The sequence below is a fragment of the Oncorhynchus masou genome, chromosome 6 (assembly GCF_036934945.1).
Source record: "Oncorhynchus masou masou isolate Uvic2021 chromosome 6, UVic_Omas_1.1, whole genome shotgun sequence".
Lineage (NCBI taxonomy): Eukaryota > Metazoa > Chordata > Actinopteri > Salmoniformes > Salmonidae > Oncorhynchus > Oncorhynchus masou.
The window spans coordinates 80,420,399-80,564,577 of NC_088217.1; the positions used below are offsets into that span (position 1 = coordinate 80,420,399).

At 45.8% G+C, this 144,179-nt stretch overlaps 4 protein-coding genes across 5 annotated transcripts; 2 read left to right on the top strand and 2 right to left on the bottom strand.

Moving 5' to 3' along the window:
- Positions 1–12,601: 12,601 nt before the first annotated feature.
- On the bottom strand, positions 12,602–114,832 carry LOC135542768 (fibroblast growth factor 14-like). 2 transcript variants are annotated; one of them, XM_064969952.1, is made up of 5 exons: positions 113,920–114,832; positions 28,674–28,784; positions 26,715–26,818; positions 16,197–16,395; positions 12,602–16,106 (listed from the first exon to the last, which is right to left on the bottom strand). In XM_064969952.1, exons 1-5 carry the CDS (start codon positions 114,422–114,424, stop codon positions 15,952–15,954), a joined length of 1,074 nt encoding a protein of 357 aa, XP_064826024.1. In that variant the 5' UTR covers positions 114,425–114,832; the 3' UTR covers positions 12,602–15,951. The 2 variants fall into 2 exon arrangements, with proteins under 2 accessions (XP_064826024.1, XP_064826025.1); XM_064969953.1 differs by lacking the exon at positions 113,920–114,832 and adding an exon at positions 36,965–37,795.
- Positions 114,833–126,527: 11,695 nt separating this feature from the next.
- On the top strand, positions 126,528–128,772 carry LOC135542770 (chromosome alignment-maintaining phosphoprotein 1-like). The gene is made up of 2 exons (XM_064969956.1): positions 126,528–126,699; positions 127,094–128,772. The coding sequence occupies exon 2, from the start codon at positions 127,107–127,109 to the stop codon at positions 128,295–128,297; it is 1,191 nt and encodes a 396-aa protein (XP_064826028.1). The 5' UTR covers positions 126,528–126,699; positions 127,094–127,106; the 3' UTR covers positions 128,298–128,772.
- A 112-nt stretch (positions 128,773–128,884) lies between these two features.
- LOC135542771 (P2Y purinoceptor 8-like) lies at positions 128,885–134,120 on the top strand. Its single transcript, XM_064969957.1, has 3 exons — positions 128,885–129,153; positions 132,553–132,890; positions 133,102–134,120. The coding sequence occupies exons 2-3, from the start codon at positions 132,645–132,647 to the stop codon at positions 133,903–133,905; spliced, it is 1,050 nt and encodes a 349-aa protein (XP_064826029.1). The 5' UTR covers positions 128,885–129,153; positions 132,553–132,644; the 3' UTR covers positions 133,906–134,120.
- Positions 134,121–134,122: 2 nt separating this feature from the next.
- Positions 134,123–142,801, bottom strand: LOC135542769 (protein FAM171B-like). Its single transcript, XM_064969954.1, has 8 exons — positions 142,415–142,801; positions 140,756–140,989; positions 139,718–139,810; positions 139,409–139,567; positions 138,808–138,978; positions 138,241–138,357; positions 137,942–138,065; positions 134,123–137,646 (listed from the first exon to the last, which is right to left on the bottom strand). The coding sequence occupies exons 1-8, from the start codon at positions 142,623–142,625 to the stop codon at positions 136,311–136,313; spliced, it is 2,445 nt and encodes an 814-aa protein (XP_064826026.1). The 5' UTR covers positions 142,626–142,801; the 3' UTR covers positions 134,123–136,310.
- Positions 142,802–144,179: the final 1,378 nt, after the last annotated feature.

Sequence of the window (144,179 nt, forward strand, 5' to 3'; positions counted from 1 at the left end):
CTACAAGGGTGCGTGCTCAGCCCCCTCCTGTACTCCCTGTTCATCCATGACTGCGTGTCCATGCACGCCTCCAACTCAATCATCAAGTTTGCAGATGACACAACAGTAGTGGGCTTGATTACCAACAACAATGAGACAACCTACAGGGAGGAGGTAGGGCACTCCGTGTGTGGTGTCAGGAAAACAACCTTTCACTCAACGTCAACAAACCAAAGGAAGGCGCAACAGCACCTCTTCAACTTCAGGAGGCTGAAGAAATGTGGTTTGTCACCCAAAACCCTGACTAATTTTTACAGATCCACAATCGAGAGCATCCTGTTGGGCTGTATCACAGCCTGGTACGGCAACTGCTCCGGCCTCAAACGCAAGGCTCTCCAGAGGGTGGTGTGGTCTGCACAACGCATCACCGGGGACAAACTACCTGCCCTTCATGACACCTATAGCACCTGATGTCACAGGAAGGCAAAAAAGATCATCAAAGACAACAACAACCCGAGCCACTGCCTGTTCACCCTGATACCATCCATAAGGTGAGGTAAGTACAGGTGCATCAAAGCTGGGACCGAGAGACTGATAAACAGCTTCTATCTCAAGGCCATCAGACTGTTAAACAGCAGTCACTAACTCAGAGAAGCTGCTGCATACATGGAGACCCAATCACTGGCCACTTTAACAAATGGATCACTGGCCACTTTAACAAATGGATCACTGGCCACTTTAAACGATGTCACTTTAAATAATGCCACTTTACATATCTTACATTACTCATATCATATGTATATAATGTATTTTATACCATCTATTGCACCTTGTCTATGCTGCTCGGACATCGCCCATCCATATGTACATATTCTCATTCACCCCTTTAGATTTGTGTGTATTATGCTAGCACTGTCGGAATCAGAAACACAAGCATTTCGCTACACTCGCATTAACATCTGCTATCCATGTGTATGTGACAAATAAATGTTGATTTGATTTGCCACTGCCAAGTGACGTATCACCTAGTCACCTTCTGGCATCACATATCAATAAGAGTCAATATCTGAGGCTAACCAAGCCAGACCTATAACCCTCTTTCTTTCTTTCTTTCTTTCTTTCTTTCTTTCTTTCTTTCTTTCTTTCTTTCTTTCTTTCTTTCTTTCTTTCTTTCTTTCTTTCTTTCTTTCTTTCTTTCTTTCTTTCTTTCTTTCTTTCTTTCTTTCTTTCTTTCTCACGTCCCTTTCTTTTCTATCCCTCTGTCTATCTCTCTACAATTTTCCCTCATATTTTCACTCCCCTCTCTCTCTCTTTCTCTGTATACCACCTCCCCCACACTTTCACTCCATTCTCTCCTCCTCTTACTTTCTCTGTATACCACCTCCCCCCACACTTTCACTCCATTCTCTCCTCCTCTTACTTTCTCTGTATACCACCTCCCCCCACACTTTCACTCCATTCTCTCCTCCTCTTACTTTCTCTGTATACCACCTCCCCCCACACTTTCACTCCATTCTCTCCTCCTCTTACTTTCTCTGTATACCACCTCCCCCCACACTTTCACTCCATTCTCTCCTCCTCTTACTTTCTCTGTATACCACCTTCCCCCACACTTTCACTCCATTCTCTCCTCCTCTTACTTTCTCTGTATACCACCTCCCCCCACACTTTCACTCCATTCTCTCCTCCTCTTACTTTCTCTGTATACCACCTTCCCCCACACTTTCACTCCATTCTCTCCTCCTCTTACTTTCTCTGGCACTGACAGAAAGGCGAAAAGAGGTGTGTATCTCCTGTGTTCTCTGTGTGAGTCAAGCTGTCTCTCCCTCTCTTTCTTTTTCCATCACTCATCTTTCCATCCACCTCCCTCCCTTTCTTCCTCTCTATCTGGTCGGAAACACATTTCCAGGGATTCCCTCCGGCTGTGACTCCTTCATAGCCCCCTTCACCCAGTTACAGTGGAAACAACCCACGTGTAGACTCACACACAGCTGGCTAGTTTGTCTGGCTATGGGTCTTAGGGGAGTAAAGACATATCCGTTACCTGAATCCAAAATGACAGGCTTTCTCTCATGATAACGACAGTGTTATATGCCTCTCCCTGGGCCCTCTCTGCCTTCTCCTCTATGTCTGTTTCTCTCTTTCTACTTCCCCCTTACCTTTACACTCTCCACCTTTTCTTTCTCTCTTCATTTCCCTCTTCTTCTTTCTCTCTCTCCCCCTCTCTCTCTCTGTCTGACTCAAGGCGATGCTTCTTGTGTCCTTCATTGATCTTTCTGTTCTCTCAGAGCCACGTCCCCTTGTCCCCCTCACTTCCTCTCCCTCCTCCTCTCCCCTGCCTCCCTTCCTCTCTCCCTCCACCCCTCTCTTCCTCCGTCCCTCTCTGACCAATGGCTCGATGGAATTGGTATCCACGCCCGTCCATCTCCTTGCCAACGGGGCCTGCGTGGCGTGCGGTTGTCATGGCGATGACTCTCACTTTCAGAACTCGTCTGGTCTGGAATCAAAACAGGCTCCCTGCGCCGTTGCCACGGTGATGGATTGATGTTATGTTGTCAGACACACACACATTCACCCACACACACACTCACACACATACACTCACACACCCTGGCACACTTCTATAGCCAGGACAGTTGACAGTTCCCCCTTTACCTGATGACCACGATCATGACAATGAATGAGGACTGTAAATCCATCAATCGACCAATCAATAAATCAATCAGTCAATTAAGCAATCCATCAGAAGTGGTGAAGAAGGCCTCAGAAACAGTGTCTGTGTTGATAGTGCTGGTCCTTGGGTGTGATTGGGATTCCAGAGTAGTGTTTGTCTGGCAGACAGTAACAGCCTCAGGGATACAGCTGCTGCTGTAGTGTCTGCCACCTACCTAATGCTGGAGATAGTGACATTAGGTCATCTTGATTACACATCCAATTAAAAATGGTAGCACAAGTGCAAGCACACACACTGCTACATACACTGCCACACACCCACACATACTGTCACACACCCACACACAAATGCGTACATGCATACACGTCTTCAAACAAACTAATTGCCCCTGCGTTTATAGCGAGTGAAATATCTAATGTGCAAATTTAGAGAGAAATGTGTTATTTTACATCTTCGTCAACAAAAACATCTCAACACTCACTCCCAGCCCCTCATCACCCAGTACTCTCTCATTCAATGTAATCACTGTCAGGTAGCCTATATATCTTTCTTCATCAATCCCACTTCTTCCCCATCTTCCCATCAACGCTGTTTTGATGGTTGCCATGGCAACCAACAAATGTCCCTGGCAACAGACGGGTGGAAATGTGTAGGTTGTGATTGGTTAATCAGTATTCAGTCCAAGGTATGTTTAACTTGTGCTGTCCCAAGATCCCCCCCCCACCACCTCTTCTGTCCCCTATCTGTCAGTCAAACAGTCTCATTCATCACAGTCATTATAGACACCCACCTCAGAGACCAGACATGTGTGTGTGTGCTGGAGTGAGAGAGAGTGTGTGGTGAGTGCGTGTGCATGTGTGCGTGATACACTAGGAAAGATCCATCAGTCCTTAATCAGAACCCTGTCTCCCAGCTCCACTGTTAGAGCCTTTATTAAACCAACCTCAGACTCCTATTTTTTGAGAAAGACCTGGATCTGTGTCCCAAATGGAACTACAGTGGTTTGCGAACGTATTCACCCCCCATAGCATTTTTCCTATTTTATTGCCTTACAACCTGGAATTAAAATTGATTTTTTGGGGGGGGGGGTTTGTACCATTTGATTTACACAACATGCCTAGCACTTTGAAGATGCAAAATATTTTTTATTGTGAAACGAACAAGAAATAAGACAAAAAACAGAAAACTTGAGCGTGCATAACTATTCAACCCCAAAGTCAATACTTTGTAGAGCCACCTTTTGCAGCAATTACAGCTGCAACTCTCTTGGGATATGTCTCTATAAGCTTGGCACATCTAGCCACTGGGATTTCTGCCCATTCTTCAAGGCAAAACTTCTCCAGCTCCTTCAAGTTGGATGGGTTCCGCTGGTGTACAACAATCTTTAAGTCATACCACATATTCTCAATTGGATTGATGTCTGGGCTTTGACTACGCCATTCCAAGACATTTAAATGTTTCCCCTTAAACTACTAGAATGTTGCTTTAGTAGTATGCTTAGGGTCATTGTCCTCCTTGAAGGTGAACCTCCATCCCAGTCTCAAATCTCTGGAAGACTGAAACAGGTTTCCCTCAAGAATTTCCCTGTATTTAGCGCTAGACATCATTCCTTCAATTCTGACCAGTTTCCCAGTCCCTGACGATGAAAAACATCCCCACAGCATGATGCTGTCACCCCCATGCTTCACTTCACTGGATGATGTTCTCGGGGTGATGTAAGGTGTTGGGCTTGTGCCAGACATATCATTTTCCTTGATTGTCAAAAAGCTCAATTCCTGACCAGAGTACCTTCTTCCATATGTTTGGGGAGTCTCCCATATGCCTTTTGGCGAACATCAAACATGTTTTCTTATTGTTTTCTTTATGCAATAGCTTTTTTCTGACCACTTTTCCGTAAAGCCCAGCTCTGTGGAGTGTACGACTTAAAGTGGTCCTCTTTGTTGCCTCTCTGATTAATGCCCTCCTTGCCTGGTCCGTGAGTTTTGGTGGGCGGCCCTATCTTGGCAGGCTTGTTGTGGTGCCATATTCTTTCAATTTTTTAATAATTGATTTAATGGTGCTCCGTGGGATGTTCAAAGTTTTTTATATTTTTTTATAATTCATCCCTGATCTGTACTTCTCCACAACTTTGTCCCTGACCTGTTTGGAGAGCTCCTTGGTCTTAGTGGTGTTGCAGACTCTGGGTCCTTTCAGAACAGGTGTATATATACTGAGATCATGTGACACATCATGTGACACTTAGATGGCACACAGGTGGACTGTATTTAACTAATTATGTGACTTCTGAAGGTAACTGGTTGCACCAGATCTTATTTAGGGGCTTCATAGCAAACCACACCACTTTTCAGTTTTTTATTTTTGTGATTTTTTTTAAACAAGTGATTTTCTTTCATTTCACTTCACCAATTTGAAATATTTTGTATGTCCATTACATGGAATCCAAATAAAAATCCATTTAAATTACATGTTGTAATGCAACAAAATAGGAAAAATGCCAAGGGGATGAATACTTTTGCAAGGTACTGTATGTAGTGCAGCCCTGGCTAACACAGTAGAGCTGAATCTGTGTACCAAATGGAACTCTATCTCCTATGTAGTATAGCCCTTGCTAATACAGTAGCATTCAGTATAAAGTTATACATTAAACATCAGTACAGTATGACAACACTCAACACACACAAATAAATATATACAGTACCAGTCAAAAGTTTGGACACACCTACTCATAAAATTATTTTTCTTCATTTTTACTATTTTTTACATTGTAGAATAATAGTGAATACATCAAAACTGTGAAATAACACACATGGAATCATGTGGTAACCAAAAAAGCATTAAAGAAATCAAAAAATATTTAACATTTTAGATTCTTCAAAGTAGCCACCCTTTGCCTTGATGACAGCTTTGCACACTCTTGGCATTCTCTCAACCAGCTTCACCTGGAATGCTTTTACAACAGTCTTGAAGGAGTTCCTACATATGCTGAGGACTTGTTGGCTGCTTTTCCTTCATTCTGCGGTCCAACTCATCCCAAACCAGGTCGGGTAATTGTGGAGGCAAGGTCATCTGATGCAGCACTCCATCACTCTCCTTCTTGGTCAAATAGCCCTTACACAGCCTGGAGGCATTTTGGGTCATTGTCCTGTTGAAAAACAAAGGATAATTCCACTAAGCACAAACCAGATGAGATAGCGTATCGCTGCAGAATGGAGTGGTAGCCATGCTGGTTAAGTATGCCTTGAATTCTAAATATATCACAGACAGTGTCTCCAGCAAAGCACCATCACACATCCTCCATGCTTCACAGTGGGAACCACACATGCGGAGGTCATCTGTTCATCTCACAAAGACACAGCGGTTGGAACCAAAAATCTAAAATTTGGACTCATCAGACCAAAGGACAGATCTCCACCGGTCTAATGTCCATTGCTTGTGTTTCATGGGCCAAGCAGATCTCTTCTTATTATTGGTGTACTTTAGTAGTGGTTTCTTTGCAGACATTTGACCACGATGGCCTGATTCAAGCAGTCTCCCCTGAACAGTTGATGTTGAGATGTGTCTGTTACTTGAACTCTGTGAAGCATTTATTTTGGCTGCAATCTGAGGTGCAGTTAACTCTAATTAATTTATCCTCTGCAGCCAAGGTTACTCTGGGTCTTCCTTACCTGTGGCGGACCTCATCAGTGCCAGTATCATTATAGTGCTTGATGGTTTTGCAACTGCGCTTGAAGAAACTTTCAAAGTTCTTGTTATTTTCCGAATTGACTGACATTCATGTCTTAAAGTAATGATGGACTGTCGTTTCTCTTTGCTTATTTGAGCTGCTCTTGCCATAATATGGACTTGGTCTTTTACCAAATCGGGCTATCTTCTGTATACCACTCATACCTTGTCACAACACAACTGATTGGCTGTTAATTGTGCATTCCAGGTGACTACTTCATGAAGCTGGTTGAGAGAATGCAAAGCTGTCATCAAGGCAAAGGGTGGCTACTTTGACGAATCTCAAATATAAAATATATTTTGATTTGTTTAACACTTTTTTGCTTACTCCATGATTCCATGTATTATTTCATAGTTGTAATGTCTTCACTATTATTCTACAATGTAGAAAATAGTACAAATAAAGAAAAAGAGGAGTGTTGACAGCGTATTCTCTTCTCCTGTCAGTTAGATGAATCGGACTTCTCTGACCTCTTATCTCTTATCTCCTGTACTGATGGAGGTCACATTCCAAATGGCACCATATTCCCCTATGTAGTGCACTACAGATATAAGGTCTTAATTTGATCACCCTGTTGCAGGAGAACTTTCTTGCAATAAAGGAAATGTCAAATTAAAAGTTTAAAGATTTGTGAAGTGTGCAATTTCCTCTTTAAAATGTATCAACCCTTACAAATGCATCCATAAAAATACTCATTATAATTCACATTTCCTGTTTCTGCAGAGTTACTTTCCTGCTGTAGCACACTGGCTCAAATTAAGATCCTACATCTATACACAGGGAATAGCTTTTATGATGCAGGAAGGAGGAGAGGAGTTGAGGACTGAGAGGGAATGGAGAGAAGGGGAGGAGGTTAAGGAGTGAGAGGGAATGGAGAGAAGGGGAGGAGATTAGGGAATGAGAGGGAATGGAGAGAAGGGGATGAGGTTAAGGAGTGAGAGGGAATGGAGAGAAGGGGAGGAGTTTAGGGAGTGAGAGGGAATGGAGAGAAGGGGATGAGGTTAAGGAGTGAGAGGGAATGGAGAGAAGGGGAGGAGGTTAAGGAGTGAGAGGGAAAGGAGAGAAGGGGAGGAGGTTAGGGAATGAGAGGGAATGGAGAGAAGGGGATGAGGTTAAGGAGTGAGGGGGAATGGAGAGAAGGGGAGGAGGTTAAGGAATGAGAGGGAATGGAGAGAAGGGGAGGAAGTTAAGTATTGAGGGTTGAGGGGGAATGGAGAGAAGGGGAGGAGGTTAAGGAATGAGAGGGAATGGAGAGAAGGGGAGGAGGTTAAGGAATGAGAGGGAATGGAGAGAAGGGGATGAGGTTAAGGAGTGCGAGGGAATGGAGAGAAGGGGAGGAGGTTAAGGAGTGCGAGGGAATGGAGAGAAGGGGACGAGGTTAAGGAGTGCGAGGGAATGGGGGGGGGGGGTGGATAAGAGCACCTGAGAAAGTCTATTTAATTCATGTGAAAATGTAATCTCACCCACACATGCTTTTCTTTAGATGGCCTCTCCATTGAATGAAGCCCACACGTGCATTTCTATCAAACACTCTACTGTAAGAGAGAAGAGCTTTCAGAAGAGCTGTCAGATAACCATGTCTGTTATAAACTAACCATTAAAACTGGCCCTGGGCCAGTGGTTACAGCTTCTCTGATCTGAGAAGCAGACCACTCAGTGTGATTTGATAGGTGTGAAACTGTGTGTGTGCTGCTGTTGGTTACCATAGCTACATTACTAGGACTTCAAACCAGGTCCCGCACCAATATGGTCACCACATGGGCATGAGTAGGGAATATTACCATGAAAAGCCTGTCTGTGACGCAGGTTGTGTGTGTGTGTGTCTCGCAGGCCTGGTGTGTTTTGGCTTTGATGATAATGAAGCTGAGAGGAACAGGCTCTCAAGTGACAGATCAATGCCACCTCGACTCGACAGACTGCTGCTGCGTGTGTGTGTGTGTGTGTGTGTGTGTGTGTGTGTGTGTGTGTGTGTGTGTGTGTGTGTGTGTGTGTGTGTGTGTGTGTGTGTGTGTGTGTGTGTGTGTGTGTGCGCGCGTGTGGGTGTGCGCGCGTGTGGGTGTGTGTGTGTTTAATTCCTTTCAGACTATATGCTTATTGGGCTGATAGGTGTAAAAAAAAGAAGGGAACTTAATTAAAGAGCAGGAAATTAACTAGTTCTTTCACCTTTAGATAAAAATAATGAAAACAGTATAACTGCTCGTACATAATTGGTGTGGGATATTATTCATTTCAGTTAAGGTTTCAAATATATATGCATTCAATCATTGCAAGACAATGAAGGCATGCCAAATGATTTTCTTGTGTGTGTGTGTGTAGGTGCGTGTGTCTGCCTAAATGTGTGTGATTCTTTTATCAATGGCAGCATCTACGTGTGGTTGTCAAGGTAGCAGATCCAGAATTCCAGACTATGCTCACTGAGTCTGTACAAAGTCAAACATTTCCTTAATTTTGGCTCAGTCACAGTGTTTAGGGCCAAATAGCATTACAGTTTGCTCTGTTTTTTGTAAATTCTTTCCAATGTGTCAAGTAATTATCTTTTTGTTTTCTCATGATTTGTTTGGGTCTAATTGTGTTGCTCTTTTCTGGATTTTGATCATTAGCGAGTATCAGACAAATTCTGCCCTGCATGCATTATTTGGTGTTTTACGTTGTTCTCTGTTTCCGTAGGGATTATCATTGTTAGTTTATTGACCACTATGAAGGCATCTCCTACACACTTGTGTAATATGGAATGGTGACAATATACAACACGTGAGATCGGTATATGATAACATTTACAGATTTCATCCCAACGGGGCTGAATATGAACACATTCAATGATTGCCATGGGAATTGAGGCAGTGCTGTTCCAGTATCTATCTAATCTCATATTGTGTGTTTCTTAAATAGCGTCCTCTTCATCTGTCTAATCTCATAAAGTCTCTGGCGACATTTGAAAAGTTCACCCTCCTCGTTGTGAGGTCTCCGGATGACATGAGGGCAGATTGTGACTTCTCAGCTGCCCTGCCCTCTGACGCCGGGTGACATTTTAGAACCGTAATCAGGGTGCTGGAGTTAGGAGGAAATAAACACGAGTGTCAGATTGTCCAGCGCTATTTCGTTCCTACCGTACAATAGTTTTTTTTGTCTCCACAAATGAATTCTGAACTGTAACCTTGCCTTTTCTCTCTGTAGCTTCATCACCATATTTTATTTAGCCTCTTTTCTAACCTTTTATGTGAAAAAGGACTTTACCCTGACACCCAAACAGTATAACATTTACCTCAAAATAAACACTGGACAGGTAATTGTGTGAAGGGCAGCTAGTATACTCACATTACAAACAATAACATGGTTCCACATGTCTGTACATGTGGGGTGTAAACATAATGACAAATGGGTTTATTTTCTGTTGGCTTCAGATATGGTCAGAATGGCTCATGGTTGTGTCACTTTGTATAATACCCATAAGTCAGTGCTTTGGCATACGCTCTGATTCCACGCGACTTCCCCCTCAATGCTCAGACTAATTTACATTATGCAAAACTTAATTACCACAGCCTAATTAGTTGGCAGTCTCATCTATCATTTAGAAAAGGAGAGGGGTTGTCTGTGTGTGTGTCTATGTGTGTGTCTAATTGTGTGTGTGTGTCTAAGTGTGTGTTTGTCTAAGTGTGTGTGTATATTGTATCTCTGCGTCAATGGTGTGCCTTAATCTACTGTATCTTCTTGTGTCAGTTTTCTGAGCTGGTGCATCTTGGGTAAGGCTGTGGGCATGTCAAACTGAATTATGTTTTTCCTGTTCTGGCCACACCTGAAGCTTGACTTCATACAAACATTTTGGAATTCATGTTTTAGTACTCTGGACTCTGTTTGCAGAAGGACAGATTGAGGACAGATACTATCAATCGACTGAGGAAGGAAACATAGCTTTCTATTAGCAAATCTCCAATCAACCAATCCCAATCACAGACACATCTTTGTCATTTCCAATCAGCCTATCCAGTGAGCCGTAGCCAGCCAACCACTGTGTAACATGGATCGATGAGTATTTTCTACATTTAAGTCAGTTGTATCTGTGTGTTTGTGCGTTCGTGTTTTTGTGTGTCTGTGTGCATGTCTGGGAGTCTGCCTGCCTACCTGTCTGCCTCCGTCTGTCTATCTGCATGTGTATGTACACTACCGTATAAAAGTTTGGGGTCACTTAGAAATGTCCTTGTTTTTGAAAGAAAATAATTTTTTTTGTCCATTAAAATAACATCAAATTGATCAGAAATACATTGTAAATGTTGTAAATGACTATTGTAGCTGGATTTGTAATGGGATATCTACATAGGCCAAGAAACTGAAGATCTCGTACAACGCTGTGTACTACTCCCATCACAGAACAGTGCAAACAGGCTCTAACCAGAATAGAGGGAGTGGGAGGCCCCGGTGCACAACTGAGCAAGAGGACAAGTACATTAGAGTGTCTAGTTTGAGAAACAGACGCCTCACAAGTCCTCATCTGGCAGCTTCATTTTTAATTTTTTTATATTTTCATTTTACCTTTATTTTACTAGGCAAGTCAGTTAAGAACAAATTCTTATTTTCAATGACGGCCTAGGAACAGTGGGTTAACTGCCTGTTCAGAACGACAGATTTGTACCTCGTCAGCTCGGGGATTCGAACTTGCAACCTTTCGGTTACCAGTCCAACGCTCTAACCACTAGGCTATCCTGCCCCCCATTAAATAGTACCCGCAAAACACCAGTGTCAACGTCAACAGTGAAGAGGTAACTCCGGGATGCTGACCTTCTAGACAGAGTTCCTCTGTCCAGTCTCAACGTCAACAGTGAAGAGGTAACTCCGGGATGCTGACCTTCTAGACAGAGTTCCTCTGTCCAGTCTCAACGTCAACAGTGAAGAGGTAACTCCGGGATGCTGACCTTCTAGACAGAGTTCCTCTGTCCAGTCTCAACGTCAACAGTGAAGAGGCAACTCCGGGATTCTGGCCTTCTAGGCAAAGTTCCTCTGTCCAGTGTCTGTGTTCTTTTGCCCATCTTAATCTTTTCTTTTTATTGGCCAGTCTGAGATATGTTTTTTTTCTTTGCAACTCTGCCTAGAAGGCCAGCATCCCGGAGTCGCCTCCTATACACTTGGATTAGCTAACACAACGTGCCATTGGAACACAGGAGTGATGGTTGCTGATAATGGGCCTCTGTACGCCTATGTAGATATTCCATTAAAAATCAGCCGTTTCCAGCTACAATAGTCGTTTACAACATTAACAATGTCTACACTGTATTTCTGATCAATTTGATGTTATTTTAATGGACAGAAAAACGTGCTGTTCTTTCAAAAACAAGGACATTTCAGCCAATAGAGGCACACGGAGAGCTATCGACACCCAACAAAAGACCCAACGTGGATAAATGGCTCGGGAACGTGGGCCTGAACAGGGGAGCTGGAGCGTGTGTTCAAGGGAACACTGCGGAAGTAATGATGCTAAACGGGAGCGTTTTCTCAATTGAAAAGAGCCAGACACAACCTAGGGCACAGTGTCTTTGTCTTCAGCATGTCGTCTGTGTTCTTTTCTGTTATGCCTCTTAGATGACCGAAAAGCCTCGAGTCTGAAGAGACCCTTGAGTCAACGCTGGGCTGTTTGAGTTGCAGTGGAGAGGAGAGCAGTTAAATGAGCCAGTTGGAAGCTGATGATGAGATGGACTTAAAGGGATACTTTGGGATTTTGGCAAAGTTGCCCTTTATCAACTTCCACAGTCAGATGAACTCATGGAGGCCATTTTTATGTCTCTGCATCCACTATGAAGGAAGTTAGAGGTAGTTTTGCGAGCTAATGGTAACTAGCGTTAGCGCAATGACTGGAAGTATATGGTATCTACTAGCATGCTAGCAGTTGCCATAGACTTCCAGTCATTGCGCTAATGCTAGTTAGCAATTGCGTTAATGTTAGTTAGCAACTTTCTTCAAACTGCTCACGGATACATACACATGGTATCAGCGAGTTCTTCTGACTCTGGGGAAGTAGATAAAGGGCTTGATTGCCAAAATCCTGAAGTATCCCCTTAAGGGGGTTATGAAAAAGCTACCAACTCATAGAGAGGAAATATTACCTAATTTCTTCAGCTATTTGTCCTTTGTCCAGCTCCTATGCCACGTTTTGATGTGAGGAAACATTCTCCATTCTTTGTAATGTACCAGATTGGGACAATGCAGAGTAATGTCAATAACATCACCATGTCTCCTTCATATAAATATTTTATTCAATATGTTGTATCTGTGTATACAATGGAGACACAAACTGTACAGTGCAGACAAACTCTTTTGCATATATATGTATGTAAAGTTAGCGGTACATTTACCGACATCATCTCTTTTTTTCCTTATTTTTGTTTTGACTTGATACACATAGGCTACAGTACTACATGCTTATCTCCACTGCCTTTCTGGTTTACCATGCAACAGGTGAGAGACGTATAGACAGAGAGAGAGAGAGACAGATGGAGAGAGAGAGAGGGGTGGGCAGGGGTAAGGGGCTGAATGAGATGGAATGTTGAGAAAGAAAGAAAGGGAGAGAGAAAGAAAGAGAGAGGTTTGTACATTTGCACAGTCAAAGTCAATTCAATTTGACAAAAACTGATCTAGTCTCACTTGAAGCAGTCAGTTAGAGATTCAGAATCCAGCAGCACATAGAGCTCACTGATGACAGGATTCAATCAGAGACCTTAGAGAGAGTTTGGCCAATGCAGTCTGAACTATGACATCACAGAGCTCGATGGCAGCCACGTTCGTGTCACTGGGCAATATTGAATCCTCAAGAGGCAGCAATGTGGTGCCCAGCTCTACAGTTGGCCCAACTCTCCATATTAAAGGACTCTGGTTTCAACAGGAACAGAAACACCATTAACTCAAAGACACAACCCCATCAAATTGTAGGTCTACATTTCTTTGCCAAGAACAGCAGCTTTTGTTCAGCTTGGTACAGACAAAACACTGGACAAGAAGTACAGCAAATGTTGCTTCAACACTTTCCCACAAACAGCCCAGTGGAATCTTTTTTTTTTACACCGAACCTTTTCGAGTGTTTTCTCTATGATCTCACCCAGCGAGCAAGCTTACGGTGGCCCATGAGCAGCCTGGGCCACAGGGCAAGTTCGGCATCCATGGCCCGTTTTGCTCATAGGCTTTACAGTGGCTGACTGTTGTTATGTGCTCTTGGAGCTAACGTCAGCCTTCAGGTCCCAGGCACGGTTACAGGCTCAGCGAACTACCTCTGCTACTTATACAGGAAGTGACAGATCTTGATCCTCACAGTAAACATTTCATCACAAAAACGTAACAGACCAACATCATTCCCTTATTTCATTTAGATGAATGACATGTAAAAGAGATTGGGTAAAGTCAAACGACGGGTAACGTCAAAGTATCAATGGCTTCTAAATGAGAAAGCTACAACTCCAAGATGGGATGGGAGGTTTGTAGTCACAGTGTGAAAGCCAACGGATATAGGACTGCGGCAGCATACCTCTTACCAATGCCAGCTAACAGCTACACCTGCAACATCACTTCTTTTACTGGGCCGTTTAGGACTGTTCCCTGTAGTGACTCTGTAGTGACTCTACTGTTCTTTCAATATTTTTGTACGTTCTTTGACTCTGTCAACTTCACTATGTGTGCATGTACAGGGAGCTGTCAAAATACAGGAAACGCCAACATAGTGTCGTAATAGGGCGTTGTGCCACGAGCCAGAACAGCTTCAATGCACCTTGGCAGAGATTCTAGAAGTGTCTGGAACTCTATTGGTGGGATGCAACACTATTCTTCTGCAAGAAATTTCATCATTTTTTTTTTTTTTGGCAGGTTGAAGTTTATTCTCACGAGTCTTGTCCTAGAGGCAGAACTGAGCGATTTCCCCTTAGATAGGCCAGCTGCAAAGTGAAAATTGGCTTTTTGGTGTTAATTTAAGGTGATGGTTAGGCATTAGGGTTAACAGTGTGGTTAAAGTTAGGTTTAAAATCAGATTTTATGATTTGTGGCTGTGCCAGCTAGCTAGTGACCACTCTGCAGAACTGCCTCCAGAACAAGATTCATGACAAAAAAACACCAACCTGCTTGTTGTTGATGGTGATGGAAAACGCTGTCTCAGACACCGCTCCAGAATCTCCCATAAGTGTTCAGTTGGGTTGAGATCTGGTGACTGTGCGGCCATTGCCTGTGGTTTACACCATCTTCATGCTCATCAAAACGTTCAGTTACCACTTCTGCCCTGTGGATGGGGGACCCTTATCATCCTAGGGGGGCATAGCCATGGTAGCCAAAATAATGGCCTGCACAGCATTTTTATAAATTACCCTAAGATGGGATGTTAATTGCTTAATTAACTCAGGAACCACACCTGTGTGGAAGCACATTCTTTCAATATACTTGGCATCCCTCATTTACTCAAGCGTTTCCATTATTTTGGGCAGTTACCTATATGTTGCCAGTGAAAATGCTACATGTCGGTCACCCTTGTGCAACTTTTGGCACTTTTCAAATATTGAATTGGAATTTCAATTCATGTTCTGAATTGACCATGGCTCTGGATAGAACCTCATAGCTTCTGTGGAGATGCTAGTTACTCTGCTACCATGCACTCTACCTACCATGCTTTGCATCTGCTACCTCCTCAATACTACCAAAACATTAACATCTCATCCCCAGCCCCAGTCCTCTCCCTCTATACATGTCTTACAAAATAGAAGTATTGCCCTCCTGCATCATTCGCTGCCTAAATGAACCTACAAACACACACAGAGAAAATAGTGATAGTAAGAAATAGAATAGAGATGTGGAGGTAGAGAGAAGCTAAGAAAGAATGAGAGAGTGAGAGAGACAAAGAGAGAAAGAAACTAAGAAAGAATGAGAGAGGAAGCGAGAGAGAGAAGCTAAGAAAGAATGAGAGAGAGAAAAATAGATGACAATTCTGTTTTGTGTCATTGCAACAATCTATCCAGACGGTCGCTGGTGCATTTTGGGTATAGAATTATAAACAAGCAAACAAATTGGTAAACAGACGAACAAACGGACTGTGGTCAATATGGATGGACTCTGTTGCTATAGTGCGTCAGAGTGAGAGAGGGGGCTTATGGGTAGCCATCAGCAGGCAAGGCTACCTGGCAAAAAGGAAGAGGGAAAAAAACGCTTTGTCATCATTCTCACAGATTGTCACAGAAAAATAATGGTAAGGATTTGAAAAAGGCATTCCGTATCGTGTAGGTAGGGCATTCCGCTGTCCAAGTCTGTAGTTTATCTAGCTGATAAAATCAGCCAATTCCCCTCCTCCTCCCCTTCCTCCTCCTCCTTGTCAACACCTTCCTGCTCCTTCTTCTCCCCTCCTCTTCTCCCTTCCACCTCCCCTCCCCCATCCCCCAAATGGAGTGGTCCATTTCCTCATCTCGAACACCACTGCACCGAATCAGCCAAAAAGAGAAAGAGAGAGAGAAAGAGAGAAGAGGTGGGACTTAGCCCATAATTGACCAATCAAGGTGAGAGTTTGAGTGCAGTGGGCAGAGTCTCAAGTCTCTGTCGTGTGGGGGGAGAGGAGGGGGCAGGGTTATGTTGCAGTCTCCTTCGGGTCGGGTTTGTTGATTGGTTTGCCCCCGTTCATGGCCACTGGTTCGCTGGTTGTGCTTTTGCTGGGCGGGACTCCGGCAACTTTAGGCAATGTCTCCCTGACGTCGTGCAACGACGGCTCCTTGTACATCGCAACTACAGAGAACAGGAGAGATCAGAGTGTTAGAGCATGTGAGAGTGTGTGTGTGTGTGTGTGCATCCATGTGTGTGTGACAACCCCCTTACCTTCTATAGGTTTGGGCAGGAAGTGAGCGGCTGGTTTGGTCTTTTTCACTCGGTTGCCCTTCATGGGCTGTCCTTCCTTGTTCAGGCCCAAGAACCAGGCCCTCCCAGACTCATTCTGTCTGTACAGCATCGACGAGTAGATCACATAGTAGTTCTCAAACACAGACTCCTTAAACTTACACTCTGCTGTAAACAGCTCCTACAGGAGACACACACACACACACACACACACACACACACACACACACAGAATCAGTATCAAACATACAACAATGGACAAATTGCTACCACTTAATATTCCATTAGATACCAGCCCAACGTCCATCCAAGACTTTTATAATAGTTTCAATCAACTGTTTCCATGACGTTTATTTAACTTCCATTGGCGATGATTTACCAATATTCAACCTGCTAAATGACTCACCCTGAATTGAATTCCACTCCTCTATCGATCTCTACATACATTCAGCCTGAATCCTAGAAGATGTTTGTGCTCACTTCAAAATGAGGGGTGTTGTACAAAACACATTCATCAGCGATTGGATCGTCTCTAACCAATCAGAGTATCAAAGCCAATGACGTGATTCATGGTTCGTGATGGCTCGCTCTAGCCCAACCCATTGGTTTCTGGAACCAATCAGAACGTTTATAATGTGTTTGCATTCTACAAGATGTCAGGGAGGAAAGCAAATCCAGACTGATTGTGGAGAAGAAACGCAGTGGGGGTGGTGTTTGGCGCTGTGGCTGGATGGGCAGTCTCCTAAATGACTGATTTGTACTGTAATTAACCATCCCTAGCTTCCAGAGCTTCAGAGAGAGAGACGGGCTGGGAAAACATTGAAATTCCAATCAGGTGTGCTTGTCAGTCACCACCACAAGAAAAGAGACACTCGCTCACCTGTGTGGGCCTTTGTTCCCAGTTACCATGGAAACGATGGAACAGAGAAGATGGGAGGAGAAGAGGAGGAGGGTGGGGCAGTGGTGATTGATCGTGTTTGTGGTTGGCAACATATTTCCATTTTCCTTTGCTCTTTTTATGGTTCTCATTATGGTTCACTGCACTTTTCCCCTGTGTCTTTCAACTCTGTCCAATTAGCACATTCAGGCTGTGTCTCAATAGTCTAAAGTTGCTTCCTCTACTTGTCTTCTCTCCTCTCCTCTCTTTCATCTGCTCTGATGTGAAAGAATTGGACAGGTGTCCACCATGTTGCTCTTACTTATCTTGTGATTTCAGATCATTTAGGATTTAAAGGCCCAATGCAGACTTTTTTTTTATCTCAACATCAAATAATTTCTGGGTAACAATTAAGTACCTTACTGTGATTGTTTTCAATTAAAATAGTAAAAAAATAAACAAAAATAGCTTCTTAGTAAAGAGCAATTTTCTCAAGCAAAAATGTTGCTATGAATGTTTGGGAGGGGTTTGAGTGGGGAGGGGAAAACTGAAAACTAGCTGTTATTGGCAGAGACGTTAGGAACCCTCTTTCTAATTGGTCTATTAATTAATTAATCACCTGGTGATACCACCAAATCTCCATCCCACCAAAATATACATTTTAAACAGCTCTTTCACTAAAAGGACATTATCATAATTTTCCCAATTTCACAGTATTATTCCAACCTCATAGTGTTGAAATATACATAAAACACAGGAAATCACACGTTTGACCGCACTGAGCCTTTAAGGTGAGGTGACAAGGAGAGGAAGCCATTTTAGACAATTGAGATGGACCTGCATACTGAACAATGTTATAAAACACAGGCTGTTAGAGAGAAGAGGAGGCAGTGGAGATTAACGGAGAGAAAGAAAGAGGGGAAGGAAAGAAAGAAAGGAGGACGTAGGAGGAGAGAAGGGAGAGATAAATCACCAAGGGAGGAGAATGTTTCCTGGGGGGGGAAACACACAGACACACACAGTCTTGTATAACTAACCTTGTGGGGACACACAATTCAGTCCCATTCAAATCCTGTTTTACCTAACCCATAAACCTAACACTAACCTTAACCCCAAAACCTAACCCTAGCTCCTAACCATAACCCTAAATCGAACCCTAGCTCCTAACCCTAAACATAATTCTAACCCTAATTCTAACCTTAACTCTAAACCCCATAGAAATAGCATTTGACCTTGTGGGGACCAACAAAATGTCCCTAGTTGGTCAAATATTTGTTTGTTTACTATTCTTCTGGGGACTTCTGGTCCAAACAAGTATAGTTAAACATGTTCAAACACACACACACACACACACACACACACACACACACACACACACACACACACACACACACACACAGTTTGCTACAGCAGGAAAATAATCCTGCAGCAACAGGAAATGTGAGGTATTATGTGGATTATAATTAATGGACATTTTTGTAGGGGTTGATACGTTTTCCGCAAGGGAAAATCAAGTCTGACATTTCAAAGTGGAAATTACAAACTTCAGAAGCCTTATTAAACCTTGCATATACTAGACGTTTTAAATGTCCTACACTGCAAGAAACTTCGCCTGCAATAGGGTGATCAAATGAAGACCCTACATCTGTACACACACATGCTGGACCTTAATATTTTATAATATTAGAAACTGACTTAGGGCCAGTTTTCATGCTGTGCTCTATATAGTTGAGGTCAGACCAGGGGTTAGAAGGATGCTGAGGTCAGGCCAGGGGTTAGAAGGATGCTGAGGTCAGGCCAGGGATTAGAAGGATGCTGAGGTCAGACCAGGGGTTAGAAGGGTGCAGAGGTCTGACCAGGGGTTAGAAGGGTGCAGAGGTCAGACCAGGGGTTAGAAGGGTGCAGAGGTCTGACCAGGGGTTAGAAGGATGCTGAGGTCAGACCAGGGATTAGAAGGATGCTGAGGTCAGACCAGGGGTTAGAAGGATGCTGAGGTCAGACCAGGGGTTAGAAGGATGCTGAGGTCAGGCCAGGGGTTAGAAGGATGCTGAGGTCAGACCAGGGATTAGAAGGATGCTGAGGTCAGACCAGGGGTTAGAAGGGTGCAGAGGTCAGACCAGGGGTTAGAAGGGTGCAGAGGTCTGACCAGGGGTTAGAAGGATGCTGAGGTCAGACCAGGGATTAGAAGGATGCTGAGGTCAGACCAGGGGTTAGAAGGATGCTGAGGTCAGACCAGGGGTTAGAAGGATGCTGAGGTCAGGCCAGGGGTTAGAAGGATGCTGAGGTCAGACCAGGGGTTAGAAGGGTGCAGAGGTCAGACCAGGGGTTAGAAGGGTGCAGAGGTCAGACCAGGGGTTAGAAGGGTGCAGAGGTCTGACCAGGGGTTAGAAGGATGCTGAGGTCAGACCAGGAGTTAGAAGGGTGCAGAGGTCAGACCAGGGGTTAGAAGGATGCTGAGGTCAGACCAGGGGTTAGAATGATGCTGAGGTCAGGCCAGGGATTAGAAGGATGCTGAGGTCAGACCAGGGGTTAGAAGGATGCTGAGGTCAGACCAGGGATTAGAAGGATGCTGAGGTCAGACCAGGGGTTAGAATGATGCTGAGGTCAGGCCAGGGGTTAGAAGGATGCTGAGGTCAGACCAGGGGTTAGAAGGATGCTGAGGTCAGGCCAGGGGTTAGAAGGATGCTGAGGTCAGACCAGGGGTTAGAAGGATGCTGAGGTCAGGCCAGGGGTTAGAAGGATGCTGAGGTCAGGCCAGGGGTTAGAAGGATGCTGAGGTCAGGCCAGGGGTTAGAATGGTGCAGAGATCAGACCAGGTGTTAGAAGGGTGCAGAGAGTGATCCAGTATTGATCCCACATGAACACCTGGTTCCAGTGAGGATAGAGCTTATTGTTTTCTCTGTCATGCAGGGAGTGTGTGTCAGTGTGTGCGTGGTGTGTATGTGGTGTGTGTGTGTGTGTGTAGGTGTGTGGCGTGAGTCGTGTGGTGTGCATGTGTGTGTTGTGTGTATGTGTGGTAAGTGTGTGTGTGTATGTGTGTCATGTGGCAAATGTGTATGTGTGGGTTTGTGTGTGTTTGTGCCTCCAACACTGTTCATTATCACACTGCTAATTACCCAGGGGAATTGTGGGTAAACAAGTAAGTTAAAGAAAGGAAAGAGGGCGAGAGGAGGAGAACTGGAGAATGGCATAATACAGGACAGAATAAACACTGTGTGAAGGACTAGTGAAACTTAGAGAACTCTTTAGATGGGGTGTTAAAGTCTTAAAGGAGCAATTGTCATTTTTGGCAAAATAAATTTTTGTATAAGTCATCTTTTCGAAAGTATTTTGGCCGTTGTGGTTTAAACCAAAAAAGCGATATGATACTCTGAGAAAAATGGCAGAATCATGGTGTTCAGTTCTACAGTTGTCTGTATCTCTTCAGCTGCCATAAACTGTTAACGCCGATAGATATAGAGTAGCATCCTTGCTGTTGTGTGTCCTGTCTGGTTGTCCTTTAGTGAGTATGACACCATGCTCTTCCTTTCAACTCCGCAAACCTTTCATCTAGTCATCCTGTCCTGTTTCTGCCTCTGGATCCAACACACACGTGCACACACACACGCCACAAGGTCTATGTCAGAAAATAGATGCTCTGGTATAGAAAGGAAAAGTGTGAGAGAGAGAGAGAGAGAGAGAGAGAGGGAGAGAGAGAAGAGGAAGAGAATTGAGAGAGAGAGTGAGAGAAGAGAGGGAGAGAAGAGGAAGAGAATAGAGAGAGAACGAGAGAGGAGGAAGAGAGAGCGAGAGAAGAGAGGGAGAGAAGAGGATGAAATGAGAGAGAGAGCGAGAGAAGAGGGAGAGCAAAAGCAAGAGAGAAGACAAAGAGGTAGTGAGAGAGAGAGAGAGAGAGAGAGAGAGAGAGAGAGAGAGAGAGAGAGAGAAGGAGAGAAGGGGAAGAGAAGAGAGAGAGCAAGAGTAGAGGAAGAAAGAGAGAGAGAAAAGACAGAGGGAGCGAGAGAGAGAAGAGAGGGAGAGAAGAGGAAGAGAGAGCGAGAGACGATGAAGAGAGAGAGAGCGAGAGAAGATGAAGAGGGAGCGAGAGAGAGAGAGAGAGAGAAGAGAGGGAAAGAAGAGGAAGAGAAGAGAGAGAAGAGAGGAAGAGAGTGAGAGGAGAGAGAGAGAAGGAAGAAGAGAAGATAGAGAGAGAGAAGAGGGAAGAGGAAGAGAGAGAGAGTGAGAGAGAGAGTGAGAGGAGAGAGAGAAGGAAGAAGAGAAGAGAGAGAAGGAAGAGGAAGAGAGAGACAACAAAAGAGAGATATACACACAGCCATACAAAGGTTTAATGTATTTTTCCACCAAATAAACAAATAACTGTAATTATCCTCATGCCAATATATGAGCTACAGTATGTGACTTTGTGTCTTTGTCCCTCAAAGCTGCAACTACCCCCCCCCCCTCCCCACACACACACACTGCTCCTCCTGATCCCTGATATCCTGCCTTTCCGAATTATAACTAAATCACCCAGGAATATTACGGAAATTAGGAAAGACCACTGCTGGCAAGCATCCACTTAAACAGCAACGGGGAGAAATGGTGGGAAAGAGTACAGTTGAGAGTTTCAGCATGTGTGAGTGTATGTGTTGCCTATGTATTCATGTGTTGAATATGTCATGGAACATGTCAGCTCATAGGCATCAGCAGACTCTGGGCAGGAATCAGTGTCTCCTTGTTTATCTCTACTGAACAAAAATATAAATGCAACATGTAAAATGTTGGTCCCATGTTTCATGAGCTTAAATAAAAGATCCCAGAAATGTTAGTTACACACAAAAAAGTGTATTTCTCTCAAATTTTGTGCACAAATTTCTTTCCATCCCTATTAGTGAGTATTTCTCCTTTGCCAAGATAATCCATCCACCTGACAGGTGTGGCATATCAAGAAGCTGATTAAACAGCATAATCATTACACAGGTGCACCTTGTACTAGGGACAATAAAAGGGCACTCTAAAATGTGCAGTTGTGTCACACAACACAATTTCACAGACGGTTTTGAGGAAGCATGCAATTGACATGCTGACTACAATAATGTCCATTGGAGCTGTTGCCAGATAATTGAATGTTAATTTCTCTACCATAAGCCGCCTCCAATGTCATTTTAAAGAATTTGGCAGTAAGTCCAACCGGCTTCACAACTGCAGACCACATGTAACCATGCCAGCCCAGGACCTCCACATCCGGCTTCTTCACCTGCGGATCGTTCGAGATCAGCCACCTGGACAGCTGATGAAACTGATGAGTATCTTGTCTTGTTATAAAGCCCTTTTGTGGAGAAAAGGTGGCAAATACAGCACCTATCTTACTTACGTTTTCCTCCATAGTATTAACATGTAGAGGATATGATAGTTCTCCCTCCATAGTATTAACATGTAGAGGATATGATAGTTCTTCCTCCATAGTATTAACATGTACAGGATATGATAGTTCTCCCTCCATAGTATTAACATGTAGAGGATATGATAGTTCTCCCTCCATAGTATTAACATGTAGAGGATATGATAGTTCTCCCTCCATAGTATTAACATGTAGAGGATATGATAGTTCTCCCTCCATAGTATTAACATGTAGAGGATATGATAGTTCTCCCTCCATAGTATTAACATGTAGAGGATATGATAGTTCTCCCTCCATAGTATTAACATGTAGAGGATATGATAGTTCTCCCTCCAGAGTATTAACATGTAGAGGATATGATAGTTCTCCCTCCATAGTATTAACATGTACAGGATATGATAGTTCTCCCTCCATAGTATTAACATGTAGAGGATATGATAGTTCTCCCTCCATAGTATTAACATGTAGAGGATATGATAGTTCTCCCTCCATAGTATTAACATGTAGAGGATATGATAGTTCTCCCTCCATAGTATTAACATGTAGAGGATATGATAGTTCTCCCTCCATAGTATTAACATGTAGAGGATATGATAGTTCTCCCTCCATAGTATTAACATGTAGAGGATATGATAGTTCTCCCTCCATAGTATTAACATGTAGAGGATATGATAGTTCTCCCTCCATAGTATTAACATGTAGAGGATATGATAGTTCTCCCTCCATAGTATTAACATGTAGAGGATATGATAGTTCTCCCTCCATAGTATTAACATGTAGAGGATATGATAGTTCTCCTCCATAGTATTAACATGTAGAGGATATGATAGTTCTCCCTCCATAGTATTAACATGTAGAGGATATGATAGTTCTCCCTCCATAGTATTAACATGTACAGGATATGATAGTTCTCCCTCCATAGTATTAACATGTACAGGATATGATAGTTCTCCCTCCATAGTATTAACATGTAGAGGATATGATAGTTCTTCCTCCATAGTATTAACATGTAGAGGATATGATAGTTCTCCCTCAATAGTATTAACATGTAGAGGATATGATAGTTCTCCCTACATAGTATTAACATGTAGAGGATATGATAGTTCTCCCTCCATAGTATTAACATGTAGAGGATATGATAGTTCTCCCTCCATAGTATTAACATGTAGAGGATATGATAGTTCTCCCTCCATAGTATTAACATGTAGAGGATATGATAGTTCTCCCTCCAGAGTATTAACATGTACTGTATACTGTTTTTGTTACTATAAAGGTGTAAACCAACATACAGGTTTCCGTGTAACTGTGTGTGTGTGTTGTTTGTGTGTGTGTGTGTGTGTGTGCTCGAGTACTCAGATGTGTGTGTTCTTCACACTCTTCAACACACACTCAGAGCTGGTTTCCTCTTGCCCGGCATCGTTTGTAATTAACACATACCAGATAATTTCACACTAGTCCATCTGTTGACTGCAGAGACAGAGACTGAGAGAGATGGGTGGATCGAGACGAGTCTCTCTCTGCAACCAGAGAGCCGTCTCATCTGTCTGACAGATGTGTAGTACTATAGATCATCTTGATGCTTCATCATCAGGAGGAGTAACACTACAACACACTATTCTTGATCTTACTGTTAAGGGTCGGCCATCTTGTGTCTTTGTGATTCATCAAAGCAGCGCCTCTGTAAACCGCCTCTGTACTAGAGCAACATATCTGTTGTTATTTTTATAAAAGATATTTCTTCGATAAAAAAAATAGACAATATCTGTAAAATCCCTAACAGGACTGCTTTTTTTTCATAGTCAGCGGTGTGTGTGTGTGTGTGTGTGTGTGTGTGTGTGTGTGTGTGTGTGTGTGTGTGTGTGTGTGTGTGTGTGTGTGTGTGTGTGTGTGTGTGTGTGTGTGTGTGTGTGTGTGTGTGTGTGTGTGTGTGTGTGTGTGTGTGTGTGTGTGTGCACGCGCGGGTGCATGTGGACAGGACTTCCCCATCAATAATTAAAAAGCAGCCCTCCTCCTCTGTCTCTAACTGAACAGAGAAACAGAACATAACATCTCTCCTCCAAAAAAGGACAAAACAAGCGGCCGGCTGCTCTCCTCTCTGCAGCATCACATCACTGTCCCTCGCTCCGACACAGTGAGGAAAAAGAGTGATATTTGACTGCTCTGGTGTGTCAGGGTCGGGAATAATTCATATTTCCCTCCCTCCCTCCCACTCTCTCTCACCATCTTTCTCACCACTTCACTTTCTCTCAAGGAAGCCCTCAAGTTTCCTTGGAGACAAGGAGAGAGAGGAGGGTTTGGGTGCAAACGGATGTGGATTTCTCTCTATTTCAATCTCTCTCTCTTTCTCTCTCTGCTGGTCTTTTCCATATAAAGCTCATTGTTAGAACACTACCTGTCGAGGCAGAAGCAGCAGCTGATGTATTTCCATTATTATGTGAAGAATAAAGAGGATGAGTAATGGTGAATTCACAATGAGAAACACGAAGGGAACTGTTCTATCTAGTGTCATATAGTGACATGCCCAATAATTCATCACCAACCCCATAAAGACTAGAGAACTATTCAAGATAAGAATCTTACTGAGGAGTCATATAATGTTGCAGCCTAAAGAGAAGATGACCTCTTGTGCCCTACCTCGGATAATGACCAGAGGAGGCTGGTGGGAGGCGCTACAGGAGGACGGGCTCACTGTAACGGCTGGAATGGAATCAATGGAACGGAGTCAAATGTGTAGTTTCCATGTTCATGACGCATGTTCCCCTTCATACGAACCCGGGGTGAACCAATGGTCAGACAGACAGCATTGTACACAAACAATAAGCCAAGGGAGTTTTTTTGAGCGAGAATAAAGAGGACTTTCGAGTAGTAAGCCATGTTAATAAGAAGGGTCTAGAAGAGTCTTATATGGTGAGCTACCGAGTGGCTAGGACAGGCAAGACCCTTACTATTGTGGAGGACTTAATTCTTCCTGCTGCCGCGGATATTGCTGGGACAATGCTGGGGGAAAAGGCCAAAAAAGCTATACAGACAATGCCTTCATCAAACAACACTGTTTCACGATACATCAGTGACATGGTAGGAGGTGTTGTGAAACAATTACTGCTTTGCATTCAAGCCAGTGAATTATTTGTGTTACAGCTGGATGAGTCAACAGACGTGGCGGGCCTGGCACAGCTCCTGGTATATGTCCGTTACGTTTATGGGGGTCAATTAAGGAAGACACCCTCTTCTGGAAACCCAACATTGCAGAGTTATGTGCATCCTTTCAAGCACACCCTTCTCATTAACCTGTGGTGAGTTATTCACAATTTTTGATGAACAAATAAAGTTTTATATGTAAGATGGCTAAATAAAGAGCAAAATTATTGATTATTATTATATTATTATTTGTACCCTGGTTCTATAAGAGCTCTTTGTCACTTCCCACGAGCCGGGTTGTGACAAAAACTCACTCTCATTCTTATGTTTAATAAATGTATCGTATAGTGTGTGTGTGGCAGGCTTCCAATGATGGCAAAAAACAACATTTGATAGTGCGCTGACCCTGGTGCTAGAGGGGGTACAGCTGACCCTGGTGCTAGAGGGGGTACAGCTGACCCTGGTGCTAGAGGGGGTATAGCTGACCCTGGAGCTAGAGGGGGTACAGCTGACCCTGGTGCTAGAGGGGGTACAGCTGACCCTGGTGCTAGAGGGGGTACAGCTGACCCTGGTGCTAGAGGGGGTATAGCTGACCCTGGAGCTAGAGGGGGTACAGCTGACCCTGGTGCTAGAGGGGAGGGGGTACACAGCTGGAGGTTGAATGTTTGAAGGGGTATGGGACTATAAACGTTTGGGAACCACTGTATTAGACAAACCCTCACTATGGCCTCTGGGGAAACGTACACGTATTCCTCCTGAAGGATTCCATTGTCTTGTTGAACCCAGTGTGTCTACAGGACAGCTGGACTGTATATTAGTACGGTGACTGAGTGGTATAAAGTTGCGTTTACACAGGCAGCCCAATTCCAATTTTTCACTAATTGGTCTTTCAACCTGTCAGATCTTTGGCCAATAATTGGGCAAAAGATCGGATTTGGTCTGCCTGTGTAAACTCAGCCTTAGATAGTTAGATCAATCTGTTTTAGGTGAAATAATTACACACATACACTTATAGAAGAAAACTGAGTATTGTCATAGTAAATCAGCTCAACCAAGATGGCCGCCCGGCTGGCACACGTCATCATCAGCATTGGTCTGTACTCACTGATGAGTAGAGGTGTCCCTCCCCGTTCATGGCGATGTACAGACCCATCTTGACTGACTGGATGGCCACCACTCGAAGGCCCACTGGGATGAGGTTGAACAAAGCTGAGAGACAAATCAGCACAGCAAAGAGGATTGACAATCTTACCGATAGAATACACATTATTATGTGTGTGTGTGTGTGTGTGTTTGAGTACGTAGCGTACGTATGCATCTATATAAGATTCAGATACTCAGTCAACCATTTGACACAGTTCACACACACACACACACACACACACACACACACACACACACACGACTAGAATGGAATGATACAGTATATATATGAAAGCTACCAGAACACGTAATCACATGAATGGATCACGAGACGTGTATGAGACTTGACACATGCGTGTAGTAGCCGTGTGAGAAATGACATTATTCACAGAGCCGTGTTCATCTGGACTTCGGTGTGTCAGTTCTCATTTGTCCATGTTTGACATGTACTGCATGAGATCTGTGATTGGATGACTTCTGATAAAATGTCTGTCACTGGGTTGACGGAGGTTGTCACTCAGCCACTCAATCTACCCCCCTCTGTGTGTGCATGTGTGTTCGTGTGGACTCACAGGAGTTAGTGCAGCCACTCAATCTACCCCCCTCTGTGTGTGCATGTGTGTTCGTGTGGACTCACAGGAGTTAGTGCAGCCACTCAATCTACCCCCTCTGTGTGTGCATGTGTGTTCGTGTGGACTCACAGGAGTTAGTGCAGCCACTCAATCTACCCCTCTGTGTGTGCATGTGTGTTCGTGTGGACTCACAGGAGTTAGTGCAGCCACTCAATCTACCCCCCTCTGTGTGTGCATGTGTGTTCGTGTGGACTCACAGGAGTTAGTGCAGCCACTCAATCTACCCCCCTCTGTGTGTGCATGTGTGTTCGTGTGGACTCACAGGAGTTAGTGCAGCCACTCAATCTACCCCCTCTGTGTGTGCATGTGTGTTCGTGTGGACTCACAGGAGTTAGTGCAGCCACTCAATCTACCCCCTCTGTGTGTGCATGTGTGTTCGTGTGGACTCACAGGAGTTAGTGCAGCCACTCAATCTACCCCCCTCTGTGTGTGCATGTGTGTTCGTGTGGACTCACAGGAGTTAGTGCAGCCACTCAATCTACCCCCCTCTGTGTGTGCATGTGTGTTCGTGTGGACTCACAGGAGTTAGTGCAGCCACTCAATCTACCCCCCTCTGTGTGTGCATGTGTGTTCGTGTGGACTCACAGGAGTTACCCCCTCTGTGTGTGTGCAGCCACTCAATCTACCCCCCTCTGTGTGTGCATGTGTGTTCGTGTGGACTCACAGGAGTTAGTGCAGCCACTCAATCTACCCCCTCTGTGTGTGCATGTGTGTTCGTGTGGACTCACAGGAGTTAGTGCAGCCACTCAATCTACCCCCTCTGTGTGTGCATGTGTGTTCGTGTGGACTCACAGGAGTTAGTGCAGCCACTCAATCTACCCCCTCTGTGTGTGCATGTGTTCGTGTGGACTCACAGGAGTTAGTGCAGCCACTCAATCTACCCCCCTCTGTGTGTGCATGTGTGTTCGTGTGGACTCACAGGAGTTAGTGCAGCCACTCAATCTACCCCCCTCTGTGTGTTCGTGTGGACTCACAGGAGTTAGTGCAGCCACTCAGTCTACCCCCCTCTGTGTGTGCATGTGTGTTCGTGTGGACTCACAGGAGTTAGTGCAGCCACTCAATCTACCCCCCTCTGTGTGTGCATGTGTGTTCGTGTGGACTCACAGGAGTTAGTGCAGCCACTCAATCTACCCCCCTCTGTGTGTGCATGTGTGTTCGTGTGGACTCACAGGAGTTAGTGCAGCCACTCAATCTACCCCCCTCTGTGTGTGCATGTGTGTTCGTGTGGACTCACAGGAGTTAGTGCAGCCACTCAATCTACCCCCCTCTGTGTGTTCGTGTGGACTCACAGGAGTTAGTGCCGTCATCTTTGGTCCCGTCCAGACATCCATCTGGGTTCATCTGCAAGTAGTATCCCTGTCTGCAGTACAACCTGGTCACTATGCCCTTCAGCTGTGGATCTAGAGGGAGAGAGGAGAGAGGAGAGAGGAGAGAAAGGAGAGAAAGGAGAAAGGCGAGAGGAGAGAGAAAGGAGAGAGGAGAAAGAAGGTAGAGAGAAAGGAGAGAGAAAGGAGAGAGGAGAGAGAAATGAGAGAGAAAGGAGAAATGAGAGAGAAAGGAGAAAGGAGAGAGAGAGGAGAGAGAAAGGAGTGAGGAGAGAGAGGAGAGAGAGAGGAGAGAGAAAGGAGTGAGGAAAGAGAGAGATAGATAGATAGATAGATAAATAGATAGATAGATAGAAGAGAGAGAGTCTCATTATTAAAAGGTGGGCTGGCTTCAGTGTAAAAGTTCAAGACTACATTATTCTGAGGTTTCTTTTATCTCCGTGACAATATCAGTCTGTTTTCACAAAGAAAGAGCGAGCAGACAGACCGGAGCTCAGGAGAAAAAGCTCTTAATCTCAGAAATGTCTGAGAATGTCAGCATGTGTGTGCAACCCAGTCCACACCCACACAGGCCCAAGACTTCATTATGTTCCCCTCCAAGTCCCTGTCACAAAACAGCCAGAGAAAGAAACATGTCAAACAGAGAAACAGAGAGAGAAACAGAAAGAGAGAGAGAGCGTAAGAGGATTTTAGAACAGTGTTGTAGGGCTGAGGAGAAAGAGAATAAAGGAACAGGAGGAGAAGCCATGGATAAACAGTGGTGAAATAGCTGGACCCAACACACACATACGGTGCATTCAGAAAGTATTCAGACCCCTTGACTTTTCCCACGTTTTGTTACGTTACAGCCTTATTCTAAAATGGATTCAATAGTTTTTTTACCCTCATCAATCTACACAAAATTCCCCATTATGACGAAGCAAAAAGAGGATTCGAGACATTTTTGCAAATGTATAAATAAAAAAATAAAAAACGGACATATCACATTTACATAAGTATTCAGATCCTTTTCATCAGTACTTTGTTGAAGCACCTGTGGCTGTGATTACAGTATCGAGTATTCTTGGGTATGACTCTACAAGCTTGGCACACCTGTATTTTGGGACTTTCTACCATTCTTCTCTGCAGATCCTCTCAAGCTCTGTCAGGTTGGATGGGGAGCGTCGCTGCACAGCTATTTTCAAGTCTCTCCAGAGATGTTCGATCTGGTTCAAGTCCGGGCTTTAGCTGGGCCACTCAAGGACATTCACAGACTTGTTCTGAAGCCACTCTTGCATTGTCTTGGCTGTGTGCTTAGGGTCGTTATCATACTGGAAGGTGAACCTTGCTCCGTTCATCTTTCCCTCAATCCTGTCTAGTCTCTCAGTCCCTGCCTCCTGAAAAACATCCCCCCAGCCTGATGCTGCCTCCACCATGCTTCACCGAATGGATGGTGCCAGGTTTCCTCCAGTCGTGATGCTTTTGGCATTCAGGCCAAAGAGTTCAATCTTGGTTTCAATCAGACCAGAGAATCTTGTTTCTCATGGTCTGAGTATTTAGGTGCCTTTTGGCAAACTCCAAGTGGGCTGTCATGTACCTTTTACTGAGGAGTGGCATCCGTCTGGCCACTCTACCATAAAGGCCTGATTGGTGGAGTGCTGCAGAGATGGGTGTCCTTCTGGAAGGTTCTACCATCTCCACAGAGGAAATCTGGAGCTTTGTCAGAGTGACCATGGGTTCTTGGTCACCTCCCTGACCAAGGCCCTTCTCCCCTGATTGTTTGATTTAGCCGTGTGACCAGCTCTAAGAAGAGTCTTGGTGGTTTCAAACTTCTTCCATTTAATAATGATGGAGGCCACTGACTTCTTGGGGACCTTCAATGCTGCAGACCTTTTTTGGTACCCTTCCCCATATCTGTGCCTTGTCACAAACCTGTCTCGAAGCTCTACGGACAATTCCTTTGACCTCATGGCTTGGTTTTTGCTCTGACATGCACTGTCAACTGTGGGACCTTATATAGACAGGTGTGTGCCTTTCCAAATCATGTCCTATCAATTGAATTTACCACAGGTGGACTCCAATCAGGTTGTAGAAACATCTCAAGGATGATCAATGGAAACAGGATGCACCTGAGCTCAATTTCAAGTCTCATAGCAAAGGGTCTGAATACTTATGTAAATAAGGTATTTATGTTTTTTAATTTTGAATACATTTGCAAACATTTCTTAAAACCAGTTTTCACTTTGTCATTATGGGGTATTGAGTGTAGATTGATGAGGAAAATAATGTTTTTCATCGATTTTAGAATAAGGCTGTAACATAACGAAATGTGGAAAATGTCAAGCGGTCTGAATACATTCTGAATGCACCGTACACCGACCGCACCATCCTGCCTCACACACACACACACACACACACACACACACACACACACACACACACACACACACACACACACACACACACACACACACACACACACACACACACACACACACACACACACACACACACACACACACACAGCACCCTCCTGTGTCTCTGTAGTAATGAAGGATTCCCCTTCTGTTGACATTAATATTAACTGATGCTCTGCACATGTAGACCACACCCAATGCACTCTCTCTCTCACACTCTCGTTCTCTACACACACACACACACACAAACACACTCACACTCGACACACACTTTCTGTCACACAAACAGACCACACCCTCTTCTGAGTCTCTACAGCAATGTGGAGGTCCCCTCTGAAGGTGTTGTTGGTTGTGGTGATGTGTGTGTGCCAGAGGAGAAAAGGTATGCTCCAATGAACATGATAGATTACAACTGCAGACGAGACTGACCCAGTTAAGAAGAGCGAGAGAGGGAAATAGAGGAAGAGAGAGCGAGAGAGGGAAATAGTGGGAGAGAGAGCGAGAGAGGGAAATAGAGGGAGAGAGAGCGAGAGAAAGGGATTTTCCACTTTTCACACCAGGGACAGGGGAGGAATGGTTACCAGCCCTCTACACTAGTAGTCTGTCTGTTCAGCTCAACGTTCAACCACCTGAGAATACACTTTAGAAGACCTTAGACAACGTCTGGTCATTTTCATTTGGGGGTGAAAAACCACTTTAACCGTCGATTACTATTCAGTCTTTACTAATGACCAGAACAGTGTAGAGATGAGGAGATAGAGGTGGAGTCACTGAGATGAGAACAGAGTAGAGATGAGGAGATAGAGGTGGAGTCACTGAGATGAGAACAGAGTAGAGATGAGGAGATAGAGGTGGAGTCACTGAGATGAGAACAGAGTAGAGATGAGGAGATAGAGGTGGAGTCACTGAGATGAGAACAGAGTAGAGATGAGGAGATAGAGGTGGAGTCACTGAGATGAGAACAGAGTAGAGATGAGGAGATAGAGGTGGAGTCACTGAGATGAGAACAGAGTAGAGATGAGGAGATAGAGGTGGAGTCACTGAGATGAGAACAGAGTAGAGATGAGGAGATAGAGGTGGAGTCACTGAGATGAGAACAGAGTAGAGATGAGAAGAGGTGGAGTCACTGAGATGAGAAGGGAGTAGAGATGAGGAGATAGGGGTGGAGTCACTGAGATGAGAACAGAGTAGAAATGAGGAGATAGGGGTGGAGTCACTGAGATGAGAACAGAGTAGAAATGAGGAGATAGGGGTAGAGTCACTGAGATGAGAACAGAGTAGAGATGAGGAGATAGAGGTGGAGTCACTGAGATGAGAACAGAGTAGAGATGAGTAGATAGAGGTGGAGTCACTGAGATGATAACAGAGTAGAGATGAGTAGATAGAGGTGGAGTCACTGAGATGAGAACAGAGTAGAGATGAGTAGATAGAGGTGGAGTCACTGAGATGATAACAGAGTAGAGATGAGTAGATAGAGGTGGAGTCACTGAGATGATAACAGAGTAGAGATGAGTAGATAGAGGTGGAGTCACTGAGATGAGAGTAGTGTAGATTATGCTCTAGAAGGACTTCAACAGTACAGATTCACTTAGAGAGACCCATTTAAACACTGTTTAATCAAGTGTGTCAGGGCTTCCTCTAGAAGGACTTAATGAGTACTCTTAGAGAGACCCTTAAACACTGTTTAGTCAAGTGTGTCAGGGCTTCCTCTAATACCTTAATGAGTCTCTGTGTGTGTGTGTGTGTGTGTGTGTGTGTGTGTGTGTGTGTGTGTGTCCTTATGGAAATCCTGTTCCGTATGAGTGTTAAACGAAGGCGTGCTATCAGACCATTGACTTCCACTCAGAGACAGAGAGGGTATCAGGACGACACATCTGTACCTTAACTAGACTCTCCTAAAGACCCTCCTTTATGGATGGTTCATCCTGGGTCTGGTTTCCCTGAGCCTCTGGAGCGTTACACAGTTCAAAGCTGCACATGACATGGAATGTGGGGAAAAACAAAGCCCTTTTCCTAAAGTGTATCTCTTTGTCAATGGAAACACAAGGTCAAGACGACCCAAAACATATACAAAATTCCCAAGCTTCCATAAATCTGACTAACGGAATTGTATTTCTTCACTTTGGGAATTCTGTCTGCTTCAACAGGTAGGGTCTCTTTCCTTCCTCACTGACCTGCTGTGTGTTACTGGGGAGAAATTCCCATTTTCCCAGATTCCCATATCCTGTCTGTTACTAGGGAAACTGGTCCAGGATTCCCTCTTTGTCTGGGTTGCCATGGATACAGTCTCCTGATTCCAATGTCCCTGTCTGCTTATCCAGAGGAAGGTATTTCCCCGTCTTTGTCTGCGTTGTTCCAACACCGCTAATCTCTGGTTATCCTCCCCATGAGGATCCATATCATTTTAATCAAAATGATATTGACCTATTGAATAGAACATGTATTGAATAATGCCTGTCGCCATAAATCAAAATGTCAATATCATACGATTCTGTATTGCACGAGAGCAATCATTACAGTTGTTGTCATCATTGGTAGGCTACTCTAAATCAGGGATATATGGACTCTACATGGGCTCTCAGGTCAACTACAGATGGTGGACGTTCCTGTAACATACATGTACTAGGGATTCTATGACCAATGATTGAGTTCTGCTACGTGTGACTACTTGAATGAAGGTGTAAGAAGGAAGAACACATTTTCTACTACATCAAGAAGCAGAAGAGGAGAGGGTGGCTTTTCACAGTATTTGAACATTACCTATGAGACAGGGAGAGAGAGAGACAATGAAAGATGGAAAGAGGGAAGGGAGGCATAGACAGAGAGGAGGAGAGTCTATGTTTGCCCTTCAGAAAACCTTATGTGTGTGTCGCTAGGATTCAGACCCAGTCACGCAGTCAGAGTGGCAAGAGGAGAGAAGAAAAGAGAGGCGAGAGGAGAGGAGAAAAGAGAGGAGAGGAGAGGAGAAAAGAGAGGCGAGTGGAGAGGAGAAAAGAGAGGAGAGGAGAAAAGAGAGGCGAGAGGAGAGGAGAAAAGAGAGGAGAGGAGAAAAGAGAGGCGAGAGGAGAGGATAAAAGAGAGGCGAGAGGAGAGGAGAAAAGAGAGGAGAGGAGAAAAGAGAGGCGAGAGGAGAGGAGAAAAGAGAGGCGAGAGGAGAGGAGAAAAGAGAGGCGAGAGAGGAGAAAAGAGAGGAGAGGAGAAAAGAGAAGCGAGAGGAGAGGAGAGGAGAAAAGAGAGGAGAGGAGAGGAGAAAAGAGAGGCGAGAGGAGAGGAGAAAAGAGAGGCGAGAGGAGAGGAGAAAAGAGAGGAGAGGAGAAAAGAGAGGTGAGAGGAAAGGAGAAAAGAGAGGCGAGAGGAGAGGAGAAAACAGAGGCGAGAGGAGAGGAGAAAAGAGAGGCGAGAGGAGAGGAGAAAAGAGAGGCGAGAGGAGAGGAGAAAAGAGAGGAGAGGAGAAAAGAGAGGCGAGAGGAGAGGAGAAAAGAGAGGAGAGGAGAAAAGAGAGGCAAGAGGAGAGGAGAAAAGAGAGGCGAGAGCCTGAGGATATATGGTCAGGCTTCAACCAGAGGCTACCACAGCTGGAAGGAGGGAGGGAGGGAGGGAGGGAGGGAGGGAGGGAGGGAGGGAGGGAGGGAGGGAGGGAGGGAGGGAGGGAGGGAGGGAAGAATAGTGGAAGGAGAGGAGGAGGAGAGGAGAGAAGGGAGATGAGTGGTGAGAGTGGAGGAAACAAGTTGTAAGGGAGGAAGGAGGAGAGAGGGAAAGAGAGAGAAGAAGGGAGAGGGGACTGTCTAAACATCACCATCACACTCTGAGCGATAAGAGTAAGGGATTATACCTCCCCTCCAACACACACACACACACACACACACACACACACACACACAGCCCTGTAAACTCTCTCAGATATCAGATAGGGATACCACAAAAGTTTTCGTCTTTACATTCTGAGAATTCTTATATCCCAACACGTCAGCTGAGAAGTGCATCAGAATGACTCCAGCCTTCTAGAACAGCTCTTGTTCATTTAGAGGGTTGAGAATGTTCAGAAAGCAGATGGGGGAGACTAGAGATTTGGAAAAGAGATTCAGATAGAGAGATATACTGTATCATAAACAGAGACCCTGGGGAGAAAATGGTAGATGAAGGACGGAGAGAGGGGGGAGAGAGGGGGGAGGGAGGGGGCAGAGAGGGGTAAGAGAGGGGGAAGAGAGGGGGAAGAGAGGGGGAGAGGGAGGGGAAAGAGAGGGGGCAGAGAGGGGGAGAGGGAGGGGGCAGAAGTTCCTCCTGGAATCAAACCAGACATGACCTTTTCTCTGTCTTACTGAAAAATGAATCGGGAACAAAAGAGATGTTCAACAGATCAAAGCACCATTCCTTCTATCCCACCTTCCACCCTTCTCTACTCTTCTCTTCCCCTCTTCCTTCACTCCCTCTCCTCCCACCTTCCACCCTTCTCTACTCTTCTCTTCCCCTCTTCCTTCACTCCCTCTCCTCCCACCTTCCATCCTTTTCTACTCTTCTCTTCCCCTCTTCCTTCACTCCCTCTCCTCCCACCTTCCATCCTTCTCTACTCTTCTCTTCCCTTCTTCCTTCACTTCCTCTCCTCCCCTTTTCATCCTTCTCTACTCTTCTCTTCCCCTCTTCCTTCACTTCCTCTCCTCCCCTTTTCATCCTTCTCTTCCTCCGTCCATCTCCTCTTTCTTTGTCTGACCTCCCCTCTTTCATTATTCTCCTTTACTTCCACTCGTCCCCTCTCTTCTTCCTTCAATCCCTCTCATCCTTACCCCTTTCCTCCTCCACCCCACCTCTCCGTGCTCTCCTCCTCCTCTCCTTCTCCTCCTCTCTCTCTCCCTTCACACCTCTCCTCCTCTTCTCGTTCCTCTTACCCCCTGCTCACTCCGAGGTTAAGAAACCCTGAATTCATATTTCATTTTTGACAGGATGCTTGAGGCAATTCCCCTCAACTACACACACACACACACACACACACACACACACACACACACACACACACACACACACACACACACACACACACACACACACACACACACACACACACACAGCATGTGTCTCAGACTGTACTGTGTTCTGCATGCATGCACCCCATCTATAAGGCCACAGGTTGCACTGAATGTCATTGGCTTTGACAAAATGGCTGTCACTTGACTGAGGTTGCTGCGCTCACAGTCAGTCACCCCCCCCCCCCCCTCTCTCTCCTGAGACCAGTCATGCCAGTTAGCCCCTGCCATACAGAGCTTGTTATGATGTCATTTTCCTATATGTATGAATCAAGATATGTCAAATTCAATAGACTACATTTCAAAACCTGTCTGTTCTTTGACTCAACCTGATTCAAGTTCTGTAATGAATACCTATAAAATAGCCAAATGTTTGGTGAGATATTTAATACGGCAACATGATTCACCTATCCACCATCAAACGTTTTTTAATCTGTATGTAACACCTAACTGTAACATCGATTTTGTCCGACTCAAACCCTTCACTCAGAAAGGCAATCAGCAGTAAACCAATCAATGAAAGATTAGGCTAGAAATCGTTATTTTCCCACTTTAGTCTCAACTCCTAGGCTAATTAAAATGCGTAATTTGAAGCCTTGTCGAGAGGACGAGAGCGTCAATGTTATCACAATAACTATACTTGTAAGGAATGAAACAGCAATGTGGTCAAACTTACCGGCCACACTGCTTAGGCTACTTTCGTTAACTACCTGTTTTTATTAATGCATGGAGGGGTAAACTATTGAACCGTTGGAGCTAACGTAAGGATGCTCTCTCCCTCGCGCATAATGACAACGGTAAAGTGTCCATGCGTCTCCCGCGCTTTCCGCTCAGCCCACACCTTGTCTCCGTAGCCTTCTCTTCTTCAAGCCGAAGATTCTCACTTTGGAGAAGATGTCGACCAAATTCCCGTTACAAAGTCCTTTATTCTTGTTGGGGCTTCGCCTCCGTCGGTGTGGCGTCGGCCGGTGGACTTGTTGTTCCCGTGCCTGTCTCTTCTGTCGTATCAAACCGCTGGCAATAGCTGCCATGTCTCAACCGAAACAACCCGGGGGGAAAGGAAACACAGAGCCCGTTTCCCGTTTCCCGTTGGGCACGGAGCGCAGACGGAACAACAAGTGATTATGTTCGGTCTGCAGCTACAGCCCCATAGTTGTGTCTATAAAATGTATCTTCTTTATCCGTCAGAAAAACATTTCGACACTACGCAATCAAGTCCAAATACCACATTTCGGCGAGGATACAGAACATTGCGTTGTCATTTTATCATGGCCATTCAACAACTAATAATCTGTCACCGTTGTTGTCAAATGATTTCGAATTTGACTGCGTGAATCCTTGTAGAGAAGGTTTTCCAAACTGACAACATTTCCGATATCCGTACTTGGTCATATTTTATCATTCAATATCTGTGACGTTTGATGTCACATAGTCCAAAAAACACGAAAATAATTGTCGAAAGGTTTCGTTCTTCTCCTCGCCCAAAAATGTTTAGACTACCTCCCGTCTTCTACCGGTGATCGACAAAAAACAAGCCTATCGACAATGTGAACACGCGAATTTGAAGCCACGCGCTAAAGGAGTCTGTCAGACACTCTCAAAAACATACGGAGCGATTTTAACGTAATTATCTAGTAAAGGACGCAAACCCCAGACGCTCCCCAGATGGGGCTTGCTCCTTGGAAGAGAGGTGTGTGATGCTTGCCTCGCGCGCACAGATTCACCAAGTCCGTATGCAAATTCGCCAGTCTCTTCTCCAAAAATAGAAACGAATAACGGAGGAGCACACAATGACCAAATCGGGAGGATTAGAATCAAAAAACGAAATAATAATAATAATAATATTGTCTTTAAAAAAGGCCTGGAGGAACTTCTCTGCATCAGGTAAAATGGTGACGCAATTTTATTTCACGCTTCAGAAACTTCATCCAGCACGTCGGGACTGTTTTTCCTCCGTGAGAAGGGAAAGGGGACAGGACACGACTCTGGTTAGCTCATAAATTGCTTTCAGATATGAATAAGGGGTGAAAAAAGGTAGGCTACATCAAACGCTCTCCTTCAACTCATCAATCAAAGGAAACGGGAACAGCCAGACCATTCAGATGAAAACAAGAGTCTGTGCGTCAGACCAAAGCCCCCTCGTTCTGGAGAAACCGTTCGGAAAGAAATACCTTATAAATGACCACAAGCGAGTGAACGCCCTCCGCATAAACGTAACCATTAGCACTAGACACCGCCTGAAACTTTAGACTGTAAACTGTCTTAGTCAACTCCAACTGTTGCTAATACATTGTATACACCGCCCGGACACTGATTGATATATCGTGTTGTGTATTTCGCAAGAAGCAGACACCGAGCCGTGTTAATCTTGATCAGATGAAAGATAGAGACCCAGCACATTGTCAAGTGGAGAACGTTCCCAAAATGTTTAATTAGCTATTCAATGTTCTTTAGTATAGGCCTAGAAATATCACGTGCACGTGTAAAGAGATCCCAGTCAGCGCCACTCGGGTATTCCTGCATTGAGTCATGTCCCAAAACACGGGACAGTATGGAGAAGTGTTTTCACCCTTATATCACCCAACACAATCATTGAGACACAATCCATAAAAGACGGCATTAAAACTTCAATCAAAATGGCAAAATAGTCCGTGTCATGGCATCTGTAATACAATTAAACGAATCGATGGGCTGTAAAATCGAGGGAAAGTTGATCCTTTTGGTCAGTTGAATTCATTAACATGGGAGCGCAGATCTTCTGACCAGAGCAAGCCACGTCTGCTTTCAGCACCATGGGCAGCGACCGCGGCCTACAGTTCCACCAATCGCATGCTGTCTGCGGCTGCGCTGTGAGTAAACATGACCCTTGAGTTGAGGAGTAGCCTATAAATGATCCACGTGAAAATATCTCAAGACTAACTGGCATTTTCCTCATAATGTTAACCAAACTGCAAGCTAGCCTATTTTTAACCAGGTCATAAACAATTTAAACGTAGAAAGCAGTGAGTCATCGTCTTCCCGGGTAGAAGAGTGTCCTTCACCTGCTGCCTGGAAAAGGGACAAGCCTGGAAAGGTCCCCATTGAAGCAGAGATGCGTGATCTCAATGGGGCTTCATCCTGGATTAATTCAAGTTTTAATTTACTAAATATTTTAAACCCAAACTTGAGAATACCTCCTTCATGGGGCGGTTGTGGTAGGTTGTTTCAATGTGTTTTCCAAGGAGCCATCTATAGTTGGTCTCTCTCTCCCAGTAATGAAACCATTATTTCAAGACAAACAGTTTGGCACATTTTCAATCACGTTTAGCTTAGTGGGGCACTTTCTTGAATCTGTATCGGCTTTGGTGGTATAATTAAAGTTTTAAAAATGCATGAACCAGCGTCGATTCACAGGAGAGATACAGTGGCCAGCCGGAGTGCTCTGAACTGTACACCCGCACCGTTTTCAATTTAATAATGAAAGGCCTACCGAGCTCAGGTCAGTGGCTGCCTCTGCGGGTAGATCCGGTGGGTTTCCTGCGGTCACGTTGTGTTTCCGAACACAGACTCACTGAAGAATGATAATTCGATGTGATTCTCCGTGACAGTTACAAGGCATTGACATTAATATTACACCGAAAGAGAATTTACTCTTCAAAATTCAGAAGGCATAGCCTTTTCAAATCTGATGACGTTCAAAAAGGCTAAATACCTCCAGGAGAGCTCCAGCTTCAGCCGACAGCAAAGGATTGGGTTGCCGAAAAATAAAGTAAAACTGGGATTTGACCGCTTGAGGGCGCCAGAGTGTACAGAAAAAGAAGGCGCTTTGTAATAAGCAGTCCAAGAGTTGACTCTAATCATCCTCTGCTGCAACACAGTAAGGTGCAGGTTGCATGGAATCTAGCTAATTGAATCCTCTCCAGTTACTCTGTAGGCCTATAGAGTTATGGTACCACAGCCTACTTACCAACAGGTCTTTTCACACTACAGTACTTACTGGCCATATGGTCAGACCTGGTGTATGGCATCCCATAACGTGGTGTAATATGAATGAATACCAACCCGCACACTGCCTGTCCCAAATGGTCTATCGCCACATGTTCATAACGCTACACATGTGGTTGACCAGAGAACTTCAAGCAGAAAGAGGGCTACATCTATTTAAATCTACTTACTGATTTTAGTGCACACACACACACACACACACACACACACACACACACACACACACACACACACACACACACACACACACACACACACACACACACACACACACACACACACACACACACACACACACACACACACACACACACACACACACACACACGCATTGCACAGTGGGGAATGGAAATAAAACATCTTGTTGTCTTTGTGCTGATGTTTTTATCCAGGTCAACTGCTGTTGAGGATCATTAATAAATCAAAGCTTCCTGAACATTTACATAAAAATTCATCCTTTCTTCTCATCTCAATGTTAAAAAAAGCTTTCAAAAGGAAACATTCACCCTCTTCACCCCTTCCTCCCAAAACTCCCTTCCCTGTCTATGTAGTGAATAGGAGTGGAACGAACAGTTTAAATCTCTCTCTCTCTCTCTCTCTCTCTCTCTCTCTCTCTCTCTCTCTCTCTCTCTCTCTCTCTCTCTCTATGCCAAAGGGCCTCATTACTACATATGCAGATGAGTGTGTGAAAAAGAACAAGAGAGAGAGAGAAATAGAGAGAGAGAGAGAAACAGAGAGAGAGAGAGAGAGACAGACAGAGAGAGAGACAGAGAGAGACAGAGAGGGATAGAGAGAGATGATGTAGAGATGCTGCTGTGTTATATCCCTAGGGAAGTTGGCTATCTACCACATTTAAAACAATACATTAGCTGATCATCCTGTCTGTAGGACTGTTTATGTGTGTACGCTATATATTTCTTTGTCCTGAATCATTTCCTTTTATATCCTTCCGAATGAGGTTATCGGGAAAAAGGGCAGAGAAGGATAAAGAGGAAGGGATATTTTGTTTTCTGCAGAGGAGAGGAGAGCTCCCTCCATAGGTAACACAGGAGCACAGCACTCTTGCCCCTCTCTCTCTCCATCTTCCTCTCTTTATTCTGTCTCTGTACAGAACGATAGTCTAAGCTGATATATGATTACACAAATGGAAACTTAATCATAATGAATGAATAACACCCTAGGAGTTATTAATACTGTAGGTGTGTTCATCAGAGAATGACAACTAGACCGTTATACAAAACTAGTATACAACAGAAAAGGCCATTATATTTGATAGTGGAACAAGACATTTAGTGAAAATGAAAAGCACAATCAATCCTTCTGCTAATGAAGGGATCCCCTTGGGTGTGAGTCATGGGTGGGCGGGGCAGAGAGGGAGGAAGAGAGGCAGATAGAGGGAGAGAAAGAGAGAGGGGGGTTTGCAAATGATTCAAGACTCAGAAAGAGAAGGAAGAGAGGGATGGAGAGAAGGAAGACAGTGAGAGGGATGGATGGAAGGAGGGAGAGAAGGAGAGAGAGATAAAAGGAAGACAGAGAGAGAGGGACGGATAGAGAGAGAGATGGAGGAGATGGAGGAAGAGGGAGAGAGAGGGACAGATAGAGAGAGAGATGAAGGAGAGAGAGGGACGGATAGAGAGAGAGATGGAGGAAGAGGGAGAGAGAGGGATGGATAGAGAGAGAGATGGGGGAAGAGGGAGAGCGAGGGATGGATAGAGAGAGAGATGGAGGAAGAGGGAGAGAGAGGGACGGATAGAGAGAGAGATGGAGGAAGAGGGAGAGAGATGGAGGAAGAGGGAGAGAGAGGGACGGATAGAGAGAGAGAAGGAGGAAGAGGGAGAGAGAGAAGTAAACACGTCACAGCTTCTACAGGTTTCCCTGGGGGGGGCGTGGAGGGATAACCATCTCTCTCTTTTGCATACTGATGTGCTGAGTCACAGTACGCACACGCACACGCAAGCACACGCACGCACGCACACGCACACGCACACGCACGCACACACACGCACACACACACACACACACACATCTCAGTTGATGAAGCCGGGACAGTCCTCCTGCAGTGCCACCCCTCTGTTGCCTAGGTAACGTCTGGTGAATAACTATGAGGAACCTCTGGGCAGTAGACAATGGGAATATTGGAATGTTCTATATGGGAGGAGTCAGGGGTAATGGTCAGGCTACAGACAAATGTGTCAATATTAGCCCACAACAAGTGATCTAGAGGTGGTTACGGGATGCCAAACTGACCTTAGATTAGTATTCCAGCCGAATACACAGAGAAACATAGGATGCAAAGGGAAAGAACACTACCATGGACCCAACAATAACCAGACACACATGTTTGATGCTTTAACCAGACAAAAATAAAAATGGAATATTTTTTTATAAAACATTTATTTTGTGGAGTGGATGCTTCATTTTTATCAACCTCACATCTCTTGTAACCTTGCAATGACACAGAATAACTAACTAACAAGATGTTGAAAAGGCCAAACAGATGAACAGAGACACTTCTGATGACTGAATATGCACCAAGTAACCCCAAAAAGCTTTTCTTTCTACACCAGTGTAAAAGCAGTGAAGAGGTTGAAAAAGGTTTTGAACAGCATAAACACAGGACATGTTAAATAATAGAGACGTGAATGCTACTCTAACTCCACAGGCATTCAGGTTACTTTGCAGCATCCCTCCTCCCAACTCCTTGTGTTAACTAGCTTGCTTTCACACACAAACACACACACATACGCATGCACACGCACACTCAGACAAGGCTATGTCTGTACCGGTACCACAAGGCTATGTCTGTACCTGTACCACAAGGCTATGTCTGTACCGGTACCACAAGGCTATGTCTGTATCTGTACCACAAGGCTATGTCTGTACCTGTACCACAAGGCTATGTCTGTACCTGTACCACAAGGCTATGTCTGTACCTGTACCACAAGGCTATGTCTGTACCGGTACCACAAGGCTATGTCTGTACCTGTACCACAAGGCTATGTCTGTACCGGTACCACAAGGCTACGTCTGTACCTGTACCACGAGGCTATGTCTGTACCTGTACCACAAGGCTATGTCTGTACCTGTACCACAAGGCTATGTCTGTACCTGTACCACAAGGCTATGTCTGTACCTGTACCACAAGGCTATGTCTGTACCTGTACCACAAGGCTACGTCTGTACCTGTACCACGAGGCTATGTCTGTACCTGTACCACAAGGCTACGTCTGTATCTGTACCATAAGGCTATGTCTGTACCTGTACCACAAGGCTATGTCTGTACCGGTACCACAAGGCTACGTCTGTATCTGTACCATAAGGCTATGTCTGTACCTGTACCACAAGGCTATGTCTGTACCGGTACCACAAGGCTACGTCTGTATCTGTACCATAAGGCTATGTCTGTACCTGTACCACAAGGCTATGTCTGTACCTGTACCACAAGGCTATGTCTGTACCGGTACCACAAGGCTATGTCTGTACCTGTACCATAAGGCTATGTCTGTACCTGTACCACAAGGCTATGTCTGTACCTGTACCACAAGGCTACGTCTGTACCTGTACCACGAGGCTATGTCTGTACCTGTACCACAAGGCTATGTCTGTACCTGTACCACAAGGCTATGCCTGTACCTGTACCACAAGGCTATGTCTGTATCTGTACCACAAGGCTATGTCTGTACCGGTACCACAAGGCTATGTCTGTACCTGTACCACAAGGCTATGTCTGTACCTGTACCACAAGGCTATGTCTGTACCTGTACCACAAGGCTATGTCTGTACCTGTACCACAAGGCTACGTCTGTATCTGTACCACAAGGCTATGTCTGTACCTGTACCACAAGGCTATGTCTGTACCGGTACCACAAGGCTATGTCTGTATCTGTACCATAAGGCTATGTCTGTACCGGTACCACAAGGCTATGTCTGTACCTGTACCACAAGGCTATGTCTGTACCTGTACCACAAGGCTATGTCTGTACCGGTACCACAAGGCTATGTCTGTACCTGTACCACAAGGCTATGTCTGTACCTGTACCACAAGGCTATGTCTGTACCTGTACCACAAGGCTATGTCTGTACCTGTACCACAAGGCTATGTCTGTACCTGTACCACAAGGCTATGTCTGTACCTGTACCACAAGGCTATGTCTGTACCGGTACCACAAGGCTATGTCTGTACCTGTACCACAAGGCTATGTCTGTACCTGTACCACAAGGCTATGTCTGTACCGGTACCACAAGGCTATGTCTGTACCTGTACCACAAGGCTATGTCTGTACCTGTACCACAAGGCTACGTCTGTATCTGTACCACAAGGCTATGTCTGTACCTGTCCCACAAGGCTATGTATGACCCTGTACCACAAGGCTATGTATGTACCTGTACCACAAGGCTACGTCTGTACTGGTACCACAAGGCTACATCTGTACCTGTACCACAAGGCTACGTCTGTACCTGTAAAACAAGGCTACGTCTGTACTGGTACCACAAGGCTACGTCTGTACCTGTACCACAAGGCTACGTCTGTACCGGTACCACAAGGCTATGTCTGTACCTGTACCACAAGGCTATGTCTGTACCTGTACCACAAGGCTACGTCTGTATCTGTACCACAAGGCTATGTCTGTACCTGTACCACAAGGCTATGTCTGTACCGGTACCATAAGGCTATGTCTGTACCTGTACCACAAGGCTACATCTGTAACTGTACCACAAGGCTATGTCTGTATCTGTACCACAAGGCTATGTCTGTACCTGTACCACAAGGCTATGTCTGTACCGGTACCACAAGGCTATGTCTGTACCGGTACCACAAGGCTATGTCTGTACCGGTACCACAAGGCTACGTCTGTACCGGTACCACAAGGCTACGTCTGTACCGGTACCACAAGGCTATGTCTGTACCGGTACCACAAGGCTACGTCTGTACCGGTACCACAAGGCTATGTCTGTACCGGTACCACAAGGCTATGTCTGTACCGGTACCATAAGGCTATGTCTGTATTTGTACCACAATGCTATGTCTGTATTTGTACCACAAGGCTATGTCTGTACCTGTACCACGAGGCTATGTCTGTACCGGTACCACAAGGCTATGTCTGTACCTGTACCACAAGGCTATGTCTGTACCTGTACCACAAGGCTACGTCTGTATCTGTACCACAAGGCTATGTCTGTACCTGTACCACAAGGCTACGTCTGTACCTGTAAAACAAGGCTACGTCTGTACTGGTACCACAAGGCTACGTCTGTACCTGTACCACAAGGCTACGTCTGTACCGGTACCACAAGGCTATGTCTGTACCTGTACCACAAGGCTATCTGTACCTGTACCACAACCGTCTGTACCTGTAAAACAAGGCTACGTCTGTACTGGTACCACAAGGCTACGTCTGTACCGGTACCACAAGGCTACGTCTGTACCGGTACCACAAGGCTATGTCTGTACCGGTACCACAAGGCTACGTCTGTACCGGTACCACAAGGCTATGTCTGTACCGGTACCACAAGGCTATGTCTGTACCGGTACCATAAGGCTATGTCTGTATTTGTACCACAATGCTATGTCTGTATTTGTACCACAAGGCTATGTCTGTACCTGTACCACGAGGCTACGTCTGTACCGGTACCACAAGGCTATGTCTGTACCTGTACCACGAGGCTATGCCTGTACCGGTACCACAAGGCTACGTCTGTATCTGTACCATAAGGCTATGTCTGTATTTGTACCACAATGCTATGTCTGTATTTGTACCACAAGGCTATGTCTGTACCTGTACCACGAGGCTATGCCTGTACCGGTACCACAAGGCTACGTCTGTATCTGTACCATAAGGCTATGTCTGTATTTGTACCACAATGCTATGTCTGTATTTGTACCACAAGGCTATGTCTGTACCTGTACCACGAGGCTATGTCTGTACCGGTACCTCAAGGCTACGTCTGTATCTGTACCATAAGGCTATGTCTGTATTTGTACCACAATGCTATGTCTGTATTTGTACCACAAGGCTATGTCTGTACCTGTACCACAAGGCTATGTCTGTACCTGTACCACAAGGCTATGTCTGTACCTGTACCACAATGCTATGTCTGTACCTGTACTACAAGGCTATGTCTGTACGTGTACCATGAGGCTATGTCTGTACCTGTACCACAAGGCTATGTCTGTATCTGTACCACAAGGCTATGTCTGTACCTGTACCACGAGGCTATGTCTGTATCTGTACCACAGGGCTATGTCTGTATTTGTACCACGAGGCTATGGCTGTACCTGTACCACGAGGCTATGTCTATATCTGTACCACAAGGCTATGTCTATATCTGTACCACAAGGCTATGTCTGTATCTGTACCACAAGGCTATGTCTGTACCTGTACCCCGAGGCTATGTCTGTATCTGTACCACAAGGCTATGTCTGTACCTGTACCACGAGGCTATGTCTGTACCTGTGACACCACCAAGTTGTCAGATATTAATAGTGCCAAACCAAACAACCAACAGCTTTAGACACTTTATGGAATACAAAACCTTCACTATCCGGGAATATCCAAGGCCTGAGGTCATCTGCCTTTGTCCTAAAGAGCAGGAACCTGGACTTCATCAAAGAAATCGGAGATACAGACATTGTCATCCTACAAGAAACATGGTATAGAGGAGACGGAACCACTGGTTGTCCTCTAGGTTACAGAGAGCTGGTAGTCCCATCCTCCAATCTACCAGGTGTGAAACAGGAATGGTATGCTAATTTGGTATAGAGCAGACCTAACTCACTCCATTAAATTAATCAAAACAGGAACATTTTACATTTGGCTAGAAATTCAAAAGGAAATTATCTTAACAGAGAAAAATGTCCTCCTGTGTGCTACCTATATGTCACGCCCTGACCTGAGATATCTCTGTTTTCTTTATATTTTGGTTAGGTCAGGGTGTGACTAGGATGGGTACGCTAGTTTTGTATTGTCTAGGGTTTTGTATTGTCTAGGGTTTTGTATGTCTAGGCTTTTGTAGGTCTAGGGGGTTTTGTAATTCTATGTTGGCCTGATATGGTTCCCAATCAGAGATAGCTGTTTATCGTTGTCTCTGATTGGGGATCATATTTAGGTAGCCATTTCCCTTTGGTGTTTGTGGGATCTTGTCTATGTGTAGTTGCCTGTCAGCACGCGTTTGTACAGCTTCATGTTTCGTTTTGTTATTTTGTTAGGTTTGTTCAGTGTTCATTATTTAAATAAATAAGAATGTATGCACAGCATGCTACGCCTTGGGTCCAATCCTTATAACGGACGTGACACTATATCCTCCCCACTAGAATCCCCATACTTTAACGAAGGCATATTCTCCAGGCCCAGGGACATGTACTAGTCTGTGGCGACCTAAATGACAAAACCTTCCGTGGCCTCCAACTGCTCTTAAATGCTAGTAAAATGAAAGGCATGCTCTTCAACCGATTGCTGCCCGCACCCGCCCGCCTGACTAGCATCACTACACTGGACGGTTCTGACTTAGAATATGTGGACAACTACAAATACCTAGGTGTCTGGCTAGACTGTAAACTCTCCTTCCAGACTCATATTAAGCATCTCCAATCCTAAATTAAATCTAGAATCGGCTTCCTATTTTGCAAAAAAGCCTCCTTCACTCATGCTGCCAAACATACCCTCGTAAAACTGACTATCCTACCGATCCTCGACTTCGGCGATGTCATTTACAAAATATCCTCCAACACTCTACTCAGCAAACTGGATGCTGTCTATCACAGTGCCATCCGTTTTGTCCCCAAAGCCCCATATACCACTCACCACTGCGACCTGTATGCTCTCATCGGCTGGCCCTCGCTACATATTCGTTGCCTGACCCACTGGCTCCAGATCATCTATAAGTCTATGCGTGGTAAAGCTCCGCCTTATCTCAGCTCACTGGTCACCATAACAACACCCACCCGTAGCACGCTCTCCAGCAGGTATATTTCCCTGGTCATCCCCAAAGCCAACACCCCCTTTGGCCGTCTTTCCTTCCAGTTCTCTGCTGCCAATGACAGGAATGAATTGCAAAAATCGCTGAAGTTGGAGACTTATATATCCCTCACTAACTTTAAGCATCAGCTATCTGAGCAGCTTACCGATCGCTGCCGCTGTACATAGCCCATCTGTAAATAGCCCATCCAACTACCTCATCTCCATATTGCTTTTATTTACTTTTTTATTTACTCTTTTGCACACCAGTATTTCTACTTGCACATCATCGTCTGCACATCTATCACTTCTGTGTTAATTTGCTAAATTGTAATTACTTCCCTTCTATGGCCTATTTATTGCCTTACCTCCTTACTCCATTTGCACACACTGTATATAGACTTTTCTACTGTGTTATTGACTGTACTTTTGTTTAGCCTGTGTAACTCTGTGTTGTTTTGTGTCGCACTGCTTTGCTTTATCTTGGCCAGGTCGCAGTTGTAAATGAGAACTTGTTCTCAACTGGCCTACCTGGTTAAATAAAGGTGAAATAAAAAATGTTAATAAAAACGGACAAGAACCTGACACCCTCAGCACACAGGGGGACAAACACCTGCCTGGAGGTGACAGAGTTCCCTCCCCCACATTCCCCCCTAGGCACAACTATGACAACATAACCAACAAAAAAACGGGTCACAACTCCTGCAGCTCTGTCGCACGCTGGGTATGTACATAGTCAATGGTAGGCTTCGAGGGGACTCCTATGGTAGGTACATCTATAGCCCATCTCTTGGCAGTAGTACTGTAGACTACTTTATCATTGACCTCAACCCAGTGTCTCTCAGAGCGTTTACAGTCAGCCCACTGACACCCCTATCAGACCACAGGAAAATCACAGTATACATGAACAGAGCAATACTCAACCATGAGGCATCAAAGCCAAAGGAACTGAGAAATAATAACAAATGCTATAGAAGGAATGTAGTGTGGAAACCTAATAGTGAAGGTGTACATTTGGCAGTAGAAAATGTTAACAGTATATTTGACCTCTCAGCTTGTCACGACTTCCGCCAAAGTCGGTCCCTCTCCTTGTTCGGGCAGCGTTCGACGTTACCGGCCTTCTAGCCGTTGCCGATCCACTTTTCATTTTCCATTTGTTTTGTCTTTGTCTTACACACCTGGTTTCAATTCCCCAATTACTTGTTCATTATGTAACCCTCTGTTCCCCCATGTTTGTTTGTGAGTAATTGTTTATTGTATTGCGGTCCATATTTGTGGCCTTGTATAACATGTATTGTTATATTATTTGAGTAAAATTGCTTTCATTACTCATATCTGCTGTCCTGTGCCTGACTCATCTCACCAGCTACACAGACGCATTACACGGCATCCCTATCTAATCTAAAAATTTCAAACAGAAAACAGAAGAAAATGAACAACAATGGCAAATGGTTTGATGAAGAATGCAAAAACCTAAGAAAGAAATTGAGAGACCTGTCCAACCAAAAACATAGAGACCCAGAAAACCTGTGTCTATGCCTTCACTATGGTGAATCACTAAACAATACAGAAATACACTACGGAAAAAGAAGGAACAGCACTTCAGAAATCAACTCAATGTAATTGAAGAATCCATAGACTCTAATGGCATCTGTTTGAAAATGTTATCAGTATAGAAGACACCTGTCCACAACCTCAAACAGTCACACTCTAAACTCCACTATGGCCAAGACCAAAGAGCTGTCAAAGGACACCAGCAACAGCCCCAAAACATCACTGCTCTAGAGGAGATCTGCATGGAGGAATGGGCTAAAATACCAGCAACAGTGTGTGAAAACCTTGTGAAGACTTACAGAAAACGTTTGACCTCTGTCATTGCCAACAAAGGGTATATAACAATGTATTGAGATAAACTTTTGTTATTGACCAAATACTTATTTTCCAACATAATTTGCAAATAAATTCATTAAAAATCCTACAATGTGATTTTCTTGATTTTTTTCTAATTTTGTCTGTCATAGTTGAAGTGTACCTATGATGAAAATTACAGGCCTCTCTCATCTTTTTAAGTTGGAGAACTAGCACATTTGGTTGCTGACTAAATACTTTTTTGCCCCACTGTACTTTGTTGATTTAAAAAAAGCCTTCAATTCAATTTGGCATGAGGGTCTGCTATACAAATTGATGGAAAGTGGTGTTGGGGGAAAAACATACAACATTATAAAATCCATGTATACAAACAACAAGTGTGTCTTTAAAATAGGCAAAGAAAACACACATTTCTTCTCACAGGGCCGTGGGGTGAGACAGGGATGCAGCTTAAGCCCCACCCTCTTCAACATATATATCAACACATTGGTTAGGGCACTAGAAAAGTCTATAGCACCCGGCCTCACCCTACTAGAATCGGAAGTCAAATGTCTACTGTTTGCTGATGATCTGGTGCTTCTGTCACCAACCAAGGAGGGCCTACAGCAGCACCTAGATCTTCTGCACAGATTCTGTCAGACCTGGGCCCTGACAGTAAATCTCAGTAAGACCAAAATAATGGTGTTCCAAAAAAGGTCCAGTCGCCAGGACCACAAATACAAATTCCATCTAGACACCGTTGCCCTAGAGCACACAAAAAAACAGTACATACCTCGGCTTAAACATCAGCGCCACAGGTAACTTCCACAAAGCTGCGAACAATAAATTCTACAACCACCTATGTAACAGGAAGCGATTCCCAAACCTTCCATAACAAAGCCATCACCTATAGAGAGATGAACCTGGAGAAGAGCCTCCTAAGAAAGCTGGCCCAGGACAGCAACACAATTAGACCCAACCAAATCATGAGAAAATAAAAAGATAATTACTTGACACATTGGAAAGAATTAACAAAAAAACTGAGCAAATTAGAATTCTATTTGGCCCTAACAGAGGGTACACAGTGGCAGAATACCTGACCACCATGACAAACAAACTTAAGGAAAGCTTTGACTATGTACAGACTCAGTGAGCATAGCCTTGCTATTGAGAATGGCCGCCGTAGGCAGACCTGGCTCTCAAGAGAAGACAGGCTATATGCACACTGCCCACAAAATGAGGTGGAAACTGAGCTGCACTTCCTAACCTCCTGTCAATCGTATGACCACATTAGAGATACATATTTCCCTCAGATTACACAGATCCACAAAGAATTTGAAAACAAACCCGAGTGGCGCAGTGGTCTAAGGCACTGCATTGCAGTGCTAGCTGTGACACCAGAGATTCTGGGTTCAAGCCCAGGCTCTGTCGCAGCCGGCCACGACCGGGAGGTCCATGGGGCAACGCACAATTGGCCCAGCGTCATCCAGGTTAGGGAGGGTTTGGCCGGCAGAAATATCCTTGTCTCATCGCACACTACTGTGGTGGACCGGGCACAGTGCACGCTGACCAGGTCGCCAGGTGTATGGTGTTACCTCTGACACATTGGTACGGCTGGCTTCCGGGTTGGATGTGCATTGTGTCAAGAAGCAGTGCGGCTAGGTTGGGTGTGTTTCGGAGGACGCATGGCTCTCGACCTTCGCCTCGTACGGCAGTTGCAGTGATGAGACAAGACTGTAACTACTACCAATTGGATACCAAAAAAATTGTGGAGAAAAAAGGAGTAAAGAAAAAAAGAAAACAAACCTGATTTTTATGAACTGGTGAAATACCACAGTGTGCCATCACAGCAGCAAGATTTGTGACCTGTTGCCACAAGAAAACTGGAAAAGGGAAATGGTGTTTGATGAACAAACCCTGAAACAAACCCTGAAATTGAAAAGCCCCTGAAATTGAATTGAGAGAGAGAGTTACTTTAAAATATAAACTGATTTAACAGGCTGGAGCGAAGCCTCTTCCTCTCCCTCCTCTTCCTCATCCTCTCCATCCTCTATCTCTCCCTCCTCTTCCTCTTCCTCTCCGTCCTGTTCCTCTCATCCAGGGAACCAGGCTGAGTACTGTTGCTATAAAAAGACCATCTGAAGCACTGAATGTCCAAACCAGTGCTAACCCTCCCTCCCTCTTCATCATCCCTCCCTCTATGTAACCTCTCTGTAACATGGGGGCTGTCATTCACCATCCAGTCATTCACCATCCAGTCAGTAACCTCTCTGTAACATTGGGGCTGTCATTCACCATCCAGTCAGTAACCTCTCTGTAACATGGGGGCTGTCATTCACCATCCAGTCAGTAACCTCTCTGTAACATGGGGGCTGTCATTCACCATCCAGTCAGTAACCTCTCTGTAACATGGGGGGGCTGTCATTCACCATCCAGTCAGTCACCTCTCTGTAACATGGGGGGCTGTCATTCACCATCCAGTCAGTAACCTCGCTGTAACATGGGGGCTGTCATTCACCATCCAGTCAGTAACCTCGCTGTAACATGGGGGCTGTCATTCACCATCCAGTCAGTAACCTCTCTGTAACATGGGGGGCTGTTATTCACCATCCAGTCAGTATCCTCTCTGTAACATGGGGGGCTGTCATTCACCATCCAGTCAGTAACCTCTCTGTAACATGGGGGCTGTCATTCACCATCCAGTCAGTCACCTCTCTGTAACATGGGGGCTGTCATTCACCATCCAGTCAGTCACCTCTCTGTAACATGGGGGGCTGTCATTCACCATCCAGTCAGTAACCTCGCTGTAACATGGGGGCTGTCATTCACCATCCAGTCAGTAACCTCTCTGTAACATGGGGGCTGTCATTCACCATCCAGTCAGTAACCTCTCTGTAACATGGGGGCTGTCATTCACCATCCAGTCAGTAACCTCTCTGTAACATGGGGGCTGTCATTCACCATCCAGTCAGTCACCTCTCTGTAACATGGGGGCTGTCATTCACCATCCAGTCAGTCACCTCTCTGTAACATGGGGGGCTGTCATTCACCATCCAGTCAGTAACCTCGCTGTAACATGGGAGCTGTCATTCACCATCCAGTCAGTAACCTCTCTGTAACATGGGGGGCTGATATTCACCATCCAGTCAGTAACCTCTCTGTAACATGGGGGCTGTCATTCACCATCCAGTCAGTAACCTCGCTGTAACATGGGAGCTGTCATTCACCATCCAGTCATTCACCATCCAGTCAGTAACCTCGCTGTAACATGGAGGCTGTCATTCACCATCCAGTCAGTAACCTCTCTGTAACATGGGGGCTGTCATTCAACATCCAGTCAGTAACCTCTCTGTAACATGGGGGGCTGTCATTCACCATCCAGTCAGTAACCTCTCTGTAACATGGGGGCTGTCATTCACCATCCAGTCAGTAACCTCTCTGTAACATGGGGGCTGTCATTCACCATCCAGTCAGTAACCTCTCTGTAACATGGGGGCTGTCATTCACCATCCAGTCAGTAACCTCTCTGTAACATGGGGGGCTGTCATTCACCATCCAGTCATTCACCATCCAGTCAGTCACCTCTCTGTAACATGGGGGCTGTCATTCACCATCCAGTCAGTAACCTCTCTGTAACATGGGGGCTGTCATTCACCATCCAGTCAGTAACCTCTCTGTAACATGGGGGGCTGTCATTCACCATCCAGTCAGTAACCTCTCTAACATGGGGGCTGCCATTCACCATCCAGTCAGTAACCTCTCTGTAACATGGGGGTCTGACATTTACCATCCAGTCAGTAACCTCTCTAACATGGGGGGCTGTCATTCACCATCCAGTCATTCACCATCCAGCCAGTAACCTCGCTGTAACATTGAGGCTGTCATTCACCATCCAGTCAGTCACCTCTCTGTAACATGGGGGGCTGTCATTCACCATCCAGTCAGTAACCTCTCTGTAACATGGGGGCTGTCATTCACCATCCAGTCAGTAACCTCTCTGTAACATGGGGGCTGTCATTCACCATCCAGTCAGTAACCTCTCTGTAACATGGGGGGCTGTCATTCACCATCCAGTCATTCACCATCCAGTCAGTAACCTCTCTGTAACATGGGGGCTGTCATTCACCATCCAGTCATTCACCATCAAGTCAGTAACCTCTCTGTAACATGGGGGGCTGTCATTCACCATCCAGTCAGTAACCTCTCTGTAACATGGGGGCTGTCATTCACCATCCAGTCAGTAACCTCTCTAACATGGGGGCTGCCATTCACCATCCAGTCAGTAACCTCTCTGTAACATGGGGGCTGTCATTCACCATCCAGTCAGTAACCTCTCTGTAACATGGGGGTCTGACATTTACCATCCAGTCAGTAACCTCTCTAACATGGGGGCTGTCATTCACCATCCAGTCAGTAACCTCTCTGTAACATGGGGGCTGTCATTCACCATCCAGTCAGTAACCTCTCTGTAACATGGGGGCTGTCATTCACCATCCAGTCAGTCACCTCTCTGTAACATGGGGGCTGTCATTCACCATCCAGTCAGTCACCTCTCTGTAACATGGGGGCTGTCATTCACCATCCAGTCATTCACCATCAGTAATTAACAGGCTGTCATTCACCATCCAGTCAGTCACCTCTCTGTAACATGGGGGCTGTCATTCACCATCCAGTCAGTCACCTCTCTGTAACATGGGGGCTGTCATTCACCATCCAGTCAGTCACCTCTCTGTAACATGGGGGCTGTCATTCACCATCCAGTCAGTCACCTCTCTGTAACATGGGGGCTGTCATTCACCATCCAGTCAGTAACCTCTCTGTAACATGGGGGGCTGTCATTCACCATCCAGTCATTCACCATCCAGTCAGTAACCTCTCTGTAACATGGGGGCTGTAATTCACCATCCAGTCATTCACCATCCAGTCAGTAACCTCTCTGTAACATGGGGGGCTGTCATTCACCATCCAGTCAGTAACCTCTCTGTAACATGGGGGCTGTCATTCACCATCCAGTCAGTAACCTCTCTGTAACATGGGGGCTGTCATTCACCATCCAGTCAGTAACCTCTCTGTAACATGGGGGGCATCCAGTCATTCACCATCCAGTCAGTAACCTCTCTGTAACATGGGGGCAATCCAGTCATTCACCATCCAGTCAGTAACCTCTCTGTAACATGGGGGCTGTCATTCACCATCCAGTCAGTAACCTCTCTGTAACATGGGGGGCTGTCATTCACCATCCAGTCAGTAACCTCTCTAACATGGGGGCTGTCATTCACCATCCAGTCAGTCACCTCTCTGTAACATGGGGGCTGTCATTCACCATCCAGTCAGTAACCTCTCTGTAACATGGGGGGCTGTCATTCACCATCCAGTCATTAACCTCTCTAACATGGGGGCTGTCATTCACCATCCAGTCAGTAACCTCTCTGTAACATGGGGGCTGTCATTCACCATCCAGTCAGTAACCTCTCTGTAACATGGGGGCTGTCATTCACCATCCAGTCAGTCACCTCTCTGTAACATGGGGGCTGTCATTCACCATCCAGTCAGTCACCTCTCTGTAACATGGGGGGCTGTCATTCACCATCCAGCCAGTAACCTCGCTGTAACATTGAGGCTGTCATTCACCATCCAGTCAGTCACCTCTCTGTAATATGGGAGGCTGTCATTCACCATCCAGTCAGTAACCTCTCTGTAACATGGGGGCTGTCATTCACCATCCAGTCAGTCACCTCTCTGTAACATGGGGGCTGTCATTCACCATCCAGTCAGTAACCTCTCTGTAACATGGGGGGCTGTCATTCACCATCCAGTCATTCACCATCCAGTCAGTAACCTCTCTGTAACATGGGGGCTGTCATTCACCATCCAGTCATTCACCATCAAGTCAGTAACCTCTCTGTAACATGGGGGGCTGTCATTCACCATCCAGTCAGTAACCTCTCTGTAACATGGGGGCTGTCATTCACCATCCAGTCATTCACCATCCAGTCAGTCACCTCTCTGTAACATGGGGGGCTGTCATTCACCATCCAGTCAGTAACCTCTCTGTAACATGGGGCTGTCATTCACCATCCAGTCAGTAACCTCTCTGTAACATGGGGGCTGTCATTCACCATCCAGTCAGTAACCTCTCTGTAACATGGGGGGCTGTCATTCACCATCCAGTCAGTAACCTCTCTGTAACATGGGGGCTGTCATTCACCATCCAGTCAGTAACCTCTCTGTAACATGGGGGCTGTCATTCACCATCCAGTCATTAACCTCTCTGTAACATGGGGGCTGTCATTCACCATCCAGTCAGTAACCTCTCTGTAACATGGGGGCTGTCATTCACCATCCAGTCAGTAACCTCTCTGTAACATGGGGGCTGTCATTCACCATCCAGTCAGTAACCTCTCTGTAACATGGGGGCTGTCATTCACCATCCAGTCAGTAACCTCTCTGTAACATGGGGGCTGTCATTCACCATCCAGTCAGTAACCTCTCTGTAACATGGGGGCTGTCATTCACCATCCAGTCAGTAACCTCTCTGTAACATGGGGGCTGTCATTCACCATCCAGTCAGTAACCTCTCTGTAACATGGGGGCTGTCATTCACCATCCAGTCAGTAACCTCTCTGTAACATGGGGGGCTGTCATTCACCATCCAGTCAGTAACCTCTCTGTAACATGGGGGGCTGTCATTCACCATCCAGTCAGTAACCTCTCTAACATGGGGGCTGTCATTCACCATCCAGTCAGTCACCTCTCTGTAACATGGGGGCTGTCATTCACCATCCAGTCAGTAACCTCTCTGTAACATGGGGGGCTTTCATTAACCATCCAGTCATTCACCATCCAGTCAGTCACCACTCTGTAACATTGGGGCTGTCATTCACCATCCAGTCAGTAACCTCTCTGTAACATGGGGGCTTTCATTCACCATCCAGTCATTCACCATCCAGTCGGTAACCTCTCTGTAACATGGGGGCTGTCATTCACCATCCAGTCATTCACCATCCAGTCAGTCACCTCTCTGTATCATGGGGGCTGTCATTCACCATCCAGTCAGTCACCTCTCTGTAACATGGGGGCTGTCATTCACCATCCAGTCAGTAACCTCTCTGTAACATGGGGGGGCCAGTCATTCACCATCCAGTCAGTAACCTCTCTGTAACATGGGGGCTGTCATTCACCATCCAGTCAGTAACCTCTCTGTAACATTGGGGCTGTCATTCACCATCCAGTCAGTAACCTCTCTGTAACATGGGGGCTGTCATTCACCATCCAGTCAGTAACCTCTCTGTAACATGGGGGGCTGTCATTCACCATCCAGTCAGTAACCTCTCTGTAACATGGGGGCTGTCATTCACCATCCAGTCAGTAACCTCTCTGTAACATGGGGGCTGTCATTCACCATCCAGTCAGTCACCTCTCTGTAACATGGGGGCTGTCATTCACCATCCAGTCAGTAACCTCTCTGTAACATGGGGGCTGTCATTCACCATCCAGTCAGTAACCTCTCTGTAACATGGGGGCTGTCATTCACCATCCAGTCAGTAACCCTCTGTAACATGGGGGCTGTCATTCACCATCCAGTCAGTAACCTCTCTGTAACATGGGGGCTGTCATTCACCATCCAGTCAGTAACCTCTCTGTAACATGGGGGGCTGTCATTCACCATCCAGTCAGTAACCTCTCTGTAACATGGGGGCTGTCATTCACCATCCAGTCAGTAACCTCTCTGTAACATGGGGGCTGTCATTCACCATCCAGTCAGTAACCTCTCTGTAACATGGGGGCTGTCATTCACCATCCAGTCATTCACCATCCAGTCAGTAACCTCTCTGTAACATTGGGGCTGTCATTCACCATCCAGTCATTCACCATCCAGTCAGTAACCTCTCTGTAACATGGGGGCTGTCATTCATCATCCAGTCAGTAACCTCTCTGTAACATGGGGGGCTGTCATTCACCATCCAGTCATTCACCATCCAGTCAGTCACCTCTCTGTAACATGGGGGCTGTCATTCACCATCCAGTCAGTAACCTCTCTGTAACATGGGGGCTGTCATTCACCATCCAGTCAGTAACCTTCTGTAACATGGGGGGGCTGTCATTCACCATCCAGTCAGTAACTCTCTGTAACATGGGGGCTGTCATTCACCATCCAGTCAGTAACCTCTCTGTAACATGGGGGCTGTCATTCACCATCCAGTCAGTAACCTCTCTGTAACATGGGGGCTGTCATTCACCATCCAGTCAGTAACCTCTCTGTAACATGGGGGCTGTCATTCACCATCCAGTCAGTAACCTCTCTGTAACATGGGGGCTGTCATTCACCATCCAGTCAGTAACCTCTCTGTAACATGGGGGCTGTCATTCACCATCCAGTCAGTAACCTCTCTGTAACATGGGGGCTGTCATTCACCATCCAGTCAGTAACCTCTCTGTAACATGGGGGCTGTCATTCACCATCCAGTCAGTAACCTCTCTGTAACATGGGGGCTGTCATTCACCATCCAGTCAGTAACCTCTCTGTAACATGGGGCTGTCATTCACCATCCAGTCAGTAACCTCTCTGTAACATGGGGGCTGTCATTCACCATCCAGTCAGTAACCTCTCTGTAACATGGGGGCTGTCATTCACCATCCAGTCAGTAACCTCTCTGTAACATGGGGGCTGTCATTCACCATCCAGTCAGTAACCTCTCTGTAACATGGGGGCTGTCATTCACCATCCAGTCAGTAACCTCTCTGTAACATGGGGGCTGTCATTCACCATCCAGTCAGTAACCTCTCTGTAACATGGGGGCTGTCATTCACCATCCAGTCAGTAACCTCTCTGTAACATGGGGGCTGTCATTCACCATCCAGTCAGTAACCTCTCTGTAACATGGGGCTGTCATTCACCATCCAGTCAGTAACCTCTCTGTAACATGGGGGCTGTCATTCACCATCCAGTCAGTAACCTCTCTGTAACATGGGGGCTGTCATTCACCATCCAGTCAGTAACCTCTGTAACATGGGGGCTGTCATTCACCATCCAGTCAGTAACCTCTCTGTAACATGGGGGCTGTCATTCACCATCCAGTCAGTAACCTCTCTGTAACATGGGGGCTGTCATTCACCATCCAGTCAGTAACCTCTCTGTAACATGGGGGCTGTCATTCACCATCCAGTCAGTAACCTCTCTGTAACATGGGGGCTGTCATTCACCATCCAGTCAGTAACCTCTCTGTAACATGGGGGCTGTCATTCACCATCCAGTCAGTAACCTCTCTGTAACATGGGGGCTGTCATTCACCATCCAGTCAGTAACCTCTCTGTAACATGGGGGCTGTCATTCACCATCCAGTCAGTAACCTCTCTGTAACATGGGGGCTGTCATTCACCATCCAGTCAGTAACCTCTCTGTAACATGGGGCTGTCATGGGGGCTGTCATTCACCATCCAGTCAGTCACCTCTCTGTAACATTGGGGCTGTCATTCACCATCCAGTCAGTAACCTCTCTGTAACATGGGGGCTGTCATTCAGTCATTCCATCCAGTCAGTAACCTCTCTGTAACATGGGGGCTGTCATTCACCATCCAGTCAGTAACCTCTCTGTAACATGGGGGCTGTCATTCACCATCCAGTCAGTAACCTCTCTGTAACATGGGGGCTGTCATTCACCATCCAGTCAGTAACCTCTCTGTAACATGGGGGCTGTCATTCACCATCCAGTCATTCACCATCCAGTCAGTAACCTCTCTGTAACATGGGGGCTGTCATTCACCATCCAGTCAGTAACCTCTGTAACATGGGGGCTGTCATTCACCATCCAGTCAGTAACCTCTCTGTAACATGGGGGCTGTCATTCACCATCCAGTCAGTAACCTCTCTGTAACATGGGGGCTGTCATTCACCATCCAGTCATTCACCATCCAGTCAGTAACCTCTCTGTAACATGGGGGCTGTCATTCACCATCCAGTCAGTAACCTCTCTGTAACATGGGGGCTGTCATTCACCATCCAGTCAGTAACCTCTCTGTAACATGGGGGCTGTCATTCACCATCCAGTCAGTTCTGTAACATGGGGGCTGTCATTCACCATCAGTCAGTCACCTCTCTGTAACATGGGGGCTGTCATTCACCATCCAGTCAGTAACCTCTCTGTAACATGGGGGCTGTCATTCACCATCCAGTCAGTAACCTCTCTGTAACATGGGGGCTGTCATTCACCATCCAGTCAGTAACCTCTCTGTAACATGGGGGCTGTCATTCACCATCCAGTCAGTAACCTCTCTGTAACATGGGGGCTGTCATTCACCATCCAGTCAGTAACCTCTGTCTGTCATTAACATCAGTAACCTCTCTGGGGGCTGTCATTCACCATCCAGTCAGTAACCTCTCTGTAACATGGGGGCTGTCATTCATCCAGTCATCCAGTCAGTAACCTCTCTGTAACATGGGGGCTGTCATTCACCATCCAGTCAGTAACCTCTCTGTAACATGGGGGCTGTCATTCACCATCCAGTCAGTAACCTCTCTGTAACATGGGGGCTGTCATTCACCATCCAGTCAGTAACCTCTCTGTAACATGGGGGGCTGTCATTCACCATCCAGTCAGTAACCTCTCTGTAACATGGGGGCTGTCATTCACCATCCAGTCAGTAACCTCTCTGTAACATGGGGGGCTGTCATTCACCATCCAGTCAGTAACCTCTCTGTAACATGGGGGCTGTCATTCACCATCCAGTCATTCACCATCCAGTCAGTAACCTCTCTGTAACATGGGGGCTGTCATTCACCATCCAGTCAGTAACCTCTCTGTAACATGGGGGCTGTCATTCACCATCCAGTCAGTAACCTCTCTGTAACATGGGGGCTGTCATTCACCATCCAGTCATTCACCATCCAGTCAGTCACCTCTCTGTAACATGGGGGCTGTCATTCACCATCCAGTCAGTAACCTCTCTGTAACATGGGGGCTGTCATTCACCATCCAGTCCACCTCTCTGTAACATGGGGGCTGTCATTCACCATCCAGTCAGTAACCTCTCTGTAACATGGGGGCTGTCATTCACCATCCAGTCAGTAACCTCTCTGTAACATGGGGGCTGTCATTCACCATCCAGTCAGTAACCTCTCTGTAACATGGGGGCTGTCATTCACCATCCAGTCAGTAACCTCTCTGTAACATGGGGGCTGTCATTCACCATCCAGTCAGTCAACCTCTCTGTAACATGGGGGGTCATTCACCATCCAGTCATTCACCATCCAGTCAGTAACCTCTCTGTAACATGGGGGCTGTCATTCACCATCCAGTCAGTAACCTCTCTGTAACATGGGGGCTGTCATTCACCATCCAGTCATTCACCATCCAGTCAGTCACCTCTCTGTAACATGGGGGCTGTCATTCACCATCCAGTCAGTAACCTCTCTAACATGGGGGGCTGTCATTCACCATCCAGTCAGTAACCTCTCTGTAACATGGGGGGCTGTCATTCACCATCCAGTCAGTAACCTCTCTGTAACATGGGGGCTGTCATTCACCATCCAGTCAGTAACCTCTCTGTAACATGGGGGCTGTCATTCACCATCCAGTCAGTAACCCTCTCTGTCATGGGGGCTGTCATTCACCATCCAGTCAGTAACCTCTCTGTAACATGGGGGCTGTCATTCACCATCCAGTCAGTAACCTCTCTGTAACATGGGGGCTGTCATTCACCATCCAGTCAGTAACCTCTCTGTAACATGGGGGCTGTCATTCACCATCCAGTCAGTAACCTCTCTGTAACATGGGGGCTGTCATTCATCCAGTCATTCACCATCCAGTCAGTAACCTCTCTGTAACATGGGGCTGTCATTCACCATCCAGTCAGTAACCTCTCTGTAACATGGGGGCTGTCATTCACCATCCAGTCAGTAACCTCTCTGTAACATGGGGGGCTGTCATTCACCATCCAGTCAGTAACCTCTCTGTAACATGGGGGCTGTCATTCACCATCCAGTCAGTAACCTCTCTGTAACATGGGGGCTGTCATTCACCATCCAGTCAGTAACCTCTCTGTAACATGGGGGCTGTCATTCACCATCCAGTCAGTAACCTCTCTGTAACATGGGGGCTGTCATTCACCATCCAGTCAGTAACCTCTCTGTAACATGGGGGCTGTCATTCACCATCCAGTCAGTAACCTCTCTGTAACATGGGGGCTGTCATTCACCATCCAGTCAGTAACCTCTCTGTAACATGGGGGCTGTCATTCACCATCCAGTCAGTAACCTCTCTGTAACATGGGGGCTGTCATTCACCATCCAGTCAGTAACTCTCTGTAACATGGGGGCTGTCATTCACCATCCAGTCAGTAACCTCTCTGTAACATGGGGGCTGTCATTCACCATCCAGTCAGTAACCTCTCTGTAACATGGGGGCTGTCATTCACCATCCAGTCAGTAACCTCTCTGTAACATGGGGGCTGTCATTCACCATCCAGTCAGTAACCTCTCTGTAACATGGGGGCTGTCATTCACCATCCAGTCAGTAACCTCTCTGTAACATGGGGGCTGTCATTCACCATCCAGTCAGTAACCTCTCTGTAACATGGGGGCTGTCATTCATTCACCATCCAGTCAGTAACCTCTCTGTAACATGGGGGCTGTCATTCACCATCCAGTCAGTAACCTCTCTGTAACATGGGGGCTGTCATTCACCATCCAGTCAGTAACCTCTCTGTAACATGGGGGCTGTCATTCACCATCCAGTCAGTAACCTCTCTGTAACATGGGGGCTGTCATTCACCATCCAGTCAGTAACCTCTCTGTAACATGGGGGCTGTCATTCACCATCCAGTCAGTAACCTCTCTGTAACATGGGGGCTGTCATTCACCATCCAGTCAGTAACCTCTCTGTAACATGGGGGCTGTCATTCACCATCCAGTCAGTAACCTCTCTGTAACATGGGGGCTGTCATTCACCATCCAGTCAGTAACCTCTCTGTAACATGGGGGCTGTCATTCACCATCCAGTCAGTAACCTCTCTGTAACATGGGGGCTGTCATTCACCATCCAGTCAGTAACCTCTCTGTAACATGGGGGCTGTCATTCACCATCCAGTCAGTAACCTCTCTGTAACATGGGGGCTGTCATTCACCATCCAGTCAGTAACCTCTCTGTAACATGGGGGCTGTCATTCACCATCCAGTCAGTAACCTCTCTGTAACATGGGGGCTGTCATTCACCATCCAGTCAGTAACCTCTCTGTAACATGGGGGCTGTCATTCACCATCCAGTCAGTAACCTCTCTGTAACATGGGGGCTGTCATTCACCATCCAGTCAGTAACCTCTCTGTAACATGGGGGGTCATTCACCATCCAGTCATTCACTGTCATTCACCATCCAGTCAGTAACCTCTCTGTAACATGGGGGCTGTCATTCACCATCCAGTCAGTAACCTCTCTGTAACATGGGGGCTGTCATTCACCATCCAGTCAGTAACCTCTCTGTAACATGGGGGCTGTCATTCACCATCCAGTCAGTAACCTCTCTGTAACATGGGGGCTGTCATTCACCATCCAGTCAGTAACCTCTCTGTAACATGGGGGCTGTCATTCACCATCCAGTCAGTAACCTCTCTGTAACATGGGGGCTGTCATTCACCATCCAGTCAGTAACCTCTCTGTAACATGGGGCTGTCATTCACCATCCAGTCAGTAACCTCTCTGTAACATGGGGGCTGTCATTCACCATCCAGTCAGTAACCTCTCTGTAACATGGGGGCTGTCATTCACCATCCAGTCAGTAACCTCTCTGTAACATGGGGGCTGTCATTCACCATCCAGTCAGTCAGTAACCTCTCTGTAACATGGGGGCTGTCATTCACCATCCAGTCAGTAACCTCTCTGTAACATGGGGGCTGTCATTCACCATCCAGTCAGTAACCTCTCTGTAACATGGGGGCTGTCATTCACCATCCAGTCAGTAACCTCTCTGTAACATGGGGGCTGTCATTCACCATCCAGTCAGTAACCTCTCTGTAACATGGGGGCTGTCATTCACCATCCAGTCAGTAACCTCTCTGTAACATGGGGGCTGTCATTCACCATCCAGTCAGTAACCTCTCTGTAACATGGGGGCTGTCATTCACCATCCAGTCAGTAACCTCTCTGTAACATGGGGGCTGTCATTCACCATCCAGTCATTCACCATCCAGTCAGTAACCTCTCTGTAACATGGGGGCTGTCATTCACCATCCAGTCAGTAACCTCTCTGTAACATGGGGGCTGTCATTCACCATCCAGTCAGTAACCTCTCTGTAACATGGGGGCTGTCATTCACCATCCAGTCAGTAACCTCTCTGTAACATGGGGGCTGTCATTCACCATCCAGTCAGTAACCTCTCTGTAACATGGGGGCTGTCATTCACCATCCAGTCAGTAACCTCTCTGTAACATGGGGGCTGTCATTCACCATCCAGTCAGTAACCTCTCTGTAACATGGGGGCTGTCATTCACCATCCAGTCAGTAACCTCTCTGTAACATGGGGGCTGTCATTCACCATCCAGTCAGTAACCTCTCTGTAACATGGGGGCTGTCATTCACCATCCAGTCAGTAACCTCTCTGTAACATGGGGGCTGTCATTCACCATCCAGTCATTCACCATCCAGTCAGTAACCTCTCTGTAACATGGGGGCTGGGGCATGTCATTCACCATCCAGTCAGTAACCTCTCTGTAACATGGGGGGCTGTCATTCACCATCCAGTCAGTAACCTCTCTGTAACATGGGGGCTGTCATTCACCATCCAGTCAGTAACCTCTCTGTAACATGGGGGCTGTCATTCACCATCCAGTCAGTAACCTCTCTGTAACATGGGGGCTGTCATTCACCATCCAGTCAGTAACCTCTCTGTAACATGGGGGCTGTCATTCACCATCCAGTCAGTAACCTCTCTGTAACATGGGGGCTGTCATTCACCATCCAGTCAGTAACCTCTCTGTAACATGGGGGCTGTCATTCACCATCCAGTCAGTAACCTCTCTGTAACATGGGGGCTGTCATTCACCATCCAGTCAGTAACCTCTCTGTAACATGGGGGCTGTCATTCACCATCCAGTCAGTAACCTCTCTGTAACATGGGGGCTGTCATTCACCATCCAGTCAGTAACCTCTCTGTAACATGGGGGCTGTCATTCACCATCCAGTCATTAACCATCCAGTCTGTAACCTCTCTGTAACATGGGGGCTGTCATTCACCATCCAGTCAGTAACCTCTCTGTAACATGGGGGCTGTCATTCACCATCCAGTCAGTAACCTCTCTGTAACATGGGGGGGCTGTCATTCACCATCCAGTCAGTAACCTCTCTGTAACATGGGGGCTGTCATTCACCATCCAGTCAGTAACCTCTCTGTAACATGGGGGCTGTCATTCACCATCCAGTCAGTAACCTCTCTGTAACATGGGGGCTGTCATTCACCATCCAGTCATTCACCATCCAGTCAGTAACCTCTCTGTAACATGGGGGCTGTCATTCACCATCCAGTCAGTAACCTCTCTGTAACATGGGGGCTGTCATTCACCATCCAGTCATTAACCTCTCTGTAACATGGGGGCTGTCATTCACCATCCAGTCAGTAACCTCTCTGTAACATGGGGGCTGTCATTCACCATCCAGTCAGTAACCTCTCTGTAACATGGGGGCTGTCATTCACCATCCAGTCAGTAACCTCTCTGTAACATGGGGGCTGTCATTCACCATCCAGTCAGTAACCTCTCTGTAACATGGGGGCTGTCATTCACCATCCAGTCAGTAACCTCTCTGTAACATGGGGGCTGTCATTCACCATCCAGTCAGTAACCTCTCTGTAACATGGGGGCTGTCATTCACCATCCAGTCAGTAACCTCTCTGTAACATGGGGGCTGTCATTCACCATCCAGTCAGTAACCTCTCTGTAACATGGGGGCTGTCATTCACCATCCAGTCAGTAACCTCTCTGTAACATGGGGGCTGTCATTCACCATCCAGTCAGTAACCTCTCTGTAACATGGGGGCTGTCATTCACCATCCAGTCAGTAACCTCTCTGTAACATGGGGGCTGTCATTCACCATCCAGTCAGTCAACCTCTCTGTAACATGGGGGCTGTCATTCACCATCCAGTCAGTAACCTCTCTGTAACATGGGGGCTGTCATTCACCATCCAGTCAGTAACCTCTCTGTAACATGGGGGCTGTCATTCACCATCCAGTCAGTAACCTCTCTGTAACATGGGGGCTGTCATTCACCATCCAGTCAGTAACCTCTCTGTAACATGGGGGCTGTCATTCACCATCCAGTCAGTAACCTCTCTGTAACATGGGGGCTGTCATTCACCATCCAGTCAGTAACCTCTCTGTAACATGGGGGCTGTCATTCACCATCCAGTCAGTAACCTCTCTGTAACATGGGGGCTGTCATTCACCATCCAGTCAGTAACCTCTCTGTAACATGGGGGCTGTCATTCACCATCCAGTCAGTAACCTCTCTGTAACATGGGGGCTGTCATTCACCATCCAGTCAGTAACCTCTCTGTAACATGGGGGGCTGTCATTCACCATCCAGTCAGTAACCTCTCTGTAACATGGGGGCTGTCATTCACCATCCAGTCAGTAACCTCTCTGTAACATGGGGGCTGTCATTCACCATCCAGTCAGTAACCTCTCTGTAACATGGGGGCTGTCATTCACCATCCAGTCAGTAACCTCTCTGTAACATGGGGGCTGTCATTCACCATCCAGTCAGTAACCTCTCTGTAACATGGGGGCTGTCATTCACCATCCAGTCAGTAACCTCTCTGTAACATGGGGGCTGTCATTCACCATCCAGTCAGTAACCTCTCTGTAACATGGGGGCTGTCATTCACCATCCAGTCAGTAACCTCTCTGTAACATGGGGGCTGTCATTCACCATCCAGTCAGTAACCTCTCTGTAACATGGGGGCTGTCATTCACCATCCAGTCAGTAACCTCTCTGTAACATGGGGGCTGTCATTCACCATCCAGTCAGTAACCTCTCTGTAACATGGGGGCTGTCATTCACCATCCAGTCAGTAACCTCTCTGTAACATGGGGGCTGTCATTCACCATCCAGTCAGTAACCTCTCTGTAACATGGGGGCTGTCATTCACCATCCAGTCAGTAACCTCTCTGTAACATGGGGGCTGTCATTCACCATCCAGTCAGTAACCTCTCTGTAACATGGGGGCTGTCATTCACCATCCAGTCAGTAACCTCTCTGTAACATGGGGGCTGTCATTCACCATCCAGTCAGTAACCTCTCTGTAACATGGGGGCTGTCATTCACCATCCAGTCAGTAACCTCTCTGTAACATGGGGGCTGTCATTCACCATCCAGTCAGTAACCTCTCTGTAACATGGGGGCTGTCATTCACCATCCAGTCAGTAACCTCTCTGTAACATGGGGGCTGTCATTCACCATCCAGTCAGTAACCTCTCTGTAACATGGGGGCTGTCATTCACCATCCAGTCAGTAACCTCTCTGTAACATGGGGGCTGTCATTCACCATCCAGTCAGTAACTCTCTGTAACATGGGGGCTGTCATTCACCATCCAGTCAGTAACCTCTCTGTAACATGGGGGCTGTCATTCACCATCCAGTCAGTAACCTCTCTGTAACATGGGGGCTGTCATTCACCATCCAGTCAGTAACCTCTCTGTAACATGGGGGCTGTCATTCACCATCCAGTCAGTAACCTCTCTGTAACATGGGGGCTGTCATTCACCATCCAGTCAGTAACCTCTCTGTAACATGGGGGCTGTCATTCACCATCCAGTCAGTAACCTCTCTGTAACATGGGGGCTGTCATTCACCATCCAGTCAGTAACCTCTCTGTAACATGGGGGCTGTCATTCACCATCCAGTCAGTAACCTCTCTGTAACATGGGGGCTGTCATTCACCATCCAGTCAGTAACCTCTCTGTAACATGGGGGCTGTCATTCACCATCCAGTCAGTAACCTCTCTGTAACATGGGGGCTGTCATTCACCATCCAGTCAGTAACCTCTCTGTAACATGGGGGCTGTCATTCACCATCCAGTCAGTAACCTCTCTGTAACATGGGGGGCTGTCATTCACCATCCAGTCAGTAACCTCTCTGTAACATGGGGGCTGTCATTCACCATCCAGTCATTCACCATCCAGTCAGTAACCTCTCTGTAACATGGGGGCTGTCATTCACCATCCAGTCAGTAACCTCTCTGTAACATGGGGGCTGTCATTCACCATCCAGTCAGTAACCTCTCTGTAACATGGGGGCTGTCATTCACCATCCAGTCAGTAACCTCTCTGTAACATGGGGGCTGTCATTCACCATCCAGTCAGTAACCTCTCTGTAACATGGGGGCTGTCATTCACCATCCAGTCAGTCACCATCCAGTCTCTGTAACATGGGGGCTGTCATTCACCATCCAGTCAGTAACCTCTCTGTAACATGGGGGCTGTCATTCACCATCCAGTCAGTAACCTCTCTGTAACATGGGGGCTGTCATTCACCATCCAGTCAGTAACCTCTCTGTAACATGGGGGCTGTCATTCACCATCCAGTCAGTAACCTCTCTGTAACATGGGGGCTGTCATTCACCATCCAGTCAGTAACCTCTCTGTAACATGGGGGCTGTCATTCACCATCCAGTCAGTAACCTCTCTGTAACATGGGGGCTGTCATTCACCATCCAGTCAGTAACCTCTCTGTAACATGGGGGCTGTCATTCACCATCCAGTCAGTAACCTCTCTGTAACATGGGGGGCATCCAGTCATTCACCATCCAGTCAGTCACCACCAGTCTCTGTAACATGGGGGCTGTCATTCACCATCCAGTCAGTAACCTCTCTGTAACATGGGGGCTGTCATTCACCATCCAGTCAGTAACCTCTCTGTAACATGGGGGCTGTCATTCACCATCCAGTCAGTAACCTCTCTGTAACATGGGGGCTGTCATTCACCATCCAGTCAGTAACCTCTCTGTAACATGGGGGCTGTCATTCACCATCCAGTCAGTAACCTCTCTGTAACATGGGGGCTGTCATTCACCATCCAGTCAGTAACCTCTCTGTAACATGGGGGGCATCCAGTCATTCACCATCCAGTCAGTAACCTCTCTGTCACATGGGGGGGCTGTCATTCACCATCCAGTCCGTAACCTCTCTGTAACATGGGGGCAGTCATTCACCATCCAGTCAGTAACCTCTCTGTAACATGGGGGCTGTCAATCACCATCCAGTCAGTAACCTCTTTGTAACATGGGGGCTGTCATTCACCATCCAGTCAGTCAGTAACCTCTCTGTAACATGGGGGCTGTCATTCACCATCCAGTCAGTAACCTCTCTGTAACATGGGGGCTGTCATTTCACCATCCAGTCAGTAACCTCTCTGTAACATGGGGCTGTCATTCACCATCCAGTCAGTAACCTCTCTGTAACATGGGGGCTGTCATTCACCATCCAGTCAGTAACCTCTCTGTAACATGGGGGCTGTCATTCACCATCACCTCTCTGTAACATGGGGGCTGTCATTCACCATCCAGTCAGTAACCTCTCTGTAACATGGGGGCTGTCATTCACCATCCAGTCAGTTCTGTAACATGGGGGCTGTCATTCACCATCCAGTCAGTAACCTCTCTGTAACATGGGGGCTGTCATTCACCATCCAGTCAGTAACCTCTCTGTAACATGGGGGCTGTCATTCACCATCCAGTCAGTAACCTCTCTGTAACATGGGGGCTGTCATTCACCATCCAGTCAGTAACCTCTCTGTAACATGGGGGCTGTCATTCACCATCCAGTCAGTAACCTCTCTGTAACATGGGGGCTGTCATTCACCATCCAGTCAGTAACCTCTCTGTAACATGGGGGCTGTCATTCACCATCCAGTCAGTAACCTCTCTGTAACATGGGGGCTGTCATTCACCATCCAGTCAGTAACCTCTCTGTAACATGGGGGCTGTCATTCACCATCCAGTCAGTAACCTCTCTGTAACATGGGGGCTGTCATTCACCATCCAGTCAGTAACCTCTCTGTAACATGGGGGCTGTCATTCACCATCCAGTCAGTAACCTCTCTGTAACATGGGGGCTGTCATTCACCATCCAGTCAGTAACCTCTCTGTAACATGGGGCTGTCATTCACCATCCAGTCAGTAACCTCTCTGTAACATGGGGGCTGTCATTCACCATCCAGTCAGTAACCTCTCTGTAACATGGGGGCTGTCATTCACCATCCAGTCAGTAACCTCTCTGTAACATGGGGGCTGTCATTCACCATCCAGTCAGTAACCTCTCTGTAACATGGGGGCTGTCATTCACCATCCAGTCAGTAACATCTCTGTAACATGGGGGCTGTCATTCACCATCCAGTCAGTAACCTCTCTGTAACATGGGGGCTGTCATTCACCATCCAGTCAGTAACCTCTCTGTAACATGGGGGCTATCATTCACCATCCAGTCAGTAACCTCTCTGTAACATGGGGGCTGTCATTCACCATCCAGTCAGTAACCCCTCTGTAACATGGGGGGGGCTGTCATTCACCAATCAGTCAGTAACCTCTCTGTACATGGGGGGCTGTCATTCACCATCCAGTCAGTAACCTCTCTGTAACATCGGGGCTGTCATTCACCATCCAGTCATTAACCTCGCTGTAACATGGGGGCTGTCATTCACCATCCAGTCATTCACCATTCCAGTCAGTCACCTCTCTGTAACATGGGGGCTGTCATTCACCATCCAGTCAGTAACCTCTCTGTAACATGGGGCTGTCATTCACCATCCAGTCAGTAACCTCTCTGTAACATGGGGGCTGTCATTCACCATCCAGTCAGTAACCTCTCTGTAACATGGGGGCTGTCATTCACCATCCAGTCAGTAACCTCTCTGTAACATGGGGGCTGTCATTCACCATCCAGTCAGTAACCTCTCTGTAACATGGGGGCTGTCATTCACCATCCAGTCAGTAACCTCTCTGTAACATGGGGGCTGTCATTCACCATCCAGTCAGTAACCTCTCTGTAACATGGGGGCTGTCATTCACCATCCAGTCAGTCACCATCAGTGTAACTGTAACATGGGGCTGTCATTCACCATCCAGTCAGTAACCTCTCTGTAACATGGGGGCTGTCATTCACCATCCAGTCAGTAACCTCTCTGTAACATGGGGGCTGTCATTCACCATCCAGTCAGTAACCTCTCTGTAACATGGGGGCTGTCATTCACCATCCAGTCAGTAACCTCGCTGTAACATGGGGGCAGTCATTCACCATCCAGTCAGTAACCTCTCTGTAACATGGGGGCAGTCATTCACCATCCAGTCAGTAACCTCTCTGAAACATTGGGGCTGTCATTCACCATCCAGTCAGTAACCTCTCTGTAACATGGGGGGCTGTCATTCACCATCCAGTCAGAAACCTCTCTAACATGGGGGCTGTCATTCACCATCCAGTCAGTCACCTCTCTGTAACATGGGGGCTGTCATTCACCATCCAGTCAGTCACCTCTCTGTAACATGGGGGCTGTCATTCACCATCCAGTCAGTAACCTCTCTGTAACATGGGGGCTGTCATTCACCATCCAGTCACCTCTCTGTAACATGGGGGCTGTCATTCACCCAGTCAGTAACCTCTCTGTAACATGGGGCTGTCTCAGTGTAACATGGGGGCTGTCATTCACCATCCAGTCAGTAACCTCTCTGTAACATGGGGGCTGTCATTCACCATCCAGTCAGTAACCTCTCTGTAACATGGGGGCTGTCATTCACCATCCAGTCAGTAACCTCTCTGTAACATGGGGGCTGTCATTCACCATCCAGTCAGTAACCTCTCTGTAACATGGGGGCTGTCATTCACCATCCAGTCAGTAATCCTGTAACATGGGGGCTGTCATTCACCATCCAGTCAGTCACCTCTCTGTAACATTGGGGGCTGTCATTCACCATCCAGTCAGTAACCTCTCTGTAACATGGGGGCTGTCATTCACCATCCAGTCAGTAACCTGTAACATGGGGGCTGTCATTCACCATCCAGTCAGTAACCTCTCTGTAACATGGGGGCTGTCATTCACCATCCAGTCAGTAACCTCTCTGTAACATGGGGGCTGTCATTCACCATCCAGTCAGTAACCTCTCTGTAACATGGGGGCTGTCATTCACCATCCAGTCAGTAACCTCTCTGTAACATGGGGGCTGTCATTCACCATCCAGTCATTCACCATCCAGTCAGTAACCTCTCTGTAACATGGGGGCTGTCATTCACCATCCAGTCAGTAACCTCTCTGTAACATGGGGGCTGTCATTCACCATCCAGTCAGTAACCTCTCTGTAACATGGGGGCTGTCATTCACCATCCAGTCAGTAACCTCTCTGTAACATGGGGGCTGTCATTCACCATCCAGTCATTCACCATCCAGTCAGTCACCTCTCTGTAACATGGGGGCTGTCATTCACCATCCAGTCAGTAACCTCTCTAACATGGGGGCTGTCATTCACCATCCAGTCAGTAACCTCTCTGTAACATGGGGGCTGTCATTCACCATCCAGTCAGTAACCTCTCTGTAACATGGGGGCTGTCATTCACCATCCAGTCAGTAACCTCTCTGTAACATGGGGGCTGTCATTCACCATCCAGTCAGTCACCTCAGTCTGTAACATGGGGGCTGCATCCAGTCAGTCATTCACCATCCAGTCAGTAACCTCTCTGTAACATGGGGGCTGTCATTCACCATCCAGTCAGTAACCTCTCTGTAACATGGGGGCTGTCATTCACCATCCAGTCAGTAACCTCTCTGTAACATGGGGGCTGTCATTCACCATCCAGTCAGTAACCTCTCTGTAACATGGGGGGCATCCAGTCATTCACCATCCAGTCAGTCACCTCTCTGTAACATGGGGGCTGTCATTCACCATCCAGTCAGTAACCTCTCTGTAACATGGGGGCTGTCATTCACCATCCAGTCAGTAACCTCTCTGTAACATGGGGGCTGTCATTCACCATCCAGTCCACCTCTCTGTAACATGGGGGCTGTCATTCACCATCCAGTCAGTAACCTCTCTGTAACATGGGGGCTGTCATTCACCATCCAGTCAGTAACCTCTCTGTAACATGGGGGCTGTCATTCACCATCCAGTCAGTAACCTCTCTGTAACATGGGGGCTGTCATTCACCATCCAGTCAGTAACCTCTCTGTAACATGGGGGCTGTCATTCACCATCCAGTCAGTAACCTCTGTAACATGGGGGCTGTCATTCACCATCCAGTCAGTCACCTCTCTGTAACATGGGGCTGTCATTCACCATCCAGTCAGTCACCTCTCTGTAACATGGGGGCTGTCATTCACCATCCAGTCAGGGCTGTCATTCACCATCCAGTCAGTAACCTCTCTGTAACATGGGGGGCTGTCATTCACCATCCAGTCAGTAACCTCTCTGTAACATGGGGGCTGTCATTCACCATCCAGTCAGTAACCTCTCTGTATCATGGGGGGCTGTCATTCACCATCCAGTCAGTAACCTCTCTGTAACATGGGGGCTGTCATTCACCATCCAGTCAGTAACCTCTCTGTAACATGGGGGCTGTCATTCACCATCCAGTCATTCACCATCCAGTCAGTAACCTCTCTGTAACATGGGGGCTGTCATTCACCATCCAGTCAGTAACCTCTCTGTAACATGGGGGCTGTCATTCACCATCCAGTCAGTAACCTCTCTGTAACATGGGGGCTGTCATTCACCATCCAGTCAGTAACCTCTCTGTAACATGGGGGCTGTCATTCACCATCCAGTCAGTAACCTCTCTGTAACATGGGGGGGGGGCTGTCATTCACCATCCAGTCAGTAACCTCTCTGTAACATGGGGGCTGTCATTCACCATCCAGTCAGTAACCTCTCTGTAACATGGGGGGCTGTCATTCACCATCCAGTCAGTAACCTCTCTGTAACATGGGGGCTGTCATTCACCATCCAGTCAGTAACCTCTCTGTAACATGGGGGCTGTCATTCACCATCCAGTCAGTAACCTCTCTGTAACATGGGTGGCTGTCATTCACCATCCAGTCAGTAACCTCTCTGTAACATGGGGGCTGTCATTCACCATCCAGTCAGTAACCTCTCTGTAACATGGGGCCTGTCATTCACCATCCAGTCAGTAACCTCTCTGTAACATGGGGGTGTCATTCACCATCCAGTCAGTAACCTCTCTGTAACATGGGGGGCTGTCATTCACCATCCAGTCAGTAACCTCTCTGTAACATGGGGGGCTGTCATTCACCATCCAGTCAGTAACCTCTCTGTAACATGGGGGCTGTCATTCACCATCCAGTCAGTAACCTCTCTGTAACATGGGGGTGTCATTCACCATCCAGTCAGTCACCTCTCTGTAACATGGGGGGCTGTCATTCACCATCCAGTCAGTCACCTCTCTGTAACATGGGGGGCTGTTATTCACCATCCAGACAGTAACCTCGCTCTAAAATGGGGGCTGTCATTCACCATCCAGTCAGTCACCTCTCTGTAACATTTGGGCTGTCATTCACCATCCAGTCAGTCACCTCTCTGTAACATGGGGGGCTGTCATTCACCATCCAGTCAGTAACCTCTCTGTAACATGGGGGCTGTCATTCAACATCCAGTCAGTAACCTCTCTGTAACATGGGGGGCTGTCATTCACCATCCAGTCAGTAACCTCTCTGTAACATGGGGGCTGTCATTCACCATCCAGTCAGTAACCTCTCTGTAACATGGGGGCTGTCATTCACCATCCAGTCAGTAACCTCTCTGTAACATGGGGGCTGTCATTCACCATCCAGTCAGTAACCTCTCTGTAACATGGGGGCTGTCATTCACCATCCAGTCAGTAACCTCTCTGTAACATGGGGGCTGTCATTCACCATCCAGTCAGTAACTCTCTGTAACATGGGGGCTGTCATTCACCATCCAGTCAGTAACCTCTCTGTAACATGGGGGCTGTCATTCACCATCCAGTCAGTAACCTCTCTGTAACATGGGGGGCTGTCATTCACCATCCAGTCAGTAACCTCTCTGTAACATGGGGGCTGTCATTCACCATCCAGTCAGTAACCTCTCTGTAACATGGGGGCTGTCATTCACCATCCAGTCAGTAACCTCTCTGGAACATGGGGGCTGTCATTCACCATCCAGTCATTCACCATCCAGTCAGTCACCTCTCTGTAACATTGGGGCTGTCATTCACCATCCAGTCAGTCAACTCTCTGTAACACGGGGGGCTGTTATTCACCATCCAGACAGTAACCTCGCTGTAACATGGGGGCTGTCATTCACCATCCAGTCAGTAACCTCTCTGTAACATGGGGGCTGTCATTCACCATCCAGTCATTCACCATCCAGTCAGTCACCTCTCTGTAACATGGGGGCTGTCATTCACCATCCAGTCAGTAACCTCTCTGTAACATGGGGGGTCATTCACCATCCAGTCAGTCATTAACACTGTCATTCACCATCCAGTCAGTAACCTCTCTGTAACATGGGGGCTGTCATTCACCATCCAGTCAGTAACCTCTCTGTAACATGGGGGCTGTCATTCACCATCCAGTCATTCACCATCCAGTCAGTCACCTCTCTGTAACATGGGGGCTGTCATTCACCATCCAGTCAGTAACCTCTCTGTAACATGGGGGGCTGTCATTCACCATCCAGTCAGTAACCTCTCTGTAACATGGGGGCTGTCATTCACCATCCAGTCAGTAACCTCTCTGTAACATGGGGGCTGTCATTCACCATCCAGTCAGTCACCTCTCTGTAACATGGGGGCTGTCATTCACCATCCAGTCAGTAACCTCTCTGTAACATGGGGGCTGTCATTCACCATCCAGTCAGTAACCTCTCTGTAACATGGGGGGGCTGTCATTCACCATCCAGTCAGTAACCTCTCTGTAACATGGGGGCTGTCATTCACCATCCAGTCAGTAACCTCGCTGTAACATGGGGGCTGTCATTCATCCAGTCATTCACCATCCAGTCAGTAACCTCTCTGTAACATGGGGGCTGTCATTCACCATCCAGTCAGTAACCTCTCTGTAACATGGGGGCTGTCATTCACCATCCAGTCACATGGGGGCTGTCAACCCAGTCAGTAACCTCTCTGTAACATGGGGGCTGTCATTCACCATCCAGTCAGTAACCTCTCTGTAACATGGGGGCTGTCATTCACCATCCAGTCAGTAACCTCTCTGTAACATGGGGGCTGTCATTCACCATCCAGTCAGTAACCTCTCTGTAACATGGGGGCTGTCATTCACCATCCAGTCAGTAACCTCTCTGTAACATGGGGGCTGTCATTCACCATCCAGTCAGTAACCTCTCTGTAACATGGGGGCTGTCATTCACCATCCAGTCAGTAACCTCTCTGTAACATGGGGGCTGTCATTCACCATCCAGTCATTCACCATCCAGTCAGTCACCTCTCTGTAACATTGGGGCTGTCATTCACCATCCAGTCAGTCACCTCTCTGTAACATGGGGGGCTGTCATTCACCATCCAGACAGTAACCTCGCTGTAACATGGGGGCTGTCATTCACCATCCAGTCAGTAACCTCTCTGTAACATGGGGGCTGTCATTCACCATCCAGTCATTCACCATCCAGTCAGTCACCTCTCTGTAACATGGGGGCTGTCATTCACCATCCAGTCAGTAACCTCTCTGTAACATGGGGGCTGTCATTCACCATCCAGTCAGTCACCTCTCTGTAACATTGGGGCTGTCATTCACCATCCAGTCAGTCACCTCTCTGTAACATGGGGGCTGTCATTCACCATCCAGTCAGTAACCTCTCTGTAACATGGGGGCTGTCATTCACCATCCAGTCAGTAACCTCTCTGTAACATGGGGGCTGTCATTCACCATCCAGTCAGTAACCTCTCTGTAACATGGGGGCTGTCATTCACCATCCAGTCAGTAACCTCTCTGTAACATGGGGGCTGTCATTCACCATCCAGTCAGTCACCTCTCTGTAACATGGGGCTGTCATTCACCATCCAGTCATCTCTGTAACATGGGGGCTGTCATTCACCATCCAGTCAGTAACCTCTCTGTAACATGGGGGCTGTCATTCACCATCCAGTCAGTAACCTCTCTGTAACATGGGGGCTGTCATTCACCATCCAGTCAGTAACCTCTCTGTAACATGGGGGCTGTCATTCACCATCCAGTCAGTAACCTCTCTGTAACATGGGGGCTGTCATTCACCATCCAGTCAGTAACCTCTCTGTAACATGGGGGGCTGTCATTCACCATCCAGTCAGTAACCTCTCTGTAACATGGGGGCTGTCATTCACCATCCAGTCAGTAACCTCTCTGTAACATGGGGGCTGTCATTCACCATCCAGTCAGTAACCTCGCTCTGTAACATGGGGGCTGTCATTCACCATCCAGTCAGTCACCTCTCTGTAACATGGGGGCTGTCATTCACCATCCAGTCAGTAACCTCTCTGTAACATGGGGGGCTGTCATTCACCATCCAGTCAGTAACCTCTCTGTAACATGGGGGCTGTCATTCACCATCCAGTCAGTAACCTCTCTGTAACATGGGGGCTGTCATTCACCATCCAGTCAGTAACCTCTCTGTAACATGGGGGCTGTCATTCACCATCCAGTCAGTAACCTCTCTGTAACATGGGGGCTGTCATTCACCATCCAGTCAGTAACCTCTCTGTAACATTGGGGCTGTCATTCACCATCCAGTCAGTCACCTCTCTGTAACATGGGGGCTGTCATTCACCATCCAGTCAGTAACCTCTCTGTAACATGGGGGCTGTCATTCACCATCCAGTCAGTAACCTCTCTGTAACATGGGGGGCTGTCATTCACCATCCAGTCAGTAACCTCTCTGTAACATGGGGGCTGTCATTCACCATCCAGTCAGTAACCTCTCTGTAACATGGGGGCTGTCATTCACCATCCAGTCAGTAACCTCTCTGTAACATGGGGGCTGTCATTCACCATCCAGTCAGTAACCTCTCTGTAACATGGGGGCTGTCATTCACCATCCAGTCATTCACCATCCAGTCAGTCACCTCTCTGTAACATGGGGGCTGTCATTCACCATCCAGTCAGTCACCTCTCTGTAACATGGGGGCTGTCATTCAATCCATCTGTAACATGGGGGCTGTCATTCACCATCCAGTCAGGCTGTAACATGGGGGCTGTCATTCACCATCCAGTCAGTAACCTCTCTGTAACATGGGGGCTGTCATTCACCATCCAGTCAGTAATTCACTGTCATCACCATCCAGTCAGTAACCTCTCTGTAACATGGGGGCTGTCATTCACCATCCAGTCAGTAACCTCTCTGTAACATGGGGGGCTGTCATTCACCATCCAGTCAGTAACCTCTCTGTAACATGGGGGCTGTCATTCACCATCAGTCAGTCATTCCACCATCCAGTCAGTAACCTCTCTGTAACATGGGGGGGGCTGTCATTCACCATCCAGTCAGTCAACTCTCTGTAACACGGGGGGCTGTTATTCACCATCCAGACAGTAACCTCGCTGTAACATGGGGGCTGTCATTCACCATCCAGTCAGTAACCTCTCTGTAACATGTGGGGCTGTCATTCACCATCCAGTCAGTCACCTCTCTGTAACATGGGGGGCTGTCATTCACCATCCAGTCAGTAACCTCTCTGTAACATGGGGGCTGTCATTCACCATCCAGTCAGTAACCTCTCTGTAACATGGGGGCTGTCATTCACCATCCAGTCAGTCACCTCTCTGTAACATTGGGGCTGTCATTCACCATCCAGTCAGTAACCTCTCTGTAACATGGGGGGCTGTCATTCACCATCCAGTCAGTAACCTCTCTGTAACATGGGGGCTGTCATTCACCATCCAGTCAGTAACCTCTCTGTAACATGGGGGCTGTCATTCACCATCCAGTCAGTAACCTCTCTGTAACATGGGGGCAGTCATTCACCATCCAGTCAGTAACCTCTCTGTAACATGGGGGCTGTCATTCACCATCCAGTCAGTAACCTCTCTGTAACATGGGGGCTGTCATTCACCATCCAGTCAGTAACCTCTCTGTAACATGGGGGCTGTCATTCACCATCCAGTCATTCACCATCCATCAGTCAACCTCTCTGTAACATGGGGGCTGTCATTCACCATCCAGTCAGTAACCTCTCTGTAACATGGGGGCTGTCATTCACCATCCAGTCAGTAACCTCTCTGTAACATGGGGGCTGTCATTCACCATCCAGTCAGTAACCTCTCTGTAACATTGGGGCTGTCATTCACCATCCAGTCAGTAACCTCTCTGTAACATGGGGGCTGTCATTCACCATCCAGTCAGTAACCTCTCTGTAACATGGGGGCTGTCATTCACCATCCAGTCAGTAACCTCTCTGTAACATGGGGGGGCTGTCATTCACCATCCAGACAGTCACCTCTCTGTAACATGGGGGCTGTCATTCACCATCCAGTCATTCACCATCCAGTCAGTAACCTTTCTGTAACATTGGGGCTGTCATTCACCATCCAGTCAGTAACCTCTCTGTAACATGGGGGCTGTCATTCACCATCCAGTCAGTAACCTCTCTGTAACATGGGGGCTGTCATTCACCATCCAGTCAGTAACCTCTCTGTAACATGGGGGGCTGTCATTCACCATCCAGTCAGTAACCTCTCTGTAACATGTAACATGGGGGCTGTCATTCACCATCCAGTCAGTAACCTCTCTGTAACATGGGGGCTGTCATTCACCATCCAGTCAGTAACCTCTCTGTAACATGGGGGCTGTCATTCACCATCCAGTCAGTAACCTCTCTGTAACATGGGGGCTGTCATTCACCATCCAGTCAGTAACCTCTCTGTAACATGGGGGCTGTCATTCACCATCCAGTCAGTAACCTCTCTGTAACATGGGGGCTGTCATTCACCATCCAGTCAGTAACCTCTCTGTAACATGGGGGCTGTCATTCACCATCCAGTCATTCACCATCCAGTCAGTAACCTCTCTGTAACATGGGGGCTGTCATTCACCATCCAGTCAGTAACCTCTCTGTAACATGGGGGCTGTCATTCACCATCCAGTCAGTAACCTCTCTGTAACATGGGGGCTGTCATTCACCATCCAGTCAGTAACCTCTCTGTAACATGGGGGCTGTCATTCACCATCCAGTCAGTAACCTCTCTGTAACATGGGGGCTGTCATTCACCATCCAGTCAGTAACCTCTCTGTAACATGGGGGCTGTCATTCACCATCCAGTCAGTAACCTCTCTGTAACATGGGGGCTGTCATTCACCATCCAGTCAGTAACCTCTCTGTAACATGGGGGCTGTCATTCACCATCCAGTCAGTCACCTCTCTGTAACATGGGGGCTGTCATTCATCCAGTCAGTAACCTCGCTGTAACATGGGGGCTGTCATTCACCATCCAGTCAGTAACCTCTCTGTAACATGGGGGCTGTCATTCACCATCCAGTCATTCACCATCCAGTCAGTAACCTCTCTGTAACATGGGGGCTGTCATTCACCATCCAGTCAGTAACCTCTCTGTAACATTGGGGCTGTCATTCACCATCCAGTCAGTCACCTCTCTGTAACATGGGGGCTGTCATTCACCATCCAGTCAGTCACCTCTCTGTAACATGGGGGCTGTCATTCACCATCCAGTCAGTAACCTCTCTGTAACATGGGGGCTGTCATTCACCATCCAGTCAGTAACCTCTCTGTAACATGGGGGCTGTCATTCACCATCCAGTCAGTAACCTCTCTGTAACATGGGGGCTGTCATTCACCATCCAGTCAGTAACCTCTCTGTAACATGGGGGCTGTCATTCACCATCCAGTCAGTAACCTCTCTGTAACATTGGGGCTGTCATTCACCATCCAGTCAGTCACCTCTCTGTAACATTGGGGCTGTCATTCACCATCCAGTCAGTAACCTCTCTGTAACATGGGGGGCTGTCATTCACCATCCAGTCAGTAACCTCTGTAACATGGGGGCTGTCATTCACCATCCAGTCAGTAACCTCTCTGTAACATGGGGGCTGTCATTCACCATCCAGTCAGTAACCTCTCTGTAACATGGGGGCTGTCATTCACCATCCAGTCAGTCACCTCTCTGTAACATGGGGGCTGTCATTCACCATCCAGTCAGTAACCTCTCTGTAACATGGGGGCTGTCATTCACCATCCAGTCAGTAACCTCTCTGTAACATGGGGGCTGTCATTCACCATCCAGTCAGTAACCTCTCTGTAACATGGGGGCTGTCATTCACCATCCAGTCACCATCCAGTCAGTCACCTCTCTGTAACATGGGGGCTGTCATTCACCATCCAGTCAGTAACCTCTCTGTAACATGGGGGCTGTCATTCACCATCCAGTCAGTAACCTCTCTGTAACATGGGGCTGTCATTCACCATCCAGTCAGTAACCTCTCTGTAACATGGGGGCTGTCATTCACCATCCAGTCAGTAACCTCTCTGTAACATGGGGGGCTGTCATTCACCATCCAGTCATTCACCATCCAGTCAGTAACCTCTCTGTAACATGGGGGGCTGTCATTCACCATCCAGTCAGTCACCTCTCTGTAACATTGGGGCTGTCATTCACCATCCAGTCAGTAACCTCTGTAACATGGGGGCTGTCATTCACCATCCAGTCAGTAACCTCTCTGTAACATGGGGGCTGTCATTCACCATCCAGTCAGTAACCTCTGTAACATGGGGGCTGTCATTCACCATCCAGTCAGTAACTCTCTGTAACATGGGGGCTGTCATTCACCATCCAGTCAGTAACCTCTCTGTAACATGGGGGCTGTCATTCACCATCCAGTCAGTCACCTCTCTGTAACATGGGGGCTGTCATTCACCATCCAGTCAGTCACCTCTCTGTAACATGGGGGGCTGTCATTCATCCAGTCAGTAACCTCTGTAACATGGGGGCTGTCATTCACCATCCAGTCAGTCACCTCTCTGTAACATGGGGGCTGTCATTCACCATCCAGTCAGTCAATCCAGTCAGTCACCTCTCTGTAACATGGGGGCTGTCATTCACCATCCAGTCAGTAACCTCTCTGTAACATGGGGGCTGTCATTCACCATCCAGTCAGTAACCTCTCTGTAACATGGGGGCTGTCATTCACCATCCAGTCAGTAACCTCTCTGTAACATGGGGGCTGTCATTCACCATCCAGTCAGTAACCTCTCTGTAACATGGGGGCTGTCATTCACCATCCAGTCATTCACCATCCAGTCAGTAACCTCTCTGTAACATGGGGGCTGTCATTCACCATCCAGTCAGTAACCTCTCTGTAACATGGGGGCTGTCATTCACCATCCAGTCAGTAACCTCTCTGTAACATGGGGGCTGTCATTCACCATCCAGTCAGTCACCTCTCTGTAACATGGGGCTGTCATTCACCATCCAGTCAGTAACCTCTCTGTAACATGGGGGCTGTCATTCACCATCCAGTCAGTAACCTCTCTGTAACATGGGGGCTGTCATTCACCATCCAGTCAGTAACCTCTCTGTAACATGGGGGCTGTCATTCCATCCAGTCAGTAACCTCTCTGTAACATGGGGGCTGTCATTCACCATCCAGTCAGTAACCTCTCTGTAACATGGGGGCTGTCATTCACCATCCAGTCAGTAACCTCTCTGTAACATGGGGGCTGTCATTCACCATCCAGTCATTCACCATCCAGTCAGTCACCTCTCTGTAACATGGGGCTGTCATTCACCATCCAGTCAGTCACCTCTCTGTAACATTGGGGCTGTCATTCACCATCCAGTCAGTCACCTCTCTGTAACATGGGGGCTGTCATTCACCATCCAGTCAGTAACCTCTCTGTAACATGGGGGCTGTCATTCACCATCCAGTCAGTAACCTCTCTGTAACATTGGGGCTGTCATTCACCATCCAGTCAGTCACCTCTCTGTAACATGGGGGCTGCATCCAGTCATTCACCATCCAGTCAGTAACCTCTCTGTAACATGGGGGCTGTCATTCACCATCCAGTCAGTAACCTCTCTGTAACATGGGGGCTGTCATTCACCATCCAGACAGTAATCTGTAACATGGGGGCTGTCATTCACCATCCAGTCAGTCACCTCTCTGTAACATTGGGGCTGTCATTCACCATCCAGTCAGTAACCTCTCTGTAACATGGGGGCTGTCATTCACCATCCAGTCAGTCACCTCTCTGTAACATGGGGGCTGTCATTCACCATCCAGTCAGTAACCTCTCTGTAACATGGGGGCTGTCATTCACCATCCAGTCAGTAACCTCTCTGTAACATGGGGGCTGTCATTCACCATCCAGTCAGTAACCTCTCTGTAACATGGGGGCTGTCATTCACCATCCAGTCAGTAACCTCTCTGTAACATGGGGGCTGTCATTCACCATCCAGTCAGTAACCTCTGTAACATGGGGGCTGTCATTCACCATCCAGTCAGTAACCTCTCTGTAACATGGGGCCTGTCATTCACCATCCAGTCAGTAACCTCTCTGTAACATGGGGGGTGTCATTCACCATCCAGTCAGTAACCTCTCTGTAACATGGGGGCTGTCATTCACCATCCAGTCATTCACCATCCAGTCAGTAACCTCTCTGTAACATGGGGGGGCTGTCATTCACCATCCAGTCAGTAACCTCTCTGTAACATGGGGGGCTGTCATTCACCATCCAGACAGTAACCTCGCTGTAACATGGGGGCTGTCATTCACCATCCAGTCAGTCACCTCTCTGTAAAATTGGGGCTGTCATTCACCATCCAGTCAGTCACCTCTCTGTAACATGGGGGCTGTCATTCACCATCCAGTCAGTAACCTCTGTAACATGGGGCTGTCATTCACCATCCAGTCAGTCACCTCTCTGTAACATGGGGGCTGTCATTCACCATCCAGTCAGTAACCTCTCTGTAACATTGGGGCTGTCATTCACCATCCAGTCAGTAACCTCTCTGTAACATGGGGGCTGTCATTCACCATCCAGTCAGTAACCTCTCTGTAACATGGGGGGCTGTCATTCACCATCCAGTCAGTAACCTCTCTGTAACATGTCATTCACCATCCAGTCATAACATGGGGGCTGTCATTCACCATCCAGTCAGTAACCTCTCTGTAACATGGGGGCTGTCATTCACCATCCAGTCAGTAACCTCTCTGTAACATGGGGGCTGTCATTCACCATCCAGTCAGTAACCTCTCTGTAACATGGGGGCTGTCATTCACCATCCAGTCAGTAACCTCTCTGTAACATGGGGGCTGTCATTCACCATCCAGTCAGTAACCTCTCTGTAACATGGGGCTGTCATTCACCATCCAGTCAGTAACCTCTCTGTAACATGGGGGCTGTCATTCACCATCCAGTCAGTAACCTCTCTGTAACATGGGGGCTGTCATTCACCATCCAGTCAGTAACCTCTCTGTAACATGGGGGCTGTCATTCACCATCCAGTCAGTCACCTCTCTGTAACATGGGGGCTGTCATTCACCATCCAGTCAGTAACCTCTCTGTAACATGGGGGCTGTCATTCACCATCCAGTCATTCACCATCCAGTCAGTAACCTCTCTGTAACATGGGGGCTGTCATTCACCATCCAGTCAGTAACCTCTCTGTAACATTGGGGCTGTCATTCACCATCCAGTCAGTCACCTCTCTGTAACATGGGGGCTGTCATTCACCATCCAGTCAGTAACCTCTCTGTAACATGGGGGCTGTCATTCACCATCCAGTCAGTAACCTCTCTGTAACATGGGGGCTGTCATTCACCATCCAGTCAGTCACCTCTCTGTAACATGGGGGCTGTCATTCACCATCCAGTCAGTAACCTCTCTGTAACATGGGGGCTGTCATTCACCATCCAGTCAGTAACCTCGCTGTAACATGGGGGCTGTCATTCACCATCCAGTCAGTAACCTCTCTGTAACATGGGGGCTGTCATTCACCATCCAGTCATTCACCATCCAGTCAGTAACCTCTCTGTAACATGGGGGGGCTGTCATTCACCATCCAGTCAGTAACCTCTCTGTAACATGGGGGCTGTCATTCACCATCCAGTCAGTAACCTCTCTGTAACATTGGGGCTGTCATTCACCATCCAGTCAGTAACCTCTCTGTAACATGGGGGCTGTCATTCACCATCCAGTCAGTAACCTCTCTGTAACATGGGGGCTGTCATTCACCATCCAGTCAGTAACCTCTCTGTAACATGGGGGCTGTCATTCACCATCCAGTCAGTAACCTCTCTGTAAATTGGGGGCTGTCATTCACCATCCAGTCAGTAACCTCTCTGTAACATGGGGGCTGTCATTCACCATCCAGTCAGTAACCTCTCTGTAACATGGGGGCTGTCATTCACCATCCAGTCAGTAACCTCTCTGTAACATGGGGGCTGTCATTCACCATCCAGTCAGTAACCTCTCTGTAACATGGGGGCTGTCATTCACCATCCAGTCAGTAACCTCTCTGTAACATGGGGGCTGTCATTCACCATCCAGTCAGTAACCTCTCTGTAACATGGGGGCTGTCATTCACCATCCAGTCAGTAACCTCTCTGTAACATGGGGGCAGTCATTCACCATCCAGTCATTCACCATCCAGTCATTCACCATCCAGTCTGTAACCTCTCTGTAACATGGGGGCTGTCATTCACCATCCAGTCAGTAACCTCTCTGTAACATGGGGGCTGTCATTCACCATCCAGTCATTCACCATCCAGTCTGTAACCTCTCTGTAACATGGGGGGCTGTCATTCACCATCCAGTCAGTCACCTCTCTGTAACATGGGGGGCTGTCATTCACCATCCAGTCAGTAACCTCTCTGTAACATGGGGGCTGTCATTCACCATCCAGTCAGTAACCTCTCTGTAACATGGGGGCTGTCATTCACCATCCAGTCAGTAACCTCTCTGTAACATGGGGGCTGTCATTCACCATCCAGTCAGTAACATCTCTGTAACATGGGGGGCTGTCATTCACCATCCAGTCAGTAACCTCTCTGTAACATGGGGGCTGTCATTCACCATCCAGTCAGTCACCTCTCTGTAACATGGGGGCTGTCATTCACCATCCAGTCAGTCACCTCTCTGTAACATGGGGGGCTGTCATTCACCATCCAGTCAGTAACCTCTCTGTAACATTGGGGCTGTCATTCACCATCCAGTCAGTAACCTCTCTGTAACATTGGGGCTGTCATTCACCATCCAGTCAGTAACCTCTCTGTAACATGGGGGCTGTCATTCACCATCCAGTCATTCACCATCCAGTCAGTAACCTCTCTGTAACATGGGGGCTGTCATTCACCATCCAGTCAGTAACCTCTCTGTAACATGGGGGCTGTCATTCACCATCCAGTCAGTAACCTCTCTGTAACATGGGGGCTGTCATTCACCATCCAGTCAGTCACCTCTCTGTAACATGGGGGCTGTCATTCACCATCCAGTCAGTAACCTCTCTGTAACATGGGGGCTGTCAATCACCATCCAGTCAGTAACCTCTCTGTAACATGGGGGCTGTCATTCACCATCCAGTCAGTAACCTCTCTGTAACATGGGGGCTGTCAATCGCCATCCAGTCAGTAACCTCTCTGTAACATGGGGGCTGTCAATCGCCATCCAGTCAGTAACCTCGCTGTAACATGGGGGGTCTGTCATTCAACATCCAGTCATTCACCATCCAGTCAGTAACCTCTCTGTAACATGGGGGCTGTCATTCACCATCCAGTCAGTAACCTCTCTGTAACATGGGGGCTGTCATTCACCATCCAGTCAGTAACCTCGCTGTAACATGGGGGCTGTCATTCACCATCCAGTCAGTCACCTCTCTGTAACATTGGGGCTGTCATTCACCATCCAGTCAGTCACCTCTCTGTAACATTGGGGCTGTCATTCACCATCCAGTCAGTAACCTCTCTGTAACATGGGGGCTGTCATTCACCATCCAGTCAGTCACCTCTCTGTAACATGGGAGGCTGTCATTCACCATCCAGTCAGTAATCTCTCTGTAACATTGGGGCTGTCATTCACCATCCAGTCAGTAACCTCTCTGTAACATGGGGGCTGTCATTCACCATCCAGTCAGTAACCTCTCTGTAACATGGGGGCTGTCATTCACCATCCAGTCAGTAACCTCTCTGTAACATGGGGGCTGTCATTCACCATCCAGTCAGTAACCTCTCTGTAACATGGGGGCTGTCATTCACCATCCAGTCAGTAACCTCTCTGTAACATGGGGGGCTGTCATTCACCATCCAGTCAGTAACCTCTCTGTAACATGGGGGCTGTCATTCACCATCCAGTCAGTAACCTCTCTGTAACATGGGGGCTGTCATTCACCATCCAGTCATTCACCATCCAGTCAGTAACCTCTCTGTAACATGGGGGCTGTCATTCACCATCCAGTCAGTAACCTCTCTGTAACATGGGGGCTGTCATTCACCATCCAGTCAGTAACCTCTCTGTAACATGGGGGCTGTCATTCACCATCCAGTCAGTCACCTCTCTGTAACATTGGGGCTGTCATTCACCATCCAGTCAGTCACCTCTCTGTAACATGGGGGGCTGTCATTCACCATCCAGACAGTAACCTCGCTGTAACATGGGGGCTGTCATTCACCATCCAGTCAGTAACCTCTCTGTAACATGGGGGGCTGTCATTCACCATCCAGTCAGTAACCTCTCTGTAACATGGGGGGCTGTCATTCACCATCCAGTCAGTAACCTCTCTGTAACATGGGGGCTGTCATTCACCATCCAGTCAGTAACCTCTCTGTAACATGGGGGCTGTCATTCACCATCCAGTCAGTAACCTCTCTGTAACATGGGGGGCTGTCATTCACCATCCAGTCAGTAACCTCTCTGTAACATGGGGGCTGTCATTCACCATCCAGTCAGTAACCTCTCTGTAACATGGGGGCTGTCATTCACCATCCAGTCAGTAACCTCTCTGTAACATGGGGGCTGTCATTCACCATCCAGTCAGTAACCTCTCTGTAACATGGGGGCTGTCATTCACCATCCAGTCAGTAACCTCTCTGTAACATGGGGGCTGTCATTCACCATCCAGTCAGTAACCTCTCTGTAACATGGGGGGCTGTCATTCACCATCCAGTCAGTAACCTCTCTGTAACATGGGGGCTGTCATTCACCATCCAGTCAGTAACCTCTCTGTAACATGGGGGCTGTCATTCACCATCCAGTCATTCACCATCCAGTCAGTCACCTCTCTGTAACATGGGGGGCTGTCATTCACCATCCAGTCAGTAACCTCTCTGTAACATGGGGGCTGTCATTCACCATCCAGTCAGTCACCTCTCTGTAACATGGGGGCTGTCATTCACCATCCAGTCAGTAACCTCTCTGTAACATGGGGGCTGTCATTCACCATCCAGTCATTAACCTCTCTGTAACATGGGGGCTGTCATTCACCATCCAGTCAGTAACCTCTCTGTAACATGGGGGCTGTCATTCACCATCCAGTCATTCACCATCCAGTCAGTAACCTCTCTGTAACATGGGGGCTGTCATTCACCATCCAGTCAGTAACCTCTCTGTAACATGGGGCTGCACCTCTCTGTAACATTGGGGCTGTCATTCACCATCCAGTCAGTAACCTCTCTGTAACATGGGGGCTGTCATTCACCATCCAGTCAGTAACCTCTCTGTAACATGGGGGCTGTCATTCACCATCCAGTCAGTAACCTCTCTGTAACATGGGGCTGTCATTCACCATCCAGTCAGTAACCTCTCTGTAACATTGGGGCTGTCATTCACCATCCAGTCAGTAACCTCTCTGTAACATGGGGGCTGTCATTCACCATCCAGTCAGTAACCTCTCTGTAACATGGGGGCTGTCATTCACCATCCAGTCAGTAACCTCTCTGTAACATGGGGGCTGTCATTCACCATCCAGTCAGTAACCTCTCTGTAACATGGGGCTGTCATTCACCATCCAGTCAGTAACCTCTCTGTAACATGGGGGCTGTCATTCACCATCCAGTCAGTCACCTCTCTGTAACATGGGGGCTGTCATTCACCATCCAGTCAGTAACCTCTCAGTAACATGGGGGGCTGTCATTCACCATCCAGTCAGTAACCTCTCTGTAACATGGGGGGCTGTCATTCACCATCCAGTCAGTAACCTCTCTGTAACATGGGGGCTGTCATTCACCATCCAGTCATTCACCATCCAGTCATTAACCTCTCTAACATGGGGGCTGTCATTCACCATCCAGTCAGTAACCTCTCTGTAACATGGGGGCTGTCATTCACCATCCAGTCATTCACCATCCAGTCAGTCACCTCTCTGTAACATTGGGGCTGTCATTCACCATCCAGTCAGTCACCTCTCTGTAACATGGGGGGCTGTTATTCACCATCCAGACAGTAACCTCTGTAACATGGGGGCTGTCATTCACCATCCAGTCAGTAACCTCTCTGTAACATGGGGGCTGTCATTCACCATCCAGTCAGTAACCTCTCTGTAACATGGGGGGCTGTCATTCACCATCCAGACAGTAACCTCGCTGTAACATGGGGGCTGTCATTCACCATCCAGTCAGTCACCTCTCTGTAACATGGGGGGCTGTCATTCACCATCCAGTCAGTAACATCTCTGTAACATGGGGGGCTGTCATTCACCATCCAGTCAGTAACCTCTCTGTAACATGGGGGCTGTCATTCACCATCCAGTGAGTCACCTCTCTGTAACATTGGGGCTGTCATTCACCATCCAGTCAGTCACCTCTCTGTAACATGGGGGGCTGTCATTCACCATCCAGTCAGTAACCTCTCTGTAACATGAGGGGGCTGTCATTCACCATCCAGTCAGTAACCTCTCTGTAACATTGGGGCTGTCATTCACCATCCAGTCAGTCACCTCTCTGTAACATGGGGGGCTGTCATTCACCATCCAGTCATTCACCATCCAGTCAGTAACCTCTCTGTAACATGGGAGGCTGTCATTCACCATCCAGTCAGTAACCTCTCTGTAACATGGGGGGCTGTCATTCACCATCCAGACAGTAACCTCGCTGTAACATGGGGGCTGTCATTCACCATCCAGTCAGTCACCTCTCTCTAACATGGGGGCTGTCATTCACCATCCCAGTCAGTAACCTCTCTGTAACATGGGGGGCTGTCATTCACCATCCAGTCAGTAACCTCTCTGTAACATGGGGGGCTGTCATTCACCATCCAGTCAGTAACCTCTCTGTAACATGGGGGCTGTCATTCACCATCCAGTCAGTCACTGTAACATGGGGGTGTCATTCACCATCCAGTCAGTAACCTCTCTGTAACATGGGGGCTGTCATTCACCATCCAGTCAGTCACCATCAGTCAGTAACCTCTCTGTAACATGGGGGCTGTCATTCACCATCCAGTCAGTAACCTCTCTGTAACATGGGGGGCTGTCATTCACCATCCAGACAGTAACCTCGCTGTAACATGGGGGCTGTCATTCACCATCCAGTCAGTCACCTCTCTGTAAAATTGGGGCTGTCATTCACCATCCAGTCAGTCACCTCTCTGTAACATGGGGGCTGTCATTCACCATCCAGACAGTAACCTCTCTGTAACATGTGGGCTGTCATTCACCACCCAGTCAGTCACCTCTCTGTAACATGGGGGGCTGTCATTCACCATCCAGTCAGTAACCTCTCTGTAACATTGGGGCTGTCATTCACCATCCAGTCAGTAACCTCTCTGTAACATGGGGGCTGTCATTCACCATCCAGTCAGTCACCTCTCTGTAACATGGGGGCTGTCATTCACCATCCAGTCAGTAACCTCTCTAACATGGGGGCTGTCATTCACCATCCAGTCAGAAACCTCTCTGTAACATGGGGGGCTGTCATTCACCATCCAGTCAGTAACCTCGCTGTAACATGGGGGCAGTCATTCACCATCCAGTCAGTAACCTCTCTGTAACATTGGGGCTGTCATTCACCATCCAGTCAGTAACCTCTCTGTAACATGGGGGGCTGTCATTCACCATCCAGTCAGTAACCTCTCTGTAACATGGGGGCTGTCATTCACCATCCAGTCAGTAACCTCTCTGTAACATGGGGGCTGTCATTCACCATCCAGTCAGTCACCTCTCTGTAACATGGGGGCTGTCATTCACCATCCAGTCAGTAACCTCTCTGTAACATGGGGGCTGTCATTCACCATCCAGTCATTCACCATCCAGTCAGTCACCTCTCTGTAACATGGGGGCTGTCATTCACCATCCAGTCAGTCACCTCTCTGTAACATGGGGGCTGTCATTCACCATCCAGTCAGTCATTAACATGGGGCTGTCATTCACCATCCAGTCAGTCACCTCTCTGTAACATGGGGGCTGTCATTCACCATCCAGTCAGTAACCTCTCTGTAACATGGGGGGCTGTCATTCACCATCCAGTCATTAACCTCTCTAACATGGGGGGCTGTCATTCACCATCCAGTCATTAACCTCTCTAACATGGGGGCTGTCATTCACCATCCAGTCATTCACCATCCAGTCAGTAACCTCTCTGTAACATGGGGGCTGTCATTCACCATCCAGTCAGTAACCTCTCTGTAACATTGGGGCTGTCATTCACCATCCAGTCAGTAACCTCTCTGTAACATGGGGGCTGTCATTCACCATCCAGTCAGTAACCTCTCTGTAACATGGGGGCTGTCATTCACCATCCAGTCAGTAACCTCTCTGTAACATTGGGGCTGTCATTCACCATCCAGTCAGTAACCTCTCTGTAACATGGGGGCTGTCATTCACCATCCAGTCAGTAACCTCTCTGTAACATGGGGGCTGTCATTCACCATCCAGTCAGTAACCTCTCTGTAACATGGGGGCTGTCATTCACCATCCAGTCATTCACCATCCAGTCAGTAACCTCTCTGTAACATGGGGGGCTGTCATTCACCATCCAGACAGTAACCTCGCTGTAACATGGGGGCTGTCATTCACCATCCAGTCAGTCACCTCGCTGTAACATTGGGGCTGTCATTCACCATCCAGTCAGTCACCTCTCTGAAACATGGGGGGCTGTCATTCACCATCCAGTCAGTAACCTCTCTGTAACATGGTGGCTGTCATTCACCATCCAGTCAGTCACCTCTCTGTAACATGGGGGGCTGTCATTCACCATCCAGACAGTAACCTCTCTGTAACATGGGGGCTGTCATTCACCATCCAGTCAGTCACCTCTCTGAAACATGGGGGGCTGTCATTCACCATCCAGTCAGTAACCTCTCTGTAACATGGTGGCTGTCATTCACCATCCAGTCAGTCACCTCTCTGTAACATTGGGGCTGTCATTCACCATCCAGTCAGTAACCTCTTTGTAACATGGGGGGGCTGTCATTCACCATCCAGTCAGTAACCTCTCTGTAACATTGGGGCTGTCATTCACCATCCAGTCAGTCACCTCTCTGTAACATGGGGGCTGTCATTCACCATCCAGTCAGTAACCTCTCTTTAACATGGGGGGCTGTCATTCACCATCCAGTCATTCACCATCCAGTCAGTAACCTCTCTCTAACATGGGGGCTGTCATTCACCATCCCAGTCAGTAACCTCTCTGTAACATGGGGGGCTGTCATTCACCATCCAGTCAGTCACCTCTCTGTAACATGGGGGCTGTCATTCACCATCCAGACAGTAACCTCTCTGTAACATGGGGGGCTGTCATTCACCATCCAGTCAGTAACCTCGCTGTAACATGGGGGCTGTCATTCACCATCCAGTCAGTAACCTCTCTGTAACATGGGGGCTGTCATTCACCATCCAGTCAGTAACCTCGCTGTAACATGGGGGCTGTCATTCACCATCCAGTCAGTAACCTCTCTGTAACATGGGGGCTGTCATTCACCATCCAGCCAGTAACCTCTCTGTAACATGGGGGGCTGTCATTCACCATCCAGTCAGTCACCTCTCTGTAACATGGGGGCTGTCATTCACCATCCAGTCAGTCACATCTCTGTAACATTGGGGCTGTCATTCACCATCCGGTCAGTCACCTCTCTGTAACATTGGGGCTGTCATTCACCATCTAGTCAGTCACTGATTACGTCTATGACATCTGCCAACCAATCAAGTTACAGTGATGGCACCTGTGGTCTAATGACGATTCAGTGATGATGTAGTAAGGCCTTGCAAATAAATGGGCCTAAATAAAACCTAATCTCCTCTCCTCCTCTCTCTCCTCCACCTCTCAACCTCTCCTTCCATGTCTGTTTCTCTCCTCCTCTCTCTCCTCCACCTCTCAACCTCTCCTTCCATGTCTGTTTCTCTCCTCCTCTCTCTCCTCCACCTCTCAACCTCTCCTTCCATGTCTATTTCCTCTCTTCCTCTCTCACCTCCACCTCTCAACCTGTCCCTCCATGTCTATTTTCTCTCATCCTTTCTCTCTTCCTGTCTTTGTCTGCCTGTCTGGAGGTGAGTTAGAGGTCCCGAGGGGGGACCCCAGAGTGGCCCCCAAAGAGATGTGAGATGTGAAACAGCAAAAGGTGTATGCATGTGTGAACCTGCGTGTGTGTTCACCTAAACATTAGAATAGGTCGAGGATAGTATGACCTAATGTCATCTCTCATCACATCCCTACTCCTGTGTCCATATCGTTAGTGTCACGTCACTTCATACACAACCTGTTATGATCCATGTCAACTTTCCTTCCATCTACCAGGATGAACTTAGTAATGACAGCATCAATGATACAACCCCATAAACAGAAGGAAGGATGATGGACTATGATGGGCTTGATTTGGTTCACCTGGTACTCAGCATGATCTAACTTGGAACACTCCATCCACCTTCTCTAGTTTCACCTCATACCTCTTTTCACAGAGAGATTATAAACCCATTAACTCAATCCCATCTCGTTACTCTGCACTACAAAAGGTGCAGCTACACTAATATTTAGACCTAATGCTGCATCCCCGTAATCCAATAATCTGATGAATAATCTGTTGCCATTTAAGGATGAGAAGGACTAGAGATGGTATGAAAGGGAGCTGGCTGTCAGTGATTGGGTACAGAGATGTAGCGGAGTCAGGCACAGGACACAGGACACAGGTTTCAGCAACACAACGGAGTTTACTCAAAAAAGTCAAGCAAGAGTCCAAATAGGAAAATACATACAAACTAACACCTACAACAACCACTAAGACGCCAACAATCACGGACAGAACATAAATGTATGCCAGCGGGTTAAATAAGGAACATGATATGGGAATTGAAACCAGGTGTGATTAATACAGACAAAACTAAACTAAACTGAAACATGGATCGGTGGTGACTAGAAAGCCGGTGACATCGACCGCCGAACAAGGAGAAGGGCCGACTTCGGCAGAAGTCGTGACACTGGCGCTATATGTACCAAGTGTCTCAGAGTCGGATGGCTGATTTAGGATCAGTTTTGCCTTGTAGATCACAATGAATAAGATTACATATACAGAGGGGACCTGACCTGAGATCAGCACTCCTACTCTGAGATGCTTGATACACATGAATCCTGAGGTGTTCAGGGCTGACAAGTATACAGCTGTAAATATCCTGCATTTATTATTAGTATACAGGTCAGTCAACACTAGAGTGGTTTCCATGGCAGGGACAATACCAGGTGCTGACAACCTTGGAAAATATGCTTGTACACACACACACAGCTTGTCACCCTCTGAATATTTCCTATCTTCTCTCTCAAACTGCTCCGATTATAGATGGAAAGGTCTGGAAAATAATTGCTGGAACGTTTCAGGGAGGTGTCTTTTTCAGGGGCACCACACACACACACACTCACACTCACACTCACACACACACACACACACACACACACACACACACACACACACACACACACACACACACACACACACACACACACACACACACACACACACACACACACACACACACACACACAGCACTCTTCAAACAGTCCTCAGACAGAGACTTGAGTCTGACGCCTACTTATCAACACCTTTACAAACTTCAGGGGTCAGGTCACTGTGTGTGTGTGTGTGTGTGTGTGTGTGTGTGTGTGTGTGTGTGTGTGTGCGTGCGTGCGTGTGTGTGCGAATATGGAGTTTAAATCATGACCAGGACGACAGAAAGAAAATCAACTGCTTCTAATTTAGGCAGCAATCACATATAGAATCTGACAAGGCATCACAATAGGGACAGACCGAATCTGCATGGACAGAATTTACTGTAACATGATGACATCACAACAAGGCCAGTGGGAATTTGACATGATGACTTCACAATAGGGCCAGACAAAATCTACAATGATAGCATTTGTTATAATGAAATCCCTGTAGGGCCACACTGAATATGGCATGAGGACATCACAATAGGGCCAGACAGAATATTTTATAACTTTATAAGAAAACAAATACCAAAGATGACTAGCTACAGGTTGACAGATTGAACAAGCAGACAATTCAGGCATCAACTGCTTGTTGTTTTGATTCTCAATTTCCCCCAGTGCAATAGTATTCTGAAACATCCAATAGGCTTCATCTGTGACCCAACAGGAACCCAGTGACTTACCAGAGTGTCCTGACCAGACAACCACGGTAACATCCCATGACCCGCCTTTCCTCTCTTTCCTTTTCGCTCAGTCTCTCCCCCTTTCCCTCTCCCCCTTTCCATCTCTCCCTTTCCCTCTCTCCCTCTCCCTCACTCCCTCACTCCATTTACCTCTCCCTCTCTCTTTTTCAAACTATGTAACCCATTCCTTACCTGGTGTGAGTTTCCCCAATGCAGTACGTATCCTTCTCTCTGTTATCCGTAGCACTGTCTCTAAATCCATGAGCGACACAAACACCCGCCATGGACCCCCAGTTATATCTCTCCACTCCCCCTTCCCTATATCACACCCAGGGCTAGGAATATCTCTGCTGTCATCAGGACCTCATAAGAAACACTGAGAGAGAGGGAGAGAGAGAGAGAGAGAGAGAGAGAGAGAGAGAATGGCCAGCAGGAATGTTGTTGACTGGGGTCCTTATAAGTCTGTCTACTGGCTCCACTTCTGATGCTGTTAAAGCTTAGCAGAGATATCTGCACTGGTATCTGTCCTCACTTCCACACTCACTATGACAACATATAGACCCGAAGGGAAACCTCTAAACCCTTACCACGACCATGAGTTTGTGTTTCAGTAAGGAGCAAGCGAAGACATGGGGGAATCATGAGCAGCTTTCAGATACTGGATAATGTATTAGAGAACAAACTAAACATGAAAACAGAAGTAGAGAAAACATAGATGTATATCAGTGTAGAGTGGCTGTTTAAAGCTATGTGTTTGCAGACAACAGCGTTTGTAGGTTTAAGTGAGAAGAGATCAGGAGAAAGGTTGTATTTAGTGTAGAGTTAGTAATTTGGACTCAAGATGATAAGCTAATGAGAGCACACAAACATGGTATGCACACACACACACACCAGGTCACTTGTGATACAAGTCAGTAAACTAACGTTTACCCTAACCCTAACTCCTAACCCTAAAACTAACCCTAACATATTTCTAACACTTATTCTAACCTTAACCCTAAACCACCTAGAAATAGCATTTGACCTCGTGGGTATTAACAAAATGTCCTCAGTTGGTCAAATTTTTGTTTGTTTACTTTTGGTCCCCACAAGAATAGTTAAACACACACCCCAGATGTTAAACACACACACACAGATGCACATGGGGGCACTGCACCACAACATCTAATTTACAACCTAACAATTGTATCTGTAGCTTTTATTTTAAGTAAGCATTTCACTTTAATAGCTGTTGTATTCGGCGCACGTGACAAACTTTGATTTGATTTGAAATGGAGAAATGTATATTTCTGAACCCTCTTGGACATAAGCACCTGTTCCACCACCAAACAACCTATAACAACACATGTGAACGACTAATCTGACGTCTTCAGGCAAAAATGCCACAAACGGTCAACTGTAACTTCTAAATATTTACTCAAAATGGTTTGGATCAGTAGGATGTGTTGTCGGAAGGTTAGTAAAGGATAAAGCAATCCTTCTCACCCCCCCCCCCCCTTAAATGATTTAGATGCACTATTGTAAAGTGGCTGTCCCACTGATGTCAGAAGGTGAATTCACCAATTTGTAAGTCGCTCTGGATAAGAGCGTCTGCTAAATGACTTAAATGTAAATGTAAATGTAAATAAGCAGCAGCGAGATAAGAAAAGACCCTCATTGATTTAACAATTATTTAAACAAATTTACATTTTGCTCTGTCAGAATTATACAGTACACGTCATCAACTGTGATGTCATAATTTGGAATCTGTTAAAAAGGTCAACAAAGTAATTTGTGATGCCATCAATTGGGATCTGTTAAAATGACCAAACAGTGATGTCATAATGAGACTAATTTAGAATGGTCAAAACATCCTTTGTGATGTCATAATGAGAAACCATCAGAATGGTCAACTAAACCCTGTAATGTCATTACGTAATAAGAATCAATCACAACGGCAAGTAGAGGAAGGTGTATGCCATCTAAACTCCTCTTAGACATACAGAAAGGAGAGGCAGCAGGGCAAACCGCAGGACGTTATGTATTGGGCACACGCCTTTAACACCAGCCAGCAGACTAAGAGGAAGTGTGGTGGGTGGTAAAAATATATATGCCTCAGGCCCGGGCCACAGAGTCACAGAAAAGAGCGAGAGAGAGAGAGAGCGAAACAGAGAGACATGAAACGGGAGAGAAGGAGAGAAGAGAATAGAGAAGAGAGCTACCACTTACCACTATTGATTTTATATTGCGCATACACAAACATAGACATACACTTAAATACGCACACAGATACGCACAAACACACACACACTGACATGTCAACCTCAGCAGTAATAACTCCAAAAAGGAATTGTACTAATAGTGTAGTTCAGAGAAAAAATTGAAATGGACAATTCAGCAAATCTCCCTTTTCTCTTCTTTTTCCAGTCTGGGGCTGTCCAGCTCAATGTATCATTGTATATAAAGGTGTTTCCGGTCTGGGGCTGTCCAGCTCAATGTATCATTGTATATAAAGGTGTTTCCAGTCTGGGGCTGTCCAGCTCAATGTATCATTGTATATAAAGGTGTTTCCAGTCTGGGGCTGTCCAGCTCAATGTATCATTGTATATAAAGGTGTTTCCAGTCTGGGGCTGTCCAGCTCAATGTATCATTGTATATAAAGGTGTTTCCAGTCTGGGGCTGTCCAGCTCAATGTATCATTGTATATAAAGGTGTTTCCAGTCTGGGGCTGTACAGCTCAATGTATCATTGTATATAATGGTGTTTCCAGTCTGGGGCTGTCCAGCTCAATGTATCATTGTATATAAAGGTGTTTCCAGTCTGGGGCTGTCCAGCTCAATGTATCATTGTATATAATGGTGTTTCCAGTCTGGGGCTGTCCAGCTCAATGTATCATTGTATATAAAGGTGTTTCCAGTCTGGGGCTGTCCAGCTCAATGTATCATTGTATATAAAGGTGTTTCCGGTCTGGGGCTGTCCAGCTCAATTCAATGTATCATTGTATATAAAAGTGTTTCCAGTCTGGGGCTCTCCAGCTCAATGTATCATTGTATATAAAGGTGTTTCCGGTCTGGGGCTGTCCAGATCAATGTATCATTGTATATAAAGGTTTTTCCGGTCTGGGGCTATACAGCTCAATGTATCATTGTATATAAAGGTGTTTCCAGTCTGGGGCTGTCCAGATCAATGTATCATTGTATATAAAGGTGTTTCCAGTCTGGGGCTGTCCAGCTCAATGTATCATTGTATATAAAGGTGTATCCAGTCTGGGGCTGTCCAGCTCAATGTATCATTGTATATAAAGGTATTTCCGGTCTGGGGCTGTCCAGCTCAATGTATCATTGTATATAAAGGTGTTTCCGGTCTGGGGCTGTCCAGCTCAATGTATCATTGTATATAAAGGTATTTCCGGTCTGGGGCTGTCCAGCTCAATGTATCATTGTATATAAAGGTGTTTCCAGTCTGGGGCTGTACAGCTCAATGTATCATTGTATATAAAGGTGTTTCCAGTCTGGGGCTCTCCAGCTCAATGTATCATTGTATATAAAGGTGTTTCCAGTCTGGGGCTGTCCAGCTCCATGTAGCATTGTATATAAAGGTTTTTCCGGTCTGGGGCTGTCCAGATCAATGTATCATTGTATATAAAGGTGTTTCCAGTCTGGGGCTGTCCAGCTCAATGTATCATTGTATATAAAGGTGTTTCCAGTCTGGGGCTGTCCAGCTCAATGTATCATTGTATATAAAGGTGTTTCCGGTCTGGGGCTGTCCAGCTCAATTCAATGTATCATTGTATATAAAGGTGTTTCCAGTCTGGGGCTCTCCAGCTCAATGTATCATTGTATATAAAGGTGTTTCCGGTCTGGGGCTGTCCAGATCAATGTATCATTGTATATAAAGGTTTTTCCGGTCTGGGGCTGTACAGCTCAATGTATCATTGTATATAAATGTGTTTCCAGTCTGGGGCTGTCCAGCTCAATGTATCATTGTATATAAAGGTGTTTCCGGTCTGGGGCTGTCCAGCTCAATGTATCATTGTATATAAAGGTGTTTCCAGTCTGGGGCTGTCCAGCTCAATGTATCATTGTATATAAAGGTGTATCCAGTCTGGGGCTGTCCAGCTCAATGTATCATTGTATATAAAGGTGTTTCCGGTCTGGGGCTGTCCAGCTCCATGTATCATTGTATATAAAGGTGTTTCCGGTCTGGGGCTGTCCAGCTCAATGTATCATTGTATATAAAGGTGTTTCCGGTCTGGGGCTGTCCAGCTCAATGTATCATTGTATATAAAGGTGTTTCCGGTCTGGGGCTGTCCAGCTCCATGTATCATTGTATATAAAGGTGTTTCCGGTCTGGGGCTGTCCAGCTCAATGTATCATTGTATATAAAGGTGTTTCCAGTCTGGGGCTGTACAGCTCAATGTATCATTGTATATAAAGGTGTTTCCAGTCTGGGGCTGTACAGCTCAATGTATCATTGTATATAAAGGTGTTTCCAGTCTGGGGCTGTCCAGCTCAATGTATCATTGTATATAATGGTGTTTCCAGTCTGGGGCTGTCCAGCTCAATGTATCATTGTATATAAAGGTGTTTCCGGTCTGGGGCTGTCCAGCTCAATTCAATGTATCATTGTATATAAAAGTGTTTCCAGTCTGGGGCTCTCCAGCTCAATGTATCATTGTATATAAAGGTGTTTCCGGTCTGGGGCTGTCCAGATCAATGTATCATTGTATATAAAGGTTTTTCCGGTCTGGGGCTATACAGCTCAATGTATCATTGTATATAAAGGTGTTTCCAGTCTGGGGCTGTCCAGATCAATGTATCATTGTATATAAAGGTGTTTCCGGTCTGGGGCTGTCCAGCTCAATGTATCATTGTATATAAAGGTATTTCCGGTCTGGGGCTGTCCAGCTCAATGTATCATTGTATATAAAGGTGTTTCCGGTCTGGGGCTGTCCAGCTCAATGTATCATTGTATATAAAGGTATTTCCGGTCTGGGGCTGTCCAGCTCAATGTATCATTGTATATAAAGGTGTTTCCAGTCTGGGGCTGTCCAGCTCAATTCAATGTATCATTGTATATAAAGGTGTTTCCAGTCTGGGGCTGTCCAGCTCAATGTATCATTGTATATAAAGGTGTTTCCAGTCTGGGGCTGTACAGCTCAATGTATCATTGTATATAAAGGTGTTTCCAGTCTGGGGCTGTACAGCTCAATGTATCATTGTATATAAAGGTGTTTCCAGTCTGGGGCTGTCCAGCTCAATGTATCATTGTATATAAAGGTGTTTCCAGTCTGGGGCTGTACAGCTCAATGCATCATTGTATATAAAGGTGTTTCCAGTCTGGGGCTGTACAGCTCAATGTATCATTGTATATAAAGGTGTTTCCAGTCTGGGGCTGTCCAGCTCAATGTATCATTGTATATAAAGGTGTTTCCAGTCTGGGGCTCTCCAGCTCAATGTATCATTGTATGTAAAGGTGTTTCCAGTCTGGGGCTGTCCAGCTCAATGTATCATTGTATATAAAGGTGTTTCCAGTCTGGGGCTGTACAGCTCAATGTATCATTGTATATAAAGGTGTTTCCAGTCTGGGGCTGTACAGCTCAATGTATCATTGTATATAAAGGTGTTTCCAGTCTGGGGCTGTACAGCTCAATGTATCATTGTATATAAAGGTTTTTTCCGGTCTGGGGCTGTACAGCTCAATGTATCATTGTATCTAAAGGTGTTTCCAGTCTGGGGCTGTCCAGCTCAATGTATCATTGTATATAAAGGTGTTTCCGGTCTGGGGCTGTACAGCTCAATGTATCATTGTATATAAAGGTGTTTCCAGTCTGGGGCTCTCCAGCTCAATGTATCATTGTATAAAAAGGTTTTTCCGGTCTGGGGCTGTCCCCAGACCGGGCTGTCCAGATCAATGTGTTTTTAAAAATATATTTTGTTTAAACTTTATTTAACTAGGCAAGTCAGTTAAGAACAAATTCTTATTTTCAATGATGGCCTAGGAACAGTGGGTTAACTGCCTGTTCAGGGGCAGAACGACAGTTTTGTACCTTGTCAGCTCGGGGATTTGAACTTGCAACCTTTCCAGTCTGGGGCTGTCCAGCTCAATGTATCATTGTATAAAAAGGTTTTTCCGGTCTGGGGCTGTACAGCTCAATGTATCATTGTATATAAAGGTGTTTCCAGTCTTGGGCTGTCCAGCTCAATGTATCATTGTATGTAAAGGTGTTTCCAGTCTGGGGCTGTCCAGCTCAATGTATCATTGTATATAAAGGTGTTTCCAGTCTGGGGCTGTACAGCTCAATGTATCATTGTATGTAAAGGTGTTTCCAGTCTGGGGCTGTCCAGCTCAATGTATCATTGTATATAAAGGTGTTTCCAGTCTGGGGCTGTCCAGCTCAATGTATCATTGCATATAAAGGTGTTTCCAGTCTGGGGCTGTACAGCTCAATGTATCATTGTATATAAAGGTGTTTCCAGTCTGGGGCTGTACAGCTCAATGTATCATTGCATATAAAGGTGTTTCCAGTCTGGGGCTGTCCAGCTCAATGTATCATTGTATAAAAAGGTTTTTCCGGTCTGGGGCTGTACAGCTCAATGTATCATTGTATGTAAAGGTGTTTCCAGTCTGGGGCTGTCCAGCTCAATGTATCATTGTATATAAAGGTGTTTCCAGTCTGGGGCTGTCCAGCTCAATGTATCATTGTATAAAAAGGTTTTTCCGGTCTGGGGCTGTACAGCTCAATGTATCATTGTATGTAAAGGTGTTTCCAGTCTGGGGCTGTCCAGCTCAATGTATCATTGTATGTAAAGGTTTTTCCGGTCTGGGGCTGTACAGCTCAATGTATCATTGTATGTAAAGGTGTTTCCAGTCTGGGGCTGTCCAGCTCAATGTATCATTGTATGTAAAGGTGTTTCCAGTCTGGGGCTGTCCAGCTCAATGTATCATTGTATAAAAAGGTTTTTCCGGTCTGGGGCTGTACAGCTCAATGTATCATTGTATATAAAGGTGTTTCCAGTCTGGGGCTGTCCAGCTCAATGTATCATTGTATATAAAGGTGTTTCCAGTCTGGGGCTGTCCAGCTCAATGTATCATTGTATAAAAAGGTTTTTCCGGTCTGGGGCTGTACAGCTCAATGTATCATTGTATGTAAAGGTGTTTCCAGTCTGGGGCTGTCCAGCTCAATGTATCATTGTATATAAAGGTGTTTCCGGTCTGGGGCTGTCCAGCTCAATGTATCATTGTATATAAAGGTTTTTCCGGTCTGGGGCTGTCCCCAGACCGGGCTGTCCAGATCAATGTGTTTTTTTAAATATATTTTGTTTAAACTTTATTTAACTAGGCAAGTCAGTTAAGAACAAATTCTTATTTTCAATGATGGCCTAGGAACAGTGGGTTAACTGCCTGTTCAGGGGCAGAACGACAGTTTTGTACCTTGTCAGCTCGGGGATTTGAACTTGCAACCTTTCCAGTCTGGGGCTGTCCAGATCAATGTATCATTGTATATAAAGGTGTTTCCAGTCTGGGGCTGTCCAGCTCAATGTATCATTGTATATAAAGGTGTTTCCGGTCTGGGGCTCTCCAGCTCAATGTATCATTGTATAAAAAGGTTTTTCCGGTCTGGGGCTGTACAGCTCAATGTATCATTGTATATAAAGGTGTTTCCGGTCTGGGGCTGTACAGCTCAATGTATCATTGTATATAAAGGTGTTTCCAGTCTGGGGCTGTCCAGCTCAATGTATCATTGCATATAAAGGTGTTTCCAGTCTGGGGCTGTCCAGCTCAATGTATCATTGCATATAAAGGTGTTTCCAGTCTGGGGCTGTCCAGCTCAATGTATCATTGTATATAAAGGTGTTTCCAGTCTGGGGCTGTCCAGCTCAATGTATCATTGTATATAAAGGTGTTTCCAGTCTGGGGCTGTCCAGCTCAATGTATCATTGTACAAAAAGGTTTTTCCGGTCTGGGGCTGTACAGCTCAATGTATCATTGTATGTAAAGGTGTTTCCAGTCTGGGGCTGTCCAGCTCAATGTATCATTGTATATAAAGGTGTTTCCAGTCTGGGGCTGTCCAGCTCAATGTATCATTGTATAAAAATATTTTTCCGGTCTGGGGCTGTACAGCTCAATGTATCATTGTATGTAAAGGTGTTTCCAGTCTGGGGCTGTCCAGCTCAATGTATCATTGTATATAAAGGTGTTTCCGGTCTGGGGCTGTACAGCTCAATGTATCATTGTATATAAAGGTGTTTCCGGTCTGGGGCTGTACAGCTCAATGTATCATTGTATATAAAGGTGTTTCCAGTCTGGGGCTGTCCAGCTCAATGTATCTTTGTATATAAAGGTGTTTCCGGTCTGGGGCTGTACAGCTCAATGTATCATTGTATATAAAGGTGTTTCCAGTCTGGGGCTCTCCAGCTCAATGTATCATTGTATAAAAAGGTTTTTCCGGTCTGGGGCTGTCCCCAGACCGGGCTGTCCAGATCAATGTGTTTTTTTAAATATATTTTGTTTAACCTTTATTTAACTAGGCAAGTCAGTTAAGAACAAATTCTTATTTTCAATGACGGCCTAGGAACAGTGGGTTAACTGCCTGTTCAGGGGCAGAACGACAGTTTTGTACCTTGTCAGCTCGGGGATTTGAACTTGCAACCTTTCCAGTCTGGGGCTGTCCAGATCAATGTATCATTGTATATAAAGGTGTTTCCAGTCTGGGGCTGTCCAGATCAATGTATCATTGTATAAAAAGGTTTTTCCGGTCTGGGGCTGTACAGCTCAATGTATCATTGTATGTAAAGGTGTTTCCAGTCTGGGGCTGTCCAGCTCAATGTATCATTGTATGTAAAGGTGTTTCCAGTCTGGGGCTATACAGCTCAATGTATCATTGTATATAAAGGTGTTTCCAGTCTGGGGCTGTCCAGATCAATGTATCATTGTATAAAAAGGTTTTTCCGGTCTGGGGCTGTACAGCTCAATGTATCATTGTATGTAAAGGTGTTTCCAGTCTGGGGCTGTCCAGCTCAATGTATCATTGTATATAAAGGTGTTTCCAGTCTGGGGCTGTCCAGCTCAATGTATCATTGTATAAAAAGGTTTTTCCGGTCTGGGGCTGTACAGCTCAATGTATCTTTGTATATAAAGGTTTTTCCGGTCTGGGGCTGTCCAGCTCAATGTATCATTGTATAAAAAGGTGTTTCCGGTCTGGGGCTGTACAGCTCAATGTATCTTTGTATATAAAGGTTTTTCTGGTCTGGGGCTGTCCAGCTCAATGTATCATTGTATATAAAGGTGTTTCCAGTCTGGGGCTGTCCAGCTCAATGTATCATTGTATAAAAAGGTTTTTCCGGTCTGGGGCTGTACAGCTCAATGTATCTTTGTATATAAAGGTTTTTCTGGTCTGGGGCTGTACAGCTCAATGTATCTTTGTATATAAAGGTTTTTCCGGTCTGGGGCTGTACAGCTCAATGTATCATTGTATATAAAGGTGTTTCCAGTCTGGGGCTCTCCAGCTCAATGTATCATTGTATATAAAGGTGTTTCCGGTCTGGGGCTGTCCAGCTCAATGTATCATTGTATATAATGGTGTTTCCAGTCTGGGGCTGTCCAGCTCAATGTATCATTGTATATAAAGGTGTTTCCAGTCTGGGGCTCTCCAGCTCAATGTATCATTGTATAAAAAGGTTTTTCCGGTCTGGGGCTGTCCCCAGACCGGGCTGTCCAGATCAATGTGTTTTTTAAAATATATTTTGTTTAACCTTTATTTAACTAGGCAAGTCAGTTAAGAACAAATACTTATTTTCAATGACGGCCTAGGAACAGTGGGTTAACTGCCTGTTCAGGGGCAGAACGACAGTTTTGTACCTTGTCAGCTCGGGGATTTGAACTTGCAACCTTTCCAGTCTGGGGCTGTCCAGATCAATGTATCATTGTATATAAAGGTGTTTCCAGCCCGGGGTGGGCAGCTCAATGTATCATTGTATATAAAGGTGTTTCCAGTCTGGGGCTGTCCAGATCAATGTATCATTGTATATAAAGGTGTTTCCAGTCTGGGGCTGTCAGATGCTGTTACCTCTCTCCTGTTGTCAGGTCACCAGCACATCAGCTGTTACCTCTCTCCTGTTGTCAGCACATCAGCTGTTACCTCTCTCCTGTTGTCAGGTCACCAGCACATCAGCTGTTACCTCTCTCCTGTTGTCAGCACATCAGCTGTTACCTCTGTCCTGTTGTCAGGTCACCAGCACATCAGCTGTTACCTCTGTCCTGTTGTCAGGTCACCAGCACATCAGCTGTTACCTCTCTCCTGTTGTCAGGTCACCAGCACATCAGCTGTTACCTCTCTCCTGTTGTCAGGTCACCAGCACATCAGCTGTTACCTCTCTCCTGTTGTCAGGTCACCAGCACATCAGCTGTTACCTCTCTCCTGTTGTCAGGTCACCAGCACATCAGCTGTTACCTCTCTCCTGTTGTCAGGTCACCAGCACATCAGCTGTTACCTCTCTCCTGTTGTCAGGTCACCAGCACATCATCCGTTTTTATTTTTTTTTATTTTTTTTACCTTTATTTAACTAGGCAAGTCAGTTAAGAACAAATTCTTATTTTCAATGACGGCCTGGGAACAGTGGGTTAACTGCCTGTTCAGGGGCAGAACGACAGATTTGTACCTTGTCAGCTCGGGGGTTTGAACTTGCAACCTTCCGGTTACTAATCCAACGCTCTAACCACAAGGCTACCCTGCCTACCCTACCTCTCTCCTGTTGTTAGATCAGTGAATATGAAAGGGAGGACTGTTTCCTTTGAACAGAAAAAAGCCTATCACGTATCTCCTGAGAGTCCTGCAATGATATAAGCTTTATTATAAACTGCGTGGTTTGAACCCGGAATGCTGATTGGCTGAAAGCTGTGCTATATCAGACTGTATATCATGGGTATAAAAAAAACATTTTTTATAACTTTTCGAATTACGCTAGGAACCAGTTTATAATAGCAATAAGGTAGTGCATTGCGTCATGGCTAAGAACAGCCCTTAGCCGTGGTATATTGATAATATACCACAACCCCTTGTGTGTTATTGCTTAATTACAAAGCTGTATAGCGAGAGGTGCTACCTGTTAGCATTTCCAATAGGAATTGCACTTGCAGTCTGAGGGATGCTAATGCTATCACCATTACACTAGCTGGGCATTTACGCAAGCCAAAGCCGGATGCCTGCTCCACATAGAGTTCACCCCTGTGGCAATCTGTAGGACCTTACACTGGCTGTCTGTATTGAGCCCTTGTGCTAATATAGAATGCTGGTTTCTCTATCAAAAATACAAAACTAAGACTCAAAGGACCATCTCATACAATAATCTTCAAATGTCCAGCACACACACACCATTTTCTCATTCTGTTATGGGGTAGAATTGATTGATGGTAGATTGATGTGCTGATTTAATGTTGTGTATCACTGACCTTGGCCTTTCTCTCTGGCCTCAACTGATCATGGATCCAGCAGCGGTCAATACAACATTCAACCCTTGAGGATGTATGTATGTGTGTGTGTGTGTGTGTGTGTGTGTGTGTGTGTGTGGGTGTGTCTTTACGTGTTTGTGTGTGTTTGTGTGTGTGTGTGTGCGTGTGTGTGTGTGTGTGCATGTGTGTGCGTGTGCGTGTGTGTGTGTGTGTGTGTGTGTGTGTGTGTGTGTGTGTGTGTGTGTGTGTGTGTGTGTGTGTGTGTGAGAGAGAGAAGAAGAAAGGAAGTGAGAAAGCTTCTTGCTGGGACACGGATAAATGGGATATGAAGCATTAAATAACATCACCCTTTTCTCTTTAAACAATGAATGATGGTCAGTGATGCTGAGTGGCTTATATTGAAACGATAGATCGAGCGAGAGAGAGAGAGAAAGAGAGTGAGACATTGTGAGTGAGTGTCAGTGAGAGAGAGAGTTTGAAATAGAGAGTGTTAAAGAGCGTGAGAGTGTGTGTGTGTGAGAAATAGAGTGTGAGAGAGCGAGTGGACCTTAATGGGTATAATTTGGGTGCTGTTTAACCTTCCCTGTTGAATGAGCTGTTATGGGAGCTCTTGATGAAAGTAGTCCTGTAGCAGAGATGAGTCGTACCTTTGGGAATAGAGCTGTTGTCTGACTCACACACTTTCTGCTTCAATCAATCTAAACCTCGTTTAAGGAATTATAGCATTGTATCTGCACAGCAATAAGCATGTTTTAAGTACTATATATAGTACATATATTTACATTGCCAAAGCAAGTCAAATAGATCATAAATAAAAGTGAAATAAACAATTAAAATGAACTGGTTGTTAAATCTCTCTCTCTCTGGATTTAAACTGCACTGCAGAAGTGGGGGAAATAACCTGTAGCAGGGGCTCCCCAGGAGAAAGGCTGGCTCCCCCTGGTATAAGGTACTTCATTTGGAGCTGTCCATTCAACACTCCCAGTTTTTTAATGGCCCTGTTCAGCACCATGGACAGTGGCTGCCAATAGCTACTTCACACACAGAGACAAACAAAACAACAAGTACAAGCTATTGAGGCCGGGTGTATTTAGCAAACAAGTGCTAGGCCCTCTACCAAGCAATCAGGCTATAAGCCAGAGCAGGCTGGGAACATATAACCATCTGCTGGGAGTCTGGGTCAGAAGCCTATAGAAGACAAGCTGACACAGTCTCTCTCTCTCTCTCTCTCTCTCTCTCTCTCTCTCTCTCTCTCTCTCTCTCTCTCTCTCTCTCTCTCTCTCTCTCTCTCTCTCTCTCTCTCTCTCTCTCTCTCTCTCTCTCTCTCTCTCTCTCTCTCTCTCTCTCTCTCTCTCTCTCTCTCTCTCTCTCTCTCTCTCTCTCTCTCTCTCTCTCTCTCTCTCTCTCTCTCTCTCTCTCTCTCTCTCTCTCTCTCTCTCTCTCTCTCTCTCTCTCTCTCTCTCTCTCTCTCTCTCTCTCTCTCTCTCTCTCTCTCTCTCTCTCTCTCTCTCTCTCTCTCTCTCTCTCTCTCTCTCTCTCTCTCTCTCTCTCTCTCTCTCTCAGTGATAGCAAAACTAGACACTGACTAAACTGAAATGCCTGTATTTACAATTGCAATGCTGTTTCTTCTGTCAAAAGTGACTGGACCGCTGTCCCATGTCACAACAAACTCATATATAGCTTCTGCAGATAACAGCCTAGTATAATCACTATACAGTATCAGTCAGCTTTGAAGAAGCTTTGTTTACAAGACCTGTTTGGTTGGAATCATGTGGAATTAGGATCGGAACGTGCTGGAACTATGGATCCAGAGCATTATGAGATTCCAGTTCCACCACGGTCTCTCCCTCGACACTGACTTGTGGAAGTTTGCGATTCACTGCAATGTTTCAATGTCTATTGGAGGGAGGTCCTGTACAGTTGAAGTCGGAGGTTTACATACACCTTAGCCAAATGCATTTAAACGCAGTTTTACACAATTCCTGACATTTAATCCAAGTAAAAATTCCCTGTCTTAGGTCAGTTAGGATCCCCACTTTATTTTAAGAATGTGAAATGTCAGAATAATAGTAGAGAGAATGATTTACTTCAGCTTTAATTTCTTTTATCACATTCCCAGTGGGTCAGAAGTTTGCATGCACTCAATCAGTATTTGGTAGCGTTGCCTTTAAATTGTTTAACTGGGTCAAACATTTCGGTTAGCCTTCCACAAGCTTCCCACAATAAGTTGGGTGAATTTTGGCCCATTCCTCCTCACAGAGCTGGTGTAACTGAGTCAGGTTTGTAGGCCTCCTTGCTCGCACATGCTTTTTCAGTTCAGCCCACAAATGTTCGATAGAATTGAGGTCAGGGCTTTAACTTCCTGACTGATGTCTTGAGATGCTGCTTCAATATATCCACATAATTTTCCTACCTCATGATGCCATCTATTTTCTGAAGTGCACCAGTCCCTCCTGCAGCAAAGCACCCCCACAACATGATGCTGCCACCCCCGTGCTTCATGGTTGGGATGGTGTTCTTCGGCTTGCAAAACCCCCCCTTTTCCTCCAAACATAACAATGGTCATTATGGCCAAACAGTTTCATCAGACCAGAGGACATTTCTCCAAAAAGTACAATCTTTGTCCCCATGTGCAGTTGCAAACCATAGTTTTTTTTATGGTGGTTTTGGAGCAGTGGCTTCTTCCTTGCTGAGTGGCCTTTCGGGTTATGTCGATATAGGACTCGTTTAACTGTAGATACTTTTGTACCTGTTTCCTCCAGCATCTTCACAAGGTCCTTTGCTGTTGTTCTGGGATTGATTTTCACTTTTCGCACCAAAATACGTTCATCTCTAGGAGACAGAACACGTCTCCTTCCTGAGCGGTATGATGGCTGCGTGGTTCCATAGTGTTTATACTTGTGTACTATTGTTTGTACAGATGAATGTGGTACCTTCAGGCATTTGGAAATTGCTCCCAAGGATGAGCCAGACTTGTGGAGGGCTACAATTGTGTAGACCTATTAAAAATAAAGGTGTATGCATGGTTCTTTATAGATCTCTAATAGGTTCTGTAAAGGACTGTTCATAATAATGGCTGGAAAGGAGTGAATGGAATGGCATCAAACACATGGAAATCATATGTGTGATGTGTTTGATACCATTCCATTGACCTGTCTCGGACTGGGAACCCCTCGCCAACAGCCAATGAAATTGCAGGGCGCCAAATACAAATCAACAGAAATCTCATAAATCTAATTTCTCACACATACAAGTATTAGGCACCATTTTAAAGATAAAATTTCCGTTAATCCAGGTCCAGTGTCTGATTTCAAAAATTCTTAACAGCGAAAGCTCCACAAACGATTATGTTAGGTCACCACCAACTCACAGAAAAACCCAGCCATTTTTCCAGCCAAATAGATGAGTCACAAAAAGCACAAATAGAGATAAAATGAATCACTAACCTTTGATGATCTTCATCAGATGACACTCATAGGACTTCATGTTACACAAAACATGTATGTTTTGTTCCTTAAAGTTCATATTTATATCCAAAAACTCTTATTTTACATTTGCGTGTTATGTTCAGTAGTTCCAAAACATGCAGTGATATTGCAGAGAGCCACATGATTTCACAGAAATACTCATTATAAATGCTGATAAAAAATGTTGTGTTATGCATGGAACTTTAGATACACTTCTCCTTAATGCAACCGCTGTGTCAGATTTTAATTTTTTTTTACGGAAAAAGCATAATCTGAGAACGGCGCTCAGAGCCCAAACCAGCCAGAGAAATATCCGCCATGTTGGGTAGTCAACATTAGTCACAAATAGCATTATAAATATTCACTTGCCTTTGATGATCTTCATCAGAATGCACTCCCAGGAATCGCAGTTCCACAATAAATGCTTGTTTTGTTCGATAATGTCCATCATTTATGTCCATTTATGTCCAAATAGCTTCTTTTGTGAGGGCGTTTGGTAAACAAATCCAAAAGCGCGTTCTGGTCCAGTTTGACCTGTAAGTTATATTACAGGTCGAAGAAACTTGTCAAACTAAGTATAGAATCAATCTTTACGATGTTTTTATCTTAAAATGTTCAATAATGTTCCATCCTGGAGAATTCCATTGTCTGTAGAAAAGCGATGGAACAAGAGATACTGTACCTCTCATGTGAAATGTGCGTGACTGAGAACGAGGCTGCTGGCAGACCCCTTAATCAAACAGCTCTCACTCGCCCCCCCTTCACAGGAGCAGCATGAAACACGTTCTAAAGACGGTTGACATCTAGTGGAAGCCGTAGGAAGTGCAAAATAACCCATATCCCACTGTGTATTCGATAGAGGTGAGTTCAAAAACTACAAACCTCAGATTTCCCACTTCCGGGTTTGGATTTTTTTCTCAGGTTTTTGCCTGCCATATGAGTTCTGTTATACTCACAGACATCATTCAAACAGTTTTAGAAACTTCATAGTGTTTTCTATCCAATACTAATACTAATATGCATATATTAGCATCTGGGACTGAGTGGGAGGCAGTTCAATCTGGGCACACTATTCATTATTCCAAAAGTGAAAATGCTGCCCCCTTATCCCAAAGAATTTAATTGCATTCAAGCCATTACTATAAGCTGTCCTCCCAAATTAAGATGCTACCAGCCGCCTGTGAATTCAGTGGTGTATTTCCCAGTGTGCCTTCGAGCAAATTGCAGTGTTACCACCCATGACTTGTTAGTGACAAAGAAAGGGTTGTTGCATTCATTAATTTTCAATCCTATGGCCTTCACCAAGTAGAGATACTAAGTGAACATGTTATCTTTAAAATGTTATTATTTTAAACAATACAATACATATTACATAATGCCTTTTTTTGAGGACCTAGTTTTACCCTAATACAGTGTCCTGAAACTCAAGGTTTACACGTCACGTCAGACCTGCAAGTCATTTTATGCTGTTTTGCAAAATGATATGTAATTCTTATTGGAATCCATTAAACGTGGGGATATCTGGAATGTTTAATCACCCACAACGTGCATTCAGAATGACTACTAGGGTTGGGAAGACTAACGTATGAGACCACCTTAAGCATCTCAACTGGAACAACCATTTCAGTAGCATGTGCAATAAGTCCAAGTAACAAATGATACAAGTTTACAAAAATGTATGCTATTTATATTTGAGTAGCATAAGATTAATTTATCAATCAATGTACATGCAAAAAATATAGATATTTAGTATTTTTCATTTTATAAGGATCCCAATGAGCTAGTGCTAAAGCAACAGCTACTTTTCCTGGGGTCCACATATTGAAACAAAAATCTACCAGCAATAGAGAATGCTTGGAAATATGATAATGATGGGCATGGTTTTGTTTCAACTCTGGATATTAACACCAACACTGGGATTATTTTTCACCACTTGTTGTTAATGTAACTCTTCCAGTGTTAATTTAACTCATCCAGTGTTAATTTACCTCCCGAATCAACACTAGAAATGTTACACTGAAAAATAACACTATTAACACTGGCCAATTTGCTGTGTGCTATGAAAGGGACACATCTGGAGGCTTCCGTACATTTCAAGAACCTTTTAGAATTCTGAAGAACTGTCAATGCCACATCAAGAAACCCCACTTAACTCAAAGGCTATTTATCAGTCAAGAGTTCTCCAAGGAACCTTAAAGGCATAGTTTGTGATTTTGGCAATGAATCCCTTTATCTCCTTCAACAGAGTCAAATTAACTCGTGGATACAATTTTGATGTGTATGGCATCCAGTATGAAGGAAGTTAGAGGCAGTTTCATGAGCCAACGCTAACTAGCGTTAGTGCAATACTGGAAGTCTATGGGAACAGCTAGAATAACACATTTTGCTGTTGATAGTTAGCAACTTCCTTAAAATGTCATGCACAGACATACAAATGGTCTCCACAAGTTAATCTGACTCTAGAGAAGTAGATAAAGGGCTTCACAGCCAAATCTCGAACTGTCCCTTTAAGAGCTGAGGAAGAACTATTTAAGAACCTTATTTTTTTCAGTGTAGGCCTACTAGAAAAATAACCTATTTGGGGAAGTGAGAAAAGACGTGGGTAGGCCTTGTGTAATTCAAAGTTGGCCTACATGTTCCATTGTTGGTGCAGCATATGTCGCATTGCTTTGCATGAGATGCTATAGGCCTTTGTGTTGGAATATCTGATGATGTTATTTATAGATCAAAAGCTCTATGTAAAAAAAATAAAAAATGCTGTGTATATCTCAGCGGGTCTTTACAGTCATGGCAACGTATCGAGGTGAGCTGCATCAACAGATAGCCTTGATCTCCAATTCGTATGCAGCCTTGGTGAATTCTTAATATCGGCGAAAATGGGAAACATTGCGTTTAGGTTTAGGGCCGCAGAGTGTTTGACTGGGCCAGTACTGAGCTGAGACCGTGGAAGTGTTGCAGAAGTGAGCATTACTGCAGTGATACAAACCCGAACAAACCCGAGTGAGAACAGCGGCAGCCACAGCACAGCGAAAAGACGCAGCCTCGATACAGTCTGCAGCTAAATAGAATTGGCATAACAGGCCCTACAATCACATGAAAAAAGTTCCGCTACAGCTGAAATCTATGTGTTGCTGTGTCGTTGCGTTTAAGGGATTTGTTTTTGTGTGTTGGCTTTTTTCCTGCTGCGCTTATGGCACGCGCGCGCTCAACACACACACACACACACACACACACACACACACACACACACACACACACACACACACACACACACACACACACACACACACACACACACACACACACACCAGCAGCAGTGGGGTCTGCGCAAATAAGTTATTCACCCCCTCCGCTCATCCTCCTCTTTCTCCCTCTCCTGCTCTCCCCCTGCGCTCACTTGGTGCACAATTGCGATTGCAGCTACAACACACCAGCAACCACAAGCTTGCGCCTAACAGTGCAGTCACAGGGGGGAAATACACACACACACGCACGCACACGCACGCACACGCACGCACACACACACAGGGGGGTCTCTCTCTCGCTTTCTCTGTCACTCTCTCAGTCTCTCACTCACCAGTTGGGTTCTTGGTTTTCTTGAGACTCTTGCCACAAAGACACTGCAGCATATGCGATCCTTTGCTGTAAATGTTCCAAAGAAACCTCATCGATTTGGTCGAGGAGCGCTCCAGCAGCCTAGACACCCTCATGGGGACTCGCTCCCCCCGCTTGCATAACAGCCAGGTCCCGTTGGGCTTAGCTCTGCGACTCGGCCCAACCAGCTGGACCATAGAACAGAACAGGTGAATCCCAGGGTCCTTCGCGTTGGCGCTTAGCTGCAGAAACGCTTCGTTATACCTCAGAATGAAGGCGAATGCTGCAGTTTCCTCCACTTGCTCCTGCTCCTTAACGGTATCGCTGCTGCGGGTACTGCTGCTGCCGCCTGGCCGGCGCGTCAGAAGCCCAAATAGACTCTTTAGATCGCATCTGCCGCACTGGGGGAGCGGTGCGGCAGACAGACATGCGGAGCTAGCGTGTAGTCGGCGGAACGCAGGGGATTTCTGGACAAAAAACCATTGCATATTAGTTCGCACGTTCCCGGGGTGACGGTGGATATGGGATCGGTCCGTTAATGAACCCGTAGGGGTACCATCCCTATGCGAACACTGCAGCGGAGCTTTCTAACCAACAACGCATAGCCAAACGCTGGAGCCCCGAATCCAAATCAAATCGCGTCGTCACGTTGGTGAAGGCTACTCGCTTTTACTGTAAATCCCAGCAGGAATCAATCCCGTCGTTCCTGCGTCTTTAAAAAAACGTGTTGAATATTTAATAAAGCCTAGGCTTTTTAAAATGAATAATCCATGCTTCTCGGATAGAGTCCCAGTGCACTGCTGCTGCTCACCTATCCGGGTAGTTTCTGTTTTCTCTTTCCCCCTCTTCTTTTCCTCTCTTCCTCACATTGTTGATGAAAATAAGCTGACTACGGCCCTCCCTTCTCCCAAAAGTATAACGCATCCGGTAGGGATGTGTGTGCGTGGTCCCGTACCCCTGCGCTCGAGAGAGGCGGGCGCGAGGAAAGGGGTGGGATGAGAGGGAGGAGGGGTTCAAACCAAGAGATCGGTTTTCCATTACGTAGACATGTGTTTTCCACATCATCACCTACGAACGAGACGCTCCCCCAGTTTTGGTAAAAGTGACTCGAGAAATCGTCACTTCACCTGTCAGCTCGCTCTCTCCCGTATTTTACCGTCACTTCCAAACCGTGATTGGAATTCTCCATTGGGGGGAGAACATGGGCTGAGGCTCACGCAGGTGGGTGAAACGTCCAGTGCGTTGTAGAACCATATGTAAAATAATAGATAAACGATTATCCTATAGTTTATTTATAAGTGCTCTCTAGCTAGAAATCGTAGTGTGTGTGTGTGTGTGTGTGTGTGTGTGTGTGTGTGTGTGTGTGTGTGTGTGTGTATTATAGCAGATGCATTTAAATGCAGCGCTGAGCAGCATTTTGTTGGCTATAACCGCTCTCGGTGGCCCTGACCCTGCTCCACCCGCATAGCACCAGCTCGACATCTTACGACATCCGGTGCTTGAAAGGACAGCGCCAGGACCAGTATCATATCAGTGGTGACGCATTCTCCCATTTTCCCTGCATGTTCTGCCATGTATAATTAGTTTAGATTCTAACTTTCGAAAAGAGAGCCATATTGTCCAGCCTTGAACCACCAAGAAAGGTTCAATAATAGCAATATTATATGTTATTTGTAAAGTGGATTTCAAGACACCCCCGAGCTGTGTTGACTGAGCGGGTGATAACTCTATTCATGCAAGGCACTACCGCTTTATTTGAACAACGTTGTTTAGTCACTTCTCAGTGTTCAAGGCCAACGCTTAGCGCTATTACACAACACATAAACAGCTCAGAACATTGCAGCAGGTGAGAAGAGGTAAAATATTGCATAGGAGGTCGGCTGTGGTGTGTATAGAACCACCACAGTCAAAACGTGTCCATTTTCTTAAAATGTGTTTCTAAATATAAGGTTATAATATACAGCGCCCTGGGAAAGTATTCAACCCCGTTGACACATTTTGTTGTGTTACAGCCTTATTCTAAAATGGAATAATACATTTAAGAAATCTACACACAATACCTCCATTGATCATCCTTGAGGTGTTTCTACAACTTGATTGTAGTCCTGTGGTAAATTCAATTGATAGGACATGATTTGGAAAGGCACACACCTGTCTATATACGGTCCTACAGTTGACAGTGCATGTCAGAGCAAAAGCCAAGCCATGAGGTCAGAGGGATGTCTGTAGAGCTCCGAGACAGGATTGTGTCGAGGCACAGATCTAGGGAAGGGTACCAAAACATTTCTGCAGTATTGAAGGTCTTCAAGAACACAGTGGCAAACTGAGCAATCGGGGGAGAAGGGCCTTGGTCAAGGTACATGAGAGCCCGCTCGGAGTTTGCCAAAAGGCACCTAAAGACTCTCAGACCATGAGAAACAAGATTCTCTGCTCTGATGAAACCAATATTAAATTCTTTGGCCTGAATATCAAGTGTCACGTGCGGAGGAAACCTGGCACTATCCCTGTGGTGAAGCATGATGGTAGTATTTTTCAGCGACAGGGACTGGGAGACTAGTCAGGATCGAGATAAAGATGAATGGAGCAAAGTACAGAGAGATCCTTGATGCAAACCTGCTCCAGAGCGCTCAGGACCTCAGACTGGGGCCTAGGTTCACCTTCCAACAGGACAACGGCCCTAAGCACACAGCCAAGACAACACAGGTGGGTCTTCAAGACAAGTCTCTGAATGTCCTTGAGTGGCCCAGCCAGAGCCCAGACTTGAACCCATGTCTGGAGAGACCTGAAAATAGCTGTGCAGCAAAGCTCCCCATCCCACCTGACAGAGCTTGAGAGGATCTGCATAGGAGAATGGGAGAAACTCCCCAAATACAGGTGAGCCAAGCTTGTAGCGTCATACCCAAGAAGACTTGAGGCTGCAATTTCTGCCAAAGGTGCTTCAACAAAATACTGAATAAAGGGTCTGAATACTTATGTAAATGTGATATTTCTGTATAGTTAAAAACTAATAGCAACCAGATTTTGCTTTGTCATTTTGGGGTATTGTGTGTAGATTGATAAAAAACTAAGTTTGAATACATTTTAGAATAAGTCTGTAACCTAACAAAATGTGGAAAAATACTTTCAGAAGGCACTGTGTATATATATATATATATATATATATATATATATATATATATATATATATATATATATATATATATACATACATACATACATACATACATACATACATACATACATACATACATACATACATATATATATATATATATATATATATATATATATATATATATATACATACATATGTATATATATATATATATACATACATATGTATATATATATATATATATATATATATATACATACATACATATACATATATATATATACATATATACATATATATATATATATACATATACATATACATATATATATATATATATATATATACATACATATACATATATATATATATATATATATATATAAATTATTTTTTTAATATATATTTTTTGAATATACATATAGTACCAGTCGAAAGTTTGGACACACCTACTCATTCAGGGTTTTTTCTTTACGTTGACAATTTTCTACATTGTAGAAAAATAGTGAAGACATCAAAATTATGAAATAACATATGGAATCATGTAGTAACCACAAAAAAGTAGCTACCCTTTGCCTTGATGACAGCTTTGCACACTCTTGGCATTCTCTCAACCAGCCTCACCTGGAATGCTTTTCCAACAATCTTGAAGGAGTTCCCACATATGCTGAGCACTTGTTGGCTGCTTTTCCTTCACTCTGCGGTCCAAGTCATCCCAAACCATCTCAATTGGGCTGAGGTCGGGTGATTGTGAAGACCAGGTCATCTGATGCAGCACTCCGTCACTCTCCTTCTTGGTGAAATAGCCCTTACACTGCCTGTAGGTGTGTTGGGTCAATGTCCCACTAAGCGCAAACCAGATGGGATGACATATCACTGCAGAATGCTGTGGTAGCCATGCTGATTAAGTGTGCCTTAAAATCTAAATAAATCACAGACAGTGTCACCAGCAAAGCAGCCCCACACCATCACAACTCCTCCCCCATGCTTCACGGTGGGAACCACACATACGGAGATCATCCATTCACCCACACTGCGTCTCACTAAGACGCCGTGGCTGCAACCAAAAATCGTAAATTTGGACTCATCAGACCAAAGGACAGATTTCCACTGGTCTAATGTCAAGTGCTTGTGTTTCTTGGCCCAAGCAAGTCTCTTCTTCTTATTGGTGTTCTTTAGTAGTGGTTTCTTTGCAGCAATTCAACCATGAAGGCCTGATTCACGTGGTCTCATCTGAACAGTTGATGTTGAGATGTGTCTGTTACTTGAACTCCGTGAGGCATTTATTTGGGCTGCAGTTTCTGAGGCCAGTAACTCTAATGAACGTATCCTCTGTAGCAGAGGTAACTCTGGGTCATCCTTTCCTGTGGCGGTCCTCATAAGAGCCAGTTTCATCACATCGCGTGACGGTTTTAGCAACTGCACTTGAAGAAACTTTCGAGGAACTTGAAATTTTCCACATTGACGGACCTTCATGTCTTAAAAAGTAATGAAGGACTGTGGTTTCTCTTTGCTTATTTGACCTTTTCTTGCCATAACATGGACTTGGTATTTTACCAAATAGGGTAATCTTTTGTTTATCACCCCTACCTTGTCACAACACAACAGATTGTCTCAAACGCATTTAGAAGGATAGAAATTCCACAAATGAACTTTTAACAAGATACACATGTCAATTGAAATGCATTCCACGTGACTACCTCATGAAGCTGGTTAAGAGAATGCCAAGAGTGTGCAAAGCTGTCATCAAGGCAAAGGGTGGCTACTTTGAAGAATTTCATATATAAAATATATTTTGATTTAATTAACACTTTTTTTGGTTACCACATGATTACATATGTGTTATTTCATAGTTTTAATGTCTTCATTATTATTATACCATGTAGAAAATAGTAAAAATAAAGAAAAACCCTTGAATGATTAGGTGTGTCTGTAAATATATATTTATTTTTAGTCTTTATTTTTGATATTTCATAGGCTACACCCAGGCTGTAAAATCTGTGCTACTTTCTGCATTCCATTCCAAAATCATTTTTCCTTCGACTCTCCTTACCAGAGAGAAGGCTAGTTTTTCACAATGAAATTCCACCCTCATCTACCTCAGTTTTCAGAATGGAATTGGGCGACCCTCTACCAGAGCGAGAGAACAGTTGGAGTGTGTGTGAGAGAGAGAGCTCCTCATTCATTGATCTTTGTCACAGTACTGAATGGGCAGGCTACTCCTGGGACTATCATCTGGTTGCCCTGTCAGCCACCATTAAATAGCTAACAATGACAGACCCGGCTGGTACTGGTCCTTTCAGATACTGTCTGCTTCCTAAATGGCACACTTCTCCTTACATATTGCACTAGTATATGAACCCCCCCCCCTCTCCCCCCATTTCCTTGCTCATTATATCTCTACCTCTCTCTCTTTCTTTCTCTCTCTCTCTTCTCTCAGACAACACCTTTTACTTATTTGCAAGTCTTTGAAAAGAACACATATTACATTCCAAAAACATTTCAAAGATGTGCACATCCCCATGGCAACAGAACAACTAAACTCAACCTTGGATAACTGTGGTGATTGCTTTACTCTGTACAATCATTGTGGTCCATCAATAGTCAATATGCCCCAAGAGAACTGTGGTGTGGTGTGTGTGTGTGTGTGCGTGTGTGTGTGTGCGTGTGTGTGGTGTGTGTGTGTGTGTGTGCTGCATCACTCAGAGAATGTAATTTTATTACAGCTGGGTCTACACACCAAAGGGGGGTCTCTAACATGATAAAGCCCAAGCGGAAAGCCTCTACAGTACTATAGTCTTTAACATCTGGTGGGTAGAGAAGACTAGAGCACTCAGATGTGCGACCAGTATATTCAATCACATGCATTGGATTAGGACTTCCAGACTGTCTGCAGTACAATGGTGAATACAAGATGGCCCTTCTATTGATGAACTACTGTCTATATGTGTGATTCATCACAGACACAATGTACAATGTATGTTCTTTATTCTATCATTTGAGACCAAAAACACAAACAACATTAGCTATGTATCATTATAACCATTAAAAGGTTTTGGAGTAGCAATACCTCTTCCCCTAGTTGAGCACACATGTTCTACAGCAGGATACCAAACACCTCTCTGATTCCTGCTTAATATTACCACCTGCTGGCCATTCAAAACACTGACAGGCAGATACACTACCTATATAAACTAACTCTGCCCTATGTGCCTTCTTAACTATTTTCCAGGTCATGGAAATGTAATAGATAATAATAAAATATATTGAAACAGTTTGAGAGACACAGTTTGAGACAGACAGACAGACCGACCAACTTTGCTCCTCTCTCTCTCACACATGTATTCAGGTGAAATCTGCCTAATCGTGCGATAGCTGACATTTTGTTGAAGTAAAATGAAACGAGAGCGCTGTGTGACCAGGCTAACTCTCTCTCAGTGCCAGACACTGATCTTCCCCTTGCTGTGCTGCTGCTGCTGCTGCTGTGCCAGACGAGAGAGCACCTGTCTTCTGTGAAACACCACCAGACGGCGCTGTAGAGTAGGGCTGGGAGGGGGGGATGGGAGGGGAGTCTGTACTGTACCTGTATCTGTGGGTGTACTGTTCCAGTAGATGTCTGTACTGAACCTGTAATTGTCTGTACTTGTAGGTGTCTGTACTGTACCTGTATTTGTCTGTACTGTACCTGTATGTGTCTGTACTGTACCTGTATGTGTCTGGACTGTTCCTGTAGGTGTCTGTACCTGTAGTTGTCTGCGCTGTACCTGTAGATGTCTGTATCTGTAGGTGTCTGTACTATACCTGTAGTTGTCTGTACTGTTCCTGTATGTGTCTGGACTGTTCCTGTAGGTGTCTGTACCTGTAGGTGTCTGCGCTGTACCTGTATGTGTCTGTACTGTTCCTGTATGTGTCTGTACTGTTCCTGTATGTGTCTGTGCTGTTCCTGTATGTGTCTGCACGGTTCCTGTATGTGTCTGTACTGTTCCTGTATGTGTCTGTACTGTTCCTGTATGTGTCTGTGCTGTTCCTGTATGTGTCTGCACGGTTCCTGTATGTGTCTGTGCTGTTCCTGTATGTGTCTGTACGGTTCCTGTATGTGTCTGCATGGTTCCTGTATGTGTCTGCACTGTTCCTGTATGTGTCTGCACTGTACCTGTATGTGTCTGTACTGTACCTGTATTTGTCTGTACTGTACCTGTAGTTGTCTGTACTGTTCTTGTAGGTGTCTGTACTGTTCCTGTAGTTGTCTGTACTGTTCCTGTAGTTGTCTGTTCTGTTCCTGTATGTGTCTGCTCTGTTCCTGTCGGTGTCTGTACCTGTAGGTGTCTGGACTGTACCTGTAGTTGTCTGTACGGTTCCTGGAGGTGTCTGTATTGTACCTGTAGTTGTCTGTACTGTTCCTGTATGTGTCTGCGCTGTTCCTGTATGTGTCTGCACTGTTCCTGTAGGTGTCTGTTCTGTTCCTGTATGTATCTGTACTGTTCCTGTAGGTGTCTGTACTGTACCTGTAGTTGTCGTTACTGTTCCTGTATGTGTCTGCACTGTACCTGTAGGTGTATGTACTGTTCCTGTATGTGTCTGCGCTGTTCCTGTATGTGTCTGCGCTGTTCCTGTATGTGTCTGCGCTGTTCCTGTATGTGTCTGCGCTGTTCCTGTATGTGTCTGCGCTGTTCCTGTATGTGTCTGCACTGTTCCTGTATGTGTCTGCACTGTTCCTGTATGTGTCTGCACTGTTCCTGTATGTGTCTGTACTGTTCCTGTATGTGTCTGTACCTGTAGGTGTCTGTTCTGTTCCTTTATGTATCTGTACTGTTCCTGTAGGTGTCTGTACTGTACCTGTAGTTGTCTTTACTGTTCCTGTATGTGTCTGCACTGTACCTGTAGGTGTATGTACTGTTCCTGTATGTGTCAGCACTGTTCCTGTAGGTGTCTGTACTGTACCTGTAGTTGTCTTTACTGTTCCTGTATGTGTCTGCACTGTACCTGTAGGTGTATGTACTGTTCCTGTATGTGTCAGCACTGTTCCTGTAGGTGTCTGTACTGTACCTGTAGTTGTCTTTACTGTTCCTGTATGTGTCTGCACTGTACCTGTAGGTGTATGTACTCTTCCTGTATGTGTCAGCACTGTTCCTGTAGGTGTCTGTACTGTACCTGTAGTTGTCTTTACTGTTCCTGTATGTGTCTGCACTGTACCTGTAGGTGTATGTACTGTTCCTGTATGTGTCAGCACTGTTCCTGTAGGTGTATGTACTGTTCCTGTATGTGTCAGCACTGTTCCTGTAGGTGTCTGTACTGTTCCTGTAGGTGTCAGCACTGTTCCTGTAGTTGTCTTTACTGTTCCTGTATGTGTCAGCACTGTTCCTGTAGGTGTATGTACTGTTCCTGTATGTGTCAGCACTGTTCCTGTAGTTGTCTTTACTGTTCCTGTATGTGTCAGCACTGTACCTGTAGGTGTATGTACTGTTCCTGTATGTGTCAGCACTGTTCCTGTAGGTGTCTGTACTGTTCCTGTATTTGTCAGCACTGTTCCTGTAGGTGTCTGTACTATCCCTGTATCTGTAGGTGTCATTACAGTTCCTGTATGTGTCTGTACTGTTCCTTTAGTTGTCTGTACTGTACCTGCAGGTGTCTGTACTGTTCCTGTAGTTGTCTGTACGGTTCCTGTAGTTGTCTGTACTGTACCTGTTGTTGTCTGTACTCTACCTGTAGTTGTCTGCACTTGTAGGCGTCTGTACTGGTTGGTGTCTGTACTGTACCTGTGTCTATAGGTGTCTGTACTGTTCCTGTATTTGTCAGCACTGTTCCTGTAGGTGTCTGTACTATCCCTGTATCTGTAGGTGTCATTACAGTTCCTGTATGTGTCTGTACTGTTCCTTTAGTTGTCTGTACTGTACCTGCAGGTGTCTGTACTGTTCCTGTAGTTGTGAAGGTGCTGGCAGACAGGGAGGGTGTGGGAGTGGGTGTCATGTGTGCCAACACTGTTTTCAGGACCTAATGTTTGCCAATTCAACTCTTTGCTGAGTTACGAGGTACAATATAGCCATGGGTTTGTCTAGGATTGAGAGTGTGAGTAGATAGCAGGATAGCCACACACAAGGTAGTGTGTGGTTGAGGGGAAGGATGAGAAATATGGAGAGTGAACGTGTGATATTACCCAGCACTCTTTTCCCGATGACTCAAACTGAATTCTTCCACTGTTCTATGTTCGCAACATCTATCTGAGACTGCCATTGTTGAAGTCGTTAGTGGTGACGTCAAAATGAAAGGTCATGTACAAAACAAAGTCCGTGATTGTATCATCTCTAACCAATCAGAGTATCAAAGCCAATGACAAATTTCCACAACACCACTTTACCCACATGTGTTCTGGCTTTGTCCCAACCCATCGGTTTCTGGGACCAATCAGAGCGTTTTGAATGAGTTTGCATTCTAGAAATCATCGGGGGGGTACTCAGATCCAGACTAATTGCAGAGAATAAACTTACATCCATGGACGTGGCGTAGCGTTTGGCCGGAGCAGGGAGTTTGGGTAGCCAGGCAACAGCATTCATTGTTTGCAATGTCAAGGCACCGTGCTCCTTCTGCTCAACTTCTCCTAGCCAGTCTCTCAACCACAACTCTTTCTGTTCCGCCTTCCACACGTTTTTACTCTGTATCTGGGCCATTTCTACGTTTTGAGGGGAAGTGAGGGGGAAATAAGAGGCTTCTGGTCATAGTGGGTGTCATATGTGGCAACAATGTTTTCAGGGCCTGTTTGCCAGTTCAACTCTTTGCTGAGTTGCGAGGTACATTAAGTGGCCATGGGTTTGTCTAGGATTGAAAGTGTGAGTAGATGTGTGTGTATGTGTGGTTGAGGGGTAAGCTGAGAAATCTAGAGCTTAAATGTGTGATATTGCCCAGCACTCATTGTTTACAATAATGTCAAGGCACCATGCTCCTTCTGTTCAACTTCTCCTAACCAGTCTCTCAACCACAACTCTTTCTGTTCCGCCTTTCACACATTCTTACTCTGTCGTTTCTCACATTTGAGAGGAAGTGATGGGGAAATACCCAAGACTACAAAATGTCTACCCTGTTTGATTTTTGTGATGTTTAATTGATACAACTTTTATTGGAGATTTACACATTTGGAGCAAAAGGAATCACAAGGAAAAATCAAAGCTGCATTTCATTCCGAAAACCTGTCCCTTCTGTTCGTCCCTCTATCCTTTGCACAGTTGACTATGTCAAAATGTCTAAAGTACTGAATGGCGCTGCCCATGCTAAAAGAGCTTTTGGGCACTAGAGTCCTCTATCTATCTCTATGAGAAAGCCCTCAGTGGCGTGTCAAAGCAGCCATTAGTGCACATATATAAAGATGAGTCAAAGATTTTCTACCTCCATGGTGGAAACTTAAATATCACTTGAGCCGTGTTGGAATACTCATACTAACCGCATTAACCTTACTATTTGTGAATTGAGTATATAGTATGCGTATTGGTCATAGTATGGATATAGTTAGTATGCTAAAAGTTCCCAGACGTCGTACTAAATTCGCCAAAATATGAAGTATACAATGCAGAGGACTGTTTCCGTACTTTAGGGCCCATAATGCAATTCTTCAGGAAATAGGCATGGCTTCACATCGTTTTCCGATATGAAGATAATGGCGTAAAAAATGCAGCCGAAGTACGAGAGCGGATACAAATTCATTGCTTTAATTAAGACAAACATTAAGAAAATGTTGAGCAATGTAATAAAGTAATGATTTTTCAAATACGTTACTTTACATGTTATGTTGGCTGACAATTTGTTAGCTATGCTGTCCTTACGAACCATATTGCATATCATTACAGCAGTATGCTAGCTACCTACCTAACGTTAGTTGGCCATTAATACAGGTACAGTGCAGACACCTACAGGAACAGTACAGACACCTACACTTAAAAAGATGAGAGGCCTGTAATTTTCATCATAGGTACACTTCAACTATGAGAAAAAAAATCCAGAAAATCACATTGTAGTATTTTTAATCACAGACCTGTAACTTCTTCTTTTAGAGGTTCCTCTGTCCTCCACTCGTTACCTGTATTAATGGCACCTGTTTGAACTTGTTATCAGTATAAAAGACACCTGTCCACAACCTCAAACAGTCACACTCCAAACTCCACTATGGCAAAGACCAAAGAGCTGTCAAAGGACACCAGAAACAAAATTGTAGACCTGCACCAGGCTGGGAAGACTGAATCTGTAATAGGTAAGCAGCTTGGTTTGAAGAAATCAACTGTGTGAGCAATTATTAGGAAATGGAAGACATACAAGACCACTGATAATCTCCCTCGATCTGGGGTTCCACGCAAGATCTCACCCCATGGGGCCAAAATGATCACAAGAACGGTGAGCAAAAATACCAGAACCACACGGGGGGACCTAGTGAATGACCTGCAGAGAGATGGGACCAAAGTAACAAAGCCTACCATCAGTAACACACTACGCCGCCAGGGACTCAAATCCTGCAGTGCCAGACGTGTCCCCCTGCTTAAGCCAGTACATGTCCAGGCCCGTCTGAAGTTTGCTAGAGAGCATTTGGATGATCCAGAAGAAGATTAGGAGAATGTCATATGAATGGGGCCATGTATTGTGAGATTTTTAGTGAAAACCTCCTTCCATCATTAAGGGCATTGACGATGAAACGTGGCTGGGTCTTTCAGCATGACAATGATCCCAAACACACCGCCCGGGCAACGAAGGAGTGGCTTCGTAAGAAGCATTTCAAGGTCCTGGAGTGGCCTAGGCAGTCTCCAGATCTCAACCCCATAGAAAATCTTTGGAGAACACACCCGAATTTGTAAAATGTCTGTAACAAGTAATTTGTTATGCTAGCTAGCTAGCAAGAGGTTGCATCGCAACAGCATCAACTTCCGGTAGACAGGACTACGCTCAATTGAAAGGATACTGCTTGTTTACAGTATGCTAAAATAAACTAACAGTATATACTCATTGAGTATGTAGTACACAGTATGTTAGTATGGGTTTTCAAACACAGCTTTGGTGCTTGCCCCAGTTTACTCGATTTACAAAACGCCGACAAAGTGCATTGTCCTGGGCTGCAAACCACCAGTTTCCACTCTTTTCCAAAAGACTACATCGTATTACGAAATTTGGTGGAATTCGCCTCCTTACACGAGATTGGCGTATTGAACGGCACTCAGATATGCAAGGCTCATTTCAGCAAATAATGTTATCGACTCCATACACTGAGAACGAGATTGTTGTGGGATGACGCGGTTCCTACGATTTATCCCAGCGATAACCCGAGCAGAACCGATACTTCTTCACCTTAAATTAGCCAAAAGGACGAGAAGAAGCAACACAGACCGAACCAAGAAGTTCAGGATAGACCACGCATGGATTATTATGTTATACAGAACAGCAGGGAGCCGAAACGGTGAGTAGAGAGTTAATGATGGAGGCTACGTCACGTCAACGTGCTGAGCGTCACTTCTGATAAGCCAAGGAAAGGCTCCCGAGGAAAACTGTTACATTATAGCAGATTTTTGCTATTTCATCAAATTATTCCGCAAATGTAAACGAACAGCAATCAGGCATAGTCTATCTAGTCACGGAAATATGGAATGTGTGTTTCATTGGCTTTTTGAGAATTGATAGGTGAGTTAAAATGTACATTTTCGAACGAACTATGTGCTATTGTTTACACAGTAAACTAGCTTGAGTTCGGTTAAATCTATTTGGGAATGAACTAGCATACCTTCATTCTGTGAACATGGCTGGAATTATGCCTCTACAATGTCGGATGTGAATCTAGATTAAGCTAGTGTCAAATGTTGACAACTGCACACTCAACGTTGTTAGTGACATAGATTTCCTGATGTACAGATGTGCTACAATGCTAGCTTGTAAATTTGTATGCATTTCGACAACTGTTAAATTACGTTGTCATTACTGATGTATTGTACTTCTGTATTACATACATTCAGTCTTATTCAAATAAACAACAATCAATAATTAAAACGGCAAGTTTTTCACTCCCCTCTGTGTCCAGTGAGCTCCTGTCAATGGAAGCCGTGATGGAGGTTAAGGAGTCAGAGACAGCCATGGCGGGTTTTGAGGAGTCAACGGAAGCCACAATGGGCGTTAAGGAGTCAATTTCAGCCGCCATGGACGTGAAGGAGTCCATGTCAGCCATGATGGAAGTTAATGAGTCAGAGTCAAATGAAGCCGTTGTGGACATTAAGGAGTCACAGGGAGCTGTTATGGAACTCAAGAGGCAGTCTTCCTCCTCTGGCGGCCAGGGGCGGGACAGAGACCGGGAGTCGGACAGCTATCTCCAGCACCTCCAGTGTCCCCATTGTCTGCTCCAGTGTAAGAGCCACTGCAGCTACCTCATCCACATCGCTAAGATCCATCCAAGCCGCCTGGATGACACGCCTGTGGGTCGCCTGGGCAACGCCATCTTCTACCAGCGCACGGCACGGCTGTTCCACTGCAGCTTGTGTTTCCACACGGCCAGGGAGTTCCCTCGCCTCTACGACCACCTGCTCACCTGCCACTGCCTCTCTGGGAAGGGTCAGGGTGAGGAGGGAGAAGGGGATGAGCGTAGGGGGGAGGGGGGAGAAGAACAGGAAGGTGTCAGTGTAGATGTGCTTTCAAAAGACAGTAGTATTCCTCTCAGTGAGCCCAATGCAGAAGAGGAGGATGAGGACAAAGGAGGAGCGAAGAAAGAGGAAGGTAGGAAAAGAGGACTAGAGGAGATGGAGGAAGGCGAGGATAACGAAGACGACTCCCGCTCAGCCGGCAGCCCCATGAAACGAAATAGAAGCTCTACGGCAGGCAGTGAGGAAGATGATCATGATGAAGAGGAAGAGGAGCTACAGACCAACAACAACAAAAAAAGTGACAAACACAAAAAGCAGGAAGAGGCCTTCCTGACCAAATATATCCAGCGCCAGGGGGGTCGCTACAACTGTCGCCTGTGCGGCAAGCGCTCCAAGATGAAGGGCCATGCCATCTACCACGTTAGCTACAAGCACGACGTGCCCAAACCTTACTGCTGTAAAGAGTGTAGCAAGGCCTTCATACTAGAGTATTCGCTACTCAACCATATCTACCACAACCACAGACAGGGCATGTACCGCTGCCTCTTCTGCCCCTTCAGCTCTGACGTGGTGTGGGGCATAAAACGCCATGGCAACCGCTGCAATGCCCGAAGCGGGGAGGAGGGGGAGGGCAGCAATGGAGAAGAGTGATTGGTTAATGGTTGATTACACATACTTTACCTTGGTAATCAGGAGAAGGGACATTACAGCCAGGCCTAAATTATCTAGGTTCTAGAATCTCTTTGCATTGTACATCTACTAGGCTAGTAACCCTAGGTACAGTAGATTCCACTGTCACAGAGGTGTAGATTCTCAGTGAAGCATGTATTTACTTCCTCTGTCCACACAGTGATGAAGAATGATGTACTTTGTCATTCTGTTGACTTTTCCTGATATACGTCTGTGGAGCAGATGGACTCAAATGTAGAATATGTACTTTGTGAACTCGCAAACAGCCGTAATATGTACATGACAGCAGTTGATGACTCATAATGCTACACAATGAAACTATCAACTGACAAAACATGTTTTTGTGTGTATTTTTTACCTGCCTTTGTATTATCTTTATTACATGGGATGTGTTTGTATCTTGGAAAACAATACAATAAAAATATTACAAATTTTAGGTAGAATTTAGCTGACTTCTTCTGCCATAGAAGTCGAGACACACTCCCACACCTAGTAAGATGTGTATTTCATTTAAGAACAGGTAGTAAAGGTACAGTAGGTGGTTTCCTTTCTGTCTCCACCAACTGTTGTGTTCAGCTACAGTATTTTCCTTTGCAGTGACACAGATAGTGCCTTTTCACCATACGTGTCAACAGCATGCACCCTGGTACACGACAGGAACATGTTCAGTTCCTTAGTGGTGAGTGATAGCGAACCAACATCATTGTCATTGGGCAAGACACAGAACAAATCATTTCTACCAAATTTCCTGCGTGATATGGCTGATTACCCACTTGAATGTAGCAGCACTGACAGTGCGCATCACATGTGCATAAAGGTAAGTCACCAACAATACATTTCATTAATCAGTTTAGATTTTACAGATCAATGTTCTTCCATGGAGATTCTTGGTCACAGTTGTATTTCTATAGTTGTTAAATTACTGACACTAGCTAGTTTTCCAGCCGGTTGGCGACAGATTTTCATGCGAATTCATGCGCATAAAAATCATATTTTTGCTTATTTAAAAAAAACAACGGGTTTTTCTTTTTTTCATAAAACCATATTGACTTGTTGCAAATAAAAAGGCTGTGCGTCATGACGTGGTGCACATAAAAATACCATTTGCGGTTAAATTCCCATGTACCGAATAAAAAATACAAGTTAAATGGGTTTCCATCACATTTTTAACTCTACTGGTGGGTTTCTCACACAATTGTTTGCCTTATATAGTGAGTGTGCCCACACTGGTATAGGCACATGCGCTACAAAAATCTTTCAAACTGGAAACGCATATCTCCCTCACTAGCTTTAAGCACCAGCTGTCAGAGCAGCATAGATCACTGCACCTGTACATAGCCCATCTATAAATAGCCCAAACAACTACCTCTTCCTCTACTGTATTTATTTATTTTGCTCCTTTGCACCCCTGTATTTCTACATTGCACACTCAGCTACTGTCAAATCTACCATTCCAGTGTTTTAATTGCTGTATTGTATTTACTTCGCCACCATGGCCTATTTATTGCCTTTACCTCCCTTATCTCACCTTATTTGCTCACATCGTATATAGACCTATTTTTCTACTGTATTATTGACTGTATGTTTGTTTTACTCCATGTGTAACTCTGTGTTATGTGTCGAACTGATTTGCTTTATCTTGGCCAAGTCGCAGTTGTAAATGAGAACAGGTTCTCAACTTGCCTACCTGGTTATATAAAGGTGATACAAATAAAAATAAAATATCCAACAGCGAGCAGGGCGCAGATAGCGCTGTTGTCTAGAGCACATGTATAGCCTACATGGTAAGATTATTATGGACGAAAAAAAAAATCGAGATTTTTTTTTTTTTGTCAAACGGCAGAAAGGATCATGTTCAATGCACTTAAAAAAAAAATCGGTGCTGTATTATGGTGATATTGTCTATATGCAGGCCTCAGCAAGTACCTTAAACTTGACACAGTGTATCATGTTGTTTTAAGATCTATTACAAACGCTAGATCAATCACGTCATCACGCACTGATTTATATCCGCCAAGAAGTCCCGCTGGTGGGAAAATGCGCGTATTTTCTTTATGCGGGTTTGAGAATACTAGTGTGAAAATCTGTTGCCAATTGGATGGAAACCTCGCTATTGAATTCAGAGTGGAAAATCAGATTGAGGTTTCATCTCAATGACCGCATACATTGCCTGGGAGATTTAAAAAAAATAACAATTCATAAGCTTCACAATGCTGCTTCACAGCTCTACACCTATTTCAAGCTATCTAAATCAAACAACGTTTTTTTTGTTGTTGACATATGCACAGGGTGCAGCGTAAGTGGTACAAATTCTTATCAGCAAGCTTCCTCGACAGTAAAAAAGTGCTAAAAAGTAAAATACTACAGTACCAGTCATCTACTCATTCAAGTTTTATTTCAATTGTATTTTTTTGTGCTATTTTCTACATTGTAGAATAATAGTGAAGACATCAAAACTATGAAATAGCACATATGGAATCATTTAGTATCCAAAAAAAGTGTTAAACAAATAAAAATAGATTTTATATTTTAGAAAAGTAGCCACCCTTTGCCTTGACGACAGCTTTGCACACTGTTGGCATTCTCTCTCTAAACACGCATACAGGTGTTTAGCAGACGTTTTTACAGGTGTAGCGAAACACTGCACCCTGTGCATATCACAACAATTTAATTTAAAAAAAAATGTAGATACTTGAACTCTGAAGCATTTATTTGGGCTGCAATCTGAGGTGCAGTTAACTCCAATAAACGTACCCCCTTTCCTGTGGCGGTCCTCATGAGAGCCAGTTTCATCATAGCTCTTGATGGTTTTTGCGACTGCACTTTAAAAAACTTTCAAAGTTCTTGAAATGTTCTGCATTGGCTGACCGTGTCTTAAAGTAATGATGGACATTTGTTTCTCTTTGCTTATTTGAGCTGTTCTTGCCATAATATGGACTTGGTCTTTTACCAAACAGATCTATCTTCTGAATACCACCCCTACCACAACTGATTGGTTCAAATGCATTAAGAAGGAAAGTAATTCCACAAATTAACATTTAACAAGGCACACCTGTTAATTTAAATGCATTCCAGGTGACTACTTCATGAAGCTGGTTGAGAGAATGCCAAGAGTGCGCAAAGCGTAGCTATTTTGAAGAATCGCAAATATAAAATATATTTTGATTTGTTTCTCACTTTTCTGGTTACTACATGATTACATATCTGTTATTTCATATTTTTGATGTCTTCACTATTATTCTACAATGTAGAAAATAGTAAAAATAAAGAAAAACCCTTGAATGAGTAGGAGTGTCCAAACCTTTGACCGGTACTGTAGATCTGGTCTCTGCAACCCTGTTACTGGAGAGCTACCATCCTGTTGGTTTTCTCTCCCACCAGGTTTCTGTAGAGCTACCGTCCTGTAGGTTTTTAGTCCAACCCTGTTACTGGAGAGCTACCGTCTTGTAGGTTTTCACTCCAACCCTGTTCCTGGAGAGCTACCTTCTTGTAGGTTTTCACTCCAACCCTAATCTAGCACACCTGATTATAATAATTAGCTAGTTGATCAACTAAATCAGTTTAGTTACAAATGGGGTTGGAGTGAAAACCCTTCGAGTGTTGGAGAGCCCCTGTATTCGATCAGGGTTTCCCAAACTTGTTCCTGGCCCCTGCCTAGCAATACATGGCTGACTCAAATAACCAATTAATCATCAAGCTTTGATTATTTGAATCAGCTGTGTAGTGCAAAAACTACACGGCCCCCTGGACCGAGTTTTGGAAACTCTGTACTAGAGAAATAGGTCAATAGCATGTAGAATACATGTAAAATACAAATAATATGTCAATAGGAAAAAGTAACTAACTTCACCTCAAGCTGTTTATGACAATACATTTCCTGTTCCAATTTGTATTTCCACATACACAGATGTGAAATAGGCATGATGGAAAGACCCATGTGAGCATTACAATAACTTCACCCCTTAAGGGAACATAAGGGGCTTTCTCCAGTTGTAGTCACAGTGTGAATAGTGAAACTAGTGTAACGTTAGTATAGTGTGAGGAGAAAAACATTGTTCGTCTTTCACATGGATGAATTGGCATCACACGGTTTCTGCATTCAACAACACTACTCTCTCATTGCCTAACCAATATCTTTCACTTCCTCTAAAATAGTGTGGTTTTGGTGTATTCAAATGAAATATAACACTCTCTTTTCTTCCCTTATCATTCCCAGTGATGCTTGTACACCAACCTAAGTGACAGGACCGGTCACCCTGGTCAACTCCCCCTGTTGCTGTGGTCAAGTTACTGTTGTGGTCAGTCACGATGAACATCTCAGTAGAGGTGGCCAGAGGGGTCAACAATGCCACCCTGGAGATGCTGGTCAGTCCTGTGATGACTGTGGCTGTGCCTGTTATTTACTTGTCTGTGTTTGTGTGCAGTACACCCTGCAACCTGCTGTCTCTGGTAGCACTGCTGAATGTCCATTACAAACGCCACACTCCCACGTCTGTGTTTGCCATCAACCTGTCACTGGCAGACCTGCTCTACAGCGCCTTCCTGCCCCTACAGGTGAGTCACTGCCACTACAGGTAACACACAGCGCAGTCATGCTGTAAATGCCAAGTGCAAGGTTGTCTCTGACACTCTGGCACCGGTTACAACTAATCTGCACTGTTATTGCTGTCACATGTCACAAAGTTTCCAAATAAACTTTTCCTTTCTAGTTGGACATAGCTAATATTTGATGACCACTAAGCCCATCTCTCTCTCCCTCTCTCAGGTGTTGTACCACCTGTGGGGTAATGACTGGCCGTGGGGCGCTGCCCTCTGTGGCCTCACTACCACAGCCCTCAACTGCAACATGCATTGCTCTGTCCTCACCACCTGTGCCATCGCGCTTGAGCGCTACTGCGGTGTCGTACGCCCGCTACGCACCAAACACTGGCGCACCCCCCGGAGAGCCACCATCACCTGCGTCCTCATCTGGGCATTTGTTCTGATTACTCAGACACCCTTGCTCCTCCGTGACCTCACCCTCCGGGTCGTCGAGCTAAACATCACGACCTGCTTCGACGTGCTTCCACGTAAACTGTTCATTCACCAATCAGTAGCCTATCTCTACTTCCTAGTTGTTCTGCTGATGTTCTACGTGTTGCCTTTAGTCGTCTTGGTCAGCTGTTACGTTGCCGTGGCCAGAGGCCTGCACAGGTCGTTGCCGACGGCAGCTGAAGGCAGTGATGGGAAGATGGAAGTGTTGTCAAGGCGACGGGCTCAGACCACAGTCGCCTTAGCAACCCTGTGCTTTGTGGTGTGTTACCTACCAACCATCACCCTTCATGGCCTGCACGTAGTCTTCCACACCCAGGGCAAGAGCCTGTACAGATACTATAAACTAGCGCTGAGCATCAACAGCCTCAACTGCTGCTTTGACCCGTTTGTGTACTACTTTGCGTCGAGGGAGTTCCGTCTGGCTCTGAGGAGGCTGCTGGGGCGGTGTGTCCCACTGGGAGAGGGGGAGGAGCTTGGGACCTCTGAGCTGGTGTCCATGACTGGGGAGCCTAGGGAATCTAAGGACCATTACTAGGCTGTAGTTGATCACTAGATTGTCATGCTGGAATGGACTCAGTATGCAGATGCCATAGCAAAAGACCCAAACTCTATTTTGTTATTTTATGGACAGACCCTGTGTGGTCTTCATTATGAAGCAGTTTATGCAATTGTTGTCAATGCTAATTTTTATAGTTATTCTGCCTTCATTCCGTTGACATTTATTATTGAATAAATCTTAGACATGCATCATCTTGGTATCAAGTGAGTTTATTACTTAGGCATTGATAAGTGCACAAAAAGGCAGACTAATCACACTACTGTAATATACTGACGTAATCAACACAAGAAATGCCCGTTTCAAAAGCCTGAATGCCAGTTAATGTTAAATGAATACGGACAGTAGAAATACACGACATTACAATGAAATAAATACAAGGAAATACATTCAGTGAAGGCCACTTTGAAAAGGATGGGCCAGTGGGGTCTGTTTTGTCTCTGAGAAATATTATTACATACTATACTTTATACAATTCTCCAACGGTTGAAACATCTTGTTTTTCATAACCTTCATCAGTGGCGACAACAACAACAACATGTTCAGCATTCAATCATTTTAAGCTTCATAAATCAGCGCTGCATTCGTCAGGTGTATAACTTGCGCTGCTACATTTAGAAGGTACAAGTTGCTACGTCGTCAAGCTTTTTACACCCCGGATCACATTTGAACCTATTCATCGCACCAAAGCTAACATACAATAATGTAACAAACCTCCGAAGTAAAGCACATACACTGAAGCTTGGGTTTATGAATAGTGATGATGGCTCAAAAAAGCACATCTTTCTTCTTCACTCTGAGAAGCATTCTCATTCTCTCGGAACATTTTTCGTCGCAGTTGCTGAGAAAGGATGAGACGACGTATGCATACATACATACAAATACACGATCACACATACTAGATCATATGCTTCAGTATGTACATACCAAATAAAGCTATTCATGTACAGTATTTATCCTAATACAAACTGAAGGACTGGCGTGTGTGATGTCACACCACGAGGAAGACTAAATATGGGCAAAATATGAATGTTGTTTCAAATTTAGCAGCAGGACGACTGATATCGCTGGTCAGATCATTTTCAGGAGGAGATTGTGTGCTTCACCAAATGTATCAGTCCATCACAGCAATATAGTTTGTGTTCATTTGAAATACCACCTCACTTTTTACAAAAAAAAACAAAAAACATTTGAGTGCTTTCATTTATTTGAGTGTTTTATGTTACGCTTATTACGTTCTCATTGCAGTGGGTTCTAACCAATCAAATTATATTACGTATATCGTTCCCAATTGTGCTCCAATGCATCACAAACAGGCAAATGAAAGTGTTCTGTGCTTTTCAGACTGAACAATGAAAGCTTAAACTGACCACCTCCCCATACTCCATCTGTATGTAAGGACAGCGATGTGTTGTGTAAGATCTGCTCGTGGAACAGGAATCATTGAACATCAACAGTAACTATTTGAAGAAGAATACGTTAAAGTAACACATGTTTGGATTAGTATCCCTCAGACTTAATGTCCCTAAGAAGAGAATCCTTTCCATTGTCTTCACACTACAAGTCAAATACACACACTTTCCTCTTTTCATACACAACATTTGACTTTATACCTTTCATGCATTCTCAAAGAAATAATGGTATTTCCCCATTAATAGAGGTGTAAAGAAGACCTCTAAAAGGGACAGCTGTGAATCAGTGTCTAGTTTACAAACAGAGCGATAGACAGATGGCTGGGTACAGCCAGTCTTAAACGCTGTGAGCAGAGCAGGCAATGGTGTTAATATCGATTTCCTGTAAAGGCAGGCAATCACGGTGGGTAAGTGTCAGTGTTCTGTACAGGAGGACTGTATCCCTGTCCGTCTCTGCTGCCAGATCCCAATACAGCCCTCTATCCTCTCTAATTACCCTTCATTATCTCTCTATACAGTATCTCTAACTCCTCATCGCAGGCAGTGTAAAGAACACATCTTCTTTGACGCAGATGCCAGGAATGAGACGATCTGAAGCCATACTACTGCTGTCTCCACTAGCATCTATCTAACTATTCCTTTTAAAAGGACTGGGGCATACACATCCATCAAACCACAGAAAACGCTTTAACATCGCCATACGCTGTCTCAGCTGTCCGTCAACATACGACCCCTATAGGAAAACAATCAACAATAAACTCAATCCTTTCTTGACAGATTCAACATTTCTGTTTTCTTGACAGATTCAACATTTCTGTAACCATCACAGCCAATTCAGGAAAAAGCACTGACCATGCAACTGGACATGAAACATGCCCATTAACTACTGAATGCCAATAATGTCAATACACTTCCAGAATTGACTGGTATTGAAATAAGTCCCATCCCAGTCCATCTCTGGTGAGCAGTGCCTTAGCTCCGTTTGACCAGAGGCCTCTCTTCTCTGACATGGTGCCTGGCGCTTCTCTTCTCGGCCCTCCCCTTCTCCCTCACCTTCCTCAGCCTGCGTGGGGGCGGTGTCCCCCTCGACTCACTGTCTTCCTGTGCACTGGACGTGTCCATTCCGTCCCGCTCCTCCGGGATATTGGGGATGGCCCCGCTGCTCCCGTCCAGAATGTTCCTCAGGTAGGGGTCTTCAGGGGTGCAGGTGGCGGTGGTGCCGCTCTCACTGCTGCTCAGGTCCTGCTCCTCGCTGTAGCGCCCTCTGCTGTGGTGGGGGAACGAGCCCCGGATGGAAGGCCTCTCTCGCTCCGCCTCCCTCACACTCTGCTGGGGCTCATTCATGTCCACGCCAGAGTCCAGACTGGTATCGTTGCTGCTGGGGGGCCGTGGGTGGCGTCCCTGGAGCTCTATGATGGAGTGGCGGACTGAGGCGGCTGGTTTCCCATCCAGGGAGACGAACCAGGCCCTGGGGTGAGGCGACGAGGCCTTGCCTCGGGTCAGCTCCAGGAGTGTACGCTCTGATATCCCCTGGAGTTCACTGGGGCCCCCCATCCCACTGCTGAAGGCCCTCATTCCGGCCGCCTCATTCAGAGTACCGGGGACGGAAACGGAGGACTCCGGGAGGCTGCTGTAACGGCCCCAAGCCCCAGGATTAGAGGCTGGGCCTTGGGGAGTGGTCTCCAGGGTCGGGGGCTGGTCCTGGCCACCCTGCTGGGGGTTGGTTCCCTGGGCATGGTGGGGGTTCTTAGGGAGGGTCTGGGTGTAGCTGTCATGACCGCCCTGCTCAGAGTGGGAGTGGTTGTCATAGGCTCCTCCGTTACGGGGGAAGGTGGCCGACTTGCAGCCTGATCCTTGCTGCTCCCCACCCTGGCAGCTGAAGCGCTCCGGGGCCTGGAGGATGGCCACAGGCTGGTTGTAAAGGTGGAGCAGCTGAGCACCTCCACCCAGGTGGGCTCTGTTCCGCTCCTCTCTGGACCTCTCCCTCAGCCTGGCCACCTCCTCACTGTTGATGTAGTGGTGTGATGTCGGGGGTCCCTTGGCCCCGCTCCCCACATTTTCATACAGGAGGGCGGACCCACGCCCGGGGTCTTCCACATAGATGTTGTAGTTGGCTTTGTTGTGCCTGGGGGTGGAGGGGTCACACTGGACGCTGCGCGAGGCCAGGCCGTGGGCTCTGTCTCCGGGGTGGAAGGACATCATGGCATGCCCTTCCTCCATGTGGGTGGAGGTGGTCTGGTCCTTCTTCAGAGCGGACCGCTTCGAGAACCGTGCTCTCCTCCTCGGCCCACGAGAGGAACCTGAACCTCTGCAGATGACAGTCAACACAGCAGGTTGGTTGAGAAGCAGAGAAGGTAGTCAATACACAGTGGGTCTTTTGGGGGATCTTTGTTATGTGTACGTTTAACTTCATATAATCAGCATTTGTGTCAATCATTTGTAGAACAATCCTGGCCATTCAAATGTTTCAAATTGTATAACTTACTGTAAACATTTTGTACAACCCCCTTCGCCCCCTTCGCCCCACACACCCCCATCTGTGATATTTCCAGCTGCAGTTGCCACACAATCAGTAACGTTAGTTAATGAGGTTGGTCTCTTACCCACATTGACACAGCAGCACAGCCAGAAACCCCAAGACTATAACCAGAGTCCCACCCAGTATTCCTACGAGCAGGTAGGTGTGGTAGGAGAGGAATTCCATTGAGCTGGCATGGCCCATATAACCTAGACAGGTACAGACAGAGATGAGTTGATTATATTATGTTGATTGTGGTCAATATGTTCTCCAGGATAGTAAACCATGTTTGAAGACAATACTGAGAGTGATACTCCATCATTGAGCTCATTTGTAACATTAAATTCACAAATTCTTCCTTTTGGACCGTTACAATCGTTATACCGTTGGAGGAGGGTAGGGGTGCAGCGATCCAGTAACCCAGGTGAGAAGCAATGTAGGTCCAGACCAGATGATCTCCAACCATCTTCACTATCCCCAGACCCTGGTTCTCCCAAGCACCTGGAGGACGAAACGTTGTGAGGAAAATGTATGAAGTAAAACTTGGAAGACACAAGCAGATACTTCCAGTTCCACAAAGTAAGTGAACACAGGAAGTATTTTGTAAACAAAGCCTTTGAACAAGTTACTAAGGTAGTTCCAGTCCTTGTCCTTCTGTTGCACTAATAACTATATTCATAAAGAACAGGAAGGCCTGGACACTGTTTATGCTCCCAATTCTCACCTCTTTATTGACAACGTTTCGATCCAAACCGGATCTTCATCTTCGTTTTGACCAGACGAAGAGCCGGTTTGGATCAAAACATTGTCAATAAAGAGGTGAATTGAGAGCATAAACAGTGTGCAGGCTTTCCTGTTCTTTACAAGTATTCTTTATTAACCCAGCGCATGCTGTATGTTTTTAAGGACGTGCGTATGACCACAAACTTCTCTAGTAGCTATATTCCCCACCTGTCTTGGTGTTGAAGTCCCAGGCAGGGAGGGTGTCCGAGGGCCTCAGGTTGGTGGTGTGTGCCAGGGGCAGGGAGATCTGGATGGGGCCTTTCACCTGGACCTCCTGACCGCCAGAGTACAGCAGAGTGCTGACCACTGCCATCGCCCGCAACTCAACACTCCTGAACACTGAACACACATACAACAGTGGAGGCTGCTGAGGGGAGGACGGCTCATAATAATGGCTGGAAGGGAGCAAATGGAATGGCATCAAACACATGGAAACCATGTGTTTGATGTATTTGATACCATTCCACTAATTCCGCTCCAGCCATTACCACGAGCCTGTCCTCCCCAATTAAGATGCCACCAACCTCCTGTGACATACAAACACACGGGAGAGAATTACAACATGTCCAACGTTTAAAAATCCCTCTACAAACACTACAACATTAAAGAGGAATAGTTTTCAGCAAATGAACAGGGCTACTTCAGTTCAGAATCTTGAAGTATTCCTCAATCTTGGAAGTGTTCAATGCTTACTTTCATGTATCAATACCATCTCACATTACCATTAGTTGGTGCACTGCACTCCATGTATTCGATTTGCTGAGCCCACCTGACTTGTTGTGAATGATGCCTGGGGTGCAGTTGACACAGTCCTTGCCTAGGTGGCGCTGTGGCACGGTCAGGTAGGCCATCACTGTGGAGGTGTTACTGCCGTCAGAGAGCATCAGGTGACTCTTGGGGAATTGAACGCTGGGCTGGTAGGAGATGTCTGTGGAAATAAGAACAAAAATACCAGATGGAGTTCATTCCCTCCACCAAAGCACTTCTGCCACAGTAGACTAAAATTGTTTAAAGAGTAAGATGTTGCATCACATTTAGGGTTATGTTGAAGTGACAGTTTCCAGATGTGTGCACATACCAGGTAACTTCCCAGTGATGAGCACGGAGTCGTCAAACAGCCAGATGTTGCCTTGGTTTTGAGGGAGCAGCGATAAGGTCACTGAGGAGAATACTGTATACACATGAGGTCAGGTCAGGTGACATTCCAGTCAGGAACTCACTAGACACTATTCAGATGTACTTTCAAAAAGGTCCCTTTGTAGCGTCATGTTCCTGTACTTCTACAAAGACACCAGTAGATGGCGACATTGAAAAGGGCTTTTTATGGTCCTGCGTGTAGGACTAGAGAGAAGGGAAGTGACATTTGATGACGCTGAGCATAGCTTGTACCACCAGTCACCTCTCTCTCAGTTCTTTCTTTGCCCCTTCTCTCTTTATCTTGCTCTGTTCTCTCTCTCTTTATCTTGCTCTGTTCTCTCTCTCTTTATCTTTCTCTGTTCTCGCTCTTTCTTTTTCTCCTTTGCTCTGCCTTATTCGAGAGAGAGAGAGAGAGAGAGAGAGAGAGAGAGAGAGAGAGAGAGAGAGAGAGAGAGAGAGAGAGAGAGGAGAGCAGCCCTAAGAGCAGCAGTCTCCTCTTACTAAATACAGCATGTCTAAATGGTGGTCAGAGTCCCCTTAACTTCTTATTCAATACAGCTGCAATTAGCTGACACTAGATATGACATGGCATTATGGTGTTACATTTCAGCACAAAACGCTTGCCTCAGACTCGCTGGCTACACGTTCTATACATAGTGAGTGCATCCTGCTTCTGAGAGTAAGAAATCAATACAATTAATGCAGTGTACAGGATTAAATTGTGCTTTGCTCCAACGCAAAAACAAACACTGATGCTAATGTGCTATGTGACAAGGTAGGCGAACACCTTATTTTGCTCATTGTGTCAAATCAATGCTTTAAAGGAAAGGAAACAAACAGCTATATAATTTAGTAGTTTGGGTGAACTATCCCAGTTTAAACTCTAGAATTTAGCCACACCCAACACCCATAGGTCAGCTGGTTGGGTGCTTCTCAGGGGCTCCTCCAGGTGGGGCCAGACTGTCACAGTGCTACTCACTAGGTCTCTTGGTGGTCCTCCAGGGCAACGGGGAGAGGACGTATCCCTCCATGCTAGCTACAATGGTGAGGCTGAGTCCCAGGCTGTAGGGGACCCTGAGAAGCACCTCTCCCTTCTCCCCAGTCAGGGCCTGGCTCCTCAGGGTGTGGTTGACAAACACCCCCACCTGGGCCCCGCCCAGGCGCCGCCGGGTCACCTGATCCTTCACTAGGACCCTCAGGGCAAAGGGCGGCTCTGGGGAGACACAGGAAACAGGAAGTGAAACACAGGAAGTGAGGCAGTTTGTGTATTGCAATGACAAAGTAATATTAAACTTTTGTTTGTACACTAGAATTGCAGAACATTAATGTATGTTCATAGAATGTACCAGTGCAGAACACAACCTTTGCGGTGGAACAAATCATTTACAAAGCCACATACAAAGAGACAAGACTACACTAAAAGACCAAGGAGGTGCATTTAAAGGTGTTTTTGATGGTTTATCTGAAGGTGTATGCCGGTGTGTGGCTTTGTGAATGCAGGGATCCCATTTAAACAGTCTCCTCAGATTCAGTGGCAGCTCTATGAATTATCTCAGGAACCTTAACTGCACATGAACATGTGATGAGAGCTGAATCTGTGAGAGGTAATGAAAAATAGATCAAAGTGCTGTAGCATCTTTGAGTGGCCTTGTGCGTTGCCAGACGACATTCCCTCCCCTACAACACATGCACGAACACACACACACACACACACACACACACACACACACACACACACACACACACACACACACACACACACACACACACACACACACACACACACACACACACACACACACACACACACACACACACTTCATATGCACAGCACACACCCCTGCCCCACCAACACACACACTGATGCTATAGGCCAGGTCCTATTTAGCATACAAGGCTGCCCCGACAAATCAGCAACAATGATCAAATGTAGCCTATTTATAGACTACAATCTGTTTACTAATCTAATCTGATCATAGTTACTCGTGATAATAACTCTAACTAATATGATGAGGCTTAGTCAATTAAATCAAGGACTTCTGAAGCAAGGCAATGGTGAAAAAGATATGGTGTGAGTGTGCTGTACTAAAGCATTAAAACCCTGATCATTACAAGCACAGTTTCACACTGGCCATACTGATAATCCCCTAATCTCGAAAACCTTCAAATGAAATCATAACACTAAATCCGATTAGTTGTCAGGGGAATCTGAGGGGACAGACTTAGATTGCAGTGAAAGTCATAAATCTTAGTAAGATACTTCATATTGAATGCGTAGGATACTCTATAATAGGTGAAGACAACGTTGGTAAAACCGGTGTGCATAGGTTTACTGATAACCGTTCAATCATTGTGTACATTGTTTTAAAACATCATTGTATTTCTGCGAGGCTTTTGTATGCATTATTGGTGTAGCCTATGTTGAGTGAGATAAATACACAAAATATCATATAGGTTAATATCATCATCCTATATCGTCCTATATGATATTATCAATGAGAAATTATTATCAGTTCCATTATCATGCCCAATGTTTTATTCTCTCCACACTGAACATTTCCTCCCCACCATTTTAACATGCTGGACAGGCCCTCAAACCCGCAGCCCAACCCAAATATACCGCAAACATCTCCTGTACCTGGTGTTAGGGCAGACGGAGTCTGAACCTGAGAAAGGACCGTCTGGCCGGTGATGGATCCGTTTGGGACAGTGGCGATGGCATTGTCCTCGGCGGCCAGCAGCGTGATTAGGCCCCCGAGGACACCACCCTCCGGCGCCGCCCTCACGACACCATCCCCGCAGGAGATCACAACCAGCGAGAAAAGCAGGTACAGGCGGTCCGCAGGCATGGCGAGAGGGAGCCGCGAACCAAAGACATAACTGCGCGAAATGAGACAGAGAAGGAGGAATGGAGGCCTAGTCTCGCCGCTTTCTTTGTCATGGAAACCTCATGGTGGAACGGAGGCAGGTTACCTAAGTAAGCACAGAAAGCAGGCAGGCTGGTGGTGTTGACGCGCTGGTGCTGATGCTGTGTTTTCGGGGCGTACAACAACAGAGACGGGAGATGCTGCTGTTACATCATAGATAAAACTCTACAATGCCCTCTGTCGGAAATATATTTTTGTACATAAACAAAAATATGGTAGCCTACACATGTTATACATTGATGCCAATTAAAGCCACACTCTGTCAGATGTGCACAATGTAATTGTGCCCAACGAGTGGAACAATTTAAATAGAGCAAATACATCCCATGACATTTTCACAAGCAAATAGCAGAATATGTGTAATGTAATGTCTCTATTGCTCATGGAATGACTTTCCATGACTGCAACATTACTTTAAAACAATATTATTTTAAGATATAGCCTAACCTACATTGTATACAAAGTTATTTTATGAGGAAAAACAGATCCCTAAACAATGGAGTAGGGGCTCCCGAGTGACGCAGCGGTCTAAGGCAGCATTGGATCTCAGTGCTTGATGCTTCACTACCCTGGTTCAATTCCAGGCTGTATCACTACCGGCCGTGATTGGGAGTCCCATAGAGCTGCGCACAATTGGCCTAGTGTTGTCAGGGTTTGGCCGGTGTAGGCCATCATTGTAAATAAGCATTTGTTCTTAACTGACTTGCCGAGTTAAATAAAAATAACAAAAATAGTAGCCCAGGTCTTTCATTTTCTGATGCCTTTTCTCAGAACTGAGTCTAAGAAAAAAATGTGTTCATATCTGTGGGGGAAATCGAAAGGGGCCATTAATATTTCATTTGAAGCACCACAATTCTAGAAAGATAACCTGTATTTATCTGTCTTGGCTTAGCCTGGTAGCAGTTGAAGAATTGACCACTAAGTGGCGACATTGTATCGTTTCCCAACACTGAGGCAAGCAAGATGGTTGAATTTGAGTTCCATTTCTATCTTCACAAGAGAGCAGGGTCAAGCTCAACGAGAAAAAGCCGCATCAGAATCTTTTCTTTTAAAAAAATGGATATTTCTATTGGTAGTCTATATGGCTGTGGAATGTTTGAACGGAAGACATAAGCTCTGTGCAAATAGTAGGCCTAGAAAAGGTGATAGCATCTCAATCAGTGGTCAGAACTATGGCCAATTTCACCCTCTCCTCATATATGGAACCAGTTAAGATTTAAAGAAGTCTATTCTAATATTCTGTGTGTTGCTTTGTTATTGTTGTCATTTAGCAGACCATCTTATCCAGAGCGAATTACAGGAGCAATTAGGTTTAAGTGCCTTGCTCAAAGGCACATCGATAGATTTCTCCCCTAGTCGGCTCGGGGGTTCGAATCAGTGACTTTTCAGTTCTTGGCCCAGCACTCTTAACTGCTAGGCTACCTTCCATCTTAAGGAGACACTAGAGGGAAGACTGGATGAACATCCACAAAATCC

Excerpts from the sequence above, each read along its gene's own strand:
- LOC135542769 (XM_064969954.1), bottom strand. The coding sequence starts at position 142,625 with ATGCCTGCGGACCGCCTGTACCTGCTTTTCTCGCTGGTTGTGATCTCC. Across the intron at positions 140,990-142,414 it reads TCCGTCTGCCCTAACACCAG|AGCCGCCCTTTGCCCTGAGG; the intron begins GTACAGGAGATG and ends GTGTCTCCCCAG. Across the intron at positions 138,979-139,408 it reads CATCATTCACAACAAGTCAG|TGTTCAGGAGTGTTGAGTTG; the intron begins GTGGGCTCAGCA and ends ATGTGTGTTCAG.
- LOC135542770 (XM_064969956.1), top strand. The coding sequence starts at position 127,107 with ATGGAAGCCGTGATGGAGGTTAAGGAGTCAGAGACAGCCATGGCGGGT.
- LOC135542768 (XM_064969952.1), bottom strand. The coding sequence starts at position 114,424 with ATGCAATGGTTTTTTGTCCAGAAATCCCCTGCGTTCCGCCGACTACAC. Across the intron at positions 28,785-113,919 it reads GAAAACCAAGAACCCAACTG|ATCCACAGCTGAAGGGCATA; the intron begins GTGAGTGAGAGA and ends CTCTCCCTCTAG. Across the intron at positions 16,107-16,196 it reads CCTGCCCAAACCTATAGAAG|TTGCGATGTACAAGGAGCCG; the intron begins GTAAGGGGGTTG and ends TGTTCTCTGTAG.
- LOC135542771 (XM_064969957.1), top strand. The coding sequence starts at position 132,645 with ATGAACATCTCAGTAGAGGTGGCCAGAGGGGTCAACAATGCCACCCTG. Across the intron at positions 132,891-133,101 it reads GCGCCTTCCTGCCCCTACAG|GTGTTGTACCACCTGTGGGG; the intron begins GTGAGTCACTGC and ends TCCCTCTCTCAG.